The sequence below is a fragment of the Phascolarctos cinereus genome, unplaced genomic scaffold (genome assembly GCF_003287225.1).
Source record: "Phascolarctos cinereus isolate Bilbo 61053 unplaced genomic scaffold, phaCin_HiC Scaffold_5;HRSCAF=322, whole genome shotgun sequence".
Classification (NCBI taxonomy): Eukaryota; Metazoa; Chordata; class Mammalia; order Diprotodontia; family Phascolarctidae; genus Phascolarctos; species Phascolarctos cinereus.
In genome coordinates this window covers 448022152-448166330 of record NW_027555958.1, presented here as the reverse complement: position 1 = coordinate 448166330, position 144179 = coordinate 448022152, and the positions used below count along the sequence as shown (strand labels likewise).

The 144179-nt window shown below is 47.4% G+C and overlaps 1 pseudogene; it reads right to left on the bottom strand.

Moving 5' to 3' along the window:
• Positions 1-71617: 71617 nt before the first annotated feature.
• On the bottom strand, positions 71618-111503 carry LOC110209455 (fatty-acid amide hydrolase 1-like; annotated as a pseudogene).
• Positions 111504-144179: the final 32676 nt, after the last annotated feature.

Sequence of the window (144179 nt, the reverse complement as noted above, 5' to 3'; positions counted from 1 at the left end):
ATGAAGAGAAAAAATTCCCGAGACCAAAAAGCAGCTGGATTTGATGTTAGCAGACCTGAGTTTGAATCCTGGCCTTTCCCTGTCTCTCCCTGGGGCCATGGGTAGGCTCAGCAGGAGAGTGAAGGCTAATTGGTGTCCTGGAAGCGGCTGGACTCACTGCTGCAGCTAGCTACCCTTCTGATTCCAGCCCTGGCAGGTACTGGACATGTCCTCCAGGTGTCCTTTCAGCCTTTGCATGTCCTAAACAGAACACATGATCTCCCCGCTCCAGCCACTGCAGCCCCATCACACATCGATACTTCAATGAATCATAAGGCTTAAAATTAAAATCACAGAATCAAAGAACTGACACAGTCATCAAGGTCAGCTCATTCATCCTAGACCCATGATCCCCAAGTCTGGCCTTCCGGGTCAATAAAGACCCAGCTGAATGCATTTCTTAGGTACCTGCTTTGCTCAGACTCCTCCTTCCCCTTCAGGCTGGAAACTGGAGGAGTTAAAATTTAAATAAGATGTGGCCTTTGAGGTCTTAGTAAAACTCTTAACTTCCCCTAATGACTGTTCCTTCTTCAAAACATAAAAGAACAGACAATGAGACTTCATTCTGACCAGTCAAAATGAACAGTTGATTGCTGAAGTAGAAAGATGGGAATGTTGGGGGAAATGACCACACGTACACATTCATAGCACAGCTCACCCAATGTTACACCACATGAGCACACACACACATGAGAATCCTATCTCATCTCCAATCTTCTTAAGACCTTGACTGGTTATAAAAAATAGCCCTTGATAAACCTCCCTTGGCCATATAAGTACCTATGGCTGGCTCTTTTCTCCTCTGAATGTGATGGTCAATTTGTCCAGAGTCACTCATTTAGGAAGCAGTTGCGAATTAGGGTAAGCAGGTATATGGACAAGAAAATCTGATCAAATTCCCTTCTCAAAAAAAATTTTTGGAAACCCAAAAGTGACCCTGACTCCTAAAGGAATAAGGCATTAAGGTGCTTCTATACTAGAAAAATGGCTAACAGGGAGTTGATGCCCAAGATAAGTAACAGGTAGTAAAATATAATCAAGCTGCCTTTGATAAATTGAAGTCTCCTGGCCCTGCAGGATGGTGGAGTGGATGGAGTCCTGAACGTGGAGCAAGGAAGACATGAATATGCATCCTGCAGGAGACACTCATTTGCTCTGAGACCCTAGACAAGAACTTGACTTCTATGCTTCAGTTCCTCATCTGTAATAGGGGGTGGGGGTGGAGTTAATGCCTCTAAGGTCCCCTCCAGCTCTCAATCTCTGATCCTATATGAGCTGAGGGATGGGATTACTGCCAGTTTCTAGAGCACCAGGGTCTTGGAACTAGGCAGGAGGGAGCAAAGAAAATGCTTGGTACTGGAAGATAGTGTTATGTTAGAAGAATGTCGACGGGGTTGGTGTCACTCCACACTCCCCAGGGTAAGGGTGTGGAAGCTGGAAGGAGACTGGAAACACAGGAATGGCTCAGGTTGTGAAGGGCTTGGGATGCCAAACAGAGGATTTCCTATCTTATCCTGGAAATGAGAGCCACTGGAATTAGTGAGTGGGAAGGGTGAGTGGTGACATGGTCAGATGCAAGATTTAGGAAGAACATTTGAGCAGCTGAGCGGAGGATGGATTGGAGTGGGGAGAGATTTGTGGCAGGGAGACCCACCAGCAGGCTATTACAATAGCCCACGAATGAGATGAGGATGGTCTGCATCAGAGTGGGGGTGGTGTCAGAGGAAAGGAGGGGATATTGGGAAAATGTTACAAAGGTAGAGGATGGGAATAGGGGAAGCGGTAATGAAGAGATGAAGATGACGATAAGTTGGGAACCTAGAACTAGGATGATGGCACCCTTCACAGCAACAGGGAAGTTAGGAAGGGTGAACAGTTTGGGGTGGGGTGGGAAACAAGTTCAGTTTTGGACACGGTGAGCTTAAGATGCTTGTGAGACATCTAGTTCAAATTATCCAGTGGTAGTTGGAGGTCAGAATAGAGATTAGAGTTGGACCAATAAATCTGAGAACCACCTTGGAAGGCCTCCAGTACTGGCCCGAGGAGCTGTGCTTGGCTCTGTACTGACATACATTTTTCTTAATGATTTGAATCAAGGTCCAAGGAAGAGAAGGGAATTGGTCATATGTTTAACAAAGTGCAAAGAGCTTCCTGCTCCTATTATCTCCTTTGTAAAGTGTGAAGGTCTAACTAATGGAATTAGAAAATACTCAAGTGTGGGCTAGCCAGGGGCCTTTTAAAAAAGGAAGCATTCTGTCTAGGAAAATAGTGGAGGCAAGAGGGATCTCAGGAGTCATTGAGTCCCTCCAGCGGAGGCAGGAAATAACTGTGGAGTGTTACTCCTGGCAGCAGAGAAGAGAGCCAGCTCTGCAGAGAGAACCCAGATGCTTGAGAAGGAATTGATCTTTGCCTTTCCTCCTCCTGGTACACCCCAATCCCCCAACATGTGCAAGGACTACAATAATACAAATAAAGAAAAAATTAAATGGTGTCAAAACTCATCAACCGTAACAGATGCTGTTGGCACCCTTCTATCTAAGATAAAGCGCACATCCTTCAGAAGCATATGTGTGTCTGGAAGGGGCCCATCACTCCATTATCCTATGGCTCCAGTCACCATTTCTTTGACCTTACTCTTTCTTGGCCACTATGCCCCTATAAATGTGTTATCTCCTTTCTTTTTTCTTTTTTTTCTTTTTGGCTAGACAATGGGGTTAAGTGACTTGCCCAGGGTCACACAGCTAGTAAGTGTCAAGTGTCTGAGGCCGGATTTGAACTCAGGTCCTCCTGACTCCAGGGCCAGTGCTCTAACCACTGTGCAACCTAGCCACCCTGTTATCTCCTTTTATTAGAAACTCATATGTACTACAGGAATGTAGTGTTGGGAAATGCCTATTGTGTGAAAAAAAAATGTTGGGATGGGTGGAGGGAGAATGAGGAAAAGGAAAGGGGGAGACAGAAGAGAAGGGAAGGGAAAGGAAGGGAGGGGAGGGGAGGGGAGAGAAGGGGAGAGAAGAGAGGGGGGGAAGAGAAGAGGGGAGAGGGGAGGGGAGGAGAGAGGGGGGAGGGATCGAGGAAGACAGGAAGAGAGACAGAAAGAGACAAAAAGGGAAGAGGGGATAGTTCCTCTGTCCTCTGCCCTGCTCAGACATGCTCAGTTCTGGGGCCAGCAGTTGGGGAGGCCATTGAGGGTACTCAGAAGAAACAGCCATAACACTGAATGGCTTCAAGTTGCTGCCATGAAGGCTCTGTGGATGTTTAGCTTGGTGAACAGAAGAGTCAGGAGGAACATTAGAGGTGAAGGGCTATCATGGAAGAGGACTCAGCCTTGTCTGCTTGGCCCCAGAGGAAAAAGCCAGGAGTGACGGGGAAAGCTGTAAAGAAGCCAATCCAGGATTCCCAGCAGGAGAAAGTCCCTCACAACAAGAACTCCCTAAATATGAATGGGCTACTTTGGGGGAGGCAGTGGGCTCCCCTCACTGGGGGGGCATCTTCACCAAAAGGCTGGGTTACCATGTGCTGACTTGTTGTGGAGAGAATTCTAATTCAGCTGGCATATTTATAAATCACTTCACAATTTGCAAGATGATTTGCATATATCACGTCATCTGAGCCTCACAGCAACCCCCCCACTATTGTTATCCCATTTCAGAGATAAGGAAACTGAGGCTGAGAGTTTGTCAGTTACCAAGGGTCATACAACCGGTGTCTCAGGCAGGACTGAAACTCAGGTCTTCCTAAACCACCAGCTACGTATGGGTCAGACTAGATGCCTCTTAGATCCCTTCCACCTCTGGGGTTATTTAGTAAACAAAGTGATGCGAGGGATGAGGAAGAAAGAAGAACCAAAGATACTCCCAGAATTCTAAAAGCACTCCACAAATTCTTCACCCTTGTGGTTGTCTCCCTAGTGCCTAGCACAGTGTGCCTCACAAACAGCAGGTGCCTCATAAATGCTTACTGATTGATTCACAGTAATTGCTATTACCCCAAACAAAATGAGAAACCAGCTTAGGGTGGAAGAATCAGCTCAGGTACTCTGAGTTACAGAAAGAGGCCTTGCCCAAAGGCTCTTACCCAGAGCCCTCACCTCCAAGCAAGGCTGACTCCTTGATTTTCCACTAACAAGACCATCCATCTCTCAGCTGGCTGAGATGTACTCCCTCCTCATCTCTGCCTCCTGGCTTCCCTGGATGCCTTCAACTAAAATTCTACCTTCTCTGCCATTGGAAAGCCCACCCAGGCAGCTCTTGTATCTTTGAAGGGGTGGGGGAAATGGAGTCATTTTGTATTTTCTACTGGCTTGGAGTCAGCTCCAGAAATTCTAGGAAGGCTTGGTTTTTTCTGGGAGAGTCCCACTCCACATAATTATATCTGAGAAGGGTGGTGCTGACAGGTCCCACAGTCCTTGAGTATGAAGAGGCTAAGTCAACTCTACAGTATGTCAAGAACCCAGGACAACCCTAGGAGATTCTCAGGATATCTAAGGAGTCTGAGGTATCCCTAATCCCATATTCCTCACTGCAACCTTCCCACTACCCTAAACTATTATGCTTCCAGTCCCACCCCCAGAGCCATCACTGAAGGGAAAAACCATTGTGGCTACCACTGAGCTATCACCAAACCTAATTACTAACCAATTGTCATCAAAAGTCAAGTAAGCCCAAGAGGCCTGGGAGTGGCAGCACCTCCCAGATTACTTGCCTGGCTTTGATTTCAGTCTTCCCAAGCCATCAACTCCGGAAGCCACCCCCATGGAGACGTGACAGCACCTGCTTCTGTGCAAGCTACTGTCCTACCTCCTCAGCAAACACAACCACGGAAGATCTGGAGAAGAAATCTATCATCCCCAATGTCCTTGGCACTGTCAAGAGGTGCAACATCAGAAACCAATACAGCTTCATCCATAGAAACAACATCAGAGAAGATGCCATACCCTGTACTTTGCCCCTGCACCCTAAGGACCATGGCGCCTTTCCATCTAAATCACCACTGACTCCCCTTCTAAGTGTTATCTCTCCCATTCAAAGGGGAGGTCCTTGAAAGCAAAGAGGGACCATTTCAAATGTTTTTCAAAGTGAATAAATGAATGAATGAGCATTCATTAAGTGATTACTGCATGTTCTGAGCAGTTCCTTATGTGCTTTGCACACATTAATCATGTGCATCCATTCATGTATTCATTTGTTTAGAGAAAGAAGAGCAATCCTTGCTGTGGGGAAGACAGCATGGAATCCAGTTCCATAGAGGATATAGACAGAGTAGCTCAGTATAGCTCAGAGGGGATGTCATTAGGAGCTGGAAGAAATGGGCAAGGCCACCTGGAAGGAGGGGGGGAGGGATTTAGAGCTGAATCTTGGAGGAAGCCAGGAGGAGGAGCAGGGGTGGGGGAATCAAGCTCTGGGGTGGCACTTGTCCGGGAAATGGCACCACCCCTGACATGAGCAGCCCTGCCCTCACGCTCTTCCTCAGCCTCCAATCCCTGCAGGATCAGATAGTATCTCAGAACTGCCCAGTATTGGTATGGCTGGGCTGCCCCTCACCACCTGGCAGCACAAAGATGGGATAAGCCCCATATGGATCCCCCACACCCCAACAAGAATCAAGGTTCAAGAATGGCAGGTCCCAGCTCTCTAGCACTGTAAGCTCCCTCCACATCAATCTGACAAGCCAGTCCCTTTTTATAGGGGAGGAAACTGAGTCCTGGACAGATGAAGTGACTTTCTAGGATCACTCAGCTACTATGCATCAAACCTAGTAGACACCACAAGGCCTTAGCACCACAGACAGTCAGAATCACAGGCACAAAATGTCAGTTGGGAGAGACCTTAGAGATCTTCTAATCGAATCTTCTCATTTTACAGAAAGGGAAATTGAGTCCCAGAGAAGTCCAGGGTCACATGGCTAGGAAGTGGCAGAGCAAGTCTTCACTCAAGTTTTCTTATGTCAAGGCTATGTCTATCTGTCTCCCTCCCCCCCCTCCCCTTCCCTCTCTCCCTCTCTCTCTCTCCCTCCTTTCTCTCTGCTTCCCTCTCTCTCTCTTCCCCCCTCTCTTTCTCTCTCCCTCCCTCTCTCTCCCCCCTCCCCTCTCTCTCTTTCCTTCTCTCACTCTTTCCTTCCCTCTCTCCCCCCTCTCCCCTCTCTCTCCCTCCCCCTCCCTTCCACTGTACCAGGGGTAATCCCCACAGATCTGATAAACATCTCAGATAGTCCCTAGTACAGAAATCCCACGCTATAGAAAACCCACATGAGACAATAGACAATAAGGCTAAACCTTAGCACACTGTAGCCTCAGGTAAACAGCTGCTAGTTGCCCTGCCCATCTCCCATGCCCAGCACCCCGCTTCCAAGTTGGCTGGAACAGGAGGGATTGGGGAGTTTGGGAATGTGCATAGATGATGGGGGGGAATTCAGGTGCTAAGGCAGGAAGAGGGAGGGGACATGTTTTCAGGGTAAGGGCTGGGGGGCAAGGTCACATTGCAGCGTGTGACTTCACTACTTTAGCATGATAAAAATGAAAATAGCTAGAATGTATATAAAGTTTGTAAAGCATATTACAAATGTGATTTCATTTGATCCTTATCAACCCTGGGAAATAAGTGGTATCATTATCACATTTTACAAATGAGGAAGTTGAGACAAAGATTGAGTGACTTGCCCAGGGTCAGAGAGCTAGGAAGTATCTGAGAACAGATTTGAACTCAGATCTTTCTGACTCCAGGTCCAGTGTTTTATCCACTACAATACCCTGCTGCCCTAGACTTAGGCCAGGTGTCCACCTTCCTGAGCCTTACATCGGGTCCAAATCTTCTGGGGAGGGAACTCTAAGGGATACTACGGCCTTACTTCCCTTCTTGCTGGGATTGAACTCTGTTCCTGGACTCCTTCCATTGCCATGCACATTCTCATGCTCCCCAGCCCTATTCCACTCAACCCTCAAAGGTCATAGAGCATAGAGGTGGAAATGACCTTAGAAGTCACATTGTCCAAAACCCTTATTTATTTGGGGAAACTGAGAGTGTGAATGAGAATAGGACTCACAGTGTCACATAAATGATTCATGGACCTGGGTTCTGGTCACTGTTCTGCCACTGATTTACTATATGTCCTTGGGCAATTCAGTTCCCTTCTCTGGCACTCAGTTTGCTCCTCTGTAAAATGGGGGTAAGGATCCTGCCTCCCCAGGGTTCTGAGGATTGACAGAGAATGGATGGGAAAACACTCTCTGAAGTGAGAGGCTATTTGGCTCCCAGAATCTCAGAGCTAGAGGGAAACCTCAAAAGTGCCCTAATTCAACCCACAGAGACTCTTCTACAACATCTCTGACAAATGGCTGTCTTTGCCTGAATCAATCAGTTACTGGTGCAACAAGCATTGATTAATCACCTGCTTTGTGCCAGGCACAGTGCTAACACTGAAGATGCAAACACCAAGACTGAACCAATGCTTACTCCAAAGGAGCTTAGATTCTAATGGGACAGCCAACAAATAGATACATAAATACATACAAGAGAAGTAGCCATGACCGACATTTTGTGACAGCTTTAATTGTGAGGGATTTTTCCTGACATCAGCCTAAACTAGCCTCCCTACAACTACTCCCCATCCCAGATTTGGCCCATTCCTCTTGGTTCTGCTCTCTGGGAACAAACAGAACAAAGCTGAGTACCCTTCTCTGCTCCAACCCTTCAGATTCTTGAAGACGGGGTCATACCTCCCTCCCCACCACTACCATTGGCATAGTTCTGACCCAGTGTATCTTCTACTTCCTGCTTTCTCAGTGATCTCATCCATTTCCATTCTTCCCTAGACAGATGCCTCCCAGATCTACACTTCCAGTACTCATCTCTCTCTGAAGGCTAGGACCACATTGCTAGATATCTTCATCAGGATATGCCAGAGCCATCTCAAACTCAGCAAGTCTAAAACAAAACTGATGACTTTCCCCTAAACCTATTCTTCCTTACGATTTTCCATATTTCCATTGAGGACACCATCATCCTCCCAGTCACTCAAGTTCAAAACTTTGGAGAAATCCCTGACTCTTCCCTCTCTCCCACATGTCCCTCGTCCAAACTGTCAAGTGTTTCTCCACAACACTCCTGCCAAAATCATCTTCCTAAGGCATATTGTTCCCTTGATCAAAGACCTTTGACAGCTCAACATTGCTTTGAGGAGAAACTACAAACGTCTTCATCTGGTATTTGTTACAATTGGGCTCCGATCTACATCTCCAGACTCATTTCCCATGATCCCCATTATTTTATGCTTTTAATAACCCAGTCAACCTAAACCATGATCTGTTCCCTAAATTTGATGTGCTACTTTCTTCTCCTACTGGGGAGTTTGGAAACGGGGTGCTGTGGAGTGTATGCCTTGAGCACAGATAAGTATAATACAGGATAGAGATGAAGGGGGGTGCAGGAGATGTCTACCAGGATTGTGAGACCAAGTCTTTTTGTTCAGGTGAAGGGTGCTTTCAACTTCAGGGACCAAGGAAGGCTTTTCAGAGAAGGTGTCAGGCTACCAGGCTGTTCCTACCTGCCTATGATTCAATCATTTCTCAGCTACCCCTTTCTTCAGCTCTCAGCTCCTGGGCTGCCTCCTCAAGAGAAGCCTTCCTGATTTCCCCACTGCAAGGAGGCTCTCTCTTCAGATTGCTCTAAAATCCCTTGTCAGCAACTCTCCTTTATCTCCATCACTTGCCACCTTGCTGTGTGCTTCCTTAAGAACCTATCATGTGCATCCCAACCTCCCCTGAGCAGAAAACAAATGTCTGGAGGGCAGGAATTGTATCATATTTTTGTATCCCCACAGCCTTGCTTAGGGATTTGCACATAGTAAGTGATTAATAGAGTATTGTTAATTAAGGAGGTCTTCTCTTCTCAAAGCTCAGTTCCAATGCCATCTTCTATATGAAGTCTTTTCTTATCCCTCAGCTCTTAGTGCCCCAGTAAAATTATCTTGTATTTTACTTTTATATCATTACATACATACACTGTCTCTCCCAGTAGAGTGTAAGCTCCTTGAAGGCAGGGACTGACTCATTTTTATTTCTGTATCCCTAGCACCTAGGACATAGGGGAAAGGGAAAGGAAGCAATAAGTTATGAAGCATGGACTATGTACCAGGCACTGTGCTAAGTACTTTACAGTTATTATCGATTTGATCCTCACAACCCTTGGAGATGGTGCTGTTATTATCCACATTTTACAGTTAAGAAAACTGAGGCAGACAGTGGTTACAAAGAGTCACACAGCTAGGAAATATCTGAGGCCACATTTGAGTGCAGATCTGCCTCACTCCAGGACCATCATTCTATCCATTGAACCACCTAGCTGCCTAAACAAATGTTTGTCAATTAATTGATTGATTTAACCTCTTTGTATAGCTTCATCTCCCATCATCCTAGTCGCTCTGTTTGAACATTCTTCATCTTGGCAATATACTTCAATGGACCTATGACCTCATCGGTGTGGAGATTTCCTTCCACCAGGGAAGAATGCAACTCATTTGTGCCTTCTCATCCTGTGACTCTTGTCACATCTTTTCTCTATGGAGGTTAATGTACTAGAGACCTAGCTAGCTCTTTGGATGTTTTATGCATGCTTGTGAAATCAATCAATAAGTATTTGTTAGGTACCTACTATATTCCAGGCTCTGTGCTTGCCACTAAGAACATCAAGAGAAGGCTACCCATCTGTTGGGTGCATGACCAGTCCATCTTCCTGGTCAAGTCCTTGACACTATCTCTTACACTCCTCCTGGTACTTGGCTCATCAGCTGAAACCAGCTTCCCACCTATCATGCACCAACATGAATTCATAGAGATACCTAGAAATCTTCTAATTGAGAGATCATGATAAGCATAAGCCCACAGACCACCAGCTAGGTAACTGCAGCTCATACACCAATCTCTGTTGTAGGAACTAAAGACATAGTGATATTCTATGGAAATACTTGAGAAGATTCTCCAAACCTAGTTGTTACTTGGTGACCTCAATTCAAAGGTGGTTATAGGGGATGACGATGACATTATATGTTGGGAAATACAACTCAGAGTTGAGAAACAAAAGAATCCAGAAGCTTGTAAACTATTCAGCAGCTTCTAGATCATGGATACTTAGAGGCAGAAAAGAGGCAGGAGGTTATAGGCAGAGTAAGCATTCCACGTAACAAAAAATCAAGTTGACTATAACTTAGCAGACAGAAAATGGCTGTGGGAATTGTATGATGGTGAGGTTCAGCTAGACCATAGGCTAGTTCAAACAAACACCAAAAGCAACAACAAATTGGAAGATTGGTTAAAGATAAGAAGATACTGCAAACCATTCCAACAGCTTCAATCTGATCTACTGAAATGAATCAATGATGAAAAAAGCTGTGAAATGGTAAAAAGGCAAAAATATTGATCTTAATTATTGCCATCCTCTGCAAAAGTTAAGCCGATGTCTAGAAATTATTTCCGTCAGTAGACATTGATCCACCTGCCAAGAAAGACAAGGCATCCAAGATAGCAGTATATCTTCATAAAACAGCAAATGAGGCAGAAGCCAAAACATCCACAGGAAGCTTGGCACAGGACCTACAAACATTGAGGGATTATCTTACAAGTTTTCTTAGGGATGAGAAGATGTCAAAAGAAAGAAAAGGAAATGCTGATAGTGTTACTTTCCAAAAAAGATTGACAGGGTATTGATATCTATCAACCTGTGAACCTACTTATCATCTCTGAATTAATATCAGAGTTCTAAGGGATTTCACCAGTCTTCTAGTCCCATACCCAAAAGAGAATCTCCACAAGACACAATGACTGATTATTCAGTACTTGTTTGAAAAGCTTCATTGAAAGGAACGAACTACCCACTGCCTCCCATCATAACATCTTTGTGAGAATGATCTATATGTGTATCAAAGGCCTCCTTGATGAAAGTATGAGAATCCTTGTGATAGAAAATCTCTTGCAAATATGATTCTCAAGAGCAGGCCACATTATGACAGCCGTACAATTGACAGAAAAATCTAGTGAATATAATACTCCACTGTACTTTTTGTTCATTGAATTAAAAAAATGGATTTTATAGAACAAAATTCTATCTTTAAAGATTTACTCCAACAGGGAACTTCAGGGCAGCTAGGTGGTGCAGTGGATAGAGCACCAGCCCTGAAGTCAGGAGGACCTGAGTTCAAATCTGGCTTCAGACCAAACACTTGACACTTACTAGCTGTGTGACCCTGGGCAAGTCACTTAACCCCAACTGCCAAAGAAAAACAACAACAGCAACAAAACAAAAGCCCAACCAACAAGGAACCTCTCCTGTATGTGTTAAGGTCATACAAAATTTGCTGGGAAATGAAAGAAAAGGAGAGATAACTGGGCTCAGCAACCTTCTGACTACCATTAGGCAAAGCACAAAACAGGAAGATGTGGTATGGCAAATATGTCCAATTTTATCCTGGTTACTTCCTCCAATGTACAAAGGAAAGAAGAATTCTCTATAGATGCTGAGGAACTCCAAATGATACCATGCTGATGACAACAAGAACCAGGACCCTACAGGGACCACTCACCAAGAGCCATAAATGGGTGAAAAATGGCAGCCATACAAACAAGAATACGCAGTTGAATGGTCAATCCATTTGTTAGTCTACCAGTATATATATCTAGGACAAATACTACTGAGAGATAATGAGCTGGACCCAGAATTGAATAAGAGGTACACAGCATGCTGGATTACACTGAGGAAATTACTCAGGACTTTTCAGGATCCCAAGCTACCCACCCTCCTCTGCCCCCACAGCACAAAGATCTATCTTCTCAAAGCAGATTTTCTCCCAGTAATGGTGGATTACTATGAATCACATCACAGAAGTATCTAATAAATGGTTTTTTCATTCATTCAGCTTGGACACTTCTATTGCCAAAGAACCAAAATTATGGGTGACTCGAAGGGGAAATGGCACAGAGTATTGACAAAAATCACTTGTGAGTCAGAAATGGAAGAAGTGATATTCTGAGGTCACATATGACTGGAACAGGAAGTGGACCAGGCACGTGGCGAGAAGGTGAGATCAGTGATGAATCACGTACATACACCACTGGCAGTCACAAAATGTACAAAAACTTTGAGGAAAGGCCCAAACACGTACAGTGAACTTTCTGGGAAGAATATTTAGAAGAACATGGACTTTCTAACCTCAGCAACTTGCACAATGACTGATAAACACTAGGCATTTCATAAATGTGATTGGTTAACAAGAATCACAAAGACTGAAAAGGTATAGATACACTGAGCCATACTGAGAGAGGGAATCGCTGAGATCACAGATTGGTTATAATATTGAAGTGAGGCTAACTGGGTACATTTGGGTTGTCTATACTTATATCTGCCCTTATAGTCTTTTCCATTAGGCCTTAAGCTCCTTATGAATTGGGATTATTTCATTGTATGGATTTTTATCTCCACCACTCAGTCTAATACCTGGCATAGAGTGGGTACTTGCTAAATGCTGCTGCTGATGGGGTTCACCAGGGCCAACACCCTCTGATCTTCCTTAAGAAAGTATTCATTGCCAATAGGTTTGAGGCTACTGAGTAATCTACAAGTCTCTGGACTCTACAATTTCTTCTTCCCAAACATTTCTTTCCTATATTCTGGAGGCTCTTGTCAAATTCTTTTTCTAGTTCTTTTCTTCACCCTTTGCATCAGATGTCAGCCCATCGCTAGTGAAGTCATGTTCATGGCTGTCTTTTTGCTCATGCTTAGCACAAGCACTTTTAGATGAAATAATCAAGGAACCAGTGAGCTGACATTTTGTGGTTGCCTTTAAATACATAAGGAAATTGGCTCCCCCAAGTCCATTACTTGTGAATGTCCCTCTCACTTGACTGTAACTTTTATAGGTTTTCTTTCACTCATGAAGGGTGCTCAAGCCCTCAGACATGTCTAGATGATCACTCCAGCACAGGAAAAGTAGGAATTTAGAAGGGGAAGGATTTGAAGGAGAGAATAATTTCTTTTTAGTTATTGTTTATTTTCAAGGCAAATTCAGAGATTATCTTGGCAGGTGAAAGAAAGCTTCAGTGTTTCAGACCCACCCAGTCCTTTACTGTTGTTTCAGCATGCAGTCACCATTAAAAATTTTGAGAGGGAATTCAAGTTGACAAACATGAAATGACTCAGGTTAAAGGGTACTTTCTAACCACCAGTCAGAGAGATACTTGGAATGAGGATGTGTATACTACTAGCAAAAGGAAATAAGTTCAAAAGATAGTCTAAAGGTTTATAACTCTAATTAGCTAGATCGTTGTTCTGTGTTCCGAAAATGCTTAACTTCTGAGATATGACAGGCTTTGTTCCTTATGGAAAGAAAACTGCCTTTCTCTAGTCTATTGACTTGGTGTGAAAGGTCCTGCCTTTCAAAAAGAACTGAAGATCCTAAAAATAATTCACTAAGATGTTAATACCCTTTAACCCCTCAATGCCATAACTAAGCTTGTACCTCAAGTGAGTCAAGGGCAGATAAAAAGGTTTATATATATATATATATATATATATATATATATATATATATATATATATATGTACGTATGTATGTATGTATACACACACACACACACACATATATATATATATATATATATAATATTTATAAAAACCTATTTTAAAGGTGCAGATAACTGGAACAGGGATGCCCAACAATATAGAAATGACTGAACAAATTGTAGCATAAGAACACAATGGGATATTATCACACTGTTAAAACTGGCAAATATGAAAAAAATGATACATAATGAAGAAAGCAGAACTACTAGAACAATGGGCATGATGTACAGAATAATATAACAGAAAGCAATATGGAAAGTCTTCAGAGCTCTCATCAATTCAGTGACCAATCATGACTTCAGAAGAAGGATGCCTCTTGACAGAAATAATAGGTATAGAACGAAGCATGCATTTTCAAATATGGCTTGGTCAGGGTAATGATCTGTTTTTGTCTAACTGCATTTATTTGTACAAGAAAGGGGTGGGGTGGGGGGAGTTGTTGGAAAGTGATAATGTTTTTATAAAAAAGGGGGAAAGTACTTCAATTAAACATATTAAAAATAAATGAAGCTTAGTCTCTGGGCTTTCTTTAAACAGAAAGAAAAAAAAAGAGATAGCAGAGTCAAGTCCTCTTATGGGGGAGAGATAACACCTCTGCTTGCTGATGATCCGCCAGTGACAGCACCCAGAACTTCCAGGATGGCCCAATAGCTGAAACTAGCAATATCATATCCATCCGGGATACAGCAATAGGATGCCCAGTGGGGCAGCAGGCCCCCAAAAAGCGGCATGACTCCACCCAAAGGCATTATCGGCCATGACCCATCAAAGGTATTCCTACATGTGTGTCCTGCATTTGGGAACCCTATGTGTATCTGCTCTTCCAATTGATGGTGTATTTATCTCTGGGAGAATATGACCCAGATCTGTGGACCAGGGAAGGAGACAGCAAAGGTTTAGAACAACGTTGGCTACTTCCCTAGATCAGCAAATACTTTTCTTTGAACTACTTGTGACCTCTGATTGAGAGTAAAAATAACAAAATCTGTTAAAAGGATCTCAAGTTACAATTTTGAATGAATATAAACCTACAGAGTACCTTGGATGTGGGGTCCTGTTTCTTGGAGTCCACAATGTGAGGGAGCCACTCAGAATCTACATTTATAGGAGGAATGTCAATATTTGTGTTGTTCAGTTCACCCAAAGACTAACCCACTGATTGTTGGACCAAAATCTCTCATTTTGAGTACCACTAGCTAAATTAACATATGTTAGACAGTCTAAACAGTGCAGATTTCTTAGAAACCTCTGCCTCTCAGCTGATATTTTCGGTTGCCACTGCCATAAAATTTGGACTCAGTGATCAACCTACCTTTGATTAGTACCTTGGGCAATTGAATGCTATAGTCTGCCTGTTCCTGGGCCCATAACATATAGGCTGCTGGCATAGCCCGCAAGAGCACAGGTCACAATCGACACTGGAGAACTTTGGAGGAGGCAATCTGTCAATATTCCTCCTAAAATTCAGCAACCAGGGAAACCTCAGTCTTTCAGTAGAGGTCTGCCAGAGCACAAATAGCAAGTTCTCAGATCCTTTATTCTGCTCATTCCCCTTTCCCTGGAGCCTACTAGGCTCTTGGGTTGGTCATACTGTGAGGGCAGCTGAGGAAACAGCCTAATGCAGCGGCCTTAAAAGCAGAACTCAGGATTCAAATCCTGGCACAGAAACAAATTAGTTTGATGAGCCTGGACAAGTCCCTGTTAAAGCTCTCTGGTATTCAGTAACTCTTCACTCCCTCATTGGAAGGGACAAGATTCTATTTGTCTGGTTTCCCTCACAGAGCTGTGTCTGGGAAAGTACAGGGGAGAGAATGAACCTAAGTCACAAAGAAATGGGTGACATATTGCAGTATGGCCTTAGTATTATTATTAAGAAGAATAATCTTTGCTATAGCTATTATATTTATCCATGTTATAATATGACATATCTAAATAGAAGCAGCATTACCTAGTGAGCTTGAAGTCAGAAAGACCTGGCTTCGTGTCCAGCTTCTGACCGTCCTGGCTGTATGACTCTGGGCAGGTCACTAAAAGTCCCACAACACCAGCCAACTCTCTAAGACTCTAGGCTGCATTAGGGAAGGGTGTAACCTCATCTGGGAGTTCCCTACATCAGTGAAATCCCAGCCCCAGTCCCGTTATTATATAATAAGGACAAACAGGTCGCCTTCTGACTGATGTTCTCGGAGTCTGCACTCCCCGGGAGCAGACACATGAAAAACCCAGAGAGGACAGGAGAGTTTAACAATTGTGTCCAAACAACAAAGGTGAGTGAGAAGGAAGGAAGGGCACAAGTATTGTGTCCGAAGGAGGGTGGGGGTGAGGATAGGTGATGAAGCAGCGCAGCTGGGGTATACTGTGCCCAGAGACAAGGCAGTGGAAATACTTCATAGAAGAAGAGGTGGGACAGCCTGTATAGGGGAGGGCGGAAAGGGGACTGTGTAAGGGCTCAGACGGGGCCAATGACAGGGGGCCCTATGAAGGAGGGCCAGCGATGATAGATTTAGACCTGGAAGAAACTTAAGAAACCATCTAGTTCGACCTTTTCTTCCCATTTACAGATGAGGAAACGGACGGCCCAGGTGGCTATATAATTTGTCCAAGGTCACACGAGCAGTTAGAGTTAGGGGTGGAATTGGAACCCAGGGCTTCTGCAGTCAGAGGTCGTGCTCTTCCCACGTGACCACTTGGCCTGCCAGAAATGAGCACTAGGGGCTGTGGGTGAGGAAGGGAGTGGGACTCTTGGCGTCCAAGGTGAGGAGAGACTGTTGGAAAAGGTTTGGCTAGAACCCATCTGGGCTGGGCGCCCTCCGGGCTACGCTCCCCTGCTGCAGCAGCCATTCCCTTCTCCTGCCCTCCCTCCGCTCCTAGCACCCGCTAATGACAGATTAATTTTCTTTTGGCTAGGGGCGGCTCCGGGCCAGTCCGGGGGCTACTGCTGCAGTGGGCAGCTCGGGCTTGAGGCCGATCCCGCTTGGGGCCTACAGCCTTGGAGCTCCCCTCCCCCACAGGGCCAGTTATCCATTAACATCCAATTATCACTCGGTCCGAGCCATTAATTATAAATCAGCCTCCTAATTGGGGTAATTAGCTCCCCGCGGCTAATGGGGCGGGCCAGTGGAGGTGGATGGCGGGGTGCAGACTGGGCCCAGCCCAGTTCCTTTTCAACGTCCCACCCCTCTCTCGCTTATCCGATCCCCGATCAGTTTTCGGTACTGAAAGGGAAGGGAACCTAGGTATATGCACCTCCCCCCCCCCCCGGCATTGGAAAATCGGAAAACCTGAAACGGGTTTAGAAAAGCAGCGAAATACGGCGGGGGGTGGAGGGGGAAACTGAACTAATTATCCGGATAATGTCCATCCCAACCTTCCTGGGGCGGGCTGATCAGACCCCCTGTCTACGCGCACCAGATTAACCGGGTCTCTGCCTGACTCTCCTCTTCACTGCAGAAACAGAAGCAGCTGGAGACAGAAACAGAGAAATTGAGAGACCGAGACCGAGCTTAAGGAAAGGAGTCAGAGACAAGAGAAAGAGAGTAATGGAAGGAAACCGAGACAGAGAGAAAGAGAGACGCAGAGACACAGACCGAAGGAAAGAGACAGAGAGGAGGACACAGGGAGAAACCGACAGGTCGACTGAGACTGGGCAATAGAACGAAACCTGAAGTTCAGTGGCCGGGGTGGGGGGAGAGAGACAACCACTCACGCTGACACAGAGACACTCACTGAAGGAGGCAGAGACATGGACTAAGACATTCCCAGAAAAACTGAAGCAGAGAAAGGCAGAGAACAGGAAGGGATCGGGAGACATTTTAAAAGAGACTTCAGGAGAAAAATCCAGGAAAAACGTACGCTGGTCAAGAAGCTACCTTAGAGACGTTAGCGAAGGGGGCGTAGAAAGACTGAAAACTGCGCTGAGAGACATGTAAAAACCAAGAGACAGACAGAACACAGTGTCAGAGAGGTTCGGGTTCACAGGTTCGGAGAGATGGAGAGGTAGAAATGGAGACAACTGAAAGAAACAAGTCAGAGGTAGGTACTTAGAAGAGACAGAACATAGAGACGAACAAACAAAATGAACAACAGAGTGGATGCAGGTGGAGCACAGCCTCTCTGCTCCACTGGGATTACTGTGGGCTGTGAGGGGTGGCGGGGCGCGAGGAACCAGGGGACTGCAGCCGCGCTTCACTCCGAAGATCCAGTCCCAGCCAGTCCCTGATAAGACTGGGACAGTTAGGTGGGGATCAAGGGACCCGAATCCTATCCCTCCCGCTGCCGCCGGAGTGCCGAATATCTCAACAGACCCTGAGATTTCGGGCCAGACAAGTGCCAGTCACTTGAGAGTGGTCACAGAAACAGGGAAACAGAGACGACAGAGCTGGAGAAAGAGACTCAGAGAGTATGCCAAAGACAGAGAGAGAAACAGAGACAGCTGAAGAGGTGCAGAGATAGAGGAGGAATTATTCACAGAGAGAGACAGAGACAGATAACAGGAACTCAGGAATAGAGACCAGAGACCGAGACAGAGACTGAAAATCGTACACAGGCAGAAATAGTTCATCAATACAACATTAAGCATTTATCAAGCGCCTACTGTTTGACGCAGGAACCGAGAGAAAGATAGGAGACAGGGAAACAGGCAGAGACAACGAAACTGAGATGAAAAGACAATAGCCACGTGTAGGATAGATTAGAGGGCAACCGAGGCCGCCTCCGCTCTGGAAGTGTACAGGATGGGGACAAGCTGGACCCTTGTAACCCAAGACTAGGTGTTTTCATCCTCAACACACCCTACGCCCCACAAGCTTGCGGCATGTAGCTCAGAGCTGGAGGGTTAGGAGAGCCTGTGAAGGGGAAACTGAGGACTAGAGAGGGAAGGAGACGGGTAAGGGCTCACAGCGGGTCAGGGACAGAGCTAAGACCGGGACTCAGGTGTCCAGCCTCCCCGCATCTCCCCCGCCCCTCTCTGACTGCTTTCGCTACTTCTATTAATGGGTTTGCTCCCACACTCCCAGATCTAGTCCGCATCGCCCGGGGCCCTGATTAGATATTTATTGCGGTCATTTACATGGGGGCCCCTAGGGCAGGGCGCCTAGCCACGAGAGGTGGGAGGGGGGAGGGTTTGGAGAAGGGAAGGGAAAAGAACAGGATCCCGAGCCCCACTGGCCCAGCCACCTCCAGAAAGAGACGTCTCTAAAAGGCCTGGCCTGCAGACGGGGGAAAGGGGGCAGGAAGAGGTCTATCTCTGAGTGTATCTGTCTGAGTGTATCGATGTGTACCTGAATGTGTTTGTACCTGTGTGTGTTTGTGTGTGTGTGTGCCTGTATCTGTGTCCAGGAGAGTGTCCAGATCTATGTGTTTCCTGCATGTGGGAGTGTGTGTGAGAGCATACTTGTGTGAATCCGTCTAGGGACCTGGGAATGTATGTGTTTATGTTCGGATCTGAGTGCCGAAGTGTGAGAATGCTTGTGTGTGTGTGTGTGTGCAAGTGTCCCTTCCTCAAACCCCGACTACTTCTTGTCAGTCGCAATTCATTCCGCATCCGTGACCCTCGATCTCTCACCCCACAACTGCTCCTTCATTGCCCCCAGATGGCGATTTGTGGTGCACAGCTCTGGCTCCCCGAAATGCTCTGCCTCCAAATACCTTACTGCGCCCACTCTCTTCCTCAGCCCCACCACCCCGGCCGGTTACACACTCTGTAAATCGGAGAGGAATCATCACTGCAAAGGATTATCTAAGGAGCAGTGGGACCGGTTATTAGAACGCACAGGCTGATGCGGGGCTTCTAGGGAATCTTGGACTGGGATGGGGGTGACCCGGAAATCCCGGAATTAGTAAAACCATTTGTATCTCTTATTTTGAGGATCAAGGTGGCCGAGACCTCCGCTGACGTCCTCCCCCGACCCCACTTAGTTGTGGGACCACGTGGATTTTGGGGTCCTCTAGACTTGAAGGCTTCATTCTCTTAACCAAAGCTCCGACAGCTCCTACCTCCGAGTGGGAGCCTTGACCCGACTACCAGTATGCTCCGGTGTACGGGGCCCAGCCCAGCTCAGTCCGGAGAGGCTCAGCCGAGCCAGCCACCTGAGGTCAGAGGCCCAGGGCCGCTTAGCACCTAGAGGCTTAGCGGCGCCCTCCGCTCTGCTCAGCGCGTGCTCAGCCGCGGCTCCCGCCACAAGAGGTCAAACGCCCAGCCCGCTCAGCCGGGACAGCATCAGCGGTACCCGCCTCCTGAGGTCCAAAACCTAAGCCAGCTCCTGGTGTCCTCTGGGAGGTAACCTCAGCGCGGCAGTACTGGGTTCGCAAAGGAGGATGGTTTCTCTGGTCGCGAAGCAGCCTCAGTCTTGGTGTGGTCGTAGGCCGGCGCTGCGCACTATGACCAGTGAAGCTGGGGCGGCTGCAACGCTAGCCCAAGCTGTGAGGGAGAGCACAGTTCTTCCAAAGGTTTTAAGTAATAAAATAAAAATAACGATGGTGAGAGGTTTCCGAGTAATCCGCCGCCGCCCATCTCGCCCCACCTCCACCCCCCGCCACTGGTCAGGTTCTGAAGTCCCCAGACCGTTGTCTAAGCCGAGAGGGCGATTCCGACCAAGCAGCATTAAGGCTTGTACACAAAGGAACCTACTGGGGCTTCACGAAACTGCATTTCAGAGAAAACTTTTTGGCTTTAGCTGGACTTTCCTGTGTGTGTGTGTGTGTGTGTGTGTGTGTGTGTGTGTGTGTGTGTGAGAGAGAGAGAGAGAGAGAGAGAGAGAGAGAGAGAGAGAGAGAGAGCCCTAACCCGTGACGGATGAATAAGGGAAAGAGGGATAGAGGCAGAGCAAGAGGGTATGTCTGTTGGGAGGGAAGTGGCTTTCGGAATATGCAAGAGTCCTGGTAAGTCTGTGGGTTCCTGCGAGTACTGAGTGTGTAAGGTTGTTTGTATTGCGTGGGTCTATATAGGTACTGGCGTCGGTGAGTGTGTATTACACATATGAGTGCTATAGATAGATTGTGTATTGTTTGTTAGGGTTGGGGAGAGGATCTGGTGTGACTTGGTGTGTGCTAGGTATGTTCAAGGGTATAGCAGTCTGGGCCCGGGTACCGACGACCTCTTCTTATCCCCAGACACTTGGGTTGAGATACACTGGGCAGAGAAGGGGAACCCGACCGATTTCTCTGGGGAAACTGACAAGAGGTGTGTGGGCCTGAAGGTCGAAGAACCTCAACCTGCTTGTCCTCTTCTGTCTCCTGGGGATTCTCGGCCTGACCCGGGGACGTGCCTTAGGAGAGGAAGTCCTGGTTAGAGGGTGATGGGAAATTGGAAAGGAAGAGGAGAGAATTAGTTTTCAGGCTCTCTGCACAACCGTCCTTTCCCGCTCCCTAGGCCCTTTCCCTGGCTCTATCCCTCAAGACAGCAGGGACTTTCGGAGGCACTGCCAGTACACTGATGCTGGGAAAAGGAGTTGGGCCTATTCTCGGGACCTTTCGATCCAGACGGACTTCCAACCAAGGGAATTCAGCCCCTAGAAAACTCCTGCTTGATTTCAGAGGCTGAGATTGGGTCCTGGTGTGGTCTCTGCCGCTGTCCTTGAAGTCTGGAGGGATCCCAGAGAGGTGGGCGTGCAGGAAGAATAAGAACCTCATTCGACCGAAAACCAACGAACCTCTTCCGCCCCACAAACATGGTCTCCAACCCACCCAAGGTCGGCTCATCGAGGGCAGGAATTCTTGGCGACCTGGAATTCAGGTCAGTGGAGACTCTGAAGAGAAATGAACTCCGTAGGAGGAAACGAAGGATCCCTCACACCTGCAGCTCTTCCTCAGGCTCTCCTGAAGAGCCGAGTAGACGAACCGCGGTGTTAACAGCAGGGTGGGTCCGCTTGAGTCTGTCCCCAGCCACATTGGCTCTGCGCCCTTCTCTCTCTGCCATTCTTGATCCCCAGCTCATTCGATTACGGCGCCCCGCAGTACTCTGACTCGTAAACTTGCGAGGCGCCAGTTTCGCCCGTAGCAGTCCTGGGTAGCCTTCGCCCCCTCAGGCCGAGGGAGGCAGCCCTGCTGCACACACAAGCGCTCGCGCACACACACACACGCACACACATATTCACACACTCGCTCGCACATGCACACACACAAACACACAGTCACGCACCCGAGAGAGGTCAGGGCTGAAGGCCTCCCTCGTCCCGCGGATGCTTAATGTCTAATTTCGGTTCCTGAGAAGAGCGAAGAAGACACAGAGGAGCCTCTTTGAGGATAAGCAAACACCATACACTTCGTTAAAGCGAAAACAGACCCACTCCCTTAGCCAGAGCTAAGGGAACACCCGTTCCTCATCGTATTATAAAGGTCAGGAAATCGCTGTCTATTGTGACCTGTTAGCACCCTCTTCCCTCTTCCTCTATCTTGAATTTTTAAGGGAAAACCCCTTCACCCCAACTTCAGTCCTGGCCCAACTCCTAGGTGCCACCCTGCGTCTCACTCCATCCCTCTTTCAAAGAGTTCAGCTGAAGACTAGGGAAATCTGGAGTGTTCCATAGTCCCGGAGGAGGCCCCAGGCCCCCACCCCACCCAAACCCTCCATCCTCAATCCCCAGTCAGGGCTAGTGATTCCTTCACGGCCTTTCAGAAAAACGTCCATAGGCTTGAGAGGCCAATGTCTCTTGTCCCAGGGACTTTCATTTTTTTCTGCAGCCTGAGCCTGGCTCGTACTTCTGCCCTCTCCTCGAACCTCTGCTCTCTCCCTGCTTTTTCCCGGGTTTGTCCTCGCCTCAATCCCTCTTCAGCCCAAACTCAGACTCTATTCCCAGGAACTACTGGCCCTTTGGTCAGACTTATCCCTGCCCCAGCCCCAGGCCAGGTGTCTGAACTCCGGAGCTGCGATCCAGCCGACTCTGGCCCCTCTCTCTATCTCTACTCCATGTAGGAACAAGCTCCGTGTAGTCCCCTGATTTCGCTCTTGACTGACTCTCGTCATTTTCCCTAAGCCGGCCCCAGAACTGTAGAAACCTGGTCTCTTGTCCCTCAACATCGTCTTAGATTCTGCCTCCGAGTCTCAGCTGCCTTCCTTTTCCCCAGGCTCATCCCGAGCTCAGTCAGTCCCTGGACTCCTGTCCTTTTCCCCAGGGTCAGTCCAGACCCCAGTCCGAGCCCTGGACCCTCCCATTTTCCAGATCCCTTTTCCGTTCCCCAGGTTCAAACGGGCCCCAGACCTAGACTTGGAGTGGGCCCCTATCTAAGGAGCGGTCTTCATTCCTAAGTCCCGACCCTGTTCCTCTGTGTGGAGGGACCCTCCATTTCCCTACATCCAGTATGGCCTGGGCCTCAGACATAGTTGTTCTCTTTCCCCCTCTCTGCCCACTTTTGACCCCCCATTCCCAGATCCCCACCTCATTTCCTAGGCTGGGCTCTGGGCAGTCCCTATCCCCTGCTCGGCCCCGGCCCCGGCAACGGCGGCTGTCCTCAGGAGAGTTTGCGACTGATATACACTGTCCTGGGGAGTACGGAGGGGAAGCTGCGAGAGAACTCGACTCCGAAACCAAGAGCTGGGAACGAGGAAAGGAAGCAGGAAGTCGGACCTACAGGACTTCATACGCAGCTAGTCTGACCCCGGTACAGGGCAGTCAAGAACCTAACGAATTTCGGGAGCTCGGGCTAACTGGCCAGAAGCTAGCAGCACGGAGGCACTCAACCCGGAGCATGTCTACACATGTCGCCATAGGCGACGCGAGGAGCTTACCAACTGGATTATTCGTACCAACAGGGAAAGAGCTAAGGTGAGAACCCAACTCCGTGCCAGCCTTAATGGCTGCTCTCTGGGGGAAGGAGGGACGGCGGGAAGAGGAACAGAGGTCTCCCTGAAATGAACTAATTTCGGTCTACACCAGTGGAAGGGGGCTGATACTTCTCGGCCGCATGGGGCCCCAGAGGCTACACGAAGAAGCAAGGCACGGAGAGTCCGAGCCAGGCTTCGGACCTTCTCCCTCTCTCTTCTATCCCCTCGCTCCACAAGACATCTGGACGCTTCTCGCTCCTCCCAGGGCTCACATTTTCGAGTTATCTGCCCCCACTCCCTGCCCCTTCTCCCAGTCCCCCACTCGGCTCCTCTAAAGAGAGACGCGGCTCAGCTGAACTCACTGCCCTTCCCCAGGTTGCCCTTGGCAGAAGCTCAGGGTGCAAGAACTCCATCCCAAGTGAGGGGCGCGCGAGTGAGGCAAAGAAGTAAAGAGGGAAGAAGGGAAGGACAGTAGGTTTGAGGGTATGAAGGGACACCAAACCGTGACAAACTGGAAGATGTCTGTCCTTCTGACTCCCGATCTGACTCCAAGTGACTCTGTGGCTCGCTCTCTCTCTCTCTCTCTCTCTCTCTCTCTCTCTCTCTCTCTCTCTCTCTCTCTTACACACACGCGTACACACACACACACACACACACACACACACGCCTTCCACTTCACCTCCCGTTTCTGTTTCTCTGTGTCGCTGGCTCTCATCTGTTTCTTTCTGTCCCTATCTCCTCGTTCCTCCTTTTTCTATCTACGTACACTCCACCACCCCCAGTCTCTGCGCCTCTGCTGTCTATCCTGCGAAGCTGAGCCTACGACATTCAGAGCTCTGACAAACTTTCAGGAGCGGTCCAGGCTCCTTCCCAGCTCAGTCGGCCAGGGACCCATTGCTGAAGCTCTTAGTAGGGGTCTCGAGGTCCTCTCCCTCCCCAGGGGACCCCTGTCCCCCCTCCCAACTCCAGCACCTAGCCCTAGCGAGCTGGCGCCCTCCTACCTCAACGGGTGAGCCCTGCACGCAGCTTCCGCGAGCTCGGGCCGGAGGGCTACAGCCTGCAGCTCAGAGCAGGCAAGGTATGGAGGTTCTGAGGACGCCTGGGGCGAGGTGCGGTGCCAGTGATCTCCCCCACTCCAGCCGTTTATCTGCCTCTTCCTACCTCTGCGGCCAGTGCTGCTACTGCCGCTACTACCGTCACCACAGCTGCTGCTGCTGCTGCTGCTGCTGCTGCTGCTGCTGCTGCTGCTGCTGCTGCTGCTGTTGCTGCTGCTTCTGCTGCTGCTGCTGCTGCTGCTTCTCCTCCTCCCCCACCTCCTCTACCTCCTCCTCCTCCTCTTCCTTTTCCTCCTTCTCCTCCTCCTCTTCCTTGCTGCTCTCCCTGGGTCTCAACCTGTGCGTGGGTCCGCAACCTCTGCCACAGACAGAGGTGGGGAGCCCAGGCGGGTGTTTAAAAGGCTATTGTCCCAGCGCCCAGTAAAGCCCTCAGCTCCCCAATGGCCCCGCCACCTGTCAATCAGCTCGCCCGGATCCTTCCCCCCACCCTTTACCCCTCCCAAACCTTCGCAGGTGAAAAAAAAATTTCCCCAATGAAGGAGGCTCCAGGCTGGCTGAGGGAAGGAGGGGATGAGGGCAGTGTTGGGGGTGCAGAGGAAAAGAACTCTGGAGCTGGGCCTGGAAGTCAAAGGGACCCAGGCTGACGGAATTTGGGAGGGGCTTCGGTAACTTAGTGGGCTCTGGGGTTAGCCATAGGAGGGAATAAGGATGAGGAGGACTAGGAGGGAACTTGCTACTGGGAACCTGCCTGTGAGGCGGCAGCGGAGTACTTAAGAGTCGGAGGGGACGCACGTGGGGACACTTAGGACTTTGAAGCCACTGCCATAAAGCTAGCCCTCTTCCCTACCCCACCCCCACCTCCTGCACCACTACTAGCCGAGCCAGGTTGGCTCAGATGTTCCTGTTCCTTCGGGTGAAAGTGCGAGGAGGAAGATGGGGCTCGTAGACTGGAGAGGGGGCCAAAGTTCAGAGACACCCCTACATGCCCCTTCCAAGATTTGCCCCGGTACCCTGGTCCTTCAGCCAGCTTGGGAGGCAAGGAAGTGGCGCCTACGGCTTGGGGCTCGAACCTGGCACACCCCTCCCTCCATCTCTGGACTTTCTCCTCAGCCCCGCAAAAGGCCCCAGCCAAGAGGGGTCTAATTTGGCCTGGAGGTGTGTTTGGCCTGCACCTTGGTGAGGAGTCACACGATGACTCATGGACATTTAAGGCCACACACTGGCACACACGGATAGATTCGCTCACTCTAGGAAGGTAGCACCCGCCCCGGGCTCACACTAGCTCACATACACATAGGCACACTACTGTTCAGAGAGGCCAAAGACGCACCTGAGAGACTGAAAGGCCGGCAGTCCCTATAGGCCTGGTCAACTATGCCCTGGGCGTACAGATGAGGCTGGTCGTTGCAGGACCAGACTGAGAGCCTGTTGACAAAGGCACTACCTCTAGCCCAGCTCGGGAAGCTTCGGGACAGGGGAGCTTAGAGGCTGCAGCGGGCCTGGGGAAAGAGCAGGGGGGAGGGAGGGAAAAGCGGCTCCACCCTTGGACCATAGCCTCCAATCTGGGCCGAATCAGCAAAGACTGTGGCCTGTAGGGATATCCAGAGGTCACTGCCCAACCCGCAAACCTGTGGGCAGCTGCGAAGCTATAGCCTTTGCGTGGCCTGTGTCTTGGGATCATTCAGTTTGCTGCCTGGAGGGAGGATAGGATGGAAACGCACGGTGACTCTGTGTGATGGTATGTGTGACTGTGTGAGTTAGTATGTTTGTCTATGACCGAGGAAGCCTCTGTCTGTGAGACCCTGTTGTGGGAATTTGTGTAACGGTATGTCTAGTGCCTCATTCCAGTGCGGGAAGCTGGAGAATGGATCCCTTGAGTGGGCCAGGGAGTGAGATCACTACCTGTCTTGGAACATGCCTGGGTGTCCCAGACTTGGGAAGCTCGCAGGTCACAGCATCGACCCCCGCCCCCTTCCCAGGGCTGGGGAAAGGGACGGTATTTGCTTTTCAGATTTTCTCTGAGCCCTAGGAAAGAGCTCTGTGTGTGTGATCGTCCCTGTGTGTGTGACCTTATGTGACTGTGCATCTGTGTGCTGTGAACAGAGGAAAAGGGACACAGAGATGGAGGAGTAAGGGGAAAAGTAAAGGGGCGATGGAGGAGACGGAAGGAAGGACGAGGAGGGGGCCAGGGGGCCAGGCTGCATTCGCAGACGCTGCCTCAGCCCCGCCCCACAGAGGATGGGAACGGCCAGGGCCAGTGGCCATCTCAGCCCCGCCGGCCCGTCTGCGCTGACGGCCCTAAGAGGATTAGGGCAATAATACCCTTCTCTTCTCTTCTCTCCCCTTCTCTTCTCTTCGGGAAGGATTTTTCTTCTTTCTTTCTTTCCCCCTCCCCAGATTCTTCTCCCAAAGCAAAACCGTTTAGACCCGAATTAAAGGGACAAGAAAGGAGGGGGAGAGGGAGGGGGCTTTTTAAAGTACCATTTAATTTAACTTCTGCACGGAGGGGGCTGAGGGGGAAGGAAAGGAGGGGGCAAGAGACTGAGAGAGGGAAGGAGGGAGGGAAGGGACTGAGGGGAAGTGCGGGGACAAATAGGATGTGGGTAACTGGGGGAGTGATGTGGATGCATGGAGAAGGAGGCCCTAGTCAGAAGACTCCTTTTCCACATTGCCTTTCACCACTGACCCACGATCCACTGGGGGATAAAGCCTCTCTCCCACCATTGCAAGAGGGAATATGTGACCAGCTAAGACTGGGGCCCAGCAGACAGCCTAAGAGCTGGCAGAGAAAGCACTGAGAAGGGCCGAGGTGATTCAGCTCAGGGATTCCGTAGGACTACAATGGAAGCTGAAGAGAACACCATGGAGAATGAGAGCATGGGAGTGTGTCCTAAGCAAACCTTAAGCTCTGGAGAAGGAAAGAGAGCCCCTCCTAGCCACCCTGTTTTCATCTCCTTCCCCAGCCCACCTCGAGGAAGAATCCCAGAGCTGAACTGGAAGAGCCTTCCATCTGAGGGTTCTAATCTAACCCCATACCTAAGCAAGAACCCCTCAGTGATCTAATCCATCAATGCTTATATCCAACCCTTGCTTAAAGCCTTTCAATGGGATGTGGGAGGGGGCACTCCTCCTAACATCCATCCTCAGTTGCCGTCTCCCTCTTCCCCTCCCCACCCCCACCACTGGCCCCACTCCATTGCTCCAGGCTCTTCCCTCTGTGGCCAGTAAGAGTGAATTTCGTTGCTCCCCCAAGTGACAGCCTTTCCAACACTTGAAGAAAACTCTTGTGTCCTCCCCTACCCCTCTCCCACTCCCAGGTCTCCTCTTCTTCAGGCTAAACCATTGTGGTTCCTTGAATGGGTAAGTCCTCAGACGGGATCTTCTCCCTTCTAGATGCTTTCCTTTGAACATGTTCCAGCTAAGGTCTGACCAGAGGGAGTATCATCTCCCTGTTGCTGGACATTGTGCCTCTCTTAACAAAGCCTGAGTTCACATTACTTTGCTGGAAGTCTACTAAATCTCTTCCGCTGCCCCCCCCCAATTCCCTAGATCTGTTTCACAGGAATACCTGACTAGTCATACCTCTCCCCCGCTTCTGTACTTGGGGTACAATTTTTTTTAACCCAATTGAAGGACTTTACATTGAGATGTGTTCTGCTTCATCTTGAGCTCATCTAATCCTAGAGATTTTTTTTTACCCTCTGTTTTTAATTATTCCTCTTTTCTTTGTGCCTTTTTCAAACTTAATAAGCATGTCACTTATGCCTTTATCCAACTCAGCAATAAAAATATTGAACCAAGGCAAGTACTGTTGCCTGGCACACTTCACTAGTAATCCTTTTCCCTACCATATCCTAACCCTTTCTACACCTTCTTCCACTCCCAGTCATTTCCCCTTGCTTCATGTATGTGTTTTAGCAGGACTGGATTAGTCCCATACCCTCTTTGGAAGGGTTTGGAAAGGTTGCTTCACTCACAGAAGCATGACCTGCCTCTCAACCCAACACCTCTGGGAGCCTCCTCTTCACCCAGGATCCTAATACATGAAGTACACTTCTGTGTGGATAACTTCCCTGGCCCATTTCAGAGGATGATTTTGAGGGGATTACTCTCTTCCTCCTCCTCTCTCTCCTATCCTTCCTCCTCTTACTTCTTCCTCATTTTCCCCTCCTCCTCCTCTTCCTTCTCCTTTCCTCCCTTTTCCCCATCTCTCTTCTTCTGTTCCTCTGTGCCCGAGAGATTCTATGATTCCCAAACAGTACAGAACTGACTGGATGAGGAAGGACAGGATGGATGCTTGGGACCATGGTGGAAGAAGGGTTGGGGTGGGGTTATCTGTGTGAAATTGGCACTAAACTCCAAAGAATGGAAATCCACTGAGTCCTGGGGCTAGAGCAGAGAGGATTGGCTATGGAAAGGGATGGAGGAGGGGGGTCTCTAGAATAGTACCCCAAGCATCTGGGCATGGCTTTCCCAGATCCACTGGGGCCTAAGGCTGGAGTCAAGTGGTAAGATGGGGAGTAGAGAGAAGTGCAGGCGTGGGTAGTATGGAGGAAAGTGGGATGAGATGGAATGGGGGTCTCCCTCATCCTGTTGGACATGCTGCATAATGAACTCTCACCCTTGATAAGGTCCCCTTAAAGCCAAGGCAGAGGTGCCCCTCCATATTATCCCCTTGCTTAGGACAAACTTTTGTTTTCTCCTTTGGGGAGAGCCCAGTGAAGAAGACAAAGTTCCTGGAGTCCTCAGGTTCTGTGGAAGAAGAGATCTCCAGGGGAACCTAGTGCTCACTGCTCTTTGTGATCATCTTAGAGCCAGACCCCGCTCCAAACCTAAGGCCCTCAATGAGTGTCAGTGTGTGTTAGTGAGTCTGGCTGCCATGTCTGTGTGTTATCACCCAGGATGTTAGACACTAGGCAACTGGGCAGGTTGCAACTCTTAGCCCTTTCATGCCCTTACACACACACACACACACACACACACACACACACACACACACACACACACTGATCCAGGCTCAAGTCCCCTTCTCTACCTTTACGCCCTGCTACTGTCCTGGGAGTATTGAGGGGGAGGGGGAGGGGAAATCATCAGAGACCTCAGTTATTTGGACCCTATGAGAATTTGTGCCAGGGGGGGGGGAGGTGAGCAAACAGGAGTGTACAATCTGTTTTGGAATCTCAAAGAACTCTCCATATCGAAGGTTCCAGACAAGCTGCTTGGTTCTAGATCCCAGTAAAGGGGGGATGTTTAGGGGGATTTTTGCAGCCTTTTGTTTGTTACCCCAATGGTGGGGAGGAATGTGTGATTGCATTCCCCCAGGACACTGTGTATGCCCAGGGTCCCCTCAAACACTCAGGTTTGAGATGGTCTGCTTTAGACTTAAGAACTTTGAACGTGGAGGGGGGGGAGGGAGAACAGACTGGGCTTCTGTGTGTCTGGGTGCAGGTCTGTGATCAATTCTATGTTGCCAATGCGTGTCTGAGAATCTCAAGTATGTCAATGTATCCTAGTGTGTCTTTGTGTCTCTGCACGTCTCAGTGTTTCCCTGTGTGCTTCCTCGAGGGTGCTCCTGAAACAGTGAGTATGTTTCTGTACAAGTGTGTCTCCTGGCTCGACTCCATTGTCGCCGTGGCATGGGCCGGAGGCAGGGGAAGGGAGCTGGGGAAGGATTAATTTATGAGCTTTGGAAAACTGGAAACTTGGTAGCCAGGCCTTCTGAGGCTTCAGCGATTAAAGCGACATCTCCGCCCCCCACCCCCCAGCCTCCCCCTCAGCAAAGCAAAGCCGCTTTGAGCTCCGGGCGCGGGCAGGCGGGCAGCCCAGCCGAAGCCGAAGCTAGGTCCACCGACCGACGGGCAGCGGCGCGGACACGGCTCCCGTAATCTCCTTTGGAAACGGAGCCGGATTTAAAAGTTTCCTTCAGAAGCTGGCTTCCCAATCCCCTCCCCTTCTTTCTTCCTCTTCCTCCTCCTCCCTCTCTTCCCTCTCCTCCTTCCTCTCTTCCTCCTCCTCTCTCCTATCCTTCCTCCTCTTACTTCTTCCTCGTTTTCCCCTCCTTCTCCTCTTCCTTCTTTCCTCCCTTTCCCCATCTCTCTTCTTCCGTTCCTCCACCTTCTTCCTCCTTCCCTCCTCACCTTTGCTCCCCTCCTCTCTCCCTCTCTTTTCCCTCTTCCTCTCCCTCCTCCCTCTCTTATTCTTCCTCTTCTGGAATTCTTCTTCTCTCTTCATTGAATCCCACTCTTAGCGCTGATAAGACTCCATAGGCATCTAGCCCCAGCTACGACGGAACGACTCGGAGTCATCACCCACACTCTGTTTGGAGACTTTCAGGGATGAGAAGTTCACTAGCTGTCGAGGAAGCAGCCCTGTTCATGTGTAGATAGCTCCAATTATTAGGAAGTCTCTTGAGGACATCGAACCCATATCTGCCTTTCCCTCTGAATCCATTTCCATCTCCATGTCCCTCTCGTGTCCATCTCTGTACACTCAGGAATTGGACCAAAGAGGAGACCAAATGCCTTCCCCTCTCCTCCCTGCCTCCTTTCTCTGGCCCCCAAGGGTGGCCTGAGAGTCCCGTCCAGCCTCCAGCTAATTAGCGGAGTCCCTGCCAGCCAGCCCCCCCAAGCCCCACGGATAATCCAATCCCCTACCTACCCCCCCATCAGCCCCCAGGGCAGCGCCCGCATCTGCTCATTTAGTGGCGATTAATCATTGGGATCCGCAGGCGGCGGCGGCAGCTCCGGCTTCGCGGGGACGGGTTTGACAAGGCCAAGAAAGCAATTTGCCCGGAGCCCTCCCCGGGACAGGCCATTAGCGCGGCTCCCACTCGCCCCTCCTACCCCCCTTCCAGCTTCTTCGAGTCCAATGGGCCGCACCCCCCACCTCACACCCGCTCTCACAGCCCGCCAAGCACACTCACACATGCTTCTTCATACACATACTCACACACATTCACCAGGTTAACCACCATCCTCTCTCCCCAGTAATCCTGGAAATCTTTATTCTTGATCTGGGCTGGGGGCCCCCTTCCTTATCTTTGGGAAATTGGGGGTCCTCCTTTCCACCCCAAGTCCCAAAGTTATCTCAATGTCCAGGAATTCACCAACAGAGAAACCAGGTCCGTCCCTTTGCCCCATCCGTTCTGTGCCTTACCTCCTCCTTAATTTTCTCTGGCCCCCACCTCCAACTTCCTATCAACCTCTGCCCTCAGAGAGCCCCAGGTTTGGGGGTAGGGGTACAGCTCTCGTCTCTAGAGGAAAGTCATTCAGAGATCACTCTTCCTCATTCTTCATGCCCTGTCCATCCACATTCCTTCTGCACCCCCACCATGTCCGGTCTCCCACTGCCTCTCCACCTTCCAGAATTTGTGGCCCCCCAAAAAATGTGCTAATGGGAAGGAAGTGCTATGTACAATTATTGGAAGAGGAAGGACAGACAGGTCCTTGAGAATTGGGAGTCACTTAAGAATGGTCTTGAAGAATCAGGGGGATTGGACTCTTGGCTGAAGTGAGGGGGAGCAAAGGATAAAGGCTGGAAGCAGGGACTTTCCTAGCTAGTAACAATGAGGAACCTGGCCCAGACAAAGTGTAAAGGCTGTGAAAGGGAATATATCATGAGCCAAGCCTGTGAAGCTCGACTGGGAAGGTTTTGAATATCAGGCAGAAGAATTTAGATTTCATTTTGTTCTTCACTGAAGGGAGAAATCTCATCATAAAGCCAAGAATTGTCTCCTGGTGTAAAGAGAGACCAGGCCCTGCCCTCAGTGAGCCCCTGGACTGAGAAGGAAACATCCCTGCCCTCAGAAAACCTCTTGTCTGAGAGGGAGATATCTGCCCCGCGGGAGCTCCCCACCCAGATAGGGGACACAACCCTGACCTTAGGGAACTTCTGGTGTGAGGAAGACACAGGCCTGCCCCACTCCCAGAAAGCCTTGCTCAGACCTGACTTGCTGGTCTGGCGGGAAGATGCAACCCTGTCCCAGCCCAGAGACCTGGTCAGAACTAGGAAAGCCCTTGGCTGAGAGGAGAAACAGTTCTGCCTATCTTCAGGGATCCTCATTCCAAAGATGAGACAGGGCCTTGAAGTTGGGCACCTGAGACACCCCAAAAAGCAGAAAAGTAGAATCAGGGAGTCTCTATCAGCCCTGGCACAAGTGATGGAGGGAATGCAGAGAAACAGAATAGTCAGTCCCAGTGGGTGGGATGGAAAACCTGAAGGCTTTGCAGGAGGGTAGGCCATTGGGTCTGAAAGGAGTCACACACACACATGTGTAAGTGTGTGTGTGTGTGTGTGTGTGTGTGTTCAAGCCTGCCCAGGCTGGAGTGGAGAAGGCAAGATGGCTGCTTCTCCATGCCTCCCTCCCCACTCCCAGGTGGGACTTTCTGGCCTCCTCCCCTGAAGGCAGGAGAGTAGATCTCTTGGCCTGTGAAATATGCCTGGCTGGGCTTGGCTTCAGTGTGGCGGGTGCTGGGCTTCAGGCAATTTGTCATGTGGGCCAGGCGGGCGGCGGCAGGGACTCTGTCTGCAGACTATTAGGATATAAAATATATTTTACAAGAGTTTTACCTACAGGTGACTTGCTCTTTATTACTGGACGTGGGCGAAATCAATACTTCGGTTACTCAAAGTCCATTTATTTTGCTTTTTGAAACATTTTTCAACAGGGGGACCAGGCTAAGCCCGCAAAGCTGTGATTAAGACTTATGGAGTTGCCTGCCTTCCCTTAACCCATTGATTGACTTAAATGTGGGTTTTCCCTACACAGACCCCTTCATATAGAGATACACACACATGGGCACATGGGCATGTGTTTATGTGGGCACAGATACATGCACATATACATGAAACAACACACACAGAGACATTTCTATGCAGACACATCCATTCGTATCCACAGATGGTCACTTACAAAGGCAGACATTCTAGTTTATTCACTTTTACCCTCAGAGATACCATGAGACTTGCAAAGATACTGGGGGACCCAATACAAATTCACAAGCAAATAACTACCCCTACCCCACCCCAACACACACACATACATACACACATCTGAAATTGGTCTTCTTGCACTGTCTACCTTCCCCAGATGATAATCCCTTTTCCATGGGTGGAGGGGGGTGGAGTGGGAAGGGAGTATAGGATGAAGATTGGGAGGCCACTTCATGTCATACCAGCATCTTCCAGTTGACTCTGGCTTTTCCCATAGCTCCAGGAAGAATCAGGCACATTAGGACAACCATCCTTCCCAGGGGCTAGAAGATCTCATTAGAAAAAAAATGGTGTAGTGGAGAGAGCACCAGCCCTGAAGTCAGGAGGACCTGAGTTCAAATCTGGCCTCAGACCAAACACTTGACACTTACTAGCTGTGTGATCCTGGGCAAGTCACTTAACCCCAACTCCAATTGCCTAATTTTAAAAAAGAAAAGAAAAAAAGATACCTGAGCCAGAAATATGATGGAAGCTCTGAGCTGTCCTCCCCTGAGCCTCTGTCTCATCACTTGGCCTCCATCTCTCTCCCACTGACTCATCATTACTTGTTTCCTTCCATCCTTCCCTCATTCCCTAACTCAGCCTCCATCTCCCTTCCTCCATCCCTTCCCCCACTCCATAACCCAGGTTGAGTAGGTTATGGGAAGAAGCAGGCAGACTAGAGCTGGGGAAGGTGGAGGTTTGTCTGTCACAGGGGACTCTGAGGAAAGGAAGGCAGTTCAGAACATGAAAGCCTCCAGATGTTTGGTCCTAAAGGGAAGAGAAGGGAGCAAGCACTTATTAAATACCTAGTATGTGCCAAGCACTATGCTAAGCAGTTTAGAAAATACTATTTCACTTGATCAGAAGGAGGGCCAAGGCCAGGCTCTCCCAGGTAGACACTCAGGATTCTTGGTAGGATGACCTCCACACCCATCCATTTACCCAAAGCTTCTCAGCCCAGAAAAAAGGGACTGTAAAGACAGAGTAGCCATATCTACCATCAGGAAGGGAATGTGGACATTAATACAATCCCCAAACCCAGAAAACTGAGTCCTGGCTTCTGTGTGGGGCCACTTTGAGTCTGTTTCTTTCTCTGTGTCTGTCTCTTAATCTATTTCTGTTTCTTTCGGCCTCTCTCAATGTCTTTTTATCTTTCTCTCTCCTCTCTTCTTTAAAGACCAAATTGTTGGGTATATTCCCAAAGCCTGAGTCAGCTGTTAATCATTGTGGGGTTAAAGGGTGAAGGGGAGCAATTGGCCAAGATGAGGTTGCAGATTCTCAAAGATCCAACCTTGGCAAAGCATTAATGCCTTATAAAAGAGACCAGAGAGACTGGAGACCTTTCCGAGATCTTCCTGAACACAAGCCCTACAGAAATATTCAAGGAGAGGCAGCTCCCTAACTGTCTAGGCATCACATTCCTCAACAGAATAGGAGAGGAGTTGCTAGCCCTCACCACATGAAGGGTATTCTCCTGTCCTCCTCAGCCCACAAGGTGAGGAGTGGAGAGGTACTAATTGCCCTGGTGCCCATCTGAGGCACCATAGTTCAAATCCTCACACTAGGCACTCCCTGACCATTGTGGCTGGATGGAGTGATTAGCTTTTATACCTCTGATGGGTAGTTCTAGATCTCTTCAGCAGCCCACCACCACCCAGAACAGCTCTATTGCACCAATGTATCAGGTCAGCACCACTGCCAAACAATTCACTCTGACATCTTGAGTCTTTCACCCCAACCCGTACTCTTTTCCCTTCCCCCAGAATCAGTGAGAAAACCCACAGGAGCCCAGGGCTCAGTGCGTTACACGTGGCCTGGCCAAGCCAGCTTTGATCCTGATGTTTGTGGTCTCTCTGGGAATGTCACACAATGTGTTGGCCACAAACATTTTACAGCTGAGAAGATGGGAAGAAATTTCCAGCTATTGACCGAGTGCCGCCAGGCTCTTTCCCTCCCCTCCCCCTCTCATAAGTCTTGGTGAAGCTAATGGGACTGGGGGCAACTAGGGAGCTGCCCTCTCTGGTCCTCCTCCCCCAATACCCTACATCTGAGGGCCCATATTCTGTGTGCCATCCCCCCTTCTCCATCCAACCAATCTCCAGCTCCCAGGTCCGGGTCTGTAAATCTCTTTTCCAAACCTACCAGGAAAAAGATAAAAAAAAATTACTCCTCATGGGACAGCCTGGTACAGACAAAAGGCCAGTTGAGAGCTTGGAAACATAGACCTGAATCCCAGGTCTTTTACTTTTTCCTGCTGTACCATGATGGACAAGTCCCTTTTCCTCCTCTTAAAACCTCAGCTACTTCATCTGTAAAATGGTAGGACTGGATTAAATGTCTTTAAGGGCCCTGTTGGTTCTGACATTTCATCAAGATTCTAAAGCAGTTTAGCATTTGCCAAGGTTTCTTCAGGGACCCTGTCCCATAAATGCCCCATACCACCTCCACTACTATGGAGGGGACAAATGCTGTTTTGGGTATCTTTCTCAGCTTCTATCCCAACCCCACTCCATCCCTATTCTCTTGTAACTTGGAATCCTAGAAGTCGCCTGAGTAAAAGGGATGGCATCTGGCCAATCTCCTCCTTTAGAGAGAAGGAAACTGAGGTCAGAAGGGAGAGATTCACAAGTAAGTGTCAGAGCCAAGCTTTGAACCCAGGCTTCTGCTGCCTCTGTGTCCAGTCCCTCTTCTTTGGGCAATAACAGACCATCCTGCCTCTGCAGATGAGGAAAATGATCTAAGAGAAGGAAGTGACTGGTCCAAGATCACATAGCCAACACAGAACAGGTATTTGGATCTGCCTTCTCTGACTTCCAGTCCAGGGCTCTTTGCATGGTCCTCAGCTGCTTCAAGGCTATAAAGTGAGTTAGTGGCAAGCCTGGACCTAGAACCTAGGCTTAGAACCTGGATGCCTGGACTCTCCCCAGGGTCCAGCAGATTTCACTTACTGACCTCATCCTCCACAAGGGGCCCCTGGGGAGGCCCTGGGGAGACACACACATCTCTTCTCTCTCCTTTCAGGTAACTCAGGTATGGCCTCTTAGCAGAGCCCCCCTGGAGACTGAGAGGCTAGGGAGCAGTTGGGGGAGGATGGCCAGCCTCCTGGAAGCCACCCATCCGGACATGTCCAGAGAGAAGTTTGTGTAAGTGGATTTAAAGTTTGGATGTGGGTGAGACGGGTTCCCTGGACCCCCCTCCCCTACTCTCCCATGCTCTGCAGGAGCACAAGGGACCCCTTTGTGTGGGCCTAAGCTCAAAGCATCCCGGCTTTAGGGATGAAAGCCCCATCAAACCACAACTTCAGGGACCAGGGACGATAATCCCTCCGCTTTAGCTAAACAAAGCTGGCCCTAAGCCGAGGGCAGCAAAGGGGCCGGGCTGGGGGCGGGGGGGAGCTCCTAAGAAGATGATCCCAAGGCCCAATCTCCCCAGAGTCTAACCAGCTCTGACAGCCCCCAAAAGACAGGCCTAAACTCGACTCCCCTTCCCCCCTCCCCTCCCCCATCTCGGCCCCTGCCCCTGCCCCTGCCCTAGCCCCTTGTCTTAAGGGAGGGAAGCTCCCTTAGGCCCTCAGCTCCTCCCTCTGCCCTTCCATCCTTCTCTTTCTCCTCTTTTTCCTTCTCTCTCTCCTTTTTCTCTACCCACCTTTTTCTCTGTTTTCTTTAGTTTGTCTTTCTCTGCCTCATTCTTCTTTTGCTTCTCTTTCACTTTTCCATATCTTTCTCTCCTTTCATTCTTTCTCTCTCATCTTCCTTCCTTTCTTTATCTCCTAACTTCATCATTTTTCTTCTTTTTAGCTATTTTTTATATCTCCTTCTCTCTCCTATTTCTCCATATTTCTCTCTTCTTTCACCTTTCTATTCATCTTTATATATTTTTATTTCTCTACCTTTTCCCCATATCCCTCTCTTTCCATTTCTGTCTCTCTTTTTCCCTCCTCTCTCACTCTTCTCTCAGACTCTCTCCTGTCTCAGCTTCTTCTCTTCTCTATAGACCTCCAAAGTTAAAGGGGGACCATCTCAGAGGGCATCTGATCCGACCTGTGCCTAAAGAGAGATGATGTGTCTCCATTTTTGACTCTTTCTCTCTGCCTGTGCCGATCTTCCTCTCTGCTGGTCCTTTGCCCTCACCCCTTTCCTCTTTCTCATCCTTCCACTTCTGCCTCTCATGTGGAGGAATGGTGTTGGGCTTCCCAGTCTCTCAACCCCCTGGGCACATTGGGACTCACCCAAACAACATGATGGATGGAACACCGCTAAGAATGGGTGCCACTCTGACACACAGGACATAATGGTCAACCCTCTCCCCAACTCATCTCAGCCCCCAAAGAGTCTTTCAGAGAACTGGAGGGGAAGATCCCCACAGCTCACATTGCCCCAGACCCAGATTCTGAATGGGCACATTGACTCTGTCCTAAGCATTCCTAGGCCATTCTACAGAAGTAAAGAAGCATTAGGAGAAGGGAGAAGAGGAGAAGAAAAGGAAGGAGCTAGAGGAACAAATGGGAAGAGGAGGAAGAAGAGAAGGAGGATATGACATGGTTTTAGCCCTGCCTTTCCCCATGTGGAGTGCACTTTCTGATGAGGGAGACAGGACTTGGTCCCAGAGAAGTCACAGCTAGTAAGAATGAGAAGACATTAGATTGCTAGCCCTGGAGGGGACCTTAGAGCTTATCTACTCCAAACCTTCATTTTACAGGTGAGGAAACTGAGGCCCTAAAAAAGGTGTAGTAGCTCAGACACACGGTCAACAAGCATTTATTAAATATCTATGCTATGCCAAGCACAGTTAATAACTGAAGATATAAAGAAAGGCAAAAAACCAGTCCCTGCCCCCAAGCAGCTCACAGTATAATGGAGGAAAAGAATAGGCAAACAACTATCTATGTATAAGACAGGCTAACCTGGAGTTAATCTCAGAAGGAAAGCACTACCATTAAGGGGGATTAGGAAAGGTTTCTTATAGAAGGTAGGAATTTAGCTGAGGCCTCCAAGTGTGAGATGGTAAGGGTTTGCACCAGAGTGGTGTCGGTGTTAGAGGAGAGAAGGGAATGTATATAACAGAGGTTGGAGAGATAAAAAGAATGGAAATGAAATGGGCAATTGATTGGATATGGGGGGGGTGGTAAGAATGAAGAGTCAAGGGTGACACCTGGGTTGGGACCCTGGGTGAATGGTGGCATTAATTCCAAAGTTAGGAAGAGAGGAAGGCTTGGGGGGAAAGATGAGATCAGTTTTGGAGATGAATTAGTAAGTGTTCAGAATTCAAAGCCACATCTCAGGCTTAGTGATGACCAAGTTGATTGGCCATGTATTTGAGGGAAGTCCCTGTGGGTACCTTGGAACAGATCAAGATCAGGGAGAACTAGAGCAGCCCGAGAAAGCTTCCTGGACACCAGCTGAACCTGGCTTTCAGGGTTAAAGGATGAGTTATCTCTTTATCCATATCCAGTGAACCCCACTCCAGGTTGCTGTACTGGATCCCTGGCTCAAGATGTCATCTTGGGTCCTCTCCCAAACCTAGCTCCAGGGTATGAGTTTTTCTCCTTCCCCTTCCCTCAAGCCAAATCAGTCCCTTTCATAGGTTACCTTCATCTTCACTCCCACCTTCGTCAGGTACTTCTTTCTGATTACCCCTAGCCTGACTCTATCCTATCAAGACCAGCGTTAATCTTGCCATTTGACTCTCTCCTCCTCATATTGGGGCTTCCCTGAGGATTCAGGGGGGCCTCTGGCCTGTGACCCTGAAGAAACCTGTACTGGAAGAAGAAGGCTGAGTCCAGAGGAGACACTTCTCCTGCCCTGGGAGCAGCAGTGGGGGCTGGGCAGGACTGGGCAGGGCCAGGGTGGGGGCCCACACAAGGGCACTTTCCCACCGCCAGAGATCACTAATCTGATTACGATATTTACTATCCTCCCTTTGGTCCATTCCGGGTGAGCTGGTGGGCGGGTGGCGAATTCAGCTTATGTTCTCCCAACACAAAGGAGATGGATAAAAGGTGTTTCGAGGGCCCCCAGGTAGCGGGCCACCCCCCTCCCCCTGGTGACCTGGGTTCCAGGACTGGGTTGCATGGATTAGAGTGCTCTGTACTTGTGAAGACCTATCTCTCACTTCTTCCTCCAGGAAGCCTCCCTGACCTGACCCACTAGCAGACCCAGCACCCTGACTCAGAGCCCTATCCCACCCCCCAACCCTAGTACTCTCCAGAGCCTAGCACACACTCATAGCACATAGTGGCCCTCCCCATCTGCCCCTTCCCAAGTCATTGCCCACAGCACAATCACTCTGGGGTTGGGTAATTGAATAGGGCAACCCAAGTAGGTGGTTTGGGGTGGAGGTGGAGGTGGGGGGATGGGGGAATGGACAGCCTTCTTCAGCACAGAATCCTAGGATGTTAGAGCCAGGAAGGACCTTTAAGATGTCCAGTCCAACTTTATCATTTCACAGAAAAATAAACTGAGACCCAGAGAGGGACAGAGACTTGCCTAAGAAAGCACAGCTAATTAGTGCAATTAACCAATCAACTAACATTTATTAAGTGAGCCAGTTCTTCTGCCTGAAAAGCCAAATGATGTTATCCCCACAGCAAGTGGGCACATTGAACAACTCCTGGACTGAAGGTAGAGACAGTCACCCAAGGGAGGGATACAGTGGCTAATGGAGTCAGTCATTACAGAGAACACCTTAAAGTCTGTTTGGGTACCAGGGCAGGTGAAAAAGAGAGGGGTGACAGGGCTAGGGATGGCGTGTGCCATGGGGCTGATGCCAACTCTGGAATCAGACACTGCTGCTGATGGTTAGGCCCTCCCTGATCCTTATCTCCTCTGCACAATGGGCCGATTTAAAGGGCTGGGTATACCCAGTGATGCCCCTGGGCTTCCAGCCAGCACTTGGCAGCAAGGAAGTACACTGTGGGTCCTGAGAAAAAAGAAGTGTGGAGAGAAGGTGTGTTTATGGGGGGGGGGGGGACTACCCAGAATGCCTGACTGGAGAACATGCTGACAGCTACAATGGGTAAGACCTCACAAGCTACACAGCTTCCTTTGATCCTCACAACTGCCCCAGGGAAAAGAAAGGGCAGGAGGTATTACTCCGTTTTAGAGCTGAGAAAGCTAAGGCCAAGATAGAGTTTCAGTCACCTGCCTAAAGTTACACAGCAAGTCGAATGGTAGATCCCAGTAGGACATAAAACCCTTGAGGGCAGGTGATGTCTCATTTCTGTCTTTGCATTCCTGGAGCCCACCATAGTGCCTGGCACATAGTAGGAGCTCCATAAAGACTTGTTGAATTGAATTGCATTGATCAGGGACCCTAAACCAGGTTTGCTGCTTCCTCCTTCATAGTACCCAAGGAGTCAATAAGGGCCTCAGCAATCTTGCCATCCAGTGGCTTTCTTTCTTTCTCTTTCTTTCTTCCTTCCTTCCTTTATTTCTTTCTCTTTTTCTTCCTTTCTTTCATTCTTATTTCCTTTTTCTTTCCTTTCCTTCCTCCCTCCTTTCCTTCTCTCCTTTTCCTCTCCCTCCATTCTTTCTATTTTTCTTTCTTTCTTTCTTTCTTTCTTTCTTTCTTTCTTTCTTTCTTTCTTTCTTTCTTTCTTTCTTTCTTTCTTTCTTTCTTCTTTCCTTCCTTCCTTTCTTTCTTTCAATGTGATTTATTTGCACCAGTAGCCACAGAAGGGAACACACAATTACAAAGCTGTCTGCCAATACAGTATGTATTACATATGCAAAAAGAAAAATTTTAATCTGAAGGATGCACACACACACACACTGGCCCCACCATGACTTAACACCAGACAATTGGCCTCTGGACATTAGGAAGGGGGGAGAGAAGAAGGCAATACATAAGGCCACAAAAATCCGTAAAGAATACCCCCTCACACACATCTTCAGACACATGATAGTTACAGGGTAGACAATATGCGCAGCTTGGGACTGGGGAAAAGCTGGGAAGCAAAATCCAACTTGCCTGTTACTAGATATAGGGAAGGGACAGAGAGCCTGGAAGGTCCCTAACCCAACAATCAAAATTTCCCCAAAGGAAATAAGTTGTTTCCTAAAGGACCTTCCCCATAGGGGAAGGCTTACCCATGTTTTATCAAAACATTTGTGGGGGCAGGTAGGTGGTAGAACGGATAGAGTCCTGGCCCTGAACTCAGGAGGACCTGAGTTCAAATCCGGCCTTAGACCAAACACTTGACACTTACTACCTGTGTGACCCTGGCAAGTCACTTAACCCCAATTGCCTTGCCAAAAAAAATTGACAAACTTTTTGGACTCTTCTTTGGACAAGATGAAAAGATATGGGCTCAATCATAGTACAATTAGGATGCTAAAAAGAATCTCAACAAGCTAGGATGGTGGGCCAAATCTGATGTGATGGGGATAAGTATAGTCTTATATTTGGATTACGCACACACACACATACACAGAGCTCCATAGGTCTAAGATGAGAGGGGCATGGCTAGATAGCAGTTCATGTGTCAAAAAAAAAAAAGTCTGAAAGATCAATATCAACCAGGTAGGACATGAAAGCCCCGCAAAGTATAAGAGAAGCAGCATGTCTTGAAAGAGAGAACCTAGAGGTAACAGCCTCCTGTCCTCTGTGCTGATTAGACCACGTATAGAGTCCCTCATTCCATTCTGGGTGCCACAGTTTGGAAAGGATATGGATCAGTTGGACGAAATCCAGAGGGGAGTGACAAGGATGGTTAAGGATGTGGTGTTCATGCATCAGTTGAAGAAACTGGAGAAGGGGAGAATCGGTATTTGAAAGGCTGTCAAGTGGAAGAGAGACTAGATTCATTCTCCTTGGCTGCAGAAGGTAGAGCTAGCAGAGAGAAGCTACAAAGAGGTAGACTGAGGCTTGGGGTCAGTAAAAAATTTCCAACAATTACAGCTGTAGAAACATGGTGTGGGCAGCCTCCAGAGGTGGTTTGCAATCTGAGGCTGGCCTCCGAAAGCATTTTTATCTCTTATATGCCAGGAACTCTTTGATTATGTGTTACTGTACTCTCTTCTCCCCTCCCTAATCCAAACTGACCTTCCCTCAGTCCTGGTGCTCCTTCCCACGTTCGGCTTTTACCCTGTTCCCCAGCCCCCTAGGGGCCAGGGTCTGCCAAGCTCATTGCCACCGAAGTAGGAATGGCTGGAGAGTGGCTTCAGGTGTGACCGTCTTAGTGGCACTTACCTTTCACCAGATGTCTACCATGCTTGAAGCCAAGTATCCCTAATCTGGGTTCTGAGAACCCTCAAGGGGGACATGAATAAATTTCAGAAGGTCTGTTACATTGGATGGGAAATAAATGAGAGCTCTTTATTTGGACAAGCCTGTAACTGACATTTAGCATTACTTATGCATTTTACAACATTACTCTGAGAGGGGTCCATCCACAGGGTCCCCCAGACTGCCAGAGGGCTTCATGACACAAAGAAGGTTAAGCACCTTCAAGGCAGGGACTGCTAATGGTGGGATTTCAGGCACCTTGCTGGTCCTATTTTGTAAGTAATTGTTTCTTCCCTTTCCTCCATGGAAAGTTCATCTCTGGTCTCTTCCTCCTGAATCGAAGTGTAATCTTGGGCACGTCTCTCTGAGCCTCAGTAGTCCCACTTGTAAAACAAGGGGATTAGACCAGATGGGTTTTCAAAAATCCCTGATTGGCCAAAAGTCTCCTTGGGTTGGGAGCCCCCTGCTGCCGATCAGGGGAACTGCACTGCCTATTCCTCGCCCTTCCCACTCAGTCACCCCCCCCCCCAGCCCTAATCACTAGCACCCAGCTCAAGCTTGTGGTCTTCCTCATTCTAAGCAGACAGCAGTCACACCCACCTCCAAACCAGGCAAAGGGAAGAAGCCTCTCTTCTCTCCAGCCCTGCACTGGTTCTGGAATCAGAGAATCTGAGTTCATATACCTATCTACTACCCATAGATGTGCAAGTCCCTCACCGTCTATGGGCCTCAGTTTCTCCATCTGTAAAATGAGGGGATTGGATCTGGTAATCTCTAAGGTTCTCTTCCAGCTTTAAGTCCTAAAAAGCTACCCTTCTAGTCCCCACCAGTGGTTTAGAGCTAGGAGACACCTTAGAAGTCATCCAGTGCAGGACATCTAGTGGAAGGATCAGGATTCGAACCCAGGATCTCATAAACCCTCTGATTTATAATCCAATGCTCTGGCTGCTGAACCACACTGCCTCCCTATGTGTGTTCTCCTTTCCCTGAGCTGGACCAGACTGACAGTCTAGGAACTTAGCTTCCACTTGGTTACACACTCAGAGATGTACTGATGGGGGCCCCAGGTTCACCAGGGTTTTCCCTCTGGCTCTCCCTGAATTCTCCTTCAGGTCCTCTCCCAGGTACTTTCCTGGGAGACCTAGCCCTGTGGGGAAACCTCTGGTCCTTGCTCCTGGGTTCTAATGCTTCAGCTCTCCCAGCCCAGCCCCAGCCCAAGTCAGAGGTATCCCTGCCATGAGACAGGCCTAAAGAGCAGCCTTGGGGGGTGGGGGGGGGCACAGAGATTGGCCCCTGAGCCTGGCAGCCAGCAGGGGGAGGGGGTTTCATCCTGGGTGGCGGCAGGCAGCAGCATTAATAGACACTGGGACATTTCTGGCCACATCCTATTATCGGAGATCTCCCCCCACTTCCTCCTAGCCCAGCCCGAGCCTCCCAGGCAGCCCCACAGGGACCATGAAGCAAATTGGAGCCAAGACTCTCCAATGTGTCATTTGCTGCCTATGATAGGGGCTGATAATAGGGCCAGAGATGGGACTGGCGGGGAAGGATAGACGCAGCCCAATCCCTATTAAAGTATTTCTCTCCCAGCCCCAGACATAACAGACAGAGGAAGAGGTGGCAGCCCTCATCTTCTCTGGGCCCTGGGAGAGACTGGAGCTGGCCAGCCATAACCTTGGTCTCTAGGGCTCAGGGTTCCCTAGGGAGAAGGCACCTGAATTTGGCTGAAGAAGGAAGGGAGATCCTGCTCTAAGCACCCCACCACCCAGCATCTACTGCATGAGAGCAGCATCTGCTTGAGTTTTCCACACCCACCAGTGCAGGTTGCTGCTCACTGGAATCCTCAGTCCTACCCAAAGTAGAGGCAATTTTTCCCTCTGCCCACTCCCACTCCCCTCCAGGGACAAGGGAGGGGAGGGAACTTTGCAAGAGGGTCATAGATTTAGAGCCAACAAGTCTATCTAGGTTATCCCCTTAATTAAAAAAGGGGAGGGCGGATCTGAGTCTTGCTGGGATGGAGTGACTAGCCCAAGGTTACACAGGTGAGCAAAATCGAAACCCACATGTTCTGGCTTCAGATCCAGTGCCTTCTTCAGCTGTTCCCCACTGCCTTTCCAGAGACTTAGAGCATTTACAGCAGATCTGGTCTTTCCTTCCATGTCTGGGTCACACCAGAGAAGCTTAGAATCCCAGAATACCATTCCCTCAGAGCTGGAAGGGGTCTCAGAGAGTAACTGGGCCTATGGGGGTGGAGAATATGTTTCCTAGCATGCCCAGGTAGTAGTCATCTGGCTTCTGGTTGTTGCTACAGAGCCATAGAAAGTTTACCACTAATCATTTGGCAAGCTCCCCCATCTCCAACTCCACGGTTCCTAGTTCTGCCCTACATGGTCAAGCAGAGGAAGCCTTCCACATCAGGGCCTAGAGGGGGTGCCTCGCAGATACCTGGTGCAACCTGTGACAAGACAGGGAGATAGGAAGATGTCACGCCAAGTTCAAGGGAGAACATGCAGACCAGTTACATGATCACAGGGGAGAAGGGTGCCTGAGACCAGGCTTGGAAGGGCATGGAATGACAAATCAGGAGCTTGTCATTATAGAGGTGAGAGGGAGTCACAGGAAGTTCTTAAGAAGAGTGATAGAGGGGGGTGGCTAGGTGGCACAGTGGATAGAGCTCCAGCCTTGGAGTCAGGAGGACCTGAGTTCAAATCTGACCTCAGACACTTGACATTTACTAGCTGTGTGACCATGGGCAAGTCACTTAACCCCAAATGCCTCAACAAAACACACATACAAAAAAAAACCCTTAGAAAACAAAAAAGGAGAGGGATAAGCTCAGACTAGAGACAGCTAGGCGGGTGCAATAGATAGTTGGATTTGGAATCATGAAACTCTGTGCTGGAGACTAGCCCTAGACACTTATTTAACTGTGACCCTAGGTAAGTAGCCTCACTTCTCTGAGACTCAGTTTCCTCATCTGGAAAATGGGGATAATAATAAATAGCACCTTCCTCCCAGGATTGTTGTGAGGATGCAATGAGACATTTGTAAAGCACTTTGCAAACCTCCAAGTGATATGTAAGCACTAGTTATTATCATTATGCTGTAAGATCATCACTTGGCTTTTGTGAGGGGAATGGATTGGAGAGACTGAAAGCAGGGAGACGGGGGGGGGGGTCCAGGTGAGAGGTGTGGAGGGGGGGAGAGGAGGAAAGGCCAGCTTTGGAGGGGGTGAGGCAAAGGCAGGGTGGCTTTGAAGGGTGGTGAGAAAAGGAAAGGCCAGCTTTGGAGGGGGGTGAGGGAAGGGAAGGGTGGCTTTGGAGGGGGTGAGGGAAGGGAAGGGTGGCTTTGCTGTTAAGGGATATGGAGGAGGAAATGGAAGGACTTAACTGAAGGAACACGAAGGTGAGGGAGGAAGAGCAGTCAAGGCTGACTGCCAGTCGTTCAGAGGACCTGGTTCTCACATTTTGCCTTCAGAAGATGGAGTTGCCCTTGTGTGACCCCTGCCACAGGGTCGGGTGTCAACTGCTATAAGTGGATCTTCCTGGAAGATTCCGCCCCCTCCCCCCTCTGACAACTCCCTCTCTCTGTCTCTGCGTCCTTAGATATCCTGGTGTTTCCCTTCCCCTATCTCAGTCGCCACTCTGCTTCTCTTTTCCTGTATCTCGCTGCCCATCTGTCTATCTCTGCTTTCCTAGGCACAAACCTGGGAAGCGATGCTGGTCGGTCATCCCTAGCTCTCTTTCTCTTGCAGACTTTGTCATTCTTCCTATCTTCCTCTCTCTGTGTCTCTTCTTGTCTCCCTCTGAATCTGTACTCCCCTGGAGATCAGTCTGAGAAGTGATGCAGTCATCCCTAGCTGGGCTCTGAGCATTTAGCTGGACTTCAGCAGGCAGCTCATCGTGAGGTTTGCCATGGAGGACCAGAATAGCAGAGAGTCAGAAGCCCCTCTCTGCTGTTGGCTTCAACAGGGAAACAGAGCCTGACTCAGGGGCTGGAACCAGGTAGAAAAGTGCTTCTCCAAAATTCCCACCCCGAGCTTTTGACCTTCACTCTCTAGTCTTTGTCTCAATCCCTCTGACCTCTGCCCTGCAGCCCGTGTCTGTGCCCAGTCTTTCTAACATCTCTACCTACTTCCTCTGCCTTTCATCCCTGTGATGAAGATTCCTATGACCTCCCCCCACCTCTCTGACCCCTTCATCTCTCTGATATCTGTCCTAAGCCCTCCTCTCCTCATAAGTCCACCCTCCCAACCCCACCGCTCTTCACCCAGCCTCAGTCATAACACTTCCATTAGCCCATTTCCAGCATCCCAGATAGAAGTCAGGCCAGGGTCAAACCCTACCTCGAGAAAGACTGGGATGGATTCTGTAGACAGAATCACATCCTTCTGCCCCTACCAGCCCCTGCTGGGCCCAGACCTGGCTTCTTCAATCTCAGTGTCTTCTTGCTTCCACCCACTGAGACCAGTATAATATTGAGCAGCCAAAGAGGCTCAGTGGATAAGGCAGAGGATCTAGAGGCTCAGACCCCACTCCTCCAGAAAAGATCAACAGGGCATGCTCCCTCCCACCCATCCACTCACCAGGACACTTCCATTTCTGGCTGTAGCCCCTCTCTGGCTCCTTGAGTCTACCAGGCTGACAACTCATTAACTGTACTAATAGGAAAATCTGTTGAGAAGCCCAGGGCACTTCTCAGTCACCGATAACACTCAAGCGTTGTCCCAGGTTGGCCTTCTGGCGAGCATGTCCTCCCCGCTTGTTTAACTAGGGCTTGGGGGGAAGGGGGGAGGAGCAAAATATTTGAGGAGGATTTAGGAGGTAAAGAGTCTCCTTAGACTCTCTTCTCAAGCCTGCCTTGTCAGCAGCTGGGCTTGGGGAACCGAGGGACTTGGGAATCCAGGAAGTCTGTATGGGTCCTGCTCCTGGGTATCTGCTCCCAGCTCTGGCTGGGACTGGACAGTTCCCGAGCTGCTACGACAGGCAGCCTGGCCTGATGGATCAGGGGCCCCAGGGTCAGGGCTCCAGCAGCCTTTTTTGCTAAAGACTCATTGACCCCTGACCCAGGCCTGCCTGGCCTTGCAAGCAGCTCCATCATGCCATTCTGGGGACTGAGGCTGCCTGCTATCGATTTCTCTCTCTGGAGCCTGCAGGCTGGGGGCTGGGAGGAGGCAGGCTCAGAGAGCTAGGCTGCCACTCCAGCTAATAAAAGACTGCTAAGGAGTTCCCACTGCAGCCCCAGGAGGGGACACACACACACACACACACACACACACTGACCACTGACATACCCACAATCACACAAATACAGAAGATACCCTAACCCCAACCACAGGCACTTTCATACACTCTGAAGGACAGAGAGAGGGCTGCTCTTTCTCCCTGTTTGCTATGTAGTCCTTTTGCTCACTGGATCTTTCTCCATATCCCCAGTCCAAGGCATGGGGTGGATATTTAGGGTTGCCAGACCCATAGTTAGAACCCAGAGATGCCCCTAACATCAAACAGCATAAGGGCCCATTTTCCTGCTGGCTATGAAGATATCTTGCTGCCCAGGGCCACAGAGCCATAAAGAGCTTTCTGTACCCTCACCCCCAGCTTCCCAACCCTTCAGCTCTCTCCCTGCCCATCCCCATGGCCTGAAAACACCTGGATCTTCTTCTGATCCTTTTCCCTCTTTCCCATGTGGTCACTGGTAATATAGAGCTTTGGGAAGGCTGGACTAGCCCTTGCCCTTGATCCACAATAGAGACCATAGATGAAGTCTTACCTGCCCTTCAGAAGCTCCAATCCTAGGTCCTGGGCCTTGTCCTATTAGTGACAAGTGGTGGCTTCTCTTTTGGGGTAGATGGGAATGGACCCCCTCAATAGTTAGCCTGTCTCCAGGAGGCATTTCTCAAGTTCCTCTTCCCTGTTTGTGTATAAACAGCATGTATGATTGAAACTCTAGCACTCCCAAACCTGGAAAGTCTTAGTAGACCTAGTATCAAGGCTGAATCCCAGCAGGATTGCCGAGATACTGGAAGAGTCTGGGATTTTACCAATAAGCAGATACCAATCAAGTGGTTGAAAGTGTCCTTTGGGGGAGAGGGATGGGAGGGAGCCTGCCCTGTTGGTCTTTTTTAGAGGAGAGGGGTCTGCATCTCTAGATCCTAGAACCCTGGCATCATTCCCTGACCAATGTTTTGCTGGTCGCTGTTGGTGGAAGCAACCTTAATTCTGCAAACATTTGTAAAGGTACAAAGGGGTCTTCAGCCTGGAAAAGGCTCAAGTCGCCAGCCTAGAGCAACCCCCTCCCATGTGTCATCTCCATGTTTGTATGTGTGTTTGAGAGACAGACACAAACAGACACACAGAGCTGGGGATGGGCGGGGGGGGGGGGAGGAGGGACAGAGACAGAGAGAAGATTTTTGGCATCAGCTTGTGAAAGTGGAATAGTTGTTAGACTGGGATCAGGGGAGCTGTTCTTAAAGTCCAGCTTCTGCCATCTTTATTCCTTTCCAGACCTTGGGGCAAGTCGAGCAACAGTGGTCATTCCAGAAGCATTTATTAAGCACCTACTGTGCTCCAGGCACAAACTGTCCTCGGCGGTGGGGATCCAAGGACAAAAATAAGAACAGGCCCTGTCCTCGAGGAGCTTACATGTTCTTCCTTTGGGGGAGGCACCTCAGTTTCCCCATCTGTCAAATGAGGGCACTGGATGCCATGATCTCTCAGCCGCATCTCCCATCTCTGATGGTCTGTGAGCGAGTGAATGTGCCTGTGCCTTTACCATTCTCCTTACCCAGGGTATGAACCTCTGACACACTTTTAGGAGAAAGGAGAAACTCAGTACAAAGTTTTCCTGAGCTTCTTCCCCATTGTAGAAGTTCTGAGGAGAGGCGGATGGTCTCTCTGGCTAGGCCAGGGGGCTCTGAGCTGAAGCCAGGACCAGAGCCCAAGCTGGGCCCAGATGCGTAGGGCAGAGACACTGGCTGGTTTAACAGGGAGCAGTCCCCCCCCTCTTTTCTTCCCTCCCCCTTCCCTCGTACCCTCCCCCCCCTTCCCTCCTTTCCTCTTTCCCTTCCCTCCTCTTCCCTTCCCTTCTAGGCTGGCTGATTTGCATAATCGCTTTAGGATTCTCCCAGTCTCGGGGCCGATTCTCTCCCTGTCACTTAGGGAAGCCTAAGCCTGATTTTCTCCCCCTAATCCCTCCGATTGCTCCGCACCCACAGCCCGAAGGCGCTAAGCAGATTGTCTCCTTCATAATTGATTGACTCTATTTGCCAGATTGGGACTTCAAAGCACTGGGCTGGGCTGGGGGAGTGGGGGCAGTAAGGAGGCTGGGGTCTGGGCCCTGCCACTGAGGGAGAGAGAGAGAGCAGAAAGAGGAAAGTTGGCCAGCTTTCAGGGTCTGCTGGAATGGGGCTTAGTGGTAACAGGTTTTCCCAAAGCCCAGGGCCCCACAGAGAATCTCAGAGCTGGCCGAGTTGCTGTGGGCTGCCCATAGACTGGCTGGCTCACAGGCCCAGACTCCTGGCAGCTGCCAGTAATGGGCACCATACTCCAGTCGCAATTCAGTTCAATAAACATTAATCAGACTCCTACTGTGTGCAAGGCCCCTTGACGAGCCTTCAGAACAAGGAAAATGGAAAAGCTCCTGTCTCCAGAGAGGCGTGGTGGTATAGGAGAAGACTGACTCAGTCTGCAATCAAAGGCCCTGGGTTTGAATCCTGACTCTCATTCCAAGGAAGCTCTTAACTGTTAAATTCCACAGACTTTTATGAGTTCTCAAACTCCTTGACCTCTCTGTAGCTGCTGACAATGTCAACCACTCTCTCTTCTCTTAGGTTCTTTCTAGGTTCTATTCTACCTGTCTGACTGCACCTTTTCAGTTTCCTTTGCTGGATCATCCTCCATCTACCAACCATTAAGCATGGTGGGGGATGGGAAGGGGGAGGGATGCACACCTCTCATTCCTGGGCTCTCTTCTCTTATTCACCCTTTCTTACTAACGTCACCTGCTTTCATGAGTTCAAATGTCATCTCTGCATGACCCGTCAATCTAGATACTCATCCCAAATCTCTCTCCTGAAATCCAATTGGCTATCTCTACCTGGATATCCCATAGATATCTCAAACTCAATACTTAGCCCTAACAGAACTCATTGTCTTTCTTCCCCTCTTCCTAACTTCCCTGTTGCTGCTGAGACTACTACTCTCCTCCAGACTACCCAGGCTCATGCTTTAGGCTCGAGTCATCTTCACTCTCCCACCCTCCTCAAGTCCAATCAATGGTCAGGTCCTGACATTCTCACCTCTGTAACATTCCTCTTATATCCATTCCCTTCTCTCCTCTGACACTGCCACCACCCTGGGGCAGACCCTCATCACTTCTCACCTGGACTATTGCAATAAACAGCCTTCTGAGTTATCTCCTTAGCTCCAGCCTTTCCCCACTCTGGTCCATCTTCCACTCAGCTGTAAAACTGATCTTTCTAAAGCACAGATCAAATCATGTCACTCCCTCTCATAATGCAATAAATTCCAGTGGCTCCCTATTACTTCCAGGATCAAATATGAAATTATCTGTTTAACTGTTAAAGTCCCTAATAATCTAGTCACTTTCTACCTTTCCAGTTTTTTTTACATGTTACTTGCCCTCCCCTGACATGTATTCTTCCATCCAGTCACACTGTCCCCCAAGCCTAAAATTCCCTCCCTCCTTGTTTCTGCTTCCTAGCTTCCCTGGCTAAAGTCCCACCTTTTTCAGGAAGCTTTTCCTGGGCCTTCTGAATGCCAGGGCTTTCCGTCATCCTGTATGTACATTGCATATACACAGTCATTTGCAGATCATCTTCCTCACTAGACTGTGAGCTCCCTGAGAGTAGGCAGCACTGTTTTCTTTTGGTCTATCTCCAGCATTCAGCACAGTGCCTAAACACAGTAGGTGCTTAATCAATATGTGTTGACTTGACTTGAATAGTTCTAAATTAAAACTCATTACCGTTCCCCCCAATTCCATACCTCTCCCAAACTCCTCCACTTCTGTCAAAGGCACCATCGTCCTTTCAGACATCTGGGTTCCCAACCTCAGCATTGTCCTGTAGTCCTCCCTCTCCCTCATCCCTACATTGCACTAGGAGCCAAATATTATCAATTCTTCTTCCACAATTTTTCTTTGCCCTTCTATCTAGTCACATAGTCACTCCACCTCCACCCTTTTCTAACCCTGATCATCTGGGCCTTGCCTCTTGTCTTTGAATTGGTCTCCTTTCCTCCAGCCTCTCTCCTCTTCAATTCCTTCCCGCCCCCCGCATTGATCTATGCCTAGATTGTGGATCTGACCATGTCGCTCCCCTGCTGTAAAAGCTTTGGAGCCTGTTACTTCTCCTATGAAATGCCAACTCCTCCCCCTGGCATTCCAAGCCATTCCCAGTTGGGCTCCATCCTACCTTCCTAGACCAATTTCACCTGGTTCCTCTCGGCACACTATTTTCTAGCCGACTTGGACTACTAACGATTCCCCAAATTCTGTATTTAATCTCCCATCGCTTTGCTTTTGCACAAGCTATCCGCTTCCCCAGTCCCCCAGCCCCATTCACTCGCCTTCCCTCTGCCTAATGAAATCCTTCCAGGCTCAGCTCCTCCTGGAACCCCCTCTTCCAGGAAGCCCATCCTGATCCCCACACTCCCAGTTGTCAGACGTTCCTCCTATCCGGAAACGACTCTGTATTGGCTTCTTTGTGAATCAGCTGTGCCCTCCTCCACCCCACCCCTACCCCTACACCCAGTAGAATGTAAGTTCCTTGAGGGCAGAGCATGGTTCACCTGGGTCTTTACATTCCCATCGCCTTGCGCATTTCGTAGGTAAAAGCTCTTTGTATTAGAAGACTGAAGGGAATCTGGTGATGGGAGGGGAATAGCCCATTGCAGCCAATCCCCCCGCTGAGGACCCAGGTAGGTGCAGACACTTGGGGTGACAAAGGCGTCCTTCCTCCAGTACGCTGTTTTCAGTCAGACAGGATTCCTATTGGTCAGGAACCAGCTTCGGCGGGTGCCCATTGTCTTAATCCTGACCCACACGGAGTGACCGTGCGCCCTGGGCCAGAGCCCCTTCTGCACACCCTCAACTCCTCTAACAGCCTGAGCCTGAGCCGGGCCCTGGAATCCCCCGCCCAGCTTGGGATTCCCAGGAAACGCGTAATTAATTCCTGATTACCCTCAGACGCCATTAACCGCGCGGGCTCCCCCCGCCGCTGCCTCCGCTGTAATTACACTCCTGCGGGGAGAGAGATGAGCCCGCCCGCCTCCCAGCCTGCCTGTGGAGCCGGCGAATCCCCGGAGTCTCCCCAGCCCGACCTGGCCTCCTTTTCCCTCCAGCCCAACCTAGCCTCAGGGTCTGGGGAGCCCTTCTGGGAAAGGGGAACTGGGGGCTCTCCTGTAGCCAACTGCGGTGCTATCCTACCCCGGGAGAGGCTGGTTGGGAGTCGTGGTAACTGGGGGTGGTAGGGTGTCCGTCATCACGTATGTGGTCCAAGCTCTTGATCTTACCAAAGCCCGCAGAGAACTAGGGACTTGGCCAGAGTGACTCAGCTGATAAGTAGCTGAGCTGAAGGTTCTTTGAGGGATTCCCAAACCAGGACTATTTTCACTATCCTAGATCGCATCTCACCAGCAGAGAATCCAAAACCCTCTTTGACCTGGCTTTGGCATGCGCTCAGAGAAACAGATCCACAGATATGGAGTGATGAGACAGAGACAGGGACTGAAAGACGGAGCTAAAGAGTGAGAGAGAGAGAGAGAGAGAGAGAGAGAGAGAGAGAGAGAGAGAGAGAGAGAGAGAGAGAGAGACAGCTGAGCCAGTCAGAAACCATTGGAGATATTGAGACACATACAGGATGGAGAGTGTCCCGTACATTTATTCCCCTGGTTAGATTTTTTCTAGGACTTGCTTGGGTGAGAAAGGGCTGGGGTCTCACTGGGATTGGGATCGGGGATGGGACCTGGGCTAGGCTGGCGGAGACCCTGGGACAAAACTTGGAGAAGTTCCAGGCTAGACTGGGGTGGAGAGTACACGCCTACCTCCCAAAGAATTACTTCTTAATTCATCATTAATTATTATTATCATCATTAATTAATCAACCAACACCAAGCACCACTGACTACGTACCAGGCACTCTGCGTCCTCTGGCAATGCAATCATGGAATAGTTCTGGCTTTCAAAGAGCTTGCATTCTAGCAAAGAAACAATCAACTGGAGAGTTGTTTTTTTATGAGTAGTAAATACAAAAGTAGGCATACAGTAAGTAAGCAGTGTGGCATGCAGTGTTTCTTTAATTGAATTGAAATCACACATGTAAATAAGACTTTAGACTGGTCTTCTGACTTCTAATCAAGAACATAGTCCTCTACAGCTTGGAGCCTTTCCCCTCTTCACCCTTCCTTCTTGGTTGGAGAACAGAACAAAAATGCTTCCTGTAAGTAGCCATCCAAGCTTCTGCTTGAAGGCCTCCAGTGAAGGGGAAACCATTACCCTCTGGGGAAGTGCGTTCCATAGCAAATGTGTTTGGTCATAAAGCCTAAATTTCATCCTCTTTGCAACCACTACTCATCACTCCACATTTTGCCCCCTGGGGCCAAGTAGAACAAATCTAATCCCTCTTCTATTATGGCAGCCCTTCAAATGCTTACAGAGAGCTTTCAAGCCCTCTCCTCCCCAAGCCTTCCCTTCTTCTGGATAAATATCCCCAGTTCCTTCAACTGATCCCAGGACTGTCCTGGGGCCTTTTATCTTCTCTCTCAATACTCTCACTTACTGACTCCAACTCCCATTAGTTTAATTATCATCTCTATACAGATGCATTCAGTCCTAAACTCTATCCTGAGTTCCAGTCTCAATTTTCCAACTGCCTATTGCATACCTCCAGCTGGATGCCCCCTTGGCACCTGAAATTCAACATTTCCAAAATAGAGCTCATTATCTTTTCCCCCAAACCCATCCCTCTTCCAAGCTTCTCTGTTTCTGTAGACGTCACCACTATTCTTCCAGTCATCCTCAGGAGCCATGCTCAACCCTTCACTCTTCCTCAGCCTCATATCCAATGAGCTGCTCTATCTTGTCGTTTTTACACAACAACTTTCATATCCACCTCCTTCTCTCCACCCAGAGCACCAGGAGCACCTCAGTCCGTGCCATCATCCCCTCTCATCAGGACTATTGAAGCAGCTTCCATAGCCTGACTGATCTCCCTGCTGTAAGACTTTCCTCACTCCATTCTGCCCTGCACATAGTTGCTAAAGTAATTTTCCTAAAGTGCAAATCTGACCTTGTCGCTGCCCCACTCAAGAAACTCCCGTATACCCCAAACCCCTATAGCGCCTTTGTTTGGGTTTTTACAACCCTTCACAATCTACCTGAGGCAGCTAGGGGGCGCCAGAGTGCACAGAGCGCTGGACCTGGAGTCAGAAAGATCCGAGTTCAGATCTGCCCTCAAACACTTCCCAAATGTGCAAACTTGCGCAAATCAATTGAGCGTTCAAGAAATGCTTGTTTTCTTCCAACTTTGTTATATATGATGCACCCTGCCCAAACTCTGTGTTCTAGCCAAACTGACCTCTTGCCCTTCTGCATTTACTCTCTTCACCTCTGACTCCTAGAGTCACTAATACATTCCAAAACTCCATTCAAGTACCCTATGACACCCTTCCTTATCCCTGCCCCCCCAGCTGCTGGTACTCTCTTCCCCAAATTATATCATAGTTTTGCACATATATTGTATATACTGATCTATGTACATGTTGGGTCTCCCAGTAGGATACAAGCTGCTAGAAGACAGGGACTATTTCATTTTTATCTTTGTATATGGCCAGGGCCTAGCATGGCATACAATAGACCCTTAGCAAATGCTTGGCTTGGGACAACTAGTTGGTGAAGTGCAAAGAACACCATTTTCCTGAGTTCAAATCTGGCCTCAGACACTTGCAAGCTGTGTGACCCTGGGCACCCTTCACTCTGTTTGCCTCAGTTTCCTTATCTGTAAAATGAGCCAGAGAAGGAAATGGCAAGAAAACTGTAAATGGAGTCACAAAGAGTTGGACATGATTGAACAACAATAAATGCTTGTCAATTGATTTGTGGATGGACTGACTAAAGGCCCAGATGGCAGCCCTTGCTCTGGACACCAGACTCCTTCCGTTTATACAGTCTAGAATTGCTCCCATTCCCTCCTCCACCCCCTTCCCTTCCCAGCCATACTGAAGTCTCAGAACAAGCCTGGGTCCTAGCACTTCCGGTGGGTGGGGAGTGTGGCAGGATGAATCTCTTTGGAGTGATGCTGAGCGGGGAGGGCTCCATAACCCTCTTTGCTTCCCCTCTCCACATATCTCCTGGACAGCTTTAGCTGACAGCTCCCCCAGTGCTGCCAAATCCCCCTCCCCCCCCAAAAAAAGGCTCCTTGTCATTTCCGTAGATCAGAAGTAAGACTTGGTGATTAGAGCCTGGGAGATGAGGCTTAGTGGCTGCAGCTTAGGGAGGTGTTAGGAGGAGGCAGCAGGGAGAGCATTAGGTGGGGAGGAATCAATGGCTTCCCTAGATGGGCTGGGAGGGGGGTGGGGAGCTCCCCCAGCTCCTCTCCCTTCCCCCCACCCACTAGGAGGGAGCCACAATCCTAGGATGAGAGACCAATCATAATCAACTCCTTTATTTGACAGAGTGGAAACAAGCTGGAGAAGTGGAGGGGCTATCCAAAGGTCATAAAGTAAATCTAAGGGCAGAGACAGGACCAAAACCAAGTCCCTGACTCTAAGGCCAGGGCCTTGCTCTGGAGGGGGAGATAGTGGAGGAGGAAGAAAGCAGAGGGGACCTGAGGAATGGGGAATGCAGAGCTAGTGGAGAAGAATTTAGGCCTAAAGGGCACCTTGGGAGCCTGCAGGCTAGGGGGTGTGGCCAACACCTTTCCCCAACATATACGCATTTTTAAAATTCCCCCTTCTCTCTCCTCCAAAAAAGTGGAGATGAGGAAGGAGGGATCAGAATAATTACAGTATTATTAAGTGTTAGATATTCTAATGTTAAGGCAGAGAGGTGGCACTGAGTGCTAGACATAGGGTCAAGAAGACCCGAGTTCAAATCCTGTCTCAGATATTTCTAGCTGGGTAATCCTGGCCAATAGTATCTACCCCACAGGGTTGTTATGAGGACTAAAAGCACTCTATAAACACTAGTTGTTCTTCTTGTCCTGATTGTGTTAAGAGAGGGCAATAGGCCAGGAGGTGAGTGCCTGGATAAGAGATCTTCTGGCTGGTGAGATAAGATGGAGGTTATAGAATGAAAACCCACCTGGGACACTGGAAGAGGTACCTAGTACTGATGGGGAATGGGGAGGGAAAACGGGATCCAGAGGCAGACAGAAAATGGTCTGAACGTTGCAAGGGAAGGAATTCCCTCTGAGACCTTTGATGGGCTGTGGAGGAAGGGTGCTGCAGGAAAAGGGAGGTCTAGCTCCTGAATGTTCTTCAGGGGAGTCATTGGCTTTGGGATAGGGGTGTGACCCTGTGGCTCAGACAGAAAGGCTTTGGGGTCCTTGTGACCCTCAGTCAGAGCCCCTCCGAGGCTGGGGATGGATGGCAGAGGGATCGGAGACAGAGGAAAAACTCATCAGTGGAACTTAAACCAAGACTAAGGATGTGGCAAGATCAGGGAAGCGTCACTGAATGTGATTGATCGGGTTCCTCTTGGCCTCACCCCCTGTCCACATAGCTATGCCCGAACTGGGAGATGGCCTTGACCTGGTCCTCCCTATTCCTCCTATCCTTACCCTCAGCCCTCCCAGGACTCAGTCCTGCCCTAAAGCACAATCCCCAAATCTGCATCTTTAGTCCTCTCCTCCAGACCATCTGCTTCTTGGGAGCCACTGAATGCAAGGGAAGGGAAGGAACCCTCGGTTTGAAGTCAGAGTTCTGGGTTTGAATTCTTGCTCTGTTACTACCAGAGTGACCTTGGGCAAATAAGTCCCTTCCCTTCTTTGGACCTCAGTCTTCTCTTCTGTAAAACGGTGGGGCACAGGACTAGATGAGACCCAGAGTCCCTTTTTAGCTCCAAATCCTACGACTCGGACATCTGTTTGCTCCAGAATATTCCTTCCTGTAGATAAATGGACAATGAAGCACGTAGAATAGGAATCAATGCATCCATCCATTAATGAGGATTTATTAAATGTCTGCCATGTGTTTCAGACACGAAGCAAGGTTCTGGGAATTTAAAGACAAAAATCAAAGCAGTCCCTGTCCTCAGGGAGCTCATGTTCTCCTCAGGGCAACACAACCTGTTCATAGATATGTAAATTTTTTAAAATATCAAAAATAAAAACTGAGTGATTCAGCAGAGGGGGTAGGGGAGAGGAGATTGAGATGGGAGGTGGCAGTAACAACTCAGGGAATCAGGAAAGCCCTTCTGTAGGGGGTGGCCCATGAGCTGAGCCTTGCAAGGTGAGCAAGGCATTTCCAGAAGCCCAGGAAAGAAGAGAGAGCACTCCAGTCTGGGTCCAGGTACAAAGATTTGAAAAGAGGAATGTAGCATATGGGGAAATAGACAAGCAGGAGTGCGTGAGAAGAAATAGTGTATAATCAGCCTGGAAGTATAGGTGGGAGCCACATTAGGAAGGGCTTTCAAGGTCAGACAGAAGAATTTGTATTTTGTCCTAGAGGCGATAGGGGACTGCTGGAGCGTCCTCCGGGAGAGTAGCATGGGCAGACCTGGGCTTTAGGAATATTGATTTGTCAGCTATCCGGTGGATGGATTAAAGAGGGAGGAGGCTAGAGGCAGGGAGACCAGTTGGGAGGTTTTGGCAATAGTTGAAATAAGAAAGAATGAGGATCTGGATAAGGCTCGCGGTGGAGATGAAATGGACATCGTTGGCAGCTGATTGGGTGCTAGGATGAGGAAGAGGGAAAAGGCTCTTACCCTGGGCAGTCCTGCCCCACTCCTTCCTGGCACCCACTACCAGGACCTTCCTGGGTCAACTGTCTCATCCCATCTGATCTCAAGGTCCTGGCTGTCCTGGTTCCCTGGTGACACTTCAACGCCCAGTTATGACAGAAAGGCTTCCAAACCAGTTGGCAGCATGTGACTGGACCCCAGGGGGTGTGGTGGAAGGCCTTATACCCCTTAGGAAGGAGAAACCAGGAACTGGCTTCAAACAACCAAGTGGTGGTTGAAATGGCCCTGAAACCCTCACTTTGGGGGCAGCCCCAGCTTAAGTCCTCGCTCCCTTCCCATGGAGGGAGACACTCAACATTTTATTGCCAACATATACACATAATAAAGGTAGGAATGTGGGACAGAGGCTTGGAAATTAATGATCTCACTTTCTTCACATGACATGCAGTGGCCCCAGCTTCATCTGCATGCCAGTCAATTATAACTCACATTCTAAAGCACTTTAAGATACAAATATTTCAAATATTATATTGTTTGATCCTCACAACAACCCTGTGAAACAAAGGCTGTTATTATTCTCATTTTATAGATAAGGAAACTGAGGCTGGAAGAGGTTAAAGGGCTCAGTCATATGGTTAGTGTCAGGAGTAAGGGTTCAAACTCTGGTCTTCCTGATTTTCAAAAAGGATTTTGGAAACAAAGGTCACTTCAGTGCCCCAGCCTCTTCACAGCTCTTATGAGGAATATCTTCCCTGATATGTGCTCCCTTCTCAAAGGTGCTATGTGTGCCCCATGAATGAATGCTCGGTGCATTTTTTTCCACTTCATTTGTCATGTTGATTGATTAAATGAGGATTAACAGGATTTGGAGCGTCAGAGAAAGCAGAGAGGATATAGTTAGGGCTCAGTCTATGATCCGAATTAGGGGTCAGTCTGTGAATAGCCTCTCCCTTGACCTACTGTAATAGCCTCCTAATTGCTCTCCCTGCTTCCAATCACTTTGCTCTTCAATGGGTCCTCCACTGCACTTTGATAATCACCTTCCTAAGATATAGGAAAATTGGGACACTAATGCATTGTTGGTAGAGTTGTGAACTGATCCAACCATTCTGGAGAACAATTGGGTACTATGCCCAAAGGGCAACCAAACTCTTTGATCCAGTAATATCACTACTAGGTCTGTATCCCAATGATATAATAAAAAAGGGGAAAGGACCTATATGTACAAAAATATTTATTTATAGCAGCTCTTTTTGTGGTGGCAAAGAATTGGAAATCGAGAGGACTCCCATCAATTGGGGAATGGCTGAACAAGCTGCCATATATGAACATAATGGAATCCTACTGTGCTACAAGAAATGATGAGCAAGATACTCTCAGAAAAACCTGGAAAGATTTACATGAACTGATGCTGAGTGAAGTGAGCAGAACCAGGAGAACACTGTACACAAAAGCACTAACACTATGCAATGATGAACTATGATTGACTTAGCTCTTCTCAGCAATACAATGATCCAAGACAATTCCAAAAGACTCATGACAGAAAATGCTCTCCACCTCCAGAGAAAGAACTGTGAAGTCTGAATGCAGATGGAAACATACTATTTTCACTTTTTTTTTGTTTTTCATAGCTTTTCTCTTTTGCTCTGTTTCTTCTTTCACAACACGACTAATGTGGAAATATGTTTCCATGATTGCACATGTATAACCTGTATCAGATTGTTTGCTGTCTTGGGGAGGGGAGATGAGAGGGAGAAAAAATTTGTAAGTCAAAATTTTGTAAAAAAATAAATGTTGAAAACTATCTTTACAAGTAATTGGCAAAAATAAAATACTATTTAAAAAATCATAATCCTCTTCCTAAAAGTCTGGTGGTGTCAGTACCCTGCTCAAAACCTTCACATTGACTGTAGGACAAACTACAACATCCTGGTTTCATTTTTTTTTAAAGTCTGGGCCTTCCTATTTTACCCAGACTAGAAATGCAAGGGCCACTCACAGGCCTGGTCCCATTGCAGATAGGCACAGGAGTTTGGACCTGCTCCCTTTCAGCTATGGGCCAGTTTGCCCCTCATTAGGCAGCTTGGTGGCCCCTGCTCAACAAGGTTCCCCATACTGGTGCCAGACTTTGTGAGGGCACCAGACTGGCACAACCCAGTGAAGCTCAGAACTCCTGAACTTAAAAGGTCCACCAGCTGCAGCCTCCCCCAGTCTCTGGGATTATAGGCATGCACCTCCACATCTGGCTGAAATCCTGTCCCTTAGGACAGTTCAAAATTTGGACCCAACCTACCTTTCAGAGCTTACTTTGAATTATTCACCCTTATGAACAAAACATTCCTATTCAACTACCTACCACTATCCTACTACTACTGTTTCCTGAACCTAATCTTCCTTTTCCCTATATATTGACAGAAGCTGTCCCCATCCCTAACATGCCCTTCCTCCTCACGGAGGCCTCTAAATTAGGGCCACTTACCACAGCAGTTGGAACCAGGTGGCCCTGAGTCTGAGGAATTTTGAAATGAGAAGACTTGTTCAGTTTCTGCTACTCATTTCAATTCTTTATTTGGCAGCAAACAACTTTCCAAATGAGTGATTATGGAATAATATCATACCAGCACTCAGGAGGGGTAAAAGGAAACCCATGCTTAAGACTCGTGTATTTGAATGACTGATTAAAAGATATTCTTTCAAGCAAACTCAGAATGGAAGCAGGATGCTTGCCCCACCTCCAAATCAGATTGGGGTGATGATGGGGAAGCTCCTGAGATGCCTTCTCAGCTTTCCCATGTTGTCTAGGAAATGACCTTGGGGCCCCTCTTGGGAACTGGAAGACCCTCTACTGGCGCTCATGGTTCGGGGGTTATTTTTTTTTCCTCCTCAGAATTCTAGATGGGCAATGCTAAATCAGATTTCATAGGGAAGGGGGAATGGCTTTCCTATGCACACATACTCATGCATACATACCATGCACATATCCTATGCACACATACTAACAAGAGGATTGTGAATTATTAATAGAACTCCATGTAAATGTACATATATATTCTAGAGCAAACAATATTGACCTATTTTCTTCCTCAGGGAGAGAAAGTACAGCAAATATAGCTCCAAAATTCTAAGAAGCAAAATCGTATGTTTACACACATAGTGAGAAAAGAATATAGACCTGCAGAGAACAGACATTATGGAAAGCATTGCAGCAGTGACTGTTCTATTGGCCCCTCAATCTCTCAGAAACCTCATCTTTCTTCAAGACATAGGTCTGGGGCCATCTCCGCATTAAAACCTTGACTGTTCTCTCTCTCCTCACTGAAGCCAAATTGTTAATTTCTGATCCTTTCAAATTACCTTGTGTTCAGTTATTTGTATACATACAGCATTCTCCCAGTAGAATGTAAGCTCTTGAGGGCAGAGATTCTATCATTTTTGTCTCTGTATCCCCAGAGCTTAGCACAGTCTGGCATGGGGCAGGGTCGGGGAGAGAGGGAGAGGGAGAGATCTATTAAAAGAATGTTGAATGTTTTGCAGTCAGGTCTGGGGCCAGGGCCAGGGCCTAGACTAGAGAATTTCACAGAATCATGGAAAGACAAGAAGGCAACATTCTCCTGGAAAGAAAGAGAAAGCCCCTAAATGGAGAGAAGAGGGGCTTGCCAAGGTGGGCAAGGCTTTCCCTCAGTTTCCCAAACTGCAGGCAAAGTAGAGCAACTATTTTCCTCCAGTTTTCCCTGGACTGGCCTACAACTATGGTTCCTGGGGTTCTATGCTCTGCTCCTAGGGTCATTCTGAGCTCCTGAGCTGTCAGAGGAAGATAAATTGGTCCTAAAGCACAGGTAGAGACCTGTCTGTCAAAGCATCTCTTCTCACCAGGCATTTAGTAAATATTTGTTGAATGGATAGATGGATGGATGGACGGATGAATGAATGAATGAAGGGGGAAGGGTGCTTCTGTTGATTCCTTGGCACCATCTGCAGGCATAGAAAATGGAATACTGAGGTGGGAGAAAGTACTGCTCTTCAAGGGAGAGAAGCTCAGCTCAAATCCAAGCCCTGGCAAAAGTGACCCACAGGCATCACTTGGCTGAGAAGAAAGGGTCCTGCAACCCTTCATGGCTGTGAAAACTTGGTCTGATGTTATGTCATGAAGAGCCAGGGGGCAGACTCCTGCCCCAAAGGATCCTGTGGGCTCCTGAGAGGAGCTTCAATGGTCTCAACAGGGTGGTGAGATGGGCTAGGGAAGACCCCCCCATTGGAATTTTCCCTTTGGAGGGCAGTGGGAGAAATCTGAGAGGACTTCAGAAGAGCCAAATTCCTAAAGAATGATTAATTAGAAACTCCTGGGCACATGCTATGATAGGGGATAGATGATGGGTGTAACAAATCACATGATTTCTCTTGGCCTCAGTTTCTTCATCTGTGAAATAAGTGGATTGGATTCCATGAGCCCTAAATTATCTCCCTCCTCTACCATTCTCTAGTCTATGTTCTCAGTGCTTTCCCAGCTCAGACATTCCCTGTTCTATGGCCACTACTGCTCTGACATTTCCCTTGTTCTAAGTTCCCTCCCAGCTCTGACATTCCCTGTTCTAAGCTCCCTCCCAGCTCTGACCTTCTAGGTTCCATGTTCTCAGGTCCTTCCAAGCTTTGACTTTTGGTCCTCTAAGCATTTCTTTGTGTCATGTCATTGCCCAAAACTGCTGTCTGTGGGCTTTAGAAGAGAGATGACAGACTCCCCCAGGAGAAACTAGCCAGCTCCAGGATTGAGGCAAAGTTGGATCAAGCTGTGGATGGAAAGAAATGGCATTAGTCTGTGAGTCCAAACTCTGTGGTTCCATAAAATCTCACCTCCTGCACTTAATAGCTGTGTGACCTTGGGCAAGTCTCTTTCTTTCTCCTCTGCCAAAGGGAGATTAAAAACCCCATCCTCCTTCCCAGAGATATAGGGAGGAAGGCGCTTAGCAAACCTTCAGGTCCTACGGAAAGGGGCAGTGTTGTTATGGTATCTCAAAAGAGCTGAGCAGCTGAATTTTTGAGCCTCTGCATAATGTTGAGCCCCTGCCTCTGCCCCACCATCTAATCCACTGCAGCAGATAATCCAATGCCCACTGTCCCTGCAAGAGGGGAGATCCTTTTGGCAGCTCCCCAGACCCCACCCCCCTTGATTCTCTCCTTCCTTCTGCCTGGACGTCAATGTGACAAAATAAAGCAAACAGTTAATGAGTGTGCTTTCCCTTGGAGGCCTGTGACTGACAGCACCCCAGGCCTCCATCCATCCACCTGGAGGATGGAGGGTATGTGACCGACAGTGAGTATGCACCAGTGTGTCTGCCTGATGAAGAAGAGCAGCTGGGACCCTCCCCCTCCTTCGTGCTCAGAGAGAGGGCCTACAGTTTTCATCTGAGTATTCTCAAAGGAAAGCCGAGGAGGACCTAGGGCAGTCTGGGGTAGAATCTGGGTGATGACCTCAGAAATGCCCGGGGCGGAATCTGAGGAGGGCCTGGGGAAGAGTCTAGGGAGAATCCAGAGAGAACCTGGGGAAGAAGACCTGGGGGAAAATCCAAAAAGAATCTGGGGAAGAGGAAGGGGAGGATCTGGGGAAAGTTGGGAGGAAATCCAGTAGTCCAACTCATGGATGGAATCCCCACCATAACCTATAGCCAAGTAGGCATCCAGATTCTGCGTGAGAACCCCCTAGGCGGGGGAAGCCTGGTCCACATTGGGACAGCTCTCAGTGTGAGGAAGCTCTTCCTCACATCTAGCCTCTCTTTGTGTCTAGGTCAGTGCTTTTATTTTTCTTTCCAGGGCACTTCCCATTGTCTAAGGGAGCCCATTCTAATTACTCTGCCTCACCAGCCGCTGCAGACAAGTCCAAGGCATTGAAAAGTAGGCATCAGTGAGCCAGGAGAGGTGTTGAGGACAGGCTGGGGCAGCGGGCAGAGCCGGCCTTTGCCCCAACATCTCCCCACTGTGTGACCATGAGCGGGTCCCTTGGCCTCTGACCCCCAGTTTTCCCTTCAGTAGGACATGGACGGTTGTCCCTGCATGCCCGCACTCCCTCCCTCCCAGAGAGGCATGGAAGAAAGTGATTTGCTCACGTTAAATTCCTTGAGAAGGGGGATCAGTGAGCATGATTAGAGTGATTATCTCACCGGGCCTGGAGAGAGGGAAAGGGGGGTGGGGCTGCTGCAGAGCCTCTCAGGGGTCTCTGGGCTGCACACAGGCAATCACAAATAGAGATGGTCAGAGCAGAATTAGAGACCGCCTTGTGCTACTGCCTTATTTTACCAAGGAGAAACTGAGCCACAGAGGGGGCAGCCCACAAGCCACAATCCCCACACATGCTGAGGCAGTAGCAGAGTTGAAACGAGAACGTAGGGCTCCCAGGCAGGCTCTTACCTCTCCCCCCAGCAGCCTCCTCTTCCCTCTGGGTTATCCTGGATAAATGAGAACAGGGAGGTGAGCCGGAAAGAGCACCAGGTCTGTAGTCAGAGGACCCAAACTCATCTTCCCCCAATACCTGAGGGACCCCGATCAAGTCCCCGCCCCTTCTCCGGAGCTCAGAGCAGGCTCAAGGAGGCAGTGCTAGGCTGCCAGGGGGCTGCCGGAGAGACCAGTGCAAGGTCCCCAGAGGTCCCTAGCTGGTCACTATGAGGAGGGTGGAGAATAACTGACCGACCCCTGAGTCAGGTCCAGGACCCCTCACCTTCCCTTCAGACAGACAAATGCTAATGACATGACAGGGATTGACCAGAAAAGGATAAATAATTCAGATAGACTATTGACAAGCCCAGGTCCCGCTTCATTAGCCCCGGGCTCTGGCTTCTAATCGACCATTGGAACGTCCCCCACTCAAAACAAATACCCCATGGCATTCTAGCCTTCTGCAGCCCAGCCTTGCCCCTCAGGCCTTTCTAGCACTGCCCCACCCCCACCCAACAGGCTGTACTTGGGCTATGGAGACAAGGCTGAGTCCTGCTGAGGTCCAGGGTCTCTCTAGATACTTCCTGGTCTTCCCCAGGTACCCCCCAGATTCTCCCTGGATTCCTTTCAGGTTCTCCTCAAATTCTCCCCAGATCCTCTCCATATTTCCCCTCCATATCTCTCCCCACATCCTCCCCATGTTGTCCTCAGATTCTCCTCCAGGTCTTCCCCAAGTTTTTCCAGATTCTCCCCCATGTCCTTTGTCCCAGGTCTTTCTGACTCCAGAGACAAGAGGAAGGTCAGAGAAGAGCCTGATCTAGCCCATGGTTGTGGGGCTACACCATGGAACTTTCTGTTTGCCCAGAGAAAAGAGGCAGCTGTGATGGAAGGCAAAGAGTCCTCCTGGCCTGGCCTTGTGGCCCCCTGCCTTCAGGAAAGTCATTTCTCTGCTTAGTCTCCATTTCCTCACCTGTAAAATGGGTACAAAAAATTTTGTGCTAACTCCCTCAAGAGATTGCTGTGAAACAAGGGCTTTGGACACTTTATGCATGAGAGAGATGGGTTGATATCGTTGTCCTCATCATTGCTATGATTGTTACTGTTGTAGGTGAAAGAAGGGGGGGAGGAGGAGGAGAGGGGGTGGGAAAAGGAAGGAAGAGGAAAGAAGGATAGCAAAGATGATAAGGAAGAGGAAGAAATTTTGCTCTTTCCCTCAAAAAAAAAACCTGGAAAAGCTATAATTTTGCTTCGGTTGTTGGAGGGGGAGGGGACCTGAAAGGACCCATTTTTCCAGGGGCTTGGTCCCCAGCTCATAGGAAAGACTAACTCAAAGAGCTGGGGCAGCTGGCTGCCCCCCAGACACCAGGAATCCTGTTTCTAAAGCCTTCAGCCTCCCTCTGTACTCCAGTCTTGAGCCGTCTCCAGGGCCCAGATTCCGACTGCTCTGTAGCCACATGCAGGGTAGGGGTTCTCTCCTCCCTCCTGTCCACTTCCCCCGCCTCATGCTGCTCTCTGGTCTTGCTCCAGAACACCCCCTGACCCATCCTTGCCTTCTCAATTCTGCTGTAATAGCCACTTCCCACCAGAAGTCTTCCCAGGTTAACTTCCATTGAACCCAACTCCCAAATGTTATAATAACTGGGTCTCTGCCCAGGACCACTATCCCCAATATCTGTCAGTCTCTGGTTATTCCGTAGGATCTCAGGTGTGTGTTCTCAGGCTCCTTTGTGAGTGAGTTTTCTCTCCCTACTCTGTCCCCCAGACCACAGGCTTTCTAAGTGGGGCCACCTACCCTCCCACATACACTTCCACATACACACGCTTGCAGTTCCTGATCTTCTCCATTGCCTAGCATGGTCCCCGAATCTCAACACCAGGGTCCCAGAGAGCAAAGCAGTCTCTCCTGGGGCAGAAGGACCTAGAGCAAAGATTGACCTTGGAATCTAGCCTCTTCTCAGCACACTCTCATCTTTTTCTATTCTGTCGTTCCTTGGATTTAACAACAAAAAATAATGCTGTAGTATATATTGGGAGGAGGGGCAGAAGAGGACTGAGTTCTGTCTCCTGGGGCGGGGGTGGGGTTAGAACTCTACTTCTACAGAATAACTGCTGGGCAGGGGCTGAGACATGTGGGCATTGGGGAGACCTTGAGGGAAACCATGGCTAGCAATGCTGCCTTCTTCCAGAGCTAAGTGGAATTAGACTCCTCTTTTGAGGAGGGTCCCACTCCCCCAGCACCCCCCAGCTCTGCCCCTAATCTCCCTAGCTTCCTAATCCCCCACCACTTTCTCAGGAATTAGCCCTGGGATCTCAGCTCCCTAAGCACCAGCCCTGAAGAAAGAAACGAGGCAGGCAGCAGGCTGGCAGCGGGAGGGAATTAGGCCAGACTCCGAAAGGATGGCAGGCCCTCATCCTGGATGCCTCCCTTCTGTCCTCTCCCCCTCCCCCTCCCCTATCCTCCTCTCCCTCCTCTTATTCTTCCTCCATCTCTTCTTCCCTTTCTCCTGTTCCTTGTCTTTCTCCTCCCTATAGCCTCATCTTCTTCTCCCTCCTCCTTTTCTTCTTCCCTCCTCTTTTTCCTCTTTCTTCTTGGGAGGGGGCTGGGTCCCCCTACATCTGAGATGGTTCTCAGTCTATCTGCCCCAGGGAGAAAGAGGTAAATCAAAGGCCTCCTTCAACAAGGCTTCTCAGAAGAGGAGGGCAGGCAATCACACCATCTCCCCAGAACCCCTATATGTGTGGAGTCCCCCCAGGAGCTTGGCCTTCTGGGGTGAGGCAGGAGGATGAGAGAGGAGAAGAAGGCTCAGGCCCTCTCTTAGGGACAGCTCCCGGCCTACAAAGAGGTGGGTCTCACCTATAGTAGACAGAACTGCAAGGTGAAGGGTTATATCATCTGGGGGGGGAGGCACTTTTATAAGAGAGTTGAAGGGAGAAAGGGGTCACTCCGAGGAGGCTTGCTGGAGGAGGGGAAACTGGCAGCTTATCATGGAATTCTGAACACACACACACACACACAACACACCACACACCACACACCACACACACATTGCCACTTGACAAATGTTTGTTGACTGGACTGGACTTGAATTGAAGGTTAGGGAGCAGCTTGAGCCTTGGAAATAGAGGACCAGGGTTTGTATCCTGGCTCTGCTATGTGCTTCCTTTGTAATCTTGGGGAAATTTTTCCCCTTAGAGGCCTCAGTTTTACCTTCTGTATAATGGATGTGTATGTAGACTAAATGAGTCCCAGGATTCCTCCCAGATTGGCTATTCCTGTTCTAGGTTCTTAGGTCTCTCCTAGCCTTGACATTTTATCATCTCTGTTCTAAAATTCTTCCCAGCTCTGAAAATGCTTGTTCTGTGTTCCAAGGTCCCTTTCTGATTTCTCACATTCTCTGTTCTATCTTCTGAGGTCAGTCAGTCTACGGGCATCCATTACTTTCATTACCTTTTTTTTTTTCTAACACTCTCTGGCCTAAGAGCCTTTCCAGCTCTGACATTCTTTGTTCTGTGGAAGCTTCTAAATATTCACTGAATTGAGTTGAAACCCAAGCCCTCTGGGCCCATACAGCACTCCATTTTAAAGACAGGATTTCCTCACAAATTCAGGAGCCCAGGTAGCAGATGCCGAGAGACCTCCGAGCTTTTAACTCTAAAGCTGCTTCTTCCTCTGCTGAGAGGTGGCTGCCCCTGACTAGGATAATTCTCCAGCCACTGGGAAGGTGCCCTTAAATCCCAAGAGTTTTCAGAGTCCTGGCTGGGATAAGGGGCAACTCTCCCAGACAGGCCCTCTATTGACAGTGATGATAACGATCTCAGCTTCCATTTCTCTCAGAACAATTTAGAAAGAGCTTCTCTTGTGATATTTCAGTGGGGAAGGCAGGATTCCTATTTCATAGCTTTAGATGCTAAAAGTTAGAGAGGGAGGGTCCGCAGGACTTGAACCCAGCTTTCCTGAGGCCAAAGTCAGGGCTCTTTGTACTAAGCTTCAGTACCGCCTAGGAGTGGGGGTGAGCAGACTGAGGCCACATCATCACAGATTGAAGAACACCAGGACTCAGTTTCCTCATTTGTACACTTAGGGGATTTGACAGACTGCTAGATTTGGATTCAGAGAACCCACCTTTGAATCTCAAGACTACTTTTTACTACCTGTGTGACCTTTCATCTTTGTGCCTCACTTTCCTTTTCTGTAAAATGAAAGGGCTTGCACTCAGTGATCTCTAGTTCTTATCCTAACCTCATCATCCCAAGACTCATCCCCTTCTGAGTTGGAAGGTAAGAGAGTAAAAGTCAACCTCAAGCAACTCTGTATCTCCCATGGGTGCTGGGGTGGGAGTGAGGGAATGGTTGTAGGAGGGCCAACCTTATGCAAACACAGGCTCCAGAAAGGTATGGAGAAATCCGAGGTGGGTGACAGGGAGGAGTGTGAGGGGGGTCAGAGAGGAGGGTGCCCAGGACTAACCCCAAATCCCTCCAAGACTGCTTGCCTTATGGAAAGAGATGACCTCCTCCCCCTTACTGCCACCACAGAATCTGAATTCTGCAACTAATTAAAGACAATAATACTTTGATTTGATGGAATTTATCTCTCTCCCAAAGAGCTTTCCATCCACCCCCTCCTTTAACCATCCAAACAGTTGGGTGAGGGAAGGAGCAGCAGAGATAAAAATGATTGACCTCAACTTGCGTTTCAACTTAAAGGTTTACAAAGAGCACTTTCCTCACAAGGCATGAGGAGGAGAGCACAAGTATGGTCATCCTCATTTTACAGAGGAAGAAACTGAGGCTCACAGCTAATAAATATCAGTGGAGACTTGAAACCACGTTTTCTAGTTCCAATTCCAGTTCTCGTTCTCTCTCTCTCTCTCTCTCTCTCTCTCTCTCTCTCTCTCTCTCTCTCTCTCTCTCTCTCTCTATGTATGTATGCATGCATACACACACATATTCCCCATTTTATTGAGGAGAAACTGAGACCCAAAGGGCAAGGCCAATCAAAGCTGTCCCCCAATAGAAGGAGTTGCTTCCACAAGTGGTGAGCACCTCCTCATGGGAGGTCTTCAAGTAGGGACTGGGGTGTTACAGGCGGATCTCCAGCCCAAGTACAGAATGGATAGACCTGCAGACTTCAGGCTCTGACACACCAGGATACTGTGAGGGAGACTTACCCAAAGTCACCCAATGAGACAAGGGCAGAATGCCTCCTGACTCTGGGGGCTCTTACCCCTCTGATAGCAGTCCTGAAGGATCTCCCGTACTGGCATTGACTCCCAAAGCCTTGGACATCTGAGTTCATAAATGACTAGGTTACTTGACTGGGCCGTTGGAGTCAGGTGGGATAAACAAGGAATATGTCTGGGAGAGGAGCTGAAGGAGATGGGGGCTATCCAAGGAGAAAGAGAAGGATGAGAAGGAGGTGAGAGGGAGGAGGAGGAAAGGGAGGAAGATGAGGAGCAAGAGAAGAGGAAGGGGAAGGAAGAGAAGGAGAAAGAAGAGGAGAAGGAAGAGAAAGAGAAGAGGGAGGGGGAGGAGGAGGAGGAGGAAAAGAAGAGGGAGGGGGAGGGGAGGAGGAAGAGGAGCTTTGGCATCAGTCAGGCTAGGTGAGGTCGGGCGGGGCCAAGGACTCCTAAACTCTGGCCCTGCAGCCCTGGAGCAGCCTAAGCTTGATCAGAGGGACGCAGAGGGCATGGCAGGGCAGGAGAGGCAAAGGGAACCTGGCTGCCGCCTAGCAGCTGGATCTGCTGGGCCAGGGCAACCAAGAGCTCAGCACAGCCTCCTTCCGCCCCAGGCAGGCAGGGCCTCAGGGTCTCACCAGGGCGTAATTAGCTTCCCAGGATTAGCGCCTCCCACGGCTCGAGTCTCAGTTGACTCTGTCAAATCTCGTTTGCATTTTAAATGGGAGTTTGACAAGGTGGCCAATTTATCTGCTGACGGGGTTAATGGGTGTTCTCCGGCCTGGGAGCCCCTGCTTGGGGCGATGAGAGGGGAGAGGGCTGAGCGTTTGCTCTCTTGCACCCCCTGCCTCGTCCTTCCGCTCCCGGGTCCTCCTGCCCGCCCCCCCACCCCGCCCTCCCTGAGCCCTGACCCTACATCCTTGCCGTCCTGCGCCTCTCTTCAGGCTGCCCACCGGATACCTGGTCCTTGTTGCTCAAGAGAAAAGGAAGGATCGGGACGCTTAGTCTTAACCTCCCACCCTATTACACCCTGGCTTCAGAGATTGCCCTTCCCTCTAGGTAGCTTTCTCTAATAGTCAATCAATGAGTAAATTGTTAAACTCCTGATAAGTGTCAGGCACCACCCACCCTTCGTCCCCAGGGTTCTGAAAACTCTCAGCTCTAGAAGGCCTGACCAGAGGGATCTGGTGCAGTCGGGCCTTCCAGCAGTCCGGGACTGGTCGGCTTCCCAGATGGACGGCTTTGTTTTGTCCTGCCCCAACCCCCACACCCGAAGATTTCTGGAAGGCAGAGGCGCGACTGCCCCCTTAACCCGGTCCCTTTTCCTCCAATTTGGTGCAGACCTAGGCCCTGCCCCCCATACATACATCATCTCCACTGGGTGCCCAGGAGCGGAGGCACAACCTGAAAAGGCTTCCTGGAGGAGGAGAACTCCCCTTTTCACAGGACCCGGTTCCAAAGCTGGGGAGACACTCCCTTCCGGGGTAGGGAAGGGTAGTCGCTGCCCCCAAGATTCAATGTCAGGGCGCTCAGAGCCACTGCAGGGGAGGGGAGGCGCAGGAGGAGAAAGGAGGAGGCGCCCCCCTCCCACAGCTCTCGCAGCCCCAGGTCCCTGGTCCGCTCCCCCAAAGCCAAGCGGCCCCCGCCCGCCCGGCCGCCCAGCTAATGGGGCCCAATTACCTCCTAAGTGCCCAAATAAATGGGCGGGCTGGGGAGGGTGACAGTCTCCAGGTGATGGATTCGGGCCATCTCGGGCTGCGCGGCCGCCGAGTGGGGGGAGAGGAAGGCGGGGGCCGGGCGGGGGGTGGGGGGGCAATACTAATATTGTACCAGCGCCGCCCGCCCGCCCGCCCGGGCCGTGATGAATATGTGTCACTTTCGACGCCGCCGCGCACTCGGGGGCCTGGCCTAGCAAGCATGGAAAATGGAGTGGCTGGGATTAATGATATTGAAAATGATAGAGAGCAGATTGGAAATGGCTTCCCCGAACCGGCGAGATTGAAACGTACCTCACAGCTATCTGCCCGAGCCCGCCCCCCCTTCCCCCCCGCCCTGTTCCTGAGACACACACACGCACCTCCGTGTGCGCCCCGCACCCGGCGCAGCCTCCGTCCTTCGGCTCCCCACCCCCACCCCCATCCTACCCGCCACCTCCAGCTCAGCTCCGATCCTGTCCCTCCCCAGGCAGCAGAGCCCTGCCACACTCACAGGACACACATACACACGCACACACATCCCTCCGTATGCGACCCGCCCCCGGCACAGTCTCCCCTTGCACCCCCTCCTTCCCGAGTTCTCCTCTGCCTTTCCACACCCTCCCCCGAAAGCTCCACTACTGTTCATCCCCAGGTAGCAGCGTCCTGCCACGCTCACAACGCGCGCGCGCGCGCGCACACACACACACACACACACACACACACACACAACACACACACACACACACACACTTCCCAGGGCTCTCATACTGGCTCAAGCACCGGGGGAGGGTGTCTGGGTTTGCCACTGAAAGCAGGTGTGTGTGCCCCTACTGGGGTGAGGGGAAGATGATATCTATGTGTGAGATCCTCCTTCCTCAGTGTATGGGTGCATGCTTTGGTAACTGTGTAAGTGTGTTTGTTTCTGACTGTGGGACTTTGAGTGAGTGTCATGCCTTCTGGGGCCTGTTAGAGATGAGGAATCTTAACCAGTCAGACTTGGGCCTGACCTCCCACTGTGCTCTAAGCTCCTCTAGCACTTAGCACCTGCCTGGCACACAGTAGGCACTTAATAAATGTTTATTGACTATTATTGACTCTGTTAAGAGACCTGAGGAGAGACACCTGCTCCTCAGAGGAGGCTTCAAGTAGGATCCCAGAAGGAGAGGCCATTATGGTGACAGGGTACTTTGTTAAGTGGAGATAATGACCTGCCCTTAGGGAAGCTGAAGTCGAAGGCGAGAGACAGATTCCATCCCCCTTCTCTTCCCCACCATAGGCAATGCAGTGGGGAGAGGCTCCCATTCTGTCTCAAACACTTCCTAGCTGGGGACAACGTTAGCTCCTACCTCCCAGGGTTGTTATGCGGATCAAATAAGATAACACACATAAAGTGCTTTGCAAACCATATATAAATGTTAACTATTCTTGTTAAGGGGCTGGAGGTCAGGAACTGATTTCCATTATTAAAGAATCCTAGAGCTGGCAAGAGCCCAGGAAGGCCTTTCCTCTAGGCCATGCCTGAACACCACTCTACCGCACTGCCACAAGTGTGTGGGGAGGGCAGGAGGGAGGCCCATTCATTGCCTCTCAGGCAGCCCCTTCCACCACCAGGTAGCTTGAACAGTGAGGTAGCTTTTCCTTCCATACAATTTGAGTGGCCCTCTCTGCAACTCCTCCCCTCAGTTGTTTCTGGTTCTGACTCCCCAACACCAAGCAGCACAAGGCAGGTCCCTCTTTGGGCCAGCGTCCTCCTGAATGCATACTTGCGTTCAGCTCTCAAAGTCCCCTGAGAGAGGATTCCGCTTTTCATTGACCCTTTTCCTTTCCTGATGTGGGCCATGCTTGGGTCACAAAGACTGTCTCAGCAGCATGGGAAAAAGCCTCTGAAGGCATTGCCAATCTCTTCCCCACCCTACACCCAATCCACCCCTCATTCCTGCTCTGGCTGGCTTGAAAGTGCAGGGTGAGTGATGGACAGAGATTGAATTTGGTGTTACAAACCTAGATGTGTGACCTTGACCAAGTCCCTTCCTTTCTCTCTGAGCCTCAGTTTTTTTCCTCTATAAATGGGGCTGGAGCAAAATGTCTCTAAGGTTCCCACACCCAGAATTCTATGATGCAGTAAATCCCTTTAAAGATGGAGGAATGTGGGGGCAGTGGATAGAGCACCAGCCCTGCATTCGGGAGGACCTTAGTTCAAATCGGGCCTCAGACACATAACACTTACCAGCGATGTGACCCTGGGCAAGTCACTTAACCCCATTGCCTAACCCCCCCCAAAAAAAAGATGGAGTCCTGAGTCCAGACATAGCCTTGCCTCATTGGACTCTCCCCAGCCAATCGGATAGTACCATGCAAACTGCATTGAACCTCATCCCACCCCCACCTTGCTAGCGGAGCCCAGAGCCCTAACTTGAGTAGAAACCATTCCCTACCTTCCTCTGTCTGGCACCAGGAGGCAGTGAGGTCTGGGACTGGCACCAAAGATTCCCATGGAAGGAAGAAAAGAAGCACCTGCTATGTGCCACTCATTGTGCTAACTTCTTTACAAATAGGATCTCATTTTATTCTCACAACAGTCCTGGGAGGGAGGTGCTATTATTATCCTCATTTTACGTTTGAGGAAACTGAGGAAGAGAGTGGTTAAATGACTTGCCCAGAGTCACACAGCTAGTAAGTGTCTGGGGCTAGATTTGAACTGAAGTCATCCAGGCTGAGGCTCCATCCACTTTGCCACCTAGCTGCCTCTGCATTCCGGGGCATCCAAGAGCTCTGGCTCTGCCAGAATCTACTGGTATGACCTTGGGCAAATCACTTCCCTTCTGTCTGCCTCCGTTTCCTCAAATGTAAAATGAAGGAGGCTCGACTACATGATCTCTAAGGCTCCTTCCAGCTTTGAGACGGAATTATCTTCTTCCCTTCGGATCTGAGGACTCAATGAAATCACAAAATGCCAGAGCTAGAAGAAACCTAAGGGGCTTCTAGTCCAAGCCACACCTGAACTAGAATCCTTTCTACCACACATCTGACAAGTGGCCAGTGATGGGAAGCTCACTCCAAAGGCAGCACATTGCCCTTTGGGGTTGATCTGACTGTTAAAAGCTGTTCCTACAACTGATGAATGACTGATTGATTAGTTGAGTTGATTAGATTAGTTTAGACTGATTGAGTCTGTTCAGTTTTGTGGGTCTCATCCAAGCTCCCCTCTCTGGTAGTCCTCAGGAAAGAGGCCCAAGGCCAGGCATTGGGATGGACACCCTGGGCCCCTTCTCTGCTCTTCTGTGCTGAGCTCCCTCCTCTGGGCCTCTAGGTCTCAGCAAAGACTAAGTGGGCTGGCGGGACTAGAAACATTGGCCATCTTTCCATAGAGTGAAGGAACTGGACTCATCAAAAAATATGACTTGAGTCATGGCTGGTCAATCAGTCCAACCCCCTTATTTCACAGGCGGGGAAACCAGGGCCCAGAGAGAGAAGGACTTTCCCAAGGTCACACGGTGAATCAGGGGCAGAGCCAGAACCCAAAACTCAGGTGCCCTGACTCCCAGCCCTGTGTCACGATTGAAGCAAGGTGGGGTTTTTCAAGAAGGCCTCTTGGAGTAAGTGAACTTGGCTTTTGAAAGAGAAGAGAAAGCAAAAGAGAGGGATAGAAGAAGAGAAGAGAAAGAAAAGGAGGACTATGGAGAGGAGGAAGAAGAGGAGGAGAGTGGAGAGAAGCCAAGGGAAGGGAAGGGAAGGAGGAAGCAGAAGAGAAAAGAATAAGATGGAAAAGGCAGAAAGAAAGAGCAGAGGGAGAAGAAAAAGGAGGAGATGAAGCCCTTCTCTGTCTTTCCATCTCTCCTTGCCCCTCCCCCGGCCCCCACCCCCATCCGTCTCTCTCATTTTCAGGAGCTCAGAGATGGCCTTGCCCATCTGGGATCGAGGGAGGGAGCCAGGCCGGCAATGACGGAGGCTCAGGTAATATTGCCGAGTGGAGGAGAGAGAGATGTGGAAATTTATGACATTGAGAATGACTGAGGGGGATGGGAGAGGGGGAGCTGGCCAGGCAAGCATTACACACACACACACACACATTCCTCCTGCCCAAGGAGACCAACCTTGTACAAAAGGAAAGGGCATGGGGGGAGAGCCTCTCCCCAGAGAGACAGACAGATAGGAAGATGGAGAAAGACCCAGGGGGAGTTTTTCACAGAGAGATGACTGAGCACAATGGAAGCCAGGCCCTGACTGGGGGCACAGATTGGCCCTGAAAAGGGTAGGAGGGGGAAGGTCCTGCTTCAACACATCTTGGTGGTGGTGAGGCCTGGATAAATCCAAATCAAGTCTGTCTGGGGTAGCCATCCTTTTCTGCAGCTGGGCTGCCCACGAACCCGTCTCTCCCTTTCTCTTTCTCTGATTATGAGTCACTGTATGTATATTTGTACGTGTGTAGAGGCATCTCCCAGTTCTTCCTGTGCCCTTGGAGCGCCCAGAGAGTTCATACATTCAAAAAAAACTCACATGGCAGAAGGCAATCTAAGGAAATATCTCAGGCAATTCTTTGTTTTACAGGTGAGGATGCTGAGGCCCAGAAAAGAGAAAAAGGGTTGTTCAGATTTCCTACCACTTAGCTCAGATTCCTCTCCTCACAGCTGAGGGAGGCCACTGACCTGAATCTTACAGCTCCAGATCTGAGTGAGAAGGTTGGAACTGAGTTCTAGTTCTGCCTCTGGCCAAGTGATCTTGGGCAAGTCATTCTCTAGGCCTCAGTTTCCTCATCTCTAAAATGGGCATAGTAAAAAGAGAAGAACAAAATATCAAAACTGGGAAGGGACCTCGGAGACATGTAGATCATGGAGCCAGGGAAGAAATCACTACAAAGCCTCCCCAGCAGATGCTTGGAGACCTCTAAGGAGGCCCAACTCACTCCCTCTAGAAGCAGCCCATGCCGATTTTGGATAGAGCTGATTGTGAAGATGTTTGTCCAGACGTCCAGCACCAGTTGGCCTCTTGGTAACTCCCCCCAGCTCCTCCTCATTCTGCCCCCTGGGGCCAGCCTGTCAGATTCCCTTTTCACATGACAGCCTTTCTCTGAAAGGCTTGAGCAAGGCCAGCATGCCCATCCCCACCCCACCCCACTCCAAGTCTCCTTTCCTCCATCCCTGGCCTTGATGGAAATGAATACAAGACTCCATATAAAGATGTGACCAGGAAAGATGACAGGGATGGCCACTTCCTTCTTCATGGAGGCTACCTGGGAACCTGTCTTCCTGCAGGCTCTTTCTTGGCTAACTTCTCAGCCCTACCCACGTCACCTCTCACCCTCCCTTCTCTGTAGGAATGGTCAGGTAGCCCCAGAGCTGGGCTGGGCTGGGCTAGGAAGCTTCCACAGGTAATGTCTGCAGCTGCTAGAAAAGATCATTTCCCACCATGTAGGAAATAGCAAATGATCAATGCCCCCCTCTCACCCTGCAGGACCACCCAGGCAGCTTAGGGCTCCTCCAGGCTCATCTTTCTTCTTGTTTCTAATTAGGCTCTGACAAAGAGGATGGCCTCGGGACACACGTTCTGGGAAGGGGCTCTGGGGCTAAAGAGTACTCAAGAACTTGATCCCAAAGGCAGCCTCCATCCAGGCTTGTCCTGCCCCCTGAGGGCAGGAAGTTCTGACTGCTCTCTTCCCTGGCCTAGGGGAAAGAATCCTGCCTTTCCTGTGAGTCAGGGAATCTCTGCATCTCTGCAGAGACCTGTCTCTGCATCTCTCCCAACCCTAAGACCTCTGTCGCTTGCCACCATGACTTTCCCTCGCAAACCTATGAAATACGTGACATTGCTAAGGTTTAAATATCAGTTTAAGGTTTGTAAGGTACATTACACATATCCTCTCATTTGAGCCTCATAATGACCCTATGAAATAGATGCTATTACTATCCCCATTTTACAAATGAGGAAACTGAGGACAAGAGAAGTTAGATGACTTGTCCAGGGTCACTGAGGTAGTGTCTGAGAAGTTGGTCTGACCCCTACTTGGGTCTGTGTTCTATCCGCTGCTCCATCTTGTGGCCTCTCTAGGTAATGCAAGCATTCTTATCCCCCATTTTACAGAGGAGAAAACTGAGGCTGGGAGCACAGAACTGATTTGCTCAAGGTCACAAAGCTAGTAAGGGACTCTCATGCCTTCTTTGAATCCCCAGCACTTACTTGGCACAGTGCTTGACACACAGTAAGCACTTAATCAATGTTTGTTGATTGATCAACGATCTTCCAGCTCTGACAGGCTGAAATTTTATCCCCCATGGGGGAGATTTATTGGGGGCTTCAAGGGTTGGGGGGAGCCCTGACATAATAAGAACTTCTCTAGCATTCCAATGCTTTGGATTCAGAGGATTGACCTGGGTTCAAATTTATCTCCATCACTTACTATCTGTGTGACCTTGGGCAAGTCACTTAAACTCTTCAAGCCTCTGTTTCTCATCTAAAAAATGAGGCAGTTGGATTCTGGTCTCTGAGGCCTCTCCCAGCTCTCTGTCTATGGGCCTAGGTCTAAGATATATATGAAACACCTCCCTTACAACAACTCTGTGAGGTAGACAGGGCAAGGATTATTACCCCATTTTATGGAGGAGGAAACTGAGACTCATGGCAGATAGGTGGTGGGAGGGGCAGGAATCCCTCACCCAGGATCACACAGCTAATCCATATCATGGATAGGACTTGACCTCATGCTGATTGCCTCCAGTTACTGCACTCATTCAGTCTCCACACACACATACACATTGTCCCAACTGGCTTCCCAACATCGTGGTCCCATCCAGGAGCCCTTCAGAGAATGGGAGCTACAATTTTTCAGCAAGAAAGGTAGGGAACAGCCCTCAGGAGCCGAACTTCTCTGAATGAGGTATCATGGCGCCAGGTCAATGGGCAGCCACCTTGGGCACTCCATATCTTTCCCCCCCAAACCTTTCACTTTTCCTAACTTTCCAGTTACTGTCCAGGGCACCACCATCATCCTAGGGCTGCCATCCTTGACCCTTCATGCTCTCACCCCTTCCCCACATCCACTCTGTTGCCATGTATTGTCTTCTTCTGGCTTTCCAACATCTCTCTTCTGACATTGGCACCCCCTCATTCAGGCCCCCATCACCTCAAGCCTGGACTGTTGCAAGAGACTGCTGCAGGGTCTGCCAGCCTCCAGACTCTCCCCACTTCAGTCAGTGGTCAAAGTGGTCTTCCTAAAGGGCAGGTCTGACCATGTCACCCCTCTCCAGCCCCTACTATTCACTATTTCCCCCAGGATTAAGTAGAAAGTCCTCTATTAGACATTTAAAACTCTTCACATCCTGACCCCTCCCTGTCTTTCCAGTCTTTTTACACTTTATTCCCCCTCAGACACTGCATTCTATGATCCAGGAGTAAGTGCCTGCTTGTAATTCCTGAAGCAGCATGATCCATCTCCCACTACATGTCTTTGCACTGTCGGTGCCTCATGCCAAGAACACCCTCCTTCCCTGTCTCTTACTCTGAGCTTCCCTGGCTTTCTTAGAGACTCAGCTCAGGCGCCACCTTCTACAGCCCTTTCCTCATACTCATAGCTGCCAACTCCTTCTCCTTACAGATTACTTTCCAATTGTTCTCTTTCTATCATGTGTATACCTGATTATCTACATGTGATCTCCCCATTAGAGGGCAGAGCCTTTGGTTTTGCCTTTTATTTATTTGTTTTTGTATCCTCAGCCTCTAGCATAGGACCTGACACACAGAAAATATTGAATTAAATGCTTGTTGGCTGACTGATGGACAGTTTACACTTTCAGTGTTGTGAGAAAAGCTCTTTGTAAACCTTAAAGCTTATAGGGTTGTGAGGTGTTATGATCATTCCCCATGATCAACAGGATGTGTGTGGAGGAAGGTAGTTGGGCAGGGGGGAGGAGGCAGGGGAGAGATATCATGCTCATTCTGCTATGGCTGTTCACATGCTGTGTGACTTTCCAGAAGTACTTGGACCCCTCTGGTCCAGAGTTTCTCCACCCACAAAAGTACAAGTGAGATATGCCCAAACACACACCTGAGGTCTTTGGCCTTTCCAAGCGAGCCCCAGCCCTGGACATTCCTCATTCCCATGCTTCTCCTTGTCTCCTCTCTCTCATTCTCAATACTACCCTCTTCCTCCAAGAAGCCTTCCTGGATTGACCCTCCTAGCTCTAGCCCTACCATGCCAGAGGATACAGGGTCTGACCTGGATTGACTGGCCCCTAGGCTCTCTTGTTCTGGCTTCCTGGCCACCTGGGTCTCAGCTCTGCTTGGGAGGAATCTGCATTTTCCTAGTGCTGGAGTTAGAAAAGACCCCTTCCTCCTCCCCATCTTCCCAAGTTGGTCATGCTCAGAGGACAAAGATCAGCTCTTATAATGAGAGGGATTCTGGTACGAGCTGAGAAAGGTCAAACACAGGAAAGAGAACAGAGCCGAATTAGGAAGAAAGGAGCTTAGAGAGGTGGAGAAAATTCTGACAAATAAAAGTCAAGAATAATCAAGTAATCACGAAGCATTTATTAAGCCCCCATCATGTGCCTGGTGCTGTGCTAGGAACTGAAGACCTACAGGGTCAGAGGTGGGAAAGTGCCTGCCTTCAAGGGGCTTACAACCTAGTTGGAGTCAACACATATAGATACAAGGCAGGAAGGTGGAGAGAGCCCAACACATTTCACCAACACCAAGGTCTTCCCAGTCTGTGCCTGTCTTAAGTACAGCCCCATCCCAAGGCAGACAGCTGCATGAGAAGACAAATCTATTTAACAAGGACACACACATGACAGGGAAGGCGTAATTACCTAGCTGTTCAACTGAATAGGATCTGGAGGTCTTAGTGCACCAAGAGCTTGATATAAATCAATACTGTGATGTGGCAGCCAAAACAAAAAAAAAGCTGATGGGATATTGGGCTGCATTATTCAGAGGGGATAGGACTTCCAAGAACAGAGAGGTGAGAGTCCCAGTGTCCCCTGTGCTGGTCAGACCCCAACCAGAGTCTTGTGCTCAGTTTTAGGGAGGAGAGTCATAGGGTCATAGAATTACAACTGCAAGAAACCTTAGAGACCACATAGGTTAACTCTCTCACTTTACAGATGAGGATTTTCCCATAGTCCTACAGCTAGTAATTACCTGAGGTAGGTTTTGAACTCAGGTCTTCCTGACTCCCTCTAACCATTATATCACACCAATTCTCATTGATAAGCTGGAGTGTCCAGAGGTTGGAAAAGCACCTTGAGACCATTCCATAACAGGGTCAGTTGAAAGAAAAGGAAATATTTATCTAAAAGAGATGGGTGGGGGTGAAGATGGGGTCGGGCTACCTAGTATGGGATCCTGGCACCAACATTTGCAATCTGGGTGACCATCTGCAAGTTAATTACCCTCTCTGTTTCTTCATCTGTATAATGGTTATAATCATACTTTTTCTACCAACTTTAGAAGGTTTTGTAGGGGAAGTCTTTGCACACTTTAGATGACTTTAGAAACATGAAGTTATGATTATTAAGTATTTTCAAGGCTGCCATTAGGAGCAAGTTATCAGCCTGGTTCAGGTTGGCCCTAGAGGGCAGAACCTGGGACCAGAAGGGGAAGCTGAAAAGGACCAACTTTACATTCAGTGTAAGGAGATTTCCTAACAAACAGAGCTGTCCAGAAGTTAGAATGAGCTGCCTGGAGATGCAACTCATCACTGGAGGGAATTCTAGGAGAAGCTTGCTGACTGATTTTCATCTCCAGTGTGGGGAGATTCCTGCCCTAGTACGGGTTAGTGATAAACTCTGAAGGCCTTCCAACTCCGAGATTCTGTAATTCTATGATCCTTTGTAACTACTTAAGCAGCTTTTAATCAAAGACCTCCACAGATAGGAAGTCACATATTTCCAGTTAGTTTAACACCCCCATTATCTGGCCCAGTCACTTTGACAAGGTCTGTGGAAGACCAACTTCCTCATGCAGGGGAAGGTGCTGAGCTCCCTGTTAGCTCAGAAGCAAAGGATGCATGACTACATGGTCAAGGATATCACAGAGAGGATTCCTGATTGGGCTGGGAAAGGGCCAGCCTGGGTGCTCTCTGAGATCTCATCCAGCCCATATTCCAGGATTCTCAGCTTGCTGGCCCTTAATATCCCTGGGGCTCCTCTGTATGGGGCTGAGCAGGGGTGAAGAGTTCAGCCGGCCCATGGAGCAGAGCTCTTTGGGACTTGGGGGGGCTGCCTGCCAGGGTCTGTCTCAGACCCCCCCCATCACCCCTCCTTCCTCAGCAGCATAAAAGGTGACAAATGGTTAATGGGGGAGATAACAGGATTCATAAGGGAAATTTATCGGCCACTCCGGGGTATAAATATATTTACACCAGACGGGGGAAATGAAGTCACTGATAAATCATGGCGTATCTACCAGGACGCTAATGGTAGGAGTGACCGGTGGAACCACCAACATTTTCACATGGCAGGTGCCCTCCCCCTCGCCTGCCTGCCCACCCGGACCCAACACCCCCTCTGGCTGCCTGATAATGGGAAGGAAGGCCAGGCAGGCCCTGCTAATGGGAATCAGGCAGACTGCCTGACATGGTCCTGAACAAGGCCTCAGGGATCTGGCCCCTGAACCCAGCCCAGGGCCCAGCCCCCTCCCCTTTACTCTCCTCCTTCTTCTAGCTCCCACCACCCCCTCCTTCTCTGGTCCAAGACCAAGGGATGGATGGGCCTACTGGGCAGCTTCTGCCCAGAAATACATAAAATCAGGGCTTGGTGCCCCCAAGACACAGATCCAGGAGTCACAGAATAGGGTGAATGTCTGAGACACTCCCCCATAATCCTCCCATCTTCAAAGGCTTGGCTCCAGCATCAATGGAGGGTGAGGTCAGAGACAGCTTTAGGGAGAAGAGCTTTGGGATCTGACCTCAGGGACTTCCTCCATTTGAATCCTGGTTCAAGCCACTTACCCCTCTTGGCCTCAGTTTCCTCATCTGTAAAAACAACATAATCATCCCAGCACTTTCCTTAATATCCCAGGATTTAGATCTTGAAGGGACAGTAAAATCATTAATTCAACCACACACACACACACACACACACACACACACACACACACACACACACACACACACACACTTTGTAGATGGGGCAAGAGACTTGCCCAAGGTAGCAAGCAGTACAACTTAGATTACAACCTGAAGGCTTGAAGAAGAGTTAAGTCCCTGTTTTGCAGATGAAGAACCTAAGGCTTAGGTTAACTCTCAGGCATTCACCCAGCATCACACAGTCAGTTAAGTATTGGGGCAGGACTAGAACCCAGACCTTCTACCTCCAAATCCAGTGCTCTTCCCACTGTGCTAAGTTGATACCTGAAAACAAAAGGTAAGAAGGTTCAGCTCTTTCGGGAGTCTCTGGGAGTCTGTGACCCAAGACAAAGAAGCCAGCAGGCTGCAATCCCTGCCCTCGGGAAATCCAGTTCAAGCTAGAAGGCAGGGGCCTAAGGGTTATCAGAGAAAAACTAGAGGCTGGGATAGAGGCCAGGGGTGGGGAGATTCACAACAAGAGTGGCGGGGAGGGGTGCTCTGGGAGGGTTCTACCCTTTGGTACCACAGCTGCACCCTGGAGCAAAGGGAGGATCCCCAAAGAGAGTAGAAAGAGTAACGAAGAGGTGATTCTCCATTTAGAGTCAGGAGGAACCTTAGGGGCCATTGGGTCAAACCCCCCTCATTTTCTAGAGGAAGTCAAGCCTCCAGCCTGAGTCACTTTGGTAATAAGAGGCAGAGCCAAAATTCAAACCCACAGTATCTGAGGTGCATTCAGTTTTTCCTACTGCACCACCTGTCTTCACATTTTCAAAGGAACTTAAAAGCATGACTACATTTAAGCCCATTAACACTTGCATTCAAAAATTTTAGTTGACTAGTAGATGAGGGAGGCATAGCTAGATATTAATTCATCCAAGACAAAAAAAAAAAGACCATGGCATCCTAGAGGATTTCATTATCAAAATAAATCACTAGTATGTTAAGGCAGCTAAGAAAATCAGATGATTTGGGGCTTCATTGAGAGAGGCAGAGGGTCCAGGCATAAGATGGAGACTGACAGCCTGGTCTTAGACCACAACCAGAGTATTGCCTCAGTTCTGAATACTGAAGATCAGCTAGAGGGTATTTAGAATATGGCAGCTGGGATAGTGGGGGAATTTGAATGCATGCTCTGTGAAGTGTTTGAAGAGATATTGACTCTGGAGAGGAGATTTAGGGAGGCCACGAAAGTTGTGTCTCAGGTTTGGAGGCTAGTCAAGTGGAAGAGAGTTTAAATTTGCTCTGCTTGGCTCCAGAGGTCAGAACTAAAAGGACATGGTAGGGAAAGGTTTCAGGGAGGTAGGGTTGGGTGGATGTAGAAGCCAAAGTGGAGCAGGCTACCTCTGGATGTGACAGGTTCCCCTTCCCTAGTCACTTTCAGGGATATTGCCTTTGACTCAAAGGCATTCTTGGATAGGGACAGATTGGACTAGATGCCCCTAAGGTTGCTTTCTTCCAAACCCAAGATCTCATTTTTTTCAGTCCATTCTTAAGTGTGATTTCTAGGGTTTTATCCAGAGCAGTACAGCCAGATATCCACTCTGATGCCTTGAGGTTCTGGGAATGGAACCATGGGGCTGATTAGCTGAGTGGGCACAGGCCTGTCACCAGTTGCTGGACCATCAGCAGAGAGCAGCCACTCATGAAGCTTCTTCCTTAAGACCTGGAGGGGCTGGGTGCTGATGGTAAGCAGCAAGGGAATCACACATGAAAGACTAGATCTAGACCTTTCTGAGCAGGGATATAGCAATGCACCCACCCTCTCCAGGGAAGAGCTGCAAAGTCCAGAATCTCCTAGTTGAGACAGATTGCAGAGCTCACCCTTGCCAAATCTGGACCTGAAGCCATGTGTCTCTTTGCATTCCCACCGCCCTCTTGGCTCCATGAAATGGAGGGGGGGAGAGATTTCAAATCCTTGTAAACCTTAAAGCACTCTACAAAAATCAGCATCCTGTCTTCCCCCTCCCCCTCTGATCCTTGTGCCTGGGGGTCTGTAGAATTTCTTTTGGGAAGGAGCCCATTAGGATCTTCTGGTCAGAGTTAAAAGACACCTCATCTTCTAGATGATAGAAGGTGTCAGTCAGGAGGACACCTGCCCAAGGAAATAGGAGTCACAAGGTAGCCTGGAGCCTCTGGGCCTCTGAGTCCAGTGAGGTAGTCAGCATCCTCCCGGGGACAGTGCCCACTCTATCTGCAGGTACGGCAGTTTTCCTTGGAGACAAAGAGAATCACTTTACCTGAAGTGAAAACCCCAGAGACTAGGACAGAATGGCACCAAAGGGACTTCAGCAGACACCTCAAATGATTCTGGTGTTAAAATCTTCCCCAATAAGACCCAGAATCTCAGACACACAGTCAGTCCTAAAATCCCAGAGTCAGGAAAAGCCATAGAGATGTAGGATCAGAGACCCCGGATTTCCGGATCAGTTACAATCAAAGTCATACACAGAGAATCTGGGTCAGGTTCCTAGCACCCTGTACCCCAGAGGCCCTAAAACGGAGTCTCAACCATTCTCTGGGCCCCTAAGCTCTAAGGGGATGGGAGTATTTTCAGCCAAAGGAAGAATTCTCCAACCTACTTCACTTTTTCGTTTAAAAACCTGCCAGACAGGTTCTGGACCAGCCGGGGAAGGGACTACCCTCTCCCCAGCTTCCTTCAGAGGGGCCTTGGCGTTCAAAGGCCTCCTACTCTCACCCCTCAAAGAAGTAGGGGAGCTACCCTCTCACACCCCCTCCTTTCTCCCTCCACTTCTCCCCCTTTCCCTCAGCCTTTCCCGGCTCCTTCCATTTCCCCGATCTCTCTTCTAACTCCTTCCATCTCCCCATATCCTTCATCTACTCCTCCCTCTACTTCCCTTTATTTCTCCCCATTTCTTCTCTCCCCATCTCCTCTCTTTCCAACTCCTTCCATCTCCCTCCAGGTCTCCCCATTGTCCCCTTTCCCCACCTCTCTCCGTCGCTCTCCGGCTCCCTGTCAGTACGGGGTGGGGGGTGTCCTCCTCTACCAAAGGTGAAACATTCCCCCCCCTTCCCCGCCAGTCCAGACGCAAGTAGGTAAGGCCAAACTCCTCCCTCGCCCCCCTCCCCGGGTTTCGAGCTTGGGGAGGGGCCGGCTAGGCTGCGGGAGGGAGCGCTCTCTGTCGTCCTCCCCCGGGGCGCCGCGGTCAACTTCATCAGTAAACCTATTACCGCCGCCTCATTTCCCTAAGCGCCTCTCGCAGCCCCCGGGAGGGGAAAGGAGAGAAGAAGACGGGGAGAGAGGGGGCTGGAGAAGGGAGGGGTCGATGAGGGGGAGGGGTCCAGGGCCGAGAGAGAGTCTGTTGGAGAGGGCACAGGCCAGGCAAGGTGCCTTAGAGCCGCCGACTCCAGGGCCCAGTCTGAATTCGTCTCATTACTGCACTCCCAGAAAGAGTGGGTGCGAGCTCGCCCGCGTGTGTGTCCGAATGAGTGTGTGTATTTACAAAGCCGCCTGAGTGTGTTTATGTGCATGTGTGCGGGGGCGGGGGGGGGGGAAGAGACAGAACTAGAGACACACAGGTAGATAGAAAAGGAGATAGAGAGGCACAGAGACAGCTGTACAGGGAGACACAGCCCGAGATAGTGAACAGAGAGAGAGACAGGCAGACAGAGATAGAGAGACATAGGAGACAGAGAAGTAGAAACACGGAAAAGACACGGAGACAGATACATAGAGAGGCCGAGATAGAAGCCTGAAGCTGGCTAGAGAAGGGGACTGGACTGCTGCGGGGCCGCCTCTGCCCAAGTCCCTGCCCTGCCCCTGCCCCACCTACTCTTATGCCCTGCTGCTGGGGCCCTCCTTGCTCCCCCACAAAAAAAAAAAAGGAGGCCGCTGCAGCAGCCCCACAGTCCCGCCCATTCCCTCGCTCGGGGCGATCGCGCCCAGACGCGCGGGGCCGAGCTGGTAATTGACTCCTTTCAGTTGATAATTCATAGGTTGCATATGCGGCTTTAATGCGGGCGGGGGGGGGGGAGGAGGGCGGGGGCCGGAGCGGGTGGGGGTGGGGGGAAGGTGGGAGACGCCCATGATGGATGGGACGCATTAGGGCTTTGGGAATGAGATCGCGCCGCTGCCGAGGCCGCGGGCGGGGAGGCGGGGAAGCGGGAGACGGAGAGACTGAGAGGGGGAGACGCGGTGTTGGAGTTGAGAGAAAGAGGAGTGGGGCAGGCCAGACTTAGGGCGCTTCCTGCGGCCCCCAGCCAAGGACACCCTGGGAGGGCCTGCGCCCCTGGGGTTAGTGCTAGTGTTCTTTAGGCCGCTGTCCTTTCCCTGAACCCATCGGCCACCTCACCAAAGCCTGGCTCTGTCCCGGTGCGTCCCCGACGTCCAGCACCTTCTCCCCTACGAGAACCCCAGTGGCCTGTCCCAGTGTGTCCTGAAGTCCCGTAAATTCTCCTCTCAGCGCCCCGCGACTAGCATAAAGGGCCTGTTCCTCTGCTCCACCCCATCCCAAGCCCAGTCATCTTTCCTCTGAGCCTGTATAGTCTCTGCCCTGTTCCAGAGCCGAGTCGAGTGTAGGCACCTCCCAAATCACTGACCTCTCTCTGCCTGAGTCTTTGCTTTCCCCGCTTGTCTCTTCAGATCCTGGACTTCCTTTTGCCCTGTGGCCTCGAACGAGGGGACCCCTTGAAACTGCCCTCCAATCCCTGAAACTCTAAAGCGGGCGGTCTAGCTTTGGGAGCCCCGGCCAAGTGCCTCTGGGTCGCGCGGCGCCACATCTTCCAATCCTCCCGGGGAAGAGGGAGAAAGCCCAAGGAAGGGGTGGGGGCGACGGCATTTGGAGACCGGCTGGAGTAGGAGGACCTCAGTGCACTTTCCCTTCACAGTGGTATACCCGCCCTATGCCCAGTCCGGGACCCGAGGGGTGGGCTGTTCCCGCAGGCAAGGAAGATGCTCTGAGCTCCAAAAGCCAGCTGAAAACACGAGCCCAGGGGTATGGAGGGTCCAAGAGTCTGGTCTGGCCCTCATTTTGTCTGGAATATAGTTAGCCTTTCCCTAAGGGACGGTAGTTCCTCAGGGGATCCCGGAGATACTTCTTGTAGGCGGGACCTTTGGAGCTTCCAGGTTCTATCCCAGCTCTGGCGGGTGCAGAGCTTTAAAAGAGCCTGAAGAAGCGGCCTGATCACTTCCACCTGCCTTCAGGCTCCCCTACCTTTCACTCTGGGAAGTTCTTGCAACATCCCTCCTGCGGCAGTGACCTGAGGCTCAGCCCACTTTCCCCCTTCCTGGGCTAGAAAACATCCCCTGACCAACCAGGGGCGGATTCCAGTGAAGGCAAAGTGCCTAAGGACATAGAATGCAAGGGCTGAGGAGACTCTGCCTAGCGTCAGGAATTCTGCCTCGAGTGGCTTTCTTACCTCAATCCCCCAGAGTTTTTTTTATTATTATTACTATTATCAACATGATAAATAATCTTCCATTTCTTTATCACTTTAAGGTTTGCAAAGTGCCCCCGCCCCACCTTCCAACAGCCTTCCCAGGTACACAGAGATTACTGTCTCCAATTTATAGAGGTGATTGAGGCTCAGAGCGGGAAAGAAAGGGACTTGCTCAGTCAGGGTATGGTGCAGTGGGAGGGCAAAGCTAATTTGGAGTCGGACTCTGAGGTGGAATCCTGGCTATTTTCACTCCGCATGACCTCATCTCTTATGTCCTCTCCCTTCTCTGGAAAATGAGGGAATGGACCAGAGAGGAATTACGGGCCTCCCTAACCCTTTTCTCCCCCCAGTGAACTGGTTCCTTCAACAGATCCTCTAGTGTCTTCATTCCCAAGAGAATTCTCATGGGCCTCCAGAGATCGTACCTCCAGGGAGAGAGGTGACCAGACAAACCCACCTCCAGATGGCGGAAGAATGACATGAAGTGTGTTTTCCCTTACATAAATCTGGGGAATGAAGGGCACAGAGATTCTGTGACTTCCCAGGGTTTAAACTCGTGCATTAAAAGTCCTGCAAGAAGGGAAGTGTGCTTTATATCTGCCCTTCAGCACCTCACATCTTCTCACTGAACCCTATTCTCTCCCTGCCTAAGCCCCCAATTCCTCATGAAGCCCCTATCCTCTCATTGAGTTCCCATGTAACAGCTAAGTTCCTCAAATCCCCTTCACTGAGCCCCATCTCATCACCTAGTCTTCATCCCTTCCTGATCCCCCCCTGTTTCCTGACTCCCTAAATCCTCTCCCTGAACAGCCATCCACTCCCTGAATCTCCATCCCATCACTGATTCCCCATCCCTACCCTGAGCCCTCATGCTCTTATTGATCCCCCAGCCTCTCACTGAACCCCCAGTCTCTCACTGAGTTTCTGCCCTCTTCTTGGATCCCTATCCTCTTACTGATCCCCTTACCCCCTCACTATTCCCTTATCCTTTCATTGAGCCCCCCCATTCTCTCTCTGAGGTCCCATCATCTCATCCCTGGTCCCCCATTTCTCTGAACTCTCCTCCCCTTACTGAAGCACCATCGTCTCACTGACCCCTTCGTTCTCACTGAATTCTCATCACTAAGACTCATGTTCTCACTCCCATTCCTTCTTTGCTACATTGAGGCTGAGAGGGCACCATGGGCAAAGTTCTGGACTTGAGTCAAATTACTCTGACAATTGCTAGCAGTATGACTCTGGGCATCTGTAAAATGATATTGGGGTGTGTAGGGGGGAAGTCACTAAATGGCTTTCAACATCCCTCCCAGCACTAAACCATAGACCCTGGGATTCTCTCCTTAAGCCCCCCTTCCAGTGCTCTCAGTACCAGAGTCTAGTCCCTTCCCAAGATCTCATGCCCTTGTTAGCCATATGGATCACCAAGCTTAGACTTTTTTGGAGGGGAATGACATCCTAGTTCTAGCACAACTGTGGGAAGAGAGGGTCGGTCACCTCCCACTTCACAAGCTCCATTCCGAGGTAGATCTGCAACTCAATGCTGCCCCTTGGTGGCCCAAACCAGGCCTTGCCTCTGCAGGATTGGAGGAAGCAAGGTTAGGGAAAAACAGGCAAGGAGGCGAAGGGATGTGTGGCTGAAGGGCCAAGACACAAGTGCATAGTCTCGGAGAGGCCCAGCCGTCATCACTGTTCTGTCCCCAGAGCCTACAGCCCCATCCTGAGCAGGAAGATGTGGCCTCCGCATTTGGTGAGGGAAGATACCAGCTGGAAACTAGAGAGGGGTTTGAATGCCTGGCTGAAGAATCTGGGCTCTGTTCCTTACTTGCTATAAGCTTGGGAGAATGTCTTCCCCTCTCCAGGCCTCAGTTTTCCTAACTGTGCGTATGGGAGAGAGCAGAAACTGGATTTCATCTGTAGGCTGTTCAACTTCTCTTTGCTAAGAGAGGAGACTTTGAGACCAGAGGGTGTGAGAGAGAGTGATGAGATGTCAGGGCAGCAGAGTAGAGGTCAGGGGCAGAGAGAGGGGAAGGCCCAGGCTGGCCACTGACTCCACTGGGCATTCTTTGGGGTGAGACCAGATGATGTCAGCTTCCCTGCCAGGAACCAGGCAAATCACCAACCTTTCTGAGTCCCACTTCTTCCTGGATCCCACCTTCCAGCTCCCCTGTCAAGAGTGATCTGAGGGGCAGCTAGGTGGCAAAGTGGATAGAGCACAGGCCCTGGATTCAGGAGGACCTGAGTTCAAATCTGGCCTCAGACACATAACATTTACTCGCTGTGTGACCCTGGGCAAGTCACTTAACCCCATTGCCTAGTCCGTCCCCCCAAAAAAAGAGTGAGCTGAGGCTGACTCCAAAGTCAGATCCTGTCTCTTCACCAAATGACCAGACCTACACAGGAAGTGTCTGTTGAACTTCCTGAAGAAGCTGTGGCTGAATTTCTTTACCTGCGCAAGGGAGAACTAGAACTGTTAGGTCCAAATCAATCCTATGTCTGTGAAGACTTCCGGGGTCTAGGACAGCCCCTCCTTCAGTAGATATTGTTGTTTACTATTACATATCATCTTCTTGAAAGCAGAGACTGTGTGGGTTTTGTATTGTGTTCTCAGCATCTAGCACAATACCTGGCTTTTCATTCACTATTAAGAATGGTATATTGACTTATTGGTTCTATGCTACCGGATGTAACATTCCTAAATGTATGTCTGCTAAAGTGAGGGGCAAGGAGAGGAACCCTCCTATTATACTAAAGTCAAAGGAAGAGAGCTCCAATCCTGGATCCCTCCCACAGCCTTTCTTTATATAAGTTTTATCTTGTCTCCATTAAGGTGCTCAGATACTTAAGATCTGGCTGGCTTGCATCAGCGATACAAATGCTTAGATTCCTTAAGAGTCTGGCCAATATGGCAGATCTTTAATAAATCTTGTCTTTGGCTGACCAAAAATAAAAAGAAGAGAGCTCATTGGAATAGCAAAGTTCAAAATAAGGCAGGGTTAACACAGTGGGTGGGGGCTCAGAGCTATTTTGGATTGGGTAAATACAAAAATCAACAAAGCCCTAGACAAGGAGTGGTGCTGTGGATTTAAGAAATAAAGGGTCACTGGATCTGTCTCACCCATAGAGAACACAGGGTGTGTGTGTAAACTGATGGGACCAGGTTATGGCATCCCAGAAAATAGCTATCAGAGCCACCCGTTGTGTAACTCTAAAATTAGAGGCTGGGGCTCTCAGGTGTTCCAACCCATGCTTCCTTCTAGCCCAGCTATGCTCCCGGTTTCCCAGACAGACCCACCCTGTCCTAGCTTCCTTCTCACCCTGGAGATGCCTCCACTCCAAGGATACCCTCCATCAGTTAGCAAGTTTCCACCCAGAGCCTCCATCAAGTAAACACCCAAGCCAGTCATGCTTGCTTCTAACTTAGCTCTCCTCCTGACCCCTTGGACTTTACCTTGTGGGCATGTTCCCACCCCTGTAGCCAACGTATCCAACATCCAACTTTTCAGCTTTCCTATTTTGTCTTTCCTTATTAGAATGTGAGTTCTTTAGGTCCTGTCTTCCTGTTTGTATTTATATAACCATTACTTAGTAAGTACACTGTTAGGCATATAGTGGGTACTTAATAAGTGCTTTATCTATCACCCTAGGGGCAGAAAGGTGGTACAGTGGTTAGAGTGCCAGGGCTGGAGTCAGGAAGACTAGTCATCCTGAGTTCAAATCTGGCCTCAAACTAGCTGTGTGATCCTGAGCAAGTCACTTAACTCTGTTTGCCTCAATTTCCTCATCTGTAAAATGAGCTGGAGAAGGAAATGGCAAACCACTCCAGCATCTTTGCCAACAAAACCCTAAATGGGTTCATGAAGAGTTGGAGTCATGCCTGAAACAACTCAACAACGATTATTTATCTTAATCAATGTTCTGTCTTTTTACCATCTATGAATGTTCTAAGGTCCCTTCTAGTTCTGACATAACACGTTCTATGTTCTAAGGTCCTTCTCAGCTCTGACATTCTGTGCTCTATGTACTAAGATGTCTCTCACTTCTGAAGTTTCTATTCTATGTTGCAAGATTCTCCCCAGCTCTGACATCTTCTTTTCTCAGGTCCCCCCAGCTCTGATGTCCTCCCTCCCCTTCTTCACCTGTTGATTTCCTACTCGTCCATTAAAGTCAACCTCTAGGAGGCTTCTACCAGCACTGTCCTGCCTTTTGGGTAAAAACCATCTCCTTTAACCCTTACAAAGCAAGCTCACTGTATCACTCTGATCCCTGCAAAGCGTAAACTCCAGGAGGGCAGGCACCACATCTGATCTATACCATTATCTCCCCCAGTTCCTACAGCGAGGCTTAAACATGCAATAGGATCTTAGTACCTATTTGTTGAATGAATGAATGCCAGGTGGCTGGCATAGGCATCATCATCCAGGCAAGAGAGAATGAAGCAAACTCTCATCTTCTCAGACTCCTGCACCAGCTAGAGCTGATGGGGACCAAGCCCCTCCCTCCCCAGATAGAATAAGGTCTGCAGTTGGCTGGTCAGGAAACTTTTATTGGCCAATCCCCTGCCCCCCACTGAGCTCCCATGGGCCCTGGCAGAGCAGGGTCCAAGAAGGGGGAAGATTTACTCGCTTTGCATCTTCCCACAGACCAAGGTCTCCACCTCCTTCATAAAGTGCAGGCATAGCTGTTCTCGCCAGGGCAGAGACATCCACTGCACCGCTGTGGGAGGGCCCAGCGATCCAGCAGAAATCTGCCTAAAGTTCGCAGGCTGGCTACGCACTCCCAGGACCCCTCAGCAGCCCTGTCCCAATCCCTGTACCTCATAGACTCTCAGCCCAGAGATCTCTCAGGCCATTTTCTTAGTATTCATGAAGCTGATTCTATCTATGAATTAGGCCTCTAGACACTTTGTCCTTCTGTCTTACTGAAGCCAAGTTTCTGTCACCAAATTTGTGATAGATAGGTAGCTAGAGAGAGACTACTGGATTTGGAGTCAGGAGGACCTGAGTTAGAATCCTGCTGTATGACTCTGGGCAAGTCATTTACGCACTGTCTGCCTCGATTTCCTCATCTGTAAAATGGAGATTATAGTAACTATTTCCCAGAGTTGTGAGCATCAGATTGGGGTAATGATTATAAAGTGCTCAGCCCAACTTCTGGCACGTAGTAAGTGCTATTTAAATGTCAGCTATTATTACCATTAGCTATTACTTCACCTCTCTATGCCTCGGTTTCATCATCTGTAAATGGGTTGTTGTGAAGGCCAAATGAAATGACGTAAGAAGGTTTTGTTAGTTATCATTATTATTACCCCCAAGGGCCAGGCCGAAATGCACCCTTCCGTCTTCAACCTCAGTTCAAATCTGGCATCAGATATTTACTAGCACATGACCCCAGGCAGGTCACTTAACCTCTGCTTGCCTCAGTTTCCTCTACTATAAAATGAGAACCCACTTCCCAGGGTTCTTTCAAAGATTAAATGAGGTAATAATTGTAATTAAGTGAGATAATTAAATGAGGCAATGTAACTAAATGAGTAATAATTGTCCTCCTTCTTCCCTCCCCTTCTCAAACCTATAATCTCCCCTAGAAGGTGAAGAAGGGACAGATCTTTTCTTTATCCAAAAGCTGATTCTTGCAGTATAGTACAAGATCTGTCATCCATCTGCTGGCAGGTTGACATAGAGTGAATCGATTTAACTCTAAGCCTCAGCTTACTCATCTCTAAAATGGGGCTGGTAATATCTGCCTACCTACTTCACAGAGTTATTGTAAACCATATATGGCTCTAGAAATGGGAGTTGTTATTAGGAATATTAAGTATTACCAGCACCAGGAAAGAACAGCAAACCTCTGAATTATACACACACACACACACACACACACACACACACACACATAGACACACACATACTTAGCTCAGCAAAGTGGTGGCTAAGCCTCGCTCATGACTGTAAAACCTCAGCCCCACTATGGAGCCATACTCATGCTAACTTTTGGTTCTAATAATAGCTGTTTTTTAATCTGCCCTTTATATCTGAATCCCTACTGAAAGTGAGTAAGTCAGTTCTTTCTCTGGGGATGTATAGCATTTTTGCATCATAAATCCTTCAGAGTTGTCTTGGATCATTGTATTACTGAGAATAGCTAAGTCATTTACAATTCTTCATCAAACAATATTGCTGTTACTGTGTACAACATTCTCCTGGTTCTGCTCACCTCACTTTGCTTCAGTTCATGTAAGTCTTTCCAGGTTTTTCTGAGAGCATCTTGCTCATCATTTCTTATATCACAGTAGTGTTCTACCACAATCATATACCACAACTCGTTCAGCCATTCCCCAATTGATAGGAACCCCCTAAATTTCCAATTATTTGCCACAAGCTGCTATAAATATTTTTGTACATATAGGCCCTTTTCCTTTCCTTTCCTTTTTTTTTTAATCTCTTTTGGGATACAGACCTAGAAGTCATATTGCTAGGTCAAAGGGTACATGGTTTTATAGGCCTTTGGCCAGATTTCCAAATTGCTCTCCAGAATAGTTGGATCAGTTCACAACTCCACCAACAGTACATTAGTGTCTTAATTTCCCCACATCCTTGAGGAGAGTAATTCAAAGAAGCAGTCATTAACATGCTGGGTATGAGGTCCTGGGTGAGCCCCTTCCTTGGTCTCCTTTCCTACAAAATAAAGAGGTTGGACCGTCTCCAACATGCTTAACAGGTTCCCCCACCAAGAACGTTCAGCTCATCCCCAGGAAAAGTAAAATGCTATAGTCAGTCTTTCAGGGCTTCTCCCTCCATGTGGATGCAGGAGGTCTCCCTGGGAACTAGGAACCAGGCACCACTCTTCCTGCTTTGGGCAACAGCTTCTGACATGAAGCCAGAAACTCATATGTAAGCAGCTTCCATTCTTGGAATGGATTCATTTTTTGCATTTGAACCCCATTAGATTGCAAGCTCCTTGAGGGCAAGGACCATCTTTTGCATCTTTTTGTATCCCCAGCCCTTAGCACAGTGCCTGGCACACAGTAGGTGTTTAATAAGTGTTTATGATTGATTGAACAAGCGTTTCATGGATGCTCATTGACTTGATTAACATAGGGAGGATAACACTCCATCTAGACTGGACCACGTCACCTCCTCTAGGTCTCTCAACAACCCTGCTTGGGAGTGAGGTTGGGAGGAATAGTAGTTTCATCTTCATTTCACAAATGAGGTGACAGATGACCAGAGGGCTCAAGTAATTGACCCAAGTTCACACAGAGCTGGGATTCAGACCCAGATCTTCTGACTCTCTGTGAAGGCAGATAAGCCTTCACAATAGCAATATGAAAAAGATCCAAATGAATGACCTGACCCGGTTAGATAACTCTACAGCATCTTCCATGCCTGTTTACTCCCTTGTATAACTGGGTGTGTGGCCCCTCGAGGCTGAGAAGCATGGTCTGGCCTCCTAGGGAGGGTCCAGCCAGCTGGGGAGAGCTAGGGAAGGTGTGAGCTGACCTGATAGCAAGGGGTCAGAAGGGCAGTTAACCTTCTTGAAGTTTTTGTCTATAGAGTCTCCATAGTAGCTATGGTATGAGGCCAGATCCTCTTCGTCCCATGCTGTCACTGTGCCTACAGTCTCCACGCCAACTGGGAAGTTCAAGGTATTGAGAGTCTTATAGGAGGCAGCTTCTGGATCCCCAAGACAGGAGAGAATCAGGGAGGATCCCAGAGCTCCACTATCCCATCCCCAAACCCACCCATCTCTCAGGAGCAGAAGGAGCTGGAAACTTTTACCTCTGCTTCAGGGAGCCACGTTCTCCACTCAACAGAAGATGGAGTTCTGGCACAAATAATCCCAAACAATAAAATCATCTCAAAGTCATTTCTACAGGACGTGTCTTGTACTGGATAGGTCTATAGATGTTCTGCTCCAAATGAATGTACTTGGTAAAGATCTGACTCGGAAGAAATGTGTCATCTCATGGTCTGTGATGCTAGGAACAGTGGTAAAAGATCGTCTAGGAGAACAATACAAGGCACAAGCCTAAAAAGAATGGCACTCCCACCTATATTTCTCTAGGCCTCCTGCCTTTGTGGTTTATAGTCAGGGTGAGGAGATGGGCAGCATCCATTGCTTTGGATTTTAAAGGCTCCTCTGATGAGAATGAACAAAGATAGTGACTGTGTCAAGAGTCATTAGGATACAGGCAAAGACTTAACACCTAGCTACCCTAATCCCCAAGTGACAAGACTCTTCCCAACTTACTTCCCAACAAGATCCCAATCTTTGCTTATAGACCTCTAGGGAGGGGTAACACGATGCTTCCCAAGGCTGCCTTTGGACAGTTCTCATTGGACAGCCCTTCAAGGAGCTTAATTTTTCTCTTAGCAACTTCCTTCAGTGTCTCCTAATTCACATTACAGAGAGTGGTTTAGGATGGGGTTTAGGGTTAGGATTGAGCTTGGTTGGAGCCAGAGTTAGGATTAAAATTGGGGCTGGGGCTTGGCCATGGCTTGGGGGTGGAGTTCAGCCGAGGCCTGAGGTTGGCTTTGGGTTCCCTTTGAGGTTAGGGTTGGCCAAACAGTAAGGTTAGCATCACAGACACAGAAGTTGAAGAAATCCTGGCCTACCAGCTCAGATTAACATTGCCTCCACCACCCCCAAAGAATTCCCATTGACTGGCAAGCCCCAGACACATCTACTTTTCCTGAATCTTAGCCAAGTGCAAGGAGGCTGATCAAACTCTCAGACTTCCTACCTAATGCTCTGCCTGTTGTCCCTTTGTCAAAGGCAGGGCAGAGAGCTGGGTATGGCAGCACATCCAGATTCTGAGCTCTCCAATTGGACATAACCTCCTTCTGACAGTCCTGGGGATATGGAGAAAGAGCAGCTTAGGGGAGTGCTGCTTGCTGATTTGAGTCAGACCCTAGGAGGAACTTCCCAGCATGGAGCTCTTGGGCCACCATCATCAGGGAGGGAGTAGGGTCTTTCAGAGGATGAAAAGGTCAAATGCTTCTGCATGGGAAATCTGTAGCCTGGTGGTGGGGGCTGAGCTAAAGACACAAGTCCTGTGTAAAAGATGGCATCCCTATAACTGTCCCCTCACACAGACTTCTAGGCTCCCTCCCTCCTTGGACTAGAGCATCCCAAAGGGCATGGGCTGAGGATTCCCCTCAAACCAGGGGCTCTCAAGGGCTGGGGACATGACTCTCCTGTGACTCAGGTGGGGGTCCCATGAAGCCTCCCTGGGGTCTGCCCTGGTTCAGCTACCTCCACAGCTCCCAGAGATTCTTGGGTGTCCTGGGAGAGAATAAGATCCGGGGTCTGAGATCTCACACCTGTGAGGTGTTCCCTGGTCCTTCAGGGAAGACCTGACATTCCCCCAGGGTCAAGTCCTCCTAAATTCAGTATCCACAGGTCTCATTTCCTCTTAAAAGGTGAAAATAGTCTAGATGTCACATCCTGCCTGTCCCCTCTGAAATATCTGGGCCAACCTTGGGTGCCTTCCCTACCCCCAGGACGCATACCAGAGTCCCTTCAGGTCCTATCTAACTACTGTCCACGGCAACCTTAAAGAGTGTTGAATTCCCACCCTGGACAATGTGATCACATAATTCTGGGCAGCACAGCTATTTGTACCAATACCCCTCCTAGATTGTGAGCCTACATTCTACGGCTATGTATGGCCTCCAAATTTTGCCCAAGGCTCCATACACAGTCTTTTTGTTAATAAATGTCTATTAAATGAACGCTAACTACGAGCCAACCCTGGATGTTCTATCCTAATCCCCTTCAAAACTCAATATTCACCCCAGTTCACACACTGATCAGAATCTTAGTCCTAACCCCAAACATGTCCCCAGTTGGTATCATCTCTGCCCAGGGCCTCAGGGAATACTTGGTGAAGGGTAGGGAGTGCTGCACACTTACCTCACCCCTTGTAAAGCAATGAAATTCTCTGCTGCCTGTGAATCCTATGTAGGAGAAGAATCAATCAATATTAACCATTATTCTGAGACCCTCGTGCCCTCTCTGAGGTCCTATCTTCACAATGAATCTCCATCTCTTCAGTGAGCCCCCATTTCCTTTACTGAAGGAAGTGAAGAACTCACTAAGATGCCATCCCTCACTGAGCCTCCATCTCCTCTCTGAGCCCCCTCCCCATTCTGAGCTTCTATATCCTTCATTGAACCTCCATCCTTCTCATTGATTCCCCCTCCCCATTCTGAGCTTCTATATCCTTCATTGAACCTCCACCCTTTTCATTGAGCCCTCATCCTCTTGCTGAGCCCCATCACCCTTTCCTCTGACTGAGCCTGCGTCCTCTATTCTCAAGATGTACCACAGGCTCAGGACCCAGGAGAGGAACCACTTCATGAAATCTGGGAGTTGGAGAGTAGAGATTCTAGACGAAATGATAGGATCTATGGTGTCCCTGTGGCTGGCCAACAGAAAGAAGGGGTCATCGGCTTTCTCCAAAGCCAGTCCTCATCCTGTCCATCCTCCCACCCCAGTAATTGCTCCAGGACCTCCTCGCTCCCTTAACAGTCTAGAAGGGAATCAGAGGAAGCAGGAGGGTTGGACCCAGGTTAGACCCCAGAAAGGTCTTCCTATTCATGAGTATCATCAGAGGTGTTGGCCATGGCATCTATCTGCACATTTGGGGGAGAGGGTGGGGCCCAGCTACTTGACCAAGGCCCACAGTGGGTCTATCTGGTTTCCCCGGGCACACCCTTCCTGAGCACTCCCTTCTAATCTCTAGCTTTTATTTTGCCTTCTGGCTCAGTGCCTAGAGTCTGGGCTTCCCTGGAGCACTGATTCTCCCCATAACATGCCCTTGCCATCCTTGAAATTCAACTCACAGTTCTTCCAGAAGTGTTTCACCCCCATCAGCATAGAGCCCTGCCCAATACAACTTTATCATCACATACTCAACTCAAGAGACAGAGAAGGGAATGATCTAGTTGGTAAGAGAAAGAAGGACAATTTGGACCCAGAGACCAGAAGGCCCACCTTCCCTGGAAGAACCTACCTTCCCCCAGGGCCTCAGTCTTGCCTTGCAATGCCCAAGCTCTTCAACCTGGCCTTCAAGGCTTTCTTCCATCTATGCCTCACCTTCCTCTCTAGCTTCTTCTGCCCCTGATCCACACCCCAAATATAACACTCAGGCCAAACTGGACAGTCCAGCATCCCTTCAATAACTGCTACCTCCCTTTGTCCGCTTCCATAACCCTGCCAGTCATTCCCGGTTTGGTTGCAACCTCACCTTCCCTGATCATGCAATCTCCTCTCAGCCATCCCAAGGCACTGTTCCCACTTGTACTGCCCACTGTCTTGCCTCCTCCATTTATCTCCTATGTGTGCAGGGGTGGAGAGTACGGAAAGTCTAATATGTCCCAACCCTGAGAACTCCCTGAGGCAAGGAGCCAGATTGCTTCTCCTTCTATGTTCTCCTGTAGCCCGCCTCACGAACAGGGAGTTGGCAGACTTGGAACAGACAGACAGAACCGAAATGGAAGCCTGGAGAGGGCTGGGGGCCAGGCCCAGTCCATGGCTTTCGAGGGAGCCAGAAACAGGAGCTGCCAAGCTGCCTGCCCCATGAGCCCTCCAGGCTAGACAAGACTTTCTGGGCATCTGAGTCATTGGAGAGATGATAGGGTCATCACTTCCTGCAGGAGACACCCAACCCACTTTGGGAATTGGCCCATCAAGTAAGGACTGGTGAACAATAACAGTCCTATCCACTGGTACTTCTGAAGGCTTTTAGGCTTGTCAAGTGCTTCCTTGTTTGAGCCTCACAATAGCCCAGGAGCAGAGGACAAGTCTTATTATACCCATTTCACAGATGAGGAAACTGAGGCTCACGGAAATGTAGTCATTTGCCCAGGGTCAGTCTCTCCTGACTTAGTTTGCTTCCCATTGTACCATACTGCCTCTCTCACCCAAACTGTGCAGGTTACCCGGCGTCCAGCAGCCTGGAGCTTCTTTGAGACATCTCGGATGGCCTGAACCATGCTGGGGGATGGCTGTCTGTCTCCACATAGCCGATTCAGAGGGGCTGGGTGCTGGAGTATATCTGGGAGAAAGAGGGAAGCTAGGGGCTCCCCAAATTCTCCCCAAGTCCTCTCCCAACTAAATGCTCCCCATATTTCTTCCTCAAATTTTCCCAAGTCTTTCCTCCACAGTCTTTACTATGTGTCTCCTTCAGGTTTTTCCCAGGAACTCCCCCACAGCCCTATTGATCCTACAGGCCCTCTTCAAGGTGATAGGCAGATAGGTATTGATAGGCTAAGTAACTAATGAGAGATGACAGAGCGATCAATGTTGATGGATAAGGAAGGACAGATGAGGAGAGACAGCAAAAGTGATGACAGGTGATGGATTGATCTGGGTGGTTAGAGATGAGGGCAGGCAATTGATCCGCTGGGGACAGAGGACAAAAGATGGTCATAGAACACAGAATAGAAACTGTTTGAGTTGGAAGAGGCCTCAGACCACCTCCATTTTACAGAACAAAGGATAAAGTGGAGGCCCAGAGAAGGAAAAGAACACATCGTGAATTATAGCCCAGAACTCAGGTTCTGCCCTTCTCTGTTTGGGACGAGGTCCTGGCTTGTGTCTATGAGGCAGATCCCACGGAGGCTGTCAATCCAAGGCACTGCCCCACAACCCCCTTGGCAGGGCCAAGGCCAAGAGTAGGAACAGCAAGGCTCTTCATGGGCCTGGGCAACCAGAGTCAGAGAATACAGCCTTTCCATACAATTATTTATTTATTAATTTATTTTTTCCATATGCTTTTGAGTTGAAAATTTTTTTCTCCCTTTTTCTGCCCCCCCACCCTCCCCAAGACGGCGCACAATCTGACTTAGGTTTTACGTTTACATACCCATTAAACATATTTTCACATTAGTGAAGTTGTAAGTAGAAATTAAAACCAATAGGAGGAACCATCAGAAAGATGAAACAAAACTCAACTGAAGGTAAAAATAAGTGAGAGCGATTCGACTTCCATAGTTCTTTCTTTGGATGTGGACAGCATTTTCCATCCCGAGGCCTCTGGAGATGCCTTAGATCCTCGTAATGCTGAGAAGGGTTCAGTTTAACATTCTTAGTCATTGCATAATTTGGCTGCTATTGTATACAAAGTCCTCTTGGTTCTGCTCACTTCAATCAGCATCAGACCATATAAGTCTTCCCAGGTTTTTCTGAAGTCAGCCTGTTCATCATTTCTCAGAGCACAATAGTATTCCATTACATTCATATACCACAACTTGCTCAGCCATTCCCCAATTGATGGGCATCCTCTCAATTTCCCATTCTTTGCCACCACAAAAAGAGCTGCTATGAATATTTTTGTACATGTGGGTCCTTTTCCCATTTGTCTGATCTCTTTGGGCTTTCCATACAATTAGCATCCTGTCTACAGCACCTGTAAAACTTTTCAGGCCAGTGACTTCTCCCAGAATAATCCTTTGTACACAAAGATGTGGCCACCTCCCTCCTCTGCTTAGAAATCTTTCCTATCTTCCTAATGCTTATTGAGTAAAGCCCAGTTCCCTGTAGTTGGCATTCAAGGCCTTCCATGAGCCAACCTTTCCAGTCTTGTCACATCTCACTGCCCTCCATATAGTTTATGCTCCAGCCAAGCTGCACAACTCTGTCCTGCAAATAGATCCTGGACTTCCCCACCTCCTAGTCTTTGCTCAGGTTGTTTCCAATGCCTATAATGCCATTCCTATACCCTTTTGGCTCTTGAATTCTTCAGTAGTCTACAAGGCCTAACTTGAATGGCACCTCTTCCAGCAAGTCTTCCAGATCTTCCTCAGACCTTACCCAGAACATTGCCTCTTCTCAGTGTAATGTGGACTTGTCCTAATCACCTCCTAGCCCAAGAGTTCCTTGAGGGCAGGGACTCATCTTATCTAAACTTGGCATCTCCTCCCAGCCTAGCTCAAGGCTCTATACATAGTAGGTCTTCAAGTGAAGGCTGGATAACTCCCAGTTGTCAGACCACATGCCTCTGAGGTCTCCACCCATTCTGGAAGAGTGAATTTGGGAGGTGTTAGTGAAGGAAGGAAGGAAGGAAGGAAGGAAGGAAGGAAGGAAGGAAGGAAGGAAGGAAGGAAGGAAGGAAGGAAGGAAGGAAGGAAGGAAGGAAGGAAGGAAGGAAGGAAGGAAAGAAGGAAGAAGAGGAGGGAAGGAGGGAAGGAAGGAAGGAAAGAAGGAAGGAAGAGGAAGGGAGGAAGGGAGGGAAGGAAGGAGGGAAGGAAGGAGGAAGGAAGGAAGGAAGGAAGGAAGGAAGGAAGGAAGGAAGGAAGGAAGGAAGGAAGGAAGGGAGGGAGGGAGAGAGGGAGGGAGGGAGCCTAGGTGGATATTGATGAGGATGACCAGGAGGTATAGAGACTTTTTTTCATAGCTAGTCCTACACAGCTTCCTTCCTCACCCCAGCTCTGTCAAATAGGCTTGGCAAGGGAGAAGGGAATGGGTCTTATGGAACTCTGTCCATTAGAACACTAGGGAAATTGGATCCAGAGAGATTCAGCCACTGCCTGAACTCAGAGAAGATCAGCAGCAGAACTAGGAATTGAAGCCTGGCCTCCTGCCCCAGCCTGGCATCACCTTTCATAGGCTGCTCCTTCCCTACCATTCCCAACCCCTGCTCACCTCCTCCTGAAGGGCATGGGCAGCACCATGGGGTCCAGCTGGAACATGTATTCCAATAGCAGCACCCAAAAGATCAGAACCAGGCTGTCCACATCTCGAGCCATGGGGCCAGCCATGGTGACCACTAGGATTGGGGGAGGGAGATATGGGGAGGGAGAATATAAATGCTCCTTAGCTCCTACCAGGAGAGGAATAACTACATACAGCAAGGTCAGTAAGAAGGACTTCCCAGGAGGCCAGAACCAGAATCCAGGGCTGGGGGTGGAGGGGTATGATGGGTGCACAGGTCAGATTGGATTGATGAGCAAGGTAGTTTGGGTGCTGAAGTGATAGAGAGAAGAGGGCTAGGGAAGGCTTACCTGACTTCTTGCCCTTCATAGATGAGCTGATGCCATTATAACTATAAATTGGAACGCTTGAGGTTAGTGGTGGGAGCGTGGAGCAGTAACACCCCCTCCACCCCCCGACTAGCAGCTCCTCCCTACTAGAATCCATCCCAATACCTTCATGGCTGAGGGAAGGCTCAGTAAAGCAACAAAGGCAATTAGCCTGCCCTCAAAATGGAGTGAACTGCCCAAATATAGAGAGGGAAAAGTAGGAGTGGAGGATCAGAGGTGGGGAAGCAATTGAAGAATGGAGAATGTTTAGTCTGGAGAAGAGAAACTGAGATGGGACCTTGGGGGTAGAGTATCTGAAGGGCTGTCCTGTGGAAGAGAGCTGAGCTTCATCCTGCTTGGCCCCAGGAGGCCATAACCAGGAGCATTGATGGGGAATGGGGGGGGGGGACAGAGAAAGATGTTTAGACTCTGCACCAGCACAATCTTTCCAGCAATTAGAATTGTCCACCAGGAGAACAGGTGGTGTGAGGATGCAGTGGACTTACCCAAAATAAGATAGCAAGTTCCTCCTCCTTGGAGGTCTTCAAGCAGAGGCTGGCTAGCCACTTGGCAGAGATGACAAAGAGAAGATTCTAGTTCAGGCTGCGAACTAGATGCCATTGAGGTCCCTTCTAGCTCTGAGGATCAGTGATTCTACGGTCTCTGGCACATAGCTAACCAGCCTCTCTCTACTTGGCGACTTCCTGAGTAGACTGATTTGTGAGGAAGAAGAGGAGGAAGGCTCTAAGGGCACTGTCAGGTGATCTTGATTAGATATCAGAAGAAGAAACAAACAGTGATAGCTGGCACTTCCCTTCTCAGAAGTAATGAGGCAGCCATTTGTCAATGTGATAACAGCAATAGAGAGGTCTGTTGCCGTCTTCCTAGGGGATGTATTCAGTTTGTGGCAGAGAATCTTGAAGACTCATCCGAACAGATGTCTATTACCTACATCTAATAATTTATGTGGACAGAAATTACACTGTCAGGAGGAATCTAGAAAGCATTACTACAGTTCACAAAGTCTTGGGAAAGAAACTGAAACTCTTAGGGGCATAGGAATTGCTTTCTTTGAAGACAAGAGTTAGGGTTAGATGAACCTGGGGAGTGAACAGCTGGTTAAGAAAATGGTGCCTGAAAATAGAATTTGGATTTCTGAAACACAGCTTAAAATGCAGAAATGATAGGCTCCTGGCCATGAAGAAAGGGCACCTGACAAGGGCCAGAAAGAATGTATTTACCTGAAGCCTTACACACCTAATCCAAAGAACTTTATAGGAAAAGAAAGGAATGTGGTATAGAAAATCGCCTACTTAGCCATCAAGTTAGATACTATAAAGCAGACCTATAATGTAGAAAGAGAAAAAGGACCCACATGTACAAACATTTATAGCAACTCTTTGTAATATGAAAGAACTGGAAACTAAGATGTGTCCATCAATTGGAGGAATGACTGAACAAAACCAAGAAAGGGGCTAGCAGCGAAACCTATTGCTTTGGATATGGATATATAACTTCATAACATCTATATCTGTAGAGAGGCAACCAGAAAGATGAACTGGAGAGTCTAGTTCAAAGAGGTACATCTGACCTTAGAGGTATCACAGAGAGTTGGTGGGATATGACCTATGATTAGAATGTGATTTTGGAAGAGTTTGCCTTATTCAAAACAAATTGTATGATTACTTTTTATTATTACTTAATTTCCAGTTAATGTCTTTGCAGAAAATTGTTCTGACAAACATCTCATATCCAAGTTCTATGAGGGGCTGATTTAAATTTATAAGAAAAGGACCCATTGGCCAAAATATAAATGATCAAAGAATATAAATAGACATTTTTCTTTCTTTTTTTAAAGGGTAACGATTTCTTTTTTCCCCACTTAATAGTATTTAATTTTTTCCAATTATATGTAAAAATAGTTTTCAACATTCACTTTTATAAGATTTGGATTTCCAAATTTTTTCTCTCTCCCTCCCTCTCCTTCCCCCTCCCCAAGATGGCAAGCAATCTGATATAGGCTATACATGTATAGTCACATTAAACATATTTTCACATTAGTCATGTTGTGAAAGAAGAATCAAAAGGGAAAAACCATGAGGAAGAAAAAAAAGAGAAAACAGTATGCTTTGATCTGCATTCAAACTCCATATTTTTTTCTCTGGATGTAGAATAGCATTTTCCATCATGAGTCTTTTGGAATTGTTTCAGATCATTGTATTGCTGAGAAGAACTAAGTCTATCAAAGTTGGTCATCGTACAGTGTTATTGTTACTGTGTACAATGTTCTCCTGGTTCTGCTCACTGCACTCAGAATCAGTTCATCTAAGTCTTTCCAGGTTTTTCTGAAATCCACCTGCTCATCATTTCTTATAACACAATAGTATTCCATTACATTCACATGCCACAACTTGTTCAGCCATTCCCCCATGGATGGGCATCCCCTCAATTTCCAATTTTTTGCCACCACTGAAAGAGCTGCTATAAATATTTTCATACATATGGGTCCTTTTCCATTTCTTATGATCTCTTTGGGATATAGAGCTGGTAGTGGTATTGCTGGATCAAAAGGTACACACAGTTTTATGGCTCTTTGAACATAGTTACAAATTGCTCTAAATAAGCATTACTTTTTTTTTAGGCAAGTGGAGTTAAGTGACTTGCCCAGGGTCACACAACTAGAAAGTGTCTGAGGCCAGATTTGAACTCAGGTCTTCCTAACTCCAGGTTAGGTGTTAAATAGGCATTTTTCAAAGGAAGATATCCAAGCTACCAGCAACTATATTTTTTAAAGTGTTCCAAATCTATAACATCTAGAAGCATGCAAATTAAAGCAATTCTCTCAGCTGATTAGTAAATTAGTTAGGGGGGAGGGGAAGGAAAATGACAAATGCTGAAGGAGCTGTGAGAAAACAGGCATATTAATATGCTATTTGGTGGAACTGTGAATTGGTCCAGCCATTGTGAGAAAGAATTTGGAAGTATGCCCTAAAATTTAATAAATTGTGCATATCCTTTGATACCACTATTAGTTCTATGCCCCAACAAGCTCAAAAAAAAAGAAGAAAAGGACTCATATCTACAAAATATTTACGGTACTTTCTTTTTGTAGTAGCAAAGAGCTGGAAACTAAGGATGTATCCGTCATTTGGAGAATGGCTGAACAAAATGTGGTATATGAATGGAATGGAATGCTAGTATATGGTAAGAAATGATGGAGACTGTTTCAAAGAAAAACGGGAAGAATTGTATGAACTGATGCACAGTGAAATGAACAGAACCATGACAACAATTTATACATTAACAACATTGTAGAGACAAAAAAATTTTTGAAAGACTTAAAAACTCTAATAAATACAATAATTAGCCATAATTCCAGAGGACTCATAATGAAATATGCTGCCTACCTCCTTATAGAGAGATAATGAACTCAGATTGCAAATCGAGAATTTTTTTAAATATAACTAATATTAGGATTTGTTTTGCTTGATTATATAACGTTGTTGTAAAGGTTTTGTTTTGGGGTTGGTTTTTTTTCCCCAAAGAGGGGGAAGGTGATAGAGAGAGAAAGTAAAATTTTTTTCATTGAAAATAAATAAGTAAAATATTTATTAGACCAATACTTCAAAGAGATCAAAGAAAGAAGAAAGTGTTCTCTCTGTATAAGTATATTTATAGCAGTTCTTTTTGTAGTAGCAAAGAACAAGAAACTAAGGGAATGCCAGCAGTTGGGGAATGGCTGAACAAACTGTGAGATCTGAAAGTAATGGACTATCATTGTACCAAAAGAAATGATGAAAGAGATGATTTCAGAGAAACCTGGGAAGACTTGTATAAACTGATACAGAGTCAGGCGAACAGGACCAGGAGAACAATGTATACAATACCAAGATATTATAAAGAAAAACAACTTGAGAACTCTGATTAATGCAGTGACCAACCAATATTAGAGAGGACCAGTAATGACCTATACTAATGCCTCCTGATAAAGAAGTTTTCCTTACTGTAAACAATGATCTTTGGATTCAAAAAGACCCAAAAAATGGGCAATAAGGAATTGAGAAGGAATCATTTCACTCATTGTACTTTTATTCAAGTACTTGATCCAGTACCTGGCACTTACGAGGAGTTTAATAAAAAATTTGTTGATTGTGATTGGAAGAGAGCACTTGGTTGTCCAAGATGAGTTCAAGTCACCTCTTCCAAACGAACTGGGAATAATGAAAGAATCATTATCTGTGATTGCTCAGTCACTACCAATGCCCTTTGCAGCATTATAGAAACCAGAAAAGGCAGCACAAAACTGGAGAAGAGCCAGTGTTGTCCCAATGTTCAAAAAAGGATAGGGAAAGGAGCCTGTAAACTGTGACTAGTGAATTTGGTTTGAATTCCTGGTAAAATTATAGACCATATAATTGAAGGGATGTTTATAGAATACCTAGAAAAGGAAGTGATCACCAAAAGCCATCACGACTTCAGCAAGAACAAGCCATGCCGGACGAACCCCATTTCCTTTTTTTCTTAATGTTTTTACTATCTTTGTTGATCAAAGGGATGCAGTGGGTATGGTTTATGTAGACTTATCAAAGACATTCGTGCCATTCTTGTGGAAAAGACAGAGAAGGCTAAGCTAGTTTCATTCAAACTGTTTAAATGGATGGGGCCAAAGAATCGTCACGTGGAAGAAGAACGAGATTTGTTTGGTTTGGTCCCAGAGGCAGAGAAAGAAGCAATGAGAATGGGGATGGGAAGGGAGGTGTGCAAAGAGGCTGGAAGTGAAGAAAAGCTTCCTAACAATTTGAGCAGTCCCAAAGTAAAAGGAACTGTATAGAGAGTTGGTGGGACCTCACTGGAACTCTTCCGGCAAGGGCTGAATGGCTACTTATCAGATGTGATCTAAAGAAGATTCTTTTTTTTTTCCTGGTTAGGTTGGACTAGATGTTGGCTCTTTCCAACTCTGAAATTCTGGGATTCTGGATTTGGGGGATTCTGTGAACTCGTCTCTTGATTTTAAATCATATCATCTTTCCATTACTCCACAGTACCCCAGACAGGACTCAGTATTGTCTTGAGTGGAAGAAGGAAGACTCATGTCCCAGCCAGAACTGCACCTGAAGTGAAAGCCGGTGGGTTTAATGCCGTAAATGCCACAGAAGGCAGAGGGGATGCGGATGCTTCCACTCGTGTCGGAGCCAAAGCCAATGATGGAGCTGGCAGAAGCCAACAGGGCACCCTCTCCTCCAGTGGAGCCTCCTGTGGTTTTCTTTGGATTCTAGGGATGCAGGGTCTCACCAAAGATAGGGTTGCTGCAATCAAAGCTGCAGAAGGGAGTAGAGAGCCAAAGGTGAATCACAGATCTGCTCTATACCTGTCCTTCCCTCCCCACACCTGACAGTCATCCCAGAATCAGCAGTATTTTAGCCTTCAAGGTTCTTTGGGGCTACCCCCAGGACTTCCCATCTCTTCCAGGGATGGAGGCTGGACTACATGAAGGGAACCAACTTAGCTCCTCAGAGGTAGGAACCACAATAGAAAATTCTATTAAGTAAATATAACATATTATATAATGGGTCCCAGACTGTGAGGGCTGGGGTGGGGGTGGGGGGGCAGGTAGAAAGGAGAACATTAAAAACAGTATTGAGCATAGAACCTAAACCATTAGACCATAGTTATAGATGTAACGTACAGAATTAAGATGGTGGTTGTGCAGGAAGGCACCTCAGATGCACAACAAAGCTTGTAAGCACACGCAATAAAGGAATGCTAGACTAGATTATCCCAGCTGAAAATGGCTTCAGAAACCACGGAGTCCAGCCCTTTCCTTTGGCCAGCAGGGAGGTGAAGGCCCAGAGCACAGGGTTGGGACCTGTGCCTTCTGCCTCCCAGGCCAGCAGCAGGCCCTCCCCTCCGGTACCCATTCCCACCCCTGCCAGCTGCTCCTCCTCTACTGGACTTGATCAGGGTCTGTGGGATGGTGGTCTTGAGGAAGGGCAGGTCTCCTTGGCTCTTCAGGACCTTCACTATGGCGGCATCTTCCTCTGCAGGCTTTCCCAGGAAATAGGCCGTGCCACAGGTGGAATCATGGCGCTGCAGAGTAGGGAGGAGAAGAAACATCAGTGCTCTAGCTGACCCTGCCCTCAGGAGACCCAGGGGCTTCTCATTGCCCCTTCCCCCACTCTTCTGGACCCCCGCAGCCCTGCAAATGATGCATAAATGTTCATGACAATGTGGACCTGAAGTCCTCAGTCCTTTTCCTCCAGATGGTTTCAAAGGACAGGTCCCTTCCTTCACTCACACACACATACACACTCACACATACACACTCACACACATACACACACTCTCACACTCACATACACACACACACTTACACATATACACACACACTCATTCACACACTCACACTCACACATACATACTCACACATACACACACTCACACCCTCCTATTTTGACTCTCCAGGATCATGTTCTCACACACCCGCATGGCCCCTTCTTCATTCATTCACCAAACCCTTAGCAAGCACCGCCCTGTGCAAAGCCCCAGGTGATGCTCCCCACTTACTCTTGCTCCCACTCACCCTCTTTTCTGACTGTAAGGACTCCCCTTGTAATCATAAGGGCCTTTGAAGCTCACAGGGACCCGATAGAGCAGGCCCCGCTTCCCCGTGGGCTGTCTTTTCAGCTCCTGCAGCTGAACCTCACAATCCTCCAAATAGTCTGTCAGATGATTCAGCTCACAGCGCACCTTCAGGGCCTGAGTTCAGAGGGATTGAGATGCAGCTGTGAAGTGGGGAGAACTAAGAGGCCGCCTTCCTTCCCTCAAGGAGCCTTTCCCAGCTTTTCTTCAGGAGGCCTCAGCCAAGATGCAGAGGTGACTCCCCACTCCTCAGCAGCACCCCAAGATTTAGCCTGAGGTTATGGACCTATCCCCCTGCATTTGGGATTTGGGATCTGACTATCCAGTCAATTGGTGGGAGCATGGGATTGCTGAGGTGGACTAGGTGATTCACTCTTGACCTCACAGCCCTGAAGGCCCCTCACCTTTTCCACGTAAATGCACAGGACACTCTTGGGGCTCAGGGAGACTTGTAACTGGAGAGTCAACTCTCTGGGTCCAGTTTCAGTGCCGGCAAGGTTGGGGGAGTGGTTAATACAGAGAAAAACAGGGAGAGGGAGGCATCGTTTGAGCTCCATGTGGGCAGAGGTTGGGTGAAGAGCAATTCAAATTCATTAAATTCAGTTAGCATATGGATAAAAATCTGCAGATAAAAAAATATAATAGGGGACTGACTAGCCATTGATTCTAGTCCTTAAGACCTTGTACAATGGGCTCAGCTGATGCAATCCCCATCTGCATTTTGGAAGATGTGAAGACATTCTGTAACTGGTTTCTGGTTCACCAACTATGTGATAAAGAGTCAGGTGGCTGATTGGCTGTGTGTCAGAGGGAAGGTGAATTCAAAGGCTTTAACTTACCAAAGTTAAGAGGTGAGAGAGTCTTCATTCCCACTGGTTGTGCTCAAATGAGGAAGCAAGGACTAAGCACTTGGTGAGATGAGAGGCCTCAAGCCTTTATCTCTGCCCTCCCCTCCCCCCACAGCAACGAGTACATGGTTCTGTTGTTTTGGTTCGTTTTGACTATTTTTTTTCCTGCTTTAAGGTGAAGGAGATCAGATATAGTTATGTCCTTGTGAATGTCAAAAGGTCATGAGAGAAAGCCACCAGAAGCCTGGAAGTCCATACTTGCATTTGCCAGAAGCCAGGTGGTGAAAAGGGAAAACCAGAGTAACCTGTCTGACTCTGCCCATGTAGCAGAGATGCAGACTCCTCCATCCATTGGCCATGACACATTGGGAAGGAAGCTTAGTGAGGCAAATGCTATGTAGGAGTGCTGTTGTTTGAGACCACTCTTCCTAGGACCTGCTGTGGTATAGGAGGGAGTGTGCTGCAAGGTTTTGGTGGAAAATATTTGTAACCTCTGTTCTGCTATAGCTCTGAAGTAAACATCCTTTTAAAAACTTAGTTGATACTATTTGGTTGAAGGGAATGGGGGTGTTAATTGGAGTTAATTCCAAGGTTAAATAGAATTAAGGTGTGAATCACTGATGATAACAGTGGTAAGAGCACACTGGAATGGAGGCTTGAGCTATCAGCATTAAGAAAAGTCGCTCTTAACCCCTTAAGGGTACCCCTAGAACTCTGAGGGAGGAGTGAAGCTGACTTTGCTATGATTGAGTCCAGTCTCTTTCACAGATAGATAGATAGATAGATAGATAGATAGATAGATAGATAGATAGACAGACAGACAGACAGATAGATTGTACTTCCTATTTTTAAATAAATATTTTATTAATGAAATGGGTAGAAACAGGCATTCATGTTAGAAACACATGAAGACAATCTTAGCACCTAACTTCTCCTATTTTTTTTTGATTAATTAATTAATTTTTAGTTTTCAACAATCCCTTCCATGAGCTTTTGAGTTTTAAATTTTCTTACCCTCTCTACCTCCCTCCCCAAGATGGTGTGCAATCTGATATAGGCCCTACATATACAATCCTATTAAACATATTTTCACATTTGTCATGTTGTAAAGAAGAATTAGAACCAATAGGAGGAACCACAAGAAAGAAGAAACAAAACAAAACAGAAGGGAAAAAAAGAGTAAATAGTATGCTTCAATCTGCATTCAAACTCCATAGTTCTTTCTCTGGATGTGGATAGCATTTTCCATCGTGAGACTTTCGGAGTTGTCTTAGATCCTTGTGTTGCTGAGAAGGTTTAAGTCTATCAATATTAGTCATTGTACAATGTGGCTGTTACTGTGTATAATGTTCTCCTGGTTCTGCTTACTTCACTCAGCATCAGTCCATACAAGTCTTTCCAGGTTTTTCTGAAGTCAGCCTGCTCATCATTTCTTATAGCACAATGGTATTCCATTACATTAATATTCTACAACTTGTTCAGTCATTCCCCAATTGATGGGCATCCTCTCAATTTCCAGTTCTTTGCCACCACAAAAAGAGTTGCTATAAATATTTTTGTACATGTGGGTCCTTTTCCCATTTGTATGATCTCTTTGGGATATAGCCCTAGAAGTGCTATTGCTGGGTCAAAGGGTATGCACATTTTTATAGCCCTTTGGGCATAGTTCCAAATTGCTCTCCAGAATGGTTGGATCCTTTCACAACTCCACCAACAATGCATTAGTGTTCCAATTTTCCCACATCTTCTCCGACATTTATCATTTTCCTGTTTTGTCATGTTGGCCAATCTGATAGGTGTGATGTGGCACACCTCAGAGTTGTTTTGATTTGCATTTCTCTAATCAGTAGTGATTTAGAGCATTTTTTATGTGACTATGGCTTTAATTTCTTCATCTGAAAACTTCCTATTCATATCCTTTGACCATTTATCAATTGGGGAATGACTTTGTATCCTTATAAATTTGACTTAATTCTCTATATATTTTAGAAAGAGGCCCTTATCAGAGACACTGGTTATAAAAATTCTTTCCCAGTTTTCTGCTTCCCTCCTAATCTTGGTTGCATTGCCTTTGTTTGTGCAAAAACTTTTCAATTTGATGTAATCAAAATCATCCATTTTGCATTTCACAATATTCTCTTTCTCTTGTTTAGTCATAAATTCTCCTGTTCTCCATAAATCTGACGGGTGAACTATTCCTTGCTCTCCCAGTTTGCTTATAGTATCGGCCTTTATATCTAAATCGCATATCCATTTTGGACTTTATTTTGGTATATGGTATGAGATTTTGGTCTATGCCTAGTTTCTGCCATACTCTTTTCCAGTTTTCCCAGCAGTTTTTGTCAAATACTGAGTTCTTATCCCAGAACCTGGGGTCTTTGGATTTATCAAATAGTAGATTACTATAGTCATTGACTGTTATGTCTTGCATACCTAACCTATTCCACTGATCCACCACTCTGTTTCTTAGCTAGTACCAAGCACTTTTGATGATTACTGCTTTATAATACAATTTAAGATCTGGAACGTCTAGGCCACCTTCCCTAGCATTTCTTTTTATTAGTTCCTTTGATATTCTGGACCTTTTGTTCTTCCAAATGAATCTTGTTATTATTTTTTCTATCTCTAAAAAATAATTTTTCAGTGGTTTGATTGGTATGACACTAAATAAGTAAATTAACTTAGGTAGAATTGTCATTTTTATTTTATTAGCTAGGCCTACTCATGAGCAACTGATGTTTTTCCAGTTATTTACATCTGACTTTATTTGTGTGAAAAGTGTTTTGTAATTGTGTTCATATAGTTCCTGGGTTTGTTTTGGCAGGTAAACTCCTAAATATTTTATAATTTCTACAGTAACTTTAAATGGATTTTCTCCTTCTATCTCTTGCTGTTGGGCTTTGTTGATAATATATAGAAATGCGAATGATTTATGTGCATTTATTTTATGGCCTAGTACCTAACTTCTAAGCCTGACTAATCCTAACCCTAAACACAGACAATTCTGAGAGAATTGGGGTAAAAGCAAGCACTCAAAGAGAAAAACACCAATTGTAGAGATGTCTAGAGTGCATTGTTTTTCAGTAGCCAATTTTAATATGACTATTTTCAGGACTTTGCAGGTTATTTCTGGGAACCTGGGTCAAAGAAATGCTTTGGAACTATTGTAGAATAGTAGAATATTGTAGAATAAAAAATTTGTACCCTAAATGACAAAAATATAGATTTGGAATTTCTTAACCTAAGTTAGAGATGAGTCAGTACGCATTAGGAGGCCCTGACTTGAGGCATTAGCAGCCACGTAAGAATCAACAGCAGAAGACTAGGGGTCAGTAACCAAGAAAGCTGAGGGCAGGAAAGAGATCTGGGAAGTCCATGACAGAAGCTGTTTAGTTCAGAAATCAGAAGAAAGAAAACAGAACACAGTAGCTGCTAGAAATTGAAGTCAGTTAACTAGAGGTTCTGCTATTGATGTGGGGAGATGATCTGACTGGAGGAAATCTCTGTTGTTTGAAAGTGTTAACTGGAAGAAAAGAGGATCCTCTACTGTGGGTAAAGAACCATCTGACAGAAATGCTGCCTTGCTCTCTAGCATTATCTATAGCTTGTAAGAGAAGAAACCCCTCAAAGGCTTGCCTACGTAGCTCTTTTTTCCCATTTAAAAATTTCATTTAGTATTTTATTTTTCCCCAGTTACATGTAAAAACAATTTTTAACATTTGTTTTTAAAACTTAGAGTTCCACATTTTCTTGCTTCCTCACTGAGAAGGCAAGCAATTCAATATAAGTTATATATGTATGAAACATTTCCATAACAGTCGTGTTGTGAAAGAAAACATAGACCAAAAAAAAAACTCTCAAGAAAAATAACTAAAGTAAAAAAAGCAGGCTTCAGTCTGTATTCAGACATCATCAGTTCTTTGTCTGGGGATGGACAGCATTTTTCATCATAAGTCCTTCAGAGTTGTCTTGGATCATTGTATTGCTGAGAAAAGCTAAGTCTTTCACAGTGATCATCTTACAATATTGCTGTTACTTTGTACACAGTACATTTCACTTTGTATCAGCTCACTACATAGCTCTTAACTTCCTTCTAAGGCTCAAAGCCTTAAGCAAAAAGTTATCTGCTTCGCAAATTGCAGTATTAAAGGAAACAAGTTCATTGTTGCCTCAGCACCTAGCCAAGAGAGGACACCCTAGGTAACCCTGGAGATCCTCGGCTTTTTTCCAATGTGAATGGTTAAACCAAACTCTTGGGTGGTAACAAATATCTTTCAGGAGGTTCTCCCATGTTCTGGGGCTTGATGGATTCAACACACCACTGTCTCCAAACACGAGCAGCTCCAGGAGCTCACAATCTATACTTACAATCTGTGCTGGATGTCCTCTGCTACAATGGCCAACACCTTTTGTGAGGAGGTGGCGCAATGGATAGCCTTGGAGTCAGGAGGACCTGAGTTCAGATCCAGCCTCAGACACTTGACACTTACTAGCTATGTGAGCCTGGGCAAGTCACTTAACCCCAATTGCCTCGCCAAAAAAAAAAAAAAAAGATACACAAGTTATCTCAGTGGGGGAGGTGGAAAGGAAACAGCAACAACTCAGGGAATTGGGGAAGGATTCGTGTAGGTGTAGCACTTGAAATAAGCATTAAGGAGAAGTAGAAATTCCAAAGGGTGGAGATGAGGAGAAAGAACATTCCAGGTGTGGGGGATAGCTGCGTGCAGGCACAGAGATGGAGGAATAAAAGGAAGGAAGGGATGAGAGCAAATCAATAAATGAGGAAATAAATGGAAAGATCACCAAATTTGGAGTAACAGGTACTGGGTTCAAACTGAGTTCTGCTACTTACTACCCCTTAAGTAATGATAATAATAATGATAGACATGTATGTGGTGCTTTAAAAGTCTGTGAAGTATTGAAACTCACAATGGGTGACCTAAGAGTTATATACTTTCTATAGGTATTATTTTCTCAGTTTTATATATGAGGAGACTGATGCTCATAGAGGAAAAGTTGCTTGTATGGACATGTAGCTAGTATGTATCAGAGACAGGTTCTGAACCCATGTTTCTTGACTCCAAATCCAATACTCTATTCCTCTACTCCTCTGGGCCTCAATTTTCTAATCTATAAAATTAGAAGGTTGGATTTGGTGATCTCTAAGATCCTTCCAGCTCTAAATATATGATCCTACAAATTAATAAATGAGCGAATAAGTAAATTACTTGTGAATGAGAGGAAGAGAAGATGGGAATGATTATAAGGTTTAAACACGTTAATGACTGATAAAACCTAATTGGACAAATGTATAACTCCAGAGGGAGACTTTTCTACTTCCCAAATACACAAAGGTCAACTATTCTGACTGGGTTCACTACAAATTTATGTTATACAACCTCGACTAGGTCCTCACTGCTTCTATGCCTCCCTTATTAACTCGCTCTCCACAGCAGCTCTTCCAAACCTTTTCATCCCTTCTTAAACCTCCCATGGCTTCCCCCCCACCCCAATCCTTTTAGCTGGGAACTCTGTTTCATACTTTATAAAAAAATAAAAATAAATGAGGCCATTTGCCATATCTTCCTCTTCTCCCCTCCTCCTCATTTCCTATCATGCCTTCTGCCACTTTCCTCCTTCACCTCTGTCTCACATGAAGAGATGGCCTAACTTCTTACCAAGGGTGACCCCTGTACCTGCACAAATGATCCCAGCCCACCCCAGCTCCTCCAGTAGACCATCCCCTCTATCATCCTCACTCTTTCACTTACCTTCAGTCTCTCCCTGTTTACTGGATCCTTCTCTACTGCCTGCAAACATTCCCATTTCTCCCCCATCCTGAAAAAAAAAACCCAAAAAACCCAACCCTCACCTGATCCTTCCATTCCCATTAACTATCATCCTGCATCTCTGTCTTTGTGGCTAAACTCCTTAAAAAGCCCATCTGCAATTGGTCTCCACTTTCTCTCATCTTTCATTCTCTTCTTTAGCTTCTGACCCTATCATTCCATCAAAACTGCTCTCTTGGATGATTTCTTAGTTACCAAATCCAATGACCTTTTCTCAATCCTCATTCTCCTTGACACTGCAGTCTCTGGCACTGTTGTTCACACCCTCCTCCCCAATACTCTCTTCTCTCTCGGTTTTTGGGTCACGGCTGTCTCCTAGTTTTCCTCCTGCCTCTATAACCACTCCTCCTTTTCTGGATCCTCATCCAGATCACGCCCTCTAACCACAATTGTACCACGGAGTCCCGTCCTGTGCCCTCTTCTCTTCTCTCTTTATATATTGGATGTCCGGAGGACGTCTTAAACTCAACATGTTCAAAATTGAGCTCATTTTCACTTGGTGATCTCATCAGCTCCCATGGATTTAATCACCACCTCTATGCTGACAGTTCTCAAATCTATATGTCCTGTCCCAATCTCTCTGCTGACCTTAGTCTCACATCTCCAATTTCCTTTTAATCAGGTCCCTCAAACTGGATGTCCACTAGACATCCTAAACTCAACGGAACTCATTATCTTTCCTCCTAAACCCTCCCCTCTCCAAGTGCCCTATTACTATCAAGGACAATACCTTCCTCCCTGGGCTCACAACCTAGGAGTCATCCTGGACTCCTCATTATCTCTCAGTTCCCACATCCAAGTTGTTGCCAAGGGCTGTCCATTTCACCTCTGCAGCACCTCTCCAGTATGCTCCCTGCTCTCCTCTGACACTGCCCTATCCTGGTGCTCTCATCACCTCGCACCTGGACTATTGCAATAGCCACTGGTGGATCTGCCTGCCTCGAGTCTCTCTCCATTCCAGCCACTAAAGTGAGCGAGGGTTTGATCATCTCCCCACCCCACCCCTACTCAGTAAATGCCAGTGACTCCCATAGGATTAAATATAAAATCCTCTGGAGTGCAAAGCCCTTCACAACCTACTCCCACTCCTCTTTTAGTCTTCTCCCACCTCATATCCCTTGCTATATCATGCCTTCCCTCTTGTCATTATTTCCTACTTATCTTTTATATACCTTGTGTCTTTGCTTGTTTTTCCCCCTTCCCCCATTAGATTCTGAGCTCCCAGAGGGGAAGGACTATCTTTTGCATTCAGCTAGCAAGTTTGTGAGGTCAGAAGTGAACTAAGAAAGATAAGTCTTTCTGATTCCAGGCCCGGCACTCTAGCCGCTGTGCTCCCTCAGCTGCCCACAATGAGGGTATTACCAATAGTGAATTTCAGCTGCCTGGGAGGAAAGTATTATATGGACATGTTGGTTTTCTTTCTTTCTTTTTTTCTTTCTTTCTTTCTTTCTTTCTTTCTTTCTTTCTTTCTTTCTTTCTTTCTTTCTTTCTTTCTTTCTTTCTTTCTTTCTTTCTTTCTTTCTTTCTTTCTTTCTTTCTTTCTTTCTTTCTTCCTGGCCTGCCCTGGGTATTATCTTGTTAAGCAATGTCTCAAACAAAACTAATGACAGGAAGGGAAAAAAAAGCACTTGCCCTCATAACCAAGTCACAGGTATCATCTGCTAAGATCTAAGACTGAGCAAAGCTTAGTGCATCTTTAGCTAGATAGAATCCCTCTGTACATCAAATAGCAGAATTGTTGGCATTAGACAGAAATGGCAGGAGGAGACATAGTGGGGTAGGGGGAAAGAGACCTTGGATGGAAGTCCAAAGATCTGGGTTCTAGTCTTGGCTTTGCCACTGAACAGCTGGGTGACTATGGACAAGTCCCTTCCCCTCTCTGAGCTTGTTTCCACCTCTAAAAAAGAAGGAAGTTGGTGATATGGTCTCTAAAGTCTCTTTAACTTTGATATTCTATGATTCTGTGGGAGCGGGTAAGGAAGGAGTTGATTTGTTAATGAGAAACCTCTGGTTCCTAGGAAGAGCTAGGTTGACCCAGGGCACACTAGCAGAGGGAGCCCCTTTTCTCCTCATTTTCATTCATCTCCATCTCCCTTCCCAGGGTCACAAAACATAAAGTTGGAATAGATACCAGAAATTATTCAGTCCTCCCACTTCACCATACAGAAGTGGAAACTGAGGGCCAGAAAAGATAAGTGATTTACCTAAGGTCATGCAGGTAGTTTTCAGTGGTAGGATTTGAACCCAGACTCTGCAACTTTCTTCTGTTCCTTCTACATGGATACTACCTCCTCTGCATGGCTGATCCTGGGACCAGTCTCCACCAATGCTTGCAGCTCTGAGTTAGGGCCTTTCTTACCTCTTGAGTTCCCTCTATCCAATAACCCTTGCTCTCTCACTGGCCCTTAGAGATAAGTCCTGCCTCTCTAATCAGACTAGAAGCCTCCTCCAGACCAGACCTAGGCCTCACTCCTCCCCTCCTCCTATCTCCTTCTGGCACAGGACTAGGCCCCAGGGGTGGGGGTGGAGGGAGGATCCAGCAAAAAGACCAGTGGGTAAGCCCCAAGGGACACTGTTCAACTTTTGGCTTGGGGTCTGATTGTAGGGGCTCTGCGGGAGCAGGATTGGGGGGTGGAGGGGAGACAGAACCAGGGACTCTGAACTCAATAAAGTGCTTTCCTCCCAACAGGCCTGTGAGTGGGCCATGTGAGGATTATTCACCTCACTTTACAGATGAGAAACCTGAGGCTCAGAGTGGGAAAGAGAGTTAAACCTGTGGCCCCCCAGCCTCCATCCCAGTCACACCCGTCCACCAATCCCAGCCCTGCTGTGCCCCTGAATGGTGCCTTTACACCTCACTGGAGCCTCCCAATCTCAGCAGCTTGGGGCTGTTATCATCCTGTATTTCCACATGAGACAACCGAGGGTCAGAGGCCAGGGTCATAGCCATTAGGGGTCAGAGGCAGAATGCAAGCCCAGCTCCCCCCCAACCCCAGCCCCAGAGTAGCTCCATCCCCTATGCAAGGCTGACCCTCTCCTATGTACACTCACAATCACACACACACTCACAGATGCAGCTGTTCACCATCAAACACACACACACACACACATACACACGCATGTGCGTGCACGCAGAAACATACTCCCTACAACAACCTCATTAGACCTGTCTGGCCCGCTCCAGTCCTGGTGGGAACAGCCCAGTCTCTCTGGGCGGATTGATTTATCCAACTAATTAGCCCCAATTAATATTAATACACATTCTTCTCTCAGGCTGTCAGAGACTGACAGGAGGGCCTGGCTGCAATCAATCTTCCCATCACTGGCATCCCGGTGACGCTACTGGCTGGGACAGCAGCAGGAGGCTGGAAATAGCCCGACCTTCTCGGCCTGGGGCTCCCTGCGCCTGGCTTAGACACCGGACCCATCACTGTTCTGTCTGGGCCAGGGCCCTCTGGGACCCCCATCCCAGGGACGTGGAGTTGGTTATAAACAATGGCCACAGGCCGTGGGGCTACTGGACCCAGGGACCCTGTCCTTCCTCTTTCATACAGCGGGCCTTCACCGCAGCAGGAAGGATCTGAGTGAGGCTGCAGTGGATGAAGACTCAGAAATACCATGGCTGCAGAACAGAAGAAGGAGAAGGCTGGCCTGAGAGGGAGCAGCGAATACGGGGCCCAAATGTTTGAAGCTCTGTCCCAAGGATGAGCTTTTAGACGGGCTTTGGCTGGTCCTATGGGGCAGAACCAGGAGTGTAGGGGTGGGGGGAAGGAAGCCAATTCAGACTGGACATCAGAAGAAACTTCCCACCAATGACACATCCAGAATCAGACTTGGCTGTCCAAAGGAGTGGTGAGCCCCTCGTCCTTAGAGCTCTCCAAGCAGAAGCCAAAGCCAGATGGGTCCTTGTGTGGGGTGGGGGGGACCTTAGAAGGGGATTCTCACTCAGGTGTGGTTCAAACCAGAGGCTTTTTAGGTTCCTTCTAGCTGTGGGATTCTGGGAGTCTGCAAATGTGACCCCAATAACCCAGCCCAGCTAATCATAGTTATTATATTCTATATTATTATATATTACTATAGTATATTATAGCTTATTATAGTTCACATCTACCTTGAGTAAAGGATGGCTCACAGGAGAAAATGAAACAGTAGAAAGAGACCTGGGCTCAGATACTTGACACTTACTAGCTGTGTGACCCTGGGCAAGTCATTTAACCCTGACTGCCTCACCAAAAAGAAAAAGAAAAGGGACCTGAGTTTGGAGTCAGAAGACCTGGGTTCAAAACTTGCCTTTGGTATGGCCATGACAAATCAGCCCCTCTTTGGGCCTCAGTATCCTCATCTGTTATTATCAGGGGATTGAACCTGATGCCCCCCAAAGCTCCTTCTGGCTCTAAATGCTATGTGAACTCCTCTTGGTGTTCCCTCTCCCCATACACATCCCAAGTATTTCCTACAGGTTTTCTCCTTCCTTTGGGATGAGGGAAAGGGAGGGCAAACATCAGTGGAGCCTAAGATTACAAGCCTCCTGTCCTCTCTGATTTTTTTTTGGGGGGGGCTAGGCAATTGAGGTTAAGTGACTTGCCCAGGGTCACACAGCTAGTACGTGTCAAGTGTCTGAGGCCTGATTTGAACTCAGGTCCTCCTGACTCCAGGGCTGGTGCTCTAGCCACTGCACCACCTAGCTGCCCCTGTCCTCTCTGATTTTCAAACTGAGGACCCCCCAAGAAGAGCTGGGGGGGGAACATTCTATTGATTGATGAGTGAGGAATCAAAGGCAGGGCTCTGAAAACGGCACTCCTCTGCTCTGAGATTTGCATTGGCTCCCACTGACTCAGGACAAAGACAAGCCTTTTTAATGCCTTCAGCCTCATCTCCCGCTGTTCACTGACTGCTCCCCTTACGCACCCTCTGCCCCAGCCAGGCTGACTTTTTATCATCCCCATCCCTTATGTTGGATACATCTCTCCCTCTGAGTCTTTGTTGGAATCCCACCAGGGGTCCCAAGCACTTTCCTCTTTCCATAATACTGGTGGCATGTTGGCTAAAGCTCTGGGCTTGGGTTCAAATCTGAACTGACACTCCCTGTGTGACCCCAGTCAAGTCATTTAACCTCTGCCTGCCTTAGTTTCTTCACTTGTAAATGAGAATGATCACAGTAACACTTACCTCCCAGGGTTATTGTGAGGATCAAATGAGATTTTGTTTGTAAAGTGCTCAGTACGGTACATGGCACATAGTAGGTGACCAACAAATGTTTTCTTCTTCCTTCCTTCCTACTATTATAGGAACTCCAGAAGTCCCCCAACTTTTGGAGCCCCTTGAGGGCAGGGCTGGGTCTGCTCCTCCCCACCCCCATCTCCTGCCCCCCCCACACTCACAGGGTGCATAAGTACAGGAAAAAGGGGAGCTTAGTGAAAGCTCAAGGTGGGGAGGGGGAGTGACATAATGCAAAAACCTTTGACCTTTCCATGGAGCTGACCCCAGTCAATCTTTGCCTGCCCCTGCATCTTTCTTTCTTTCTTTCTTTTTTTAATTTAGGTAGTTGGGTTAAGTGACTTGCCCAGGGTCACACAGCTATTATGTTATGTGTCTGAGGCTACATTTGAACTCAGGTCCTCTTGAATCCAGGGCCAGTGCTGTATCCACTGTGCCACCAGCTGCCCCACTCCTGCATCTTTCGAAAGGTCCCTGGGAATAGCCAGAACCCTGTGCCCCAATTTTCCCTTGGATCATGGACCAAAACCCCTCAACCCACCAAAAAGCAGGCTGGGCCTACTGCCTCTGACTCATCCCTGGGGACAGAGAGAAGACACTTTGACTAGATTTCAAGGGTCCGACCTCAGCAGAAGCTTCTCTCCTAGGGTAGGGGAGCCCTGGGCTAGCAGCCAGCACCCCCACTGACCCACTGTGGGACCTTCAGTAAGATCTTCCTCCTCTCCGGCTCCCTGCTGGGCAAAATGAGGCTAATGACTCAGGCCCTTCCCTGGTCACAGCAGCATTGTAGGCAAGATCCAGTGAGGGTGATTTGTAGCAGCTCTTTTTGTGGTGGCAAAAAAATTGGAAATTGAGGGAATGCCCATCAATTGGGGAATGGCTGAGCAAGTTGTGGTATATGAATGTAATGGAATACATTAAGAAATGATGAGTGGGTGGACTTCAGAAAAACCTGGAAAGACTTACCTGAACTGATGCAAAATGAGATGAGCAGAACCAGGAGAACACTGTACTCAGTAACAGCAACATTGTATGACAATCTACTAAGAATAACTTAGCTATTCTCAGCAATACAATGATCCAACACAATTCTGAAGTATTTATGGTGAAAGATGCTGCCCGTCTCCGGAGAAAGAACTGGTAGAGCCTGAACACAGATCAAAGATACTTATCCTTCACTTTGTTTATTTTTCTTGTTTTTTTTTTTTTGCATGACTATACATGTATAACCTATGTCAAACTGCTTTTCCTCAGGGGCAGCTAGGTGGTGCAGTGGATAGAGCACCAGCCCTGAAGCCAGGAGTACCTGAGTTCAAATCCAGCCTCAGACCAAACACTTGACACTTACTAGCTGTGTGACCCTGGGCAAGTCACTTAACTCCAATTGCCTAAAAAACAAACAAACAAAAAAACCCAATCAAATTGCTTGCCTTCTTAGTGTGTAGAGAGGGCAGAGAGGAAGAGAATTTGAAACTAAAAATTTGAAAAAAAAAGTTAAAATTAGCTTTACATGTAATTGGGGAAAAATAAAATGCTAAATAAGATTTTCAAAAAAAGATTTAATGAGTATAATGGATGTTAATTATCACCTCTTAAGTTCTTACAGAAACTGTGCCTGTATTTACTCTACAGGGGAGAAGGTGTGATAAAAAAGAGTCTTCGGCTTGAAGTCAGAAGACCTCAAACCACTCCTTTCCCTCCTCAGCCTCAGTTTCCCCCTCAGCAAAAAGGGAGGCACAGTATTTGTACAATCACCTTCAGGAAGCCATCATGAGGAAAATGTTTTGTCAGTGATTAACATACTAGAGAAATGGGAGCTGGGCATTTTCCTTATGTCCTTGGTCAAGCTCCTTCCTGTCTGTGGGCCTCAGTTTCCTCCTTTGTCAAACAAGAGGTTTGGCCTAAGTAGTCTACAAGGTCTTTGCCAGCTCAAAGTTTCTGGCTGAGCTGCCTTTACCTACGTCAGTGCCTGGGAGCAGTGTGGGCAAATCTGGGTGGGGACGCCAAGGTGGGGTTACCTGTTGCTTTAGCCATTCCATTGCAGCCTCCATCTTCTTCAGGCCACCTGTCTCCTCTTGTGGGCCTCTCTGATCTTGGCCCGGGCCTGGGCTTTGGCCGCCCATTGCTGAAGGAGACAAGTGCCAACCACAATGACCAGCAGGGGCAAAAAGAAGGACAGCAGGAACCGGCCTGATTTCTGGAGGGTCTCAGAGATGCCTTCCCGGTGGAACATCCCACAGCCAGTCAGAGGAGAGAGCGCTGGGCTCGGCTTGGCTAGGCTGGGCTGCCTGGGATATTCAACTCTTCTACTGCTAACTACCCCTGGCTCCCTGGGCCACGTTGGTCAAGCTGCCCCAAGTCAGGTAAGGGAGGCGTTGGACCCAGTGACCTCTAAGCTCTGATGATTCATACCATCTGGGGCCAAGTTCTGGAACTGTGGTGGGGAAAATGATGGGGTGGACAGCGAGACGTCTGTCCTGGGCCTTTGGCTGATGGAGCACTGAAAGGTTCTGAGCATCTCATATATGCCTTGCCAACAGGTGATACAATCAGGCCCCACCCAACTGGGCTTTGCACCAAGGGAGGACCCCACCAGAGGTTAGGCCCAGGGCCTGCAGGTGACAATTCCCTGGCACCTGCTGGCCACCCTCATTTCTTCTCCCTCCTCTGCTGCCTAGTTTCTCTACGAGCAGGTCACCAAGTGCTAAAGCCAGGTGACATCTAGCCCCAGGCCTGCATTTAGGAGGACCGGTGGCCTTCTGGTGCCAATATACCTGGACTGCTATTTGGGAAGAGGGGTGAGGGTGGCAGTGGGGCAAAGGGAGAGATTTAGGGAGGGGGAGGACCCCAGCCCATTCACCAGTGGCTAGGTGATGATTGGGAGTAGGAAGACCATCCTGAGTTGATAGCCTTTGTCCTTCTACCTCCAGCCTTATGCAATTGATGGAAAATTGAATAGGTCCCAGGTACAAACAGAGAGTAGAGCAGGACAATGACATCTTTCCCCAACTTGGCCTCTTCTGGGATGCAGGACCAAACGGCTGTCAGTCAGTCAGTCAACAAGCATTGATTAAGTCCTTACTGTGTGCCAGACACAGTGGGAGCCCTGCCCTCAAGGAGCTCCCCATCTACTAGGGGAGATGTGAATAACTAGGTACATAGAGGATAGAGTACATGGATGGTAATGTCAGAGGGATGCCACAAGGGGGCAGGCTGTACCTGGAAATTCACCCGCAGAGAGAGACATTAAAGAGACCTCTATTACAGAGAATCCCCATACCTGGTACCTTCTCTGCCCTTCCCTGTCCACATTCCTTTTATGTGTATTCATAACCCATTAGACTGTAAGCTCCTGGAGGGCGGGGATGTTCATTTGTATTTGTATCCCCAGCAGTGCTTAATTAAATGTTTATTGACTGATTTGAGTCTTAAAGGAAGCCGGGAAAACTGAGGCTGAGAATAGGAGAAAGAGCATGCCAGGTATCGGGGGAGGGAACAAGTTCAAAGGCACAAGAAGGAATCTTGAAGGCATTGAGTCCAACTGGCCCATTCTACAGATGGGGAAACTAAGGGCCCAGAGAAAGGATATTTGCCTAACATCTCACAAGTTAATGGTTGTAATTCTGTCTCACATGTAGAGATTCTAAGAGGGAGCTGTGAGGAAGAAGAACATTCCAGTAATGAGGTCATGAGAAGTTGGGCATGGCTGAATGACTGAACACAATAACAAATACATGTTAGCTGTTATTGCTGCTATTAATTTTAATGCTATCAGCTCAGGCCCCCCCACTGATATCTTTTCCCCAGTATCAATCAATAATACCTCTCTTATGTTATTGATTGACCCAGTATTTTTTAATCACCCCAGTATCACTTAATCAATTAATATTAATTAATCTTTAAAAAAGAGATATTTACTGAGAAAATATAGAAAGAAATTCAAATGTATCTTCCCCCAGTTCTTGGGGAGCACACTCTCAGCTATATCACCTCAGTCCCTGGGGAAAGTGGGTTCAACCTTAAATCAATCTACTACAAAGAATTCACCCCACCAAGTTCACTTCCAAATGCGGCCTACGTTAGGATAGAGTTGAACCTTTGCTGCAACTGGACACAGTATGTCAATGTTCATCTTGTGCTGATGTTGGCAAACGCTGGTATCAATTCCGTTTTCTGGATCTTTTGCAACATCGTGGGCCCTATACGGAAGGAAAGACAACCCAGTCAACTCGGATGGGCGTTCACAGGCTGCATGGTTGAGGCATGTGTGAGGAGAGTGAAAGGTCTCTACCCCACCAAGAGGCCTACAGCAATCCTTGCCTCACCCACCACCAGGCTGGAAGGAGTGCTCAGCTTGGCCATTCTTTTAAATAACACTCAGGTCTGGTTCAGCAGCAAGCCAAAGGCTGCTTCTTCAACAAAGGAGAAGGAAGGTTTGTATCAGGCTGAGCACCCTGCACGTGCTCATGGGGAGGACTGGGCTCTCACTGGCCAGTCCCCCATTACACAGATATCTCTATAAAATTATCACAGGATGATTTGCTGAAGAAGGCGCCATTATCTTGGGGAAAGGAAAGGGTTCAAAAAGGCCTTATGTAGAGATTCTAAGAGGGAGCTGTGAGGAGGAAGAACAGATAGCACAGTACCAGGATGGCTGGTTTTCAGAGTGAAAGCAGAAGAGTAATATCCAAGAAGACTGGAAAATGAGGAAGGGAGGCATGAAATGGATGAGGAACCAGCAAAGGAGACTGAGAAGGAGCTATCAGAAAAGTAGGAGGAGAGCCAAGAGAGAGTAGGGTCATGAAAACCCAATGGAATGGGACAACATGAAAAAACTGGGTATACAGAGGACAGATACGGAACACATAGAAGGTGATCTCACAGGGGAAGGCCCCATTGAAATGAATAGCTCATGATGCAAACACAAACAGGGAAGAAGGTTGTTTGTCAAACAATGAGCTTCTGTTAGATATAGTAGGCTGGGTTTTGGTAAACATTTCTGTGTATTTGAGGGCAGGGGGATTGAGTGCTGCAACCAACCAGGACTTCTATGATCAGTTTAAGACATCAGTCCCTCAGGCCTGGTTGAGGAAAGCACAGGAGGGGAAAGTAGCAAAGACCATCGAATGTAAATGCATAAAACAATATGCAAAGACTTGTCTACACTGGTATTCTTTTTTTTTTTTTACAACTAGACCAAACTCTTATCCAATTTATTTTTTTTCCTTCTTAATTTTTTTTATTAATTTATTTTGATTTATCAACAATCACTTCCATATTCTTTTGAGTTGAAATTTTTTCTCCCCCTTCCTCCTCCCCACCCTCCCCAAGACAGTGCACAATCTGATATAGGCTTTACATTTACATTCCTATTAAACATATTTTCACATTAGTGAAGTTGTAAGTAAAAATTAAAACCAATAGGAGGAACCATCAGAAAGATGAAACAAAACTCATCAGAAGGTAAAAATAAGTGATAGTGATTCAACTTCCATAGTTCTTTCTTTGGATGTGGACAGCATTTTCCATCCCGAGGCCTCTGGAGATGTCTTAGATCCTTGTAATGCTGAGAAGGGTTCAGTTTAACAATATTAGTCATTGCATAATGTGGCTGTTATTGTGTACAAGGTCCTCTTAGTTCTGCTCACTTCACTCAGCTTCAGACCATATAAGTCTTCCCAGGTTTTTCTGAAGTCAGCCTGTTCATCATTTCTTATAGCACAATAGTATTCCATTACATTCATATACCACAACTTGCTCAGCCATTCTCCAATTGATGGGCATCCCATCAATTTCCAATTCTTTGCCACCACAAAAAAAAGCTTCTATGAATATTTTTGTACATGTGGGTCCTTTTCCCATTTGTCTGATCTCTTTGGGATATAGCCCTAGAAGTGCTATTGCTGGATCAAAGGGTATGCACATTTTTGTAGCCCTTTGGGCATAGTTCCAAATTGTTCTCCAAAATGGTTGGATCATTTCACAACTCCACCAACAATGTATTAGTGTTCCAATTTTCCCACATCTTCTCCAACATTTATCATTTTCCTGTTTTGTCATGTTGGCCAATCTGATAGGTGTGATGTGGTACCTCAGAGTTGTTTTGATTTGCATTTCTCTAATCAATAACGATTTAGAGCATTTTTTCATATGACTATAGATGGCTTTAATTTCTTCATCTGAGAACTGTCTGTTCATATCCTTTGACCATTTATCAATTGGGGAATGGCTTGTATTCTTATAAATTTGTCTTAATTCTCTATATATTTTAGAAATGAGGCCTTTATCAGAGAGACTGGTTGTAAAAATTCTTTCCCAATTTTCTACCTTCCTTCTAATCTTAGTTGCATTGGCTTTGTTTGTGCAAAAACTTTTCAATTTAATGTAATCAAAATTATCCATTTTGCTTTTCATAATGTTCTCTATCTCCTGTTTGGTCATGAATTCTTCTGTTCTCCATAGATCTGATAGGTAAACTATTCCTTGTTCTCCCAGTTTACTTATGGTATCAGCCTTTATATCTAAGTCCTGAACCCATTTTGACTTTATTTTGGTATATGGTGTGAGATTTGGTCTATGCCTAGTTTCTGCCATACTCTTTTCCTACACTGGTACTCTTGTATAAAGAGTGACCACTCTCTATGACTAAACAAGACACCAGCCAGCATTTGGCCGGCCAAGGACAGGGCGAGCCCCTGGTAGCCTTTAAAAGGTAGGACAGGGGCAGCTAGGTGGCGCAGTGGATAGAGCAATGGCCTTGGAGTCAGGAGGACCTGAGTTCAAATCCCACCTCAGACCCATAATACTTATTAGCTGTGTGACCCTGGGCAAGTCACTTTAACCCCAACTGCCTCACAAAAAAATAAACAAATAAAAGGTAGGACATAATCTTTAGGGTGGGCTTCTCAATCTGGAGTCCAAGAAATGTTTTAACATTATTCTGATCACTATATTTCAATATAACTGGTTTCCTTTATAATATTTTACGTTCTTCTTTGCAATAAAACATGTATTTTTTTTAATGCATTTAAAAACATTATTTCTGAGAAGGGGATCATAGGTTTTGCCACACTCCCTAAAGGGCCTATGACACACACAAAAGTGAAAAACCCCTGTTCTAGGGAGACACAGTTGAGGCAGGAAGTAGTTGTACAAAGTGACCCCTGGCAGCCAAAAGAACCATCTAGTTCCTGAGAGGGGATCTCTCTGCCATTTCTTTTGCACCCCTGCTAAAGGGCATCAGGAAGGGGTGCCTTCTCCCATTAATAAGCAGGTATTTCTTAAGTGTCTACATCACCAGTCGTTCTGACTTCTGTCTCACCACTGGACACTGATGACTCTGGAGGACAGAGTGAGGCTGATGACTTTGCGCGGCTCTGTTTCACTTAAATCCAATTCACGCACAAGTCACAAAGTCATCACCCTCGTGATGTCATTGGTCCTCTTCGAGAATGACATATGAACCACAACGTGCCAGGTTGGGCAGCTAGGTGGCCCAGTGGATAGAGTGCTGGGCCTGGAATCAGGAAGACCCAGCTTCCTGAGTTCAAATCTGGCCTCAGACACTTCCTAGCTGTGCGGCCCTGGACAAGTCACTTAACCCTGTTTGCCTCAGTTTCCTCATCTGTAAAATGAGCTGCAGAAGAAAAAGACAAACCACTCAAGTATCTCTGCCAAGAAAGCCCCAGATGGGGTCACAAAGAGTCAGACACGGCTATACAACAACATGAAATGTTCCAGGTACTAGGGATACAAAAACAATGAATAAAACAGTCTCCACTCACCAGAAGTTTACATTCTAACAGGAAAAACAAAGACACATATAAGTATACACAGAATAAAGGTAAAGAAAAAAATACAAAAAATAGCAGCATCACAAAAGAAGACAAGAGGGTGATTGATACTGAGAGGCCAAGGATGAGCATTGAGAAAGTGCCATTAGATCTAGCAATTAAGACATCATAGGCAACTTGGAAGAGAGAAGTTTCAGTTGAGTGAAGACCTCAGAAGCTAAATTGCGAAGGGTTTAGAAAAGAAGGAGATGGGGCAGCTAGGTGGTGCAGTGGATAGAGCACCAGCGTTGGAGTCAGGAGGACCTGAGTTCAAATGTGGTCTCAGACACTTGACACTTACTAGCTGTGTGACCTTGGGCAAGTCACTTAATCCCACAGCCTAATTAAAAAAAAAAAGAAAGAAAGAAAAGAAGGAGAGGAGGTGGCAGGGAAGCATTGGGTGTCAGTGTGTATGCATGTGCCATACGGAGACAACAAGCAAGGTGAACTCAAAGATCCCAGTGCAAAGAAACCAGCTGGATTTGATGGTCATCACAGAGACTTGCAGAAATGAGACACAGGGCTAGAGAAAGGCTCTTGATGAATATATCTTACTCAAAAGGAATAGGATCAATTGAAAGGGAAAGGAGTGTATGGTAGAGTAGCATTGTACAGTAAGTAGATGTGCTCATGAGAGGAAGACCAGGAACCAGAAGGGAGAAACGTGGTGGTTGGAGACCACTGGAGCGGAGGCAGAAATACAAGTGATATCATCATGGACTATATCACAAACAGAAAGGAAAAATAGATAAGTAGTTTCAGAAGCAGCTCATAAGAGGCAATATATGATACCGGTGATAGATAAGTTGGTGCTAATAAATATTGATGGATAAAAAAAAAGAGCTTAGCAAAGACACTGTAGCAATACAGGAAAGTCAGGCATAAACTAGCTGTATGTTGCAGATTTAGGGAGAGAAAATTTCAAACAATCCAGAGAAATCACAGGTAGGATGCCATGAACTAATTCTTTAAAGGAAGTGATCCCAGGAGGGATGGGAAACTCTCAAAAATTAAATTCTGAATATACAAAGTGTAGCAATTCTGATATAGAGGAAAAGGAGTTGTCTAAAGAGACTGGTGTACATGCATAGAGCCCTCCAACCGACTTAGATCTTACAGATCTTTCACAAAAAAATAAGACTGCCTTCCCTTGAGAAGTTTACATAGCACCTCAACTTGTATCCAGGTTTATCCCTGGAAGGTGTTTTAGGAGACAACCCTACTGGGCTGCACTCCTGACTATAACTTACAAGCCCCCACCAGTGTGCTTTCCATTAACAGTAAACCATTAGACTCCTTAGAATTCAGCATAAATATTTACTCAGATGACAGTAATTCTTCATCATCATAGCCATTATACCATTTAAGGTTTGCAAAGCGCTTTACATGTTTTCTTCTTTGATCCTCACACCAAACCCGTGAGGTCGGTGCTACTGTCTCCGTTTTATAGATGAGGAAACTGAGGAGGTTAAGCGACTAGCTGAGGCTCACATAGCTACCGAGTGTCTGAATTCAAGTATTCTCAATTCCAAGACTAGAATTCTACTCACCACGCCACTCACTACCTCTAATTACAAAACGCCACACTTTGCCCCAACTCCTAAGCCTTGTGGGGTGTGAGAGAATTTCTCCCACAAAGAGAAACAGCATCTGTGAGAAGAGCGGAGTCCAGCTTAGAGAACATCGGTAGTGACGCAAACTCTTAGAATATAATGCATGTATGGTGAAGACAACTCATATTTGCCGGTGTCGCTGAGAAGTCCTTTCTCTCTTTATAGAGTCCTGATGCATTTCCTGTTGGGTGCAACATTTCTGCAACACAGGTCGCTCAGGTAAGTTTCCAGAATCAACTCCTAACTATTTTGACTCTGTTCTCTCTGTAAGCTGTCAGCCACTTCCTCCCTCAGATAACTGTCTTTTTGCATCTGTGTGTCTCTGCTCCCCACTGGATTCTATGTCTTCAGTCCTCCTCTTCAAAGCTACATGGCTAATGTGATGGGGGCTAGGGGGCAGTTTAGAGAGAGAAGTCTTAGCTAGTTAAAGGCACTGGGGCTTGGCTAATTTCTTTGCTCAGCCAATGCTCAGTCTTCTTGACTCAGAGAGGTGTTTGAACCACAGGAAGTAACCACAGAGAGTTAAACATCCTGAAAACTTCACTTCTATGACCACATCAATTAAATGTGGTTAGGGAGTGAATCACTTCCCTCTTCTCTTATATTTGCAAAGCAAATTATAGGGACTAAATACCAACTCTTAAGAAGGAGGAAAAACAATAAGAAGGAAGTAAATAGAAGGGGGGAAATGGTCTTTTCATCTCCTCCTCCTCAGCTGCCCGAGCTTCCTCCTCAGGCAGTTCCCAAATTGCAAACTTAACAATTATAACTCTAAATGCAAATGGCTTGAACTCCTTAATAAAATAAAAGAGAAAAGCAAAAATGAATAAGAAAATAAAACCAAGGAATTTGCCACACACAAGAAATATGTGGAAACATACAGGCAACATAGAGCAAAGATGAAGGCCTAGAACAAATTTTACTTTGCTTCAAGTGATTCCAGCAATTGTAATTAATATTACAGAGTGCTGTTAGTTTAACAGAAAGATAAACAAGAAAACACAGAACTTAAACAATCTTTGGAAAAATTAAATTGAAAAGACATGTCAGTTTCTGAATAGGACTACTAAATAATATAACTATTTCTCAGTTGTCATGCTATGTCTACAAAAATTAGTAATGTTCTAGGAAAAAAGAAATAATAAAAAATGTTAAAAGATAGAAATATTAAACATGTTCCTTACAGACTAGACCGTGTGAGAGACAATCTCTCAGAAATGAAGCCTCCTCAGGGGGTCAATGGTTCTTATTAATATAATTATGGTATTCTTCACTTCACTTAGCATCAGTTCATGTAAGTCTTTGGAGGTTTTTCTGAAACCCACCTGCTCATCATTTCTTATAAAACAATAGTATGCCTTTTCATTCATATACCACAACTTGCTCGTCACAACTTGGGCATCCACTCAATTTTTAATTCTTGGCCACCACAAAAAGAGCTGCTATCAATATTTGTGTACATGTGGGTCCTTTGCCCTTTTTTATGATCTCTTTGTGAGATAGACTTAGTAGCGCTATTGCTGGATCAAAGGGTATTCATAAGATCAAAGAGTTTTATAGCCCTTTGGGTATAGTTCCAAATTGATCTCTAGAATGATTGGATCTGTTCACAACTCCACCAATAATGCATTAGTGTTCCAGTTTTCCCACATCTTCTCCAACATTTATCATTTTCCTGTTTTGTCATGTTAGCCAATCTGATAGGTGTGAGGCCGTACCTCAGAGTTGTTTTAATTTGCATTTCTCTAATCAATAGTGACTTAGAGCATTTTTTCATATGGCTATTGCTAGCTTTAATTTTTTCATCTGAAAACTGGCTGTTCATGTCCTTTGACCATTTATCAGTTGGACCCTTGATATTCTTAACTTTTTGTTTCTCCAGATGAATTTTGTAATTATTTTTTTCTAGCTCTATAAAGTAATCTTTTAGTAGTTTAATTAGTATGGCAGTGAATAAATAAATTGATTTAGGTAGTATTTTCGTTTTTACTATATTGGCTTGGCCTACCCATCAGGAAATAACATTTCTCCAGTTATTTGGATCTGTCTCTGTTTGTATAAAGAGTGTTTTCTAATTGTGTTTATATAATCCCTTTGCGTATCTTGGCAGATAGACTCCCAAGTACATGATACCATCTATAGTTAGTCTATTTATTCATTTCATTCATTCATTCATTTATTTATTTATTTATTGCTTTTAGGCAATTGGGGTTAAGTGACTTGCCCAGGGTCACACAGCTAGTAAGTGTCAAGTGTTTTGTTTGAGGCCGGATTTGAACTCAGGTCCTCCTGACTTCAGGGCCGGTGCTCTATCCACTGTGCCACCTAGCTGCCCCTATAGTTAGTTTAAATGAATTTCCCTTTCTCTCTCTTCCTTTTGGAATTTTTTGCTAATAGACAGAAATGTTGATTATTTGTGTAGATTTATTTTATATCTTTCAACTTTACTGAAATTGTTAATTGTTTCAATTAGTTTTTTTATTTAACTATGATTCTTTAAGTAAAATATCATATAATCTGCAGAAAATAATCATTTTGTTTCCTCTTAACCTGTGCTTATTCCTTCATTTTCTTTTTTCTTGTATTATTGCTAAAGCTACCTACCATTTAGAGCACTATATCAAATAGAAATAGTATTAACAGACATCTTGGCTTCACTGTTGATCTTATTAGCAAGGCCTCTACCTTATTTCCATTACAGATAATGCTGGTTTGAGGTTTGATAGAGATTCTGTTTCTGTTAAAGAAGAGTCCATTTATTCCCATGATTGTTTGTGTTCTTAATAAGATATTATATTTTGTCAAAAAAATTTTTCATAACCTGTTGCTGTAATCATGTAAATTGTGTTTTGTTATTAACATGGTCAATTATGATTATAGTTTCCCTAATATTGAACTAGCCCTAAAATCCTGGTGTAAATCAAGCCTGATTTTTATGGTATACAGCTGTAGTCTCCTTACTAATATTTTATTTAACATTTTTGCATCATTATTCATTAGAGAAATTTTCTTCCTCTGGGTTGACTCTCCTTGACTTACATATCCAGACTATATTTGTGTCATAGAATGAATTTTGTACGACACCTTCATTTCCTTTTTTTTTTCATTAGTTCCCTTGATCTTCTGGACCTTCTGTTCTTCCAGATGAATTTTGTTATTCTTTTTTCTAGTTCTATAAAATAATTTTTGCTAGTTAATTTCCTATTTTTTAAACAATTTATGCAGCATTGGAATTAATTTTATAAATGCTTGATAGAACTTGACTGTAAATTTATCTGGTCCTGGGTTTTTTCTTCGGAAGTTCATTTATGATTTATTCAGTTTCTTTTTCTAAGATAGTGTCATTTAAGTACTGTATTTCCTATTCTGTAAATTGAGTCAATTTGTATTTTTATAAATATTCATCCATTTCATTGAGATTGTTAGCTTTATTGGAATACAGTTGGAAGAAATAGTTAAATTTCTTTTATTTCTTCTTCATTGATTATGAATTACCTTTTTTAAACATTTTTGTTACGAATAATTTGGTTTTCTTCTTTTAAAAAAATCAAGGGGCAGCTAGGTGGCGCAGTGGATAGAGTTCTGACCTTGGAGTCAGGAGGACCTGAGTTCAAATTTGACCACAGACACATAACACTCACTAGCAAGTCACTTAACCCCAACTGCCTCACCAAAAAAGGCAAAAAAAAAAAAATCAAGTTAACTAATGGCTTATCTGCTTTTTGATGAGGGGGGTTTTTTCTCCAAAAAAAAAAAAACAGATCTTGGTTTTACTTATTAATTCAATGAGTCTTTTGCTCATAATTTTGTTAATCTCTGCTTTGATTTTCAGGATTCCTATTTTTGGCATATAACTGAAGATTTTAAGCTTATTGGCTTTTTAGGGTTTTTTTTTTTAGTCACATACATAATTCATTGATTTGCTCTTTCTCTCTTTTATTTATGTTTAGAGATATTAAATTTCCCCTAAGTACTACTTTGGCTACATCCTACAAATTTTGGTATGTTGCCTCATTGTCATTATCTTAATAAATAATCTCATTATTTCTATGATTTGTTCTTTGACCCTCCTTTAAGATTAAGTTATTTAGTTTCCAACTAATTTTTACTCTTTGCTTGAAAGGCCTTTTATTAAATATAATTTTATTGCATTATGGTCAGTAAAAGATGCATTTAATATTTCTGCTTTTCTGCATTTGTTTGTGAAGTTCCTATGTCTTAAGGGTCAATTTTTGTGACGGTGCCATATGTAGCTGAGAAATAGACACACTTTTTTCTTTTTCTGTTCAATACTCCCCAGAGGTCTAGCATATCTAACTTTTCTAAAATTCTATTCATGTTTTTAATTTCTTTTTTATTTATTTTTTTATTAGATTTATCTAGATTTGAGAGGAGTAAATTGAGGTCTCTCATAATAATTTTGTAGTCTATTTCTTCTTATAACTCATTTAATTTTTCCTTTAATAATTTAAATGCTTTTATTATCTAGTGCATATTTGTTTAGTATCAATGCTAATTCATTGGCTATGGTAACCTTTCAGAAAAATGTAATGTTTCTTTTTTAATTGGACCCATTTTTGCTGTTGCTTTGTCTAAGATCATGATCACTACCCCTGCCCTTCTTAATTCAGTTGAAGCATGATAGATTCAGTTCTGGCCACTTATTTTAACTTTGTATATTTTTCTATTTCAAACATATTTCCTGTAAATAACATATTGTTGTTGGATGCTGGTGTCTAATCCATTTTGCTTTCCTCTCCCATGTTATGGATAGCTTATCTTGTTGACATTTATGATTAGGATCACTATTTGTGGATTTCTCTTCACCCTATTCTCTTATACTTTTTCTTTACTATGTTCCCTGCCCCATCTTTAAGAATTTATTTTGCTTTTGATTGATCTTTCCTGTAATCTACCCTCCCTCTTATTATCTGGGTGATCCTTTCTGTGGTTCCTAAGTACTTAAATTCTTCTTTTCTGTTTGCTTGTAGCATTTTTTCTTTGACCTGGAAGTTCTGGATTTTGGCTCTGATATTCCTGAGAATTTTCATTTTGAGGTTTCTTTTGGGAGATGACTAATGAATTCCTTCAATTTCTACTTTGCCTCTATTTCTAAGAGACTTGAGCAGTTTTAAGATTTCTTGAAATATGTTGTCTAGCCCATATTTTTGTCAAGATTTTTAGGTAGTCCGGTGATTCTTAACTTTTCTCTCCTTGATCTTTTTTCTAGTTCAGTTGTTTTTGTTATGAGACTCTTATATTTTCTATTTTTTTAGCTGTCAATTTAATATTTCTTATTGTCTCATGGAGTCAGTTTCTATTTGGTTAATCCTGAAATTCAGGTGGTTATTTCCTTGGTAACATTTTGTACCTGTTTTTCCAAGATGGCAATTCTCTTTTCAAATCTATCCTCATTACTTTTTATTTCTTTTCTTATTTTTCCTTTACTAGTCTCATTTGATTTTTAAAATCATTTTAGCTCTTTTTATTTTTTAACTCTTGCTTTATATCTTTCAGAAATTCTGGTTGGAATTGTGCCCCAGGTACATTTTTCCTTGAGGCGTTGCTTGTAGGTATTTTCAAGTCATTCTCTTCTTCCACGTTTGTTGGCTTGACCCTCCCTAACTTTCATAATAGCTCTTTTTTTGTTTATTTTCTCATTCTTCCAGCCCGCTTCTTGACTTACACTTTATGATAGGGCTGGGTGTTATGCACATCTGGACAGAATTGTGGACTCAGCTTCTGTCATCTTGGGTCTTCCTGTCTTTCTTGGGTTAATGAGTGTTGTGTTACTTTAGGATCTCAGAGAAACAAGTCCTGCAAGCTTTCAGCTCTCCCCAAGTGACAATCACTGGGATAATTCTATTCACTGTCCTCCTAGTCTAACCTCTGCAAGTTCTTCACCCAGACTTGGGTCTCAACGAGAGATCTGTAGGCTAGTTCCTGGCTAGAAGCTTTAGTAGACTTGGCCACTATTGGCTACCTGGGAAAATCTGTGGATTCAGATAGACTGAAATGCAGGCTCTCCTTTGGTCTGAGATTTGTACCCTGGTTATGCTGGTGCAGGCTGTTAAAGGGTAGAAGGGAGTCTCTTCTCTGCTTCTAGGATCAGAGCCACACAGTAACTTGTCTTCTCCCAAACTTATTCCTTTCTCAATACATAACTAGAGCCCCCTAAGAACTGCTGCTACCCACCATGCCTAGGCCCTGGGCAGAGGTTCCCTCCTCAGTCTCCCCTGGATCTGTGGCCCAGAACTGCATTGTAAGCAACGGATCTGCCTAACAGAACCCACTCCTGCACCATGTGCTAGTTCAAGGACCCCCAGGACCTCATCCTACCCTTGGGTTCAGTGTGGACCCCATGTACTTGGGAAGTTGTTTTTGCAAACTCAAAACAATCTGCCTCCCCTCCAGCTTGAGGCCATGGAACTCTCCAATCCTCCACAGCTGTACGTATTGTTCACCTTGTTTTTGCTTTTTGGTGAGGCAATTGGGGTTAAGTGACTTGCCCAAGGTCACACAGCTAGTAAGTGTCAAGTGTCTGAGGTCAGATCTGAACTCAGGACATCCTGACTCCAAGGCCAGAACTCTATCCACTGTGCTTACCTAGCTGCCCCTTCACCTCTCTTTAAAGCCCCCCAGAAAGTAGGGATAGACCTGTCCCAAAGACACAGTTTCCCCAGGGATGTTGGAGGTCAGACTCTGGGTTTAAGCTATGGCATTCCTGGGAATTTTTATTTTGGAGTTTCTTTCAGGAGTTGACCAATGGATTCTTTATTTTTTTTGTTTTGTTTTTTGTTTTGTTTTGCTTTTCTGATGGATTCTTTCAATTTCTACTTCATCCTCTGGTTCTATGAGATCTGGGCAGGTTTTTTTTTCAAGATCTCTTGAAAGATGATGTCCAGGCTCTTTTTATTTTTGGTCATGGAACTCAGATAGTTCAACGACTCTTAAATATTTTCTCCTAGATCTGTTTTTTGGGTTAATTTTTTTTATATGAAATACATTTTCTTACATTTTCTTCTTTTTTTCAGCCTTTTGGTTTTGGTTTAATATTTCTTATTGTCTTATAGAGACATTGGCTTCTGTTTTATCCATGCTTGGACAAAGTTTTGTATCTCTTGAGCCAAGTTGTTAATTCCTTTTCCAATGCTTTCTTTCATATCTTTATTTTCTATTTTTTCCTTCAAATGCTCTCATTTCATTTATGAAACACTTTTAACTTTTTTTTTTAATTCTTGCTTCATCTCCTCTAAGAATTCTAGTCAAGTTTGTACCTAAGCCGTATTTTTTTCTGAGGCTTTCCTTGTAGATGCTTTGGAGTCAATCTCTTCTTCTGGGTTTGTCTTGAGGGTTCCTGTGGCCATAATAGCTCATTACGGTGAGGTTCTTTTTTTGTCTGCCCACTCTTCCTGCCTACTTCCTGACTTTGGATTTGATGGCAGGGTTAGACTCTGTCATACTTCTGGAGGGAAGGTAGTCCTGTGGCTGTTTTCTTGGGGGATTATTGATTATTATGTCATTTCAGGATTTTAGGGAGAGACTGGGGACCTGACAGTTTTCAGTACTTCCAATGTGATCTGATCCAGGGCAAAGTGTGATCGCTGCCCCCTTGGTCTGAGCGCTGCCAGTTCCTGACCTGGATTTGGATCAGAGCAACATTAGACTGCTGCCAGACAGCTTCTGTAAGCCAGCTGGAAAGCTTTGCTGATTCAAGGTGGCAGAATTGCAGGTTCCCCTTTGGTCTGGGATTCCTGCCCCAGCTATTCCCCTGCAGGCTTCAGACTGGGCTAGAGGCTGGAATAGGATGCTGCTCTGCTCCTGGGGTCTGAGCCTAACCACTGCTGTTTGCTTCTGAACTTCTTCTTTCTCCAGATACTTCCCAGGCCTCCCTGTCCAGGAATGCCACTTCCCCTTCACAGATCCCCATTGCAATTATCCTTGGATCTGTGACTCAGAATTAGGGAGGGGGCAACAAAGCTACCAGTTGGTGTATGTCCTCATCACGGTGCCCCAGGATGGGCCTAGGGAGGCCCTCGGTATGGGTCTGGGATCTTCTCCCACCCTGGTGCACAGGAGTGCACTGGAGTCCTCTCCGCATGGTGCCCAACACAGTGCCCAGTGTCCACACACTTGCCTAGCTGTCTCTCTATATTGAACTGGACTAGACAAAGTATTCACTTGGACATTTTCTGGATCCCTATGAGGTCTGGTGCATGTTCTAAACCTATATGGAAGAATTTGTGGACAGAAGCTCAGCTGCCTTGTTTCCTGCTCAACTCTGCCTTCCGACTCCTTTGAGATTCCTTTCAATTCAGTCCAATCCAATTCAAGAAGCAGTTGTTAAGCACCAGATACCAGGTACTGGAAATACAAATACAAGAATAAAGCAGCCTCTGTTCTCAAGGATCTTACATAATACTTTCCCTGAGGAGGTTTTGCTGCAGAGACAAGTGTGCCCCTACCACCCGATTCTCTGGTTCCCTATGGTAGCCCAGGGCTTCGAGTAGAGGGAAAGAAGAGGGAAAGAAGCCCTGGTCTGGGCTTTAGGGGGATGGTGATCCAAGAAGTCTAGTGAATAGCTTTATGGGAAAGGAAATATTTTGGGCCCAATAAAGCCACCTCTGTAAGAAATGCACACCATTCCTTTGCATATGGCAGCAAACATGGGAATCACCCTTCCTCAAGCCACTTCCTCCTCCACCCTCTTTTCCCTGCACCTCATCCTGCCCACTCTTTTTCCTGGGTGATCCAGCATTGAAGGAAACCAGGGATGCCAAGAGGTGGAGGTGAAGAGAACCGTCATATACAGAGAGCAGCAAGTCAGCCAATCTGCTCTCCAGCCTCATCATTCAGCCTGCACTGCCCTCTCCAGAGTTACTAGAGATCCCTTGATGTAACAGCTTCTTCGCAGTCTTTATCCTTCCTGACCTCTCTGGAGACAGAGGGAGAAAAAAAGGGAGCAGAGGGAATGGTTGGTGAGGAGGGAGAGGGAAGGAAAGGGGGAGGAGGAGGAAAAGGAGGAGAAAGAGGGGAGACTGTTGTTCACATTCTCTTCATGAATATTTCTCCTCTCCAAGTTTTCCAGACACTTTCTGCTCCTCATTTTCCTCCTGTCTGAAGCTTCCTTCTCACTCTGCTTTGCTGGATCTTCATCTGTCTCTTACCCTCTAACTGTGAGTGTCCTCCAAGGATCTGTTCTGGACCCTCTGCCCTCTGCTGTCTTTACACTCTCTCTGTCTCTCTGTCTCTGTCTCTATCTCTGTCTGTCTGTCTGTCTGTCTGTCTGTCTCTCTCTCTCTCCTCTCTCTCTGTCTCTCTCTCTCTCTCCCTCCCTCCCTCTCTCCCCTCAGAGGTGTCATCAGCTCCCATAAATTCAAGTATCTTCTCTATGCAGACAATTCCAAAAATCTATATACCCAGCCCTAACCTCTCTCCTGAAGTCCAGCCCTACATCTCCACCTTCTTGATGTGTATCTCTGCCTAGATGTTCTATAAACACCTTAAATTCAATAAGTACAACACAGAACAGGTCATCTCTCCTACACCTTTCCCATTCCCAAATTTCCTTCTTACTATTGAGGTCACCATGATACTTCCAGAGACCAGATTTATAGCTTCCCAATAGTCCCTGCCTCCTCCCTTTCTCCCACTCCAACCCCACCCCACATCTAAACAGGCGGCCAAATCTTGTCAATTCTACCTTTGCAACACCTGCTGCATCCTCCCCTTTTTCTCTTTGCTTCACAAAATACAGGTCTCAACATGCTCAAGAAACTCTAATGACTCCCTCTTGCCCCTAGCATAAAACCTGGTTTGGATTTTAAAGCCCTTCCCAATCTGGCCCCAGCTACGCTCACCTTCACCCTCCACCAAGCTGGCCTATTGGCTATTTCCCAATCTCACACCTCTGCGTCTTTGCCCAAGCCGTTCCCCCCACCTGTAGAGCATTGCTTCTTTGCCTCCACCTCCTAGAATACTCAGCTTCCTTCAAAGTTCAGCTCAAGTGCCACCTTCTCACAGGAGTCCACCCTGAACCTCTCACCCCCATTGGTTGGTGTTCTTGTTTCATGGAAATCATTTTGCATATATTTGTATTTATTTATCTGTGTGCTGTTCACAATCAAGAGACTATAAGTTCCTTGAGGGCAGGAATTGTTTCTTTTTTTCTCTTTTCTTTGTCTTCCTATCCCCAGTGCAAAGCACTGTTAAACTGTTGAATTGATGCAGCCACCATCCCAGTTCAGGTCTTCATGATCTCTCTCCTGAATGATGGCAACAGCTCTCCCTGCCTCCATTCCTCCCCTCTCCATTCTGCCCTCCACACAGCTGCCGAGATAATACCACTTACACACAGTCCACATTCAGTAAATGAGTCTAGGGGAGGAAAGGATAAGAAGGGTGGATGGGCTGCGATCTGCACCAATGGAGGCAGTGCTCATTAAGGGATAGCAAGTCCACCAAAGAGCTTTGGGGAGAGGTCCTTCCTGAAGTTTGACACAATATGCTGACACAAGAGCTTCGTAGACCACAGGAGCTACATAGGCAGTGAGATGTCACAGAGGATAAAGTGCTGAGCCTGGAGTCAGGAAGACCAGAGTTCAAATCCCGCCTCAGACACTTGCTAGGTGTGTGACCCTGGACGAGTCACTTCACCCTGTTTGCCTTAGTTTCCCCAACTGTAAAATGGGGATAATAATAGCACTTACCTCCCAGGGTTGTTGTAAGGATCAAACGAGATAATATTTATGAAGCGTTTCGCACAGTGCCTGGTACATTGTGGGCGCTATGTAAATATTCGCGGCTAGGGGCAGCTAGGTGGCGCAGTGGATAGAGCACCAGCCCTGGATTCAGGAGGACCTGAGTTCAAATCTGACCTCAGACACATAACACTTACTAGCTGTGTGACCCTGGGCAAGTCACTTAACCCCAATTGCTCAAAAAAAAATATTCGCGCTACTGCTGTTGTTATCATTGTTGTCACTGTGTTCAATCTGAACCCAGAGATGGGAGAGAATGTTTCCCACAAGGTGGGCGCTCGATGTTGATGCCTTTGTCATCACTATATCTCAATGTGAACAGCACGTTTATGAAAGCCACAAAAAGAGAAAAAAATGTTCTCTCCAAAGTTACCAACCATTTCTTCATGTCTTTTCTCGATCTTCATCCTCGTTAACGTCTTTGGAGCATTCGACACAAGCTGATCACCCTTTTCCTCGATACTCACTCCTCTCTAAGCTTTCGGAGACAGCTAGGTGATGGATAATGGGCATGGAGTTCAAATCCTGCCTCAGACACTTACGAGCTCTGGGACCCTAGGAAAGTCACTCAGTTTCCTCCTCCCTAAAACGGAGATAGTAATAGAACCCGCCTTACCCGGTGGTTGTGAGCACCAAAAGTGATCACATTTATAAAGCGATTTGCAAATTGTTAAGTGTTACATAAATGCCACTGTTGTTCCATGACCCACCCAGCTGTCTTGCTTCTCATCTCTTCAGCCTCCTTTGCTAGACCTTCGTTCAGGTCACGCCCACTAACTACAGGTTAGTAGCTCCCAAAGGTCCATCCTGTGCTTTCTCCTCTGTCTCTGCACTCCCTCATTTGGTGACCTTGTCACCTCCCTTGGGTTTAATTGTCCCTTTGCCGATGACTCCCAGATTTCTGTCTCCAGAACCGATCTCTCTGCTGAGCTCCACTATCACCTTATCAGCTGCCCAGGGGACATTTTGAACGGAATGTCCTGTAGGCATTTCAAACAGAATTCATTACCTTCCCTTCCAAATCTGCCCCACTTTGGAACGTTCCTATTTCTGTGGAAGGCACCGCCCTCCTTCCCGTCTCTCTGGTTCACAGCCTCGGTATCTTCCTGGACACCTCAGTCTTCCAGATCCTATACTGATAATTAATTACCATATCTGATCATTTTTAAGCCAACAACATTTCTCCCTTCTGTCCCTTCATCTTAACTCATCCAGGTACCGCCTTAGTTCAGGCCCTCATTGTCACTCACCTGGACTATTGCAGTAGCCTTCTCATTGCCTCTCCTGTCTCCAATGTCTCCCCCCTCCAATCCATCCTTCTCACACCTACCAAAGTATTTTCCCTAAAGTACAAATCCTCACCCTCCCCCACCCCCAAGTCAATAAAGTCTAGTGACTCTCCATTGCCTTTAGGATCAAATTGTTTCTAAGTTATCTCATCCTTCAAAAAAATTCTATTTTGTCTAAGTTTTCTATTGTACATAATTATGAGTAGACTATGTAAATAACCGATAAATCAATATTGATATATTGGAGGTTCCCAAACAAAAATTTCTTACTGATAGAGGTATGCAATCTAAAGGGTTTGCAGACCACTGGTCTAAAGCCCCTTTTTATTTATTTATTTATTTATTTATTTGCTTTTTTTACTAAAGCCCCTTCACCACTCCGTTTGCTTCCTCTGAACGACTTGTCAAGGTTCTTAAACCATGATGCCTTGAGTTTCATCTCGATCAATTTTCATGACTTTACTCTCTCCTCATTCTCCTCCTGCCTTTCTAATTGCTCCTATTCTCCTTCTTGAGATCTTCATTCAGGCCACACCTATTAACCATGGGTGTTCCCCAAGGATTATCCTGGGCCCTCTTCTTTACACTTTTTCACTTAGTGAATGCATCAGCTCCCATGGGTTCAATGATCATTTCTATGCTGATACTCAGATCTATTTATCAAGCCCTAATCTTTCTCCCAGTCTCCAGTCTGGCATCTCCAGCTGCCTATTGGACATCACCAACCGGATGTCGCATAGTCATTTCACACTCAACGTGTCCAAAACTGAACTCAT